We start from the raw sequence: 102,500 nt of genomic DNA, 5'->3' as shown, positions 1-102,500 counted from the left end.
GTTCCTATTTGTCAAAATTTCTGAGGGTGTGTACAGTACAGTATGTGTGTGAGCGTGTCTGTCTGTGTTAACGTGTATGACTGCGTGTGTGTGAGCGTGTGTGTTTCTGTGTGTGTTGTGTGTGTGTGTGTGTGTGTGTGCTGAGGAGGATGAAGGGACGAAGATCTCCCAAGCCACGCAGCGTCGACACACATGACCGGTGAAGCGTGTGCTCCATTTAACTGTGCAGCGCCTTCCCAAGATGCACTGGGTGGTGAAGGGATGAGGAGAGAGACGCGTTAGCAGTCCAGGGGAGATAAGATAGAGACACACATTACAGCCCATTCAATAGAGCGCAATCAATCACATTACATATCTAAACCAATCAATCACCTATCATTGCATAAATTCTCGAGTTCCATTTCCCATTTCTACTCTTAAGTTCTCTTTGTTGGCATGCAAGTAATAGCAAATCATGGTATTATACTGTAGCTTAACCAGCTGGCTTTGAACCCGAGTCTTTTGCATGTCACCACATTTAATCTGAAGGGCCAAAATCTAGCTAGCTCATAGCTCCAGGAGTGTGGCGTCGGGGGGTAACGAAAGCTGCAGGAGAGGATGTTACTGCGCCGTGTACGGCCACCGTGGCCCATCTGATCACACACACACACACACACACACACACACACACACACACGCTAGCGTCTACATACTCTCCATAGGGAATAACACACCAGTCCAGTGAGTAAGACTCTCCCATCCCAATGCCTGACCTCAGCTCAGTGGGGTCACCTCTTTGAAATATGTCCTACATGATTAGTATTGATTGGTCAGGGGAGGGAGGCGGGGAGGGAGGCGGGGCGTCCGCTATGATAGGGGTTTCATTTGCAGTGAGTGCTCGCGGGGGGGGGGGGGGGGGACTGCATTGTGCTGGCTCACTGGATTCAGGGCGCCACACCATACCGTCAAATCTCCCCCGAGCGCCGACTGCTGTTCCACGTCTAGCGGGGGGGGGGGGGGGGTCTGTGTAGAAACGCGCGGACACGAGGACCGGACCGGAGAGCATCTGTTCTTCTGTGCGTTTTTCGTATCGGGTGGCTATTGGGAGGAAGCCCTTGTGAACACGGGGAGAACATGCAATCATTCCAGTTGAAGCAGATGAGCACTTGTTTGTTGCATCTCTTAGCCTACCTAATAAATCAAATCAAATCAAAGCTTTATTTGTATAGCATAATAGCGCTCTAGTTGTGGAAATCTCTTAAATTCAGGACAACCTCTCATCATTTCACAATCACAACACAATGGCAAAAACACTAGAAACTGGAATGTAGGCCTATTTGTGCTAATCTTTGTTAGTCTGTGATGTCAACGCTTAAATAGTTGATAGTAACTTTCTCTCCTGTGTTCCCAAAGGACGTGATGGTGGTGGGCGAGCCCACCTTGATGGGCGGAGAGTTCGGCGACGAGGACGAGCGACTGATCACGCGACTGGAAAACACGCAGTACGACGCCACCAACGGCCTCGACGACGAGGACGACTTCAACAGCTCCCCGGCACTTGGCAACAACAGCCCGTGGGGTACCAAGCCCCCGAACAACCAGGACAGCAAGCCGGAGAGCACAGCGCCACAGCCCTCGCAGTAAAACACAAGACAGGAGAACCCATCGACCCGTGGACTGTACCCGTTCCGCAGCGCTCTCTGACCTCACCCATTGTACTGAAAAGAATCTTATTGCCGACATTCTGCATCCTAGTCAACAGTGTCACACTCATTGCTACCAAAACAGGACAATTCTCTGAATCACTGTAATATCTTGGAGATGCTATGAACTGATGACATTGCACAGCAATATCCACAAGACTGCTTTTTCATAGAAATGCATACAGATTGTATGCAAATGACACAATTATAAAAACAATGAAGGGTGGCCATTTTCCCAATAAACCCTTAACTGGAATGCCCTGAGAATGATGAGATCGGATGAGATCGGATGACTCTTTTATGGACATTTTCTCAGCTGAGCTTTAGGCCTACTTGTAGTGGGATACTGTGGCTATATGTCCTTTTGACCTGTGGGTCATGGTCCTTCTTTGACAGTTGACAGTGGAAGTAAACAAAAACAAATAAACAAAAAAAGCATCTCTTTTAAGAGCAACAGCCTCAATGAAAGCCAAGCGGCAAGGTTTCTTCACAGCCAACAGACCCAACACAACTGCATTGGCGATGGCCGAATTACCGTCCCATGCATTTGCATTTTTATTGGAAATTCATTTGGCTGTTAGTTTGTTTAGGTTGTTGTTATTTTTTCCCCCATTTCCAATTAAAAGGAAACAGACTATTTTACCAATACGGACATGCTTCAAATGGAGAAACTGTTGTCCTGGGATTGCTTTTCTGAATTACTGCAGTCGTGGCAGATTGTGATTTCATGCAAACCTGCTCAGCTGTGTTTGTAGTCTATTGGTGTTACTTTGCCTCTCCCAGAATCCTTTGCAATCACATTGTAATTTTTGCCAATCAGTATGTGAACTTTGCTAACATACAGTACACCAATGCATCAATGTTGATTTTGGTTTCCTATTTGGATTTTTTGACTTATTTCCCTTTAATGACCTACTCCCAAACTGATATTAAAACTTTTTCCTGCATGATTTATATTTTTTTGTTTGATATACAGTATGTACTTTTTGAGAAATGTCGGTCCATTTTCCGTTTGGTTCATCAGTTTGGGAACACTGTTACAAGGTTTGTAGCTCTGTAAATAAAAGTGTGACCTATTTTATCCACTTCAAATAACCACTGATATCATTTTGTATATGGCAGCTGCTCTCTGACAAACATATTCTGCAGGGGTTTCAAACTTCTATAGGGCCATTCGGTTGCTGGTTGTCTGTCTGAACAAAAATGCTCCCAAAGTCAACTCACATAGCTACTGTCTTCAGATCCTAGGGTTCAACCCATTTCAGTAACTAGTGTAGAAATCACAAACAAAAATGTTCTTTAATGATTTATGTCACACTTATTTATTAAATATTACAAAGAACCACATATTAAGATAGTGAAAACCAGCATCCTTAAATCTCTACAGAAACCATTTGAAATCCCTGATTTTGTTCTTCAATTGACTCAAATTGATTATTTTCCCCTGATATCCTTGACTCAAATGATGGATTTTGTTTCATAATGGCAAGAAGACAACAGTGGATGTCTTTATACATTTGGATCTTTGTGTATTTATTTGTGCATTTGTAAGGAACCTAACACATTTCTGAATATGTTTGATCCTGGTATTATTAGTACTCTGCACAATGTGTACATTATATAGCAGAGATGTTTTGTGTCATATCTGATGTCTGGTATGTAATATGCTTTGCCATTATGTGTGCCAATAAACCGTGCTTACCAAATGGTCTGAATCACAATCTGAATATGCATAGGATGTGTTGTTAAAATGTCAGCTTTCATTGATCAGTGCTTTATGTAACCTTTTTCTAGACTAATTAATGAATCCATGTTGATACTACTGCACCTGCTGATACTTCCAACCTGAACATTGTATATCTATTATTTACTTTGAGCTGAAGGTGGGGAAAACAGTTTTACTGGGAACTGAAACCATTATTTTATAGGCCTTTGTCGCCATCATGTGGTTCACGGTAAAAACACACGACGGGATGCTTCAACTGTCACACACATTCAAATCAGTTAATAATTTACAACACAACATGTATTTCATTAGCCTAAATACGACTTTTGGCTTTTTAATATCGTGACTTATATTCTAATATAGACTACATACTGGATAAACATTTAAGTCAAGTCAGCACACAGTACAATTGTGAATATTGAACTATGCCTCTTTTCTAATCAATAGGATGCATCTCGTTTTATCCGCAGTGGGATCTTTGGAGTGGTCTCTGTCATTGTTTGTTTGTTTATTGTTGTTTATTTTCTGCACCCCGAGGCAGAACATGAACATGATGACGTAGCGTTGCTCCACACCAACAACAACGTCCGCTGGACCAGCAGGCAGACGGAAGATGGCGGACTCAGCGGGGACCGGGCTGTCAGAAGAGAAACTAGCCGAAATAGTGGATAGGAAGAGGGGGAATCGGTTGTGGGATGAAGCACGTAGGTCGGGTAAAGTCGGTATTACTCCAGATCTGCCTGAAACGTTGGGGTTTTACGATATAAACGCAGTGAGACGGGAGCAGCGTGATCACCCAGGTAGGTCTGTTAGCTGGGTCAAAGATCTCTCTTTATCACCCGGTCGCTAATGCTTGACATATTGCCGTGGTTCCTAGTTAGATAAGGTACAAAAGGTGACAGTGAATTAGATTATGTCTACATGGAAAGCCAGTTGTGTGTCATGGCAGCATACAGTCATGTTATGGTCGATAAACACGGATCAGACTCGACCTCGGAGGGACAGACCGAGCTGTCAACCTTGTTGTTCAACTTGCTTTTTCTTGTCTTGGTTTAGCTCACACAATCTCCTATCTACACACGGTGTCCTATCTACTGTTGATATAATAGTATGTGGGCTTATTGAAGACATATCTGCGTGTGTTTGTTATTGTGGCGCTTTGAAAGTGTTTGAACGCGTCTTGAAGCGCGTTTTCCACGCAAAGCGGAATAAAGACTCAACCCGCCGAGGCCACCGTAGCGCAATTTACAGTAAACAGGTTAATATTTCACCTGCTGATATCTAGATATAATCGATTTGCGACGAAGGATAGCCAGATATCTATTGAACCCACCCTAAAGTCGACTGATTCCGGGTTGGTAGTGTAATCGAGCCAAACCAAAAAGAAAAGTTGTGAAAATCAGTCCAAAATTATGGTCCCATTCCGTCAAAATAGGTATTGTCTTGGAGATGGACTTTGTGTTTAGATACATGATACATGAAATGTTTGACACGTTCTCAGTGTAGCAAGAGAACTGGGAAATAGTAAGACGACATGGGGTCATTTCGGGTAACGTCCTCCTTCCCCATGGAGCTCCTACTGGAGCATACTGGTGGTTATATGTTCTGCATACCACTGTCTGCATAGTACAACTCTACGGAAGAGCATTAGGGTCAACAACTGAGTTTATTACTTTTTTAAGCTTCTGAGTTTAAAGTCAGAATTTCTGAGAAAAAAGTCAGAAATGACTTCTGGATTAAAGTCAGAATTTCTGAGATTAAAGTCAGAATTTCTGAGATTAAAGTCAGAATTTCTGAGATTAAAGTCAGAAATAACTTCTGAGAAAAATGTCAGAATTTCTGACTTTAAACTCAGAAGTTAAAAAAAAAAAAAAAAAAACTCTGCTGTTGTCCCTAATGCTCTTCCGTAAAACTCTCTCTATCGTAGGTCTCTCTATTGTATTATTGTAATTGTAATATATCTATATATTTTGTTTGTTTGTTTATTTAAAACTGTATTTTACCAGGTTTTGATCAATGATCTCATTTGCTGTAGCTAGTAGAAGAATTCTCTATAAATATTTTTTTTCAAACAAAGAATTCATTTTTATGGAATCAAGCAACTATTGTGTCTCTATCTTTAAAGTGATTTTCAACTATTTTTAGTGGGTACTCCTCTACAAATTATACAACTTTTAGACAGTGTGAATATCCAGCACCTACATTCATAATCAAAAGAGTCATGTTCTTCTTTTTGCCCCTATTAAAATATGATAGGCTCGTAGAAAACATTTGAATGTTGACCCACAGATATTCACCCATTGTGATGATAACCGTGACATGACAATGACCTGTTGGACCACTGGGGTGACTGTTCATGTTGTTCCAGATCCATCGCTGGGGCGCTTCATGTGTGCAGAGCTAACCAGAGGCTACTTCCTGGAACACAACGAGGCAAAGTACACAGAGCGTAGAGAGAGAGTGTACACATTCATGCGCATTCCCAGAGAAGTGGAGAAGGTAACGTACAGTGTGTGGCCCTCAGAGATAGCCCTGTGAACTCTGAATCGCTTGTTCTCTCTCTCTCTCTCTCTCTCTCTCTCACATACACACTCTCCCTCTCTCTCTTTCTCCCTCCCTCCCTCCCTCTCTCTCTCTCTCTCTCTCTCACACACACACACTCTCTCCCTCTCTCTCTCCCCCCCCTCTCTCTCTCCCTCTCTCTCTCTCTCTCTCTCTCACACACACACACACACACACAGATACAGTATCAGCTCGTAAGCCACAAAGTCTTCTCTGAAACCAAAGGTGCCTGCACACTGTCCCAACCAACGCCAGCCAACACCAACGTTGGATTGGTGTTCCATGTTTGTTGGTGACTTGGCGTTGGTTGGATGGATTTTTTGTTGGTGAACATGCTGAATTTTAAACTTCCAACATGCTAACAACAGCTGTCTGACCACTTGAGATTGGGTGTTGGGAGTTTGTTGGTGTTGGTCAGGGGTGTGTGCAGGCACCATTATGACTTCTTATTAATAATGAAGTAATTTTTCACAGTAATAGTATGCTTTATGACAATTATGTGAATCGTCATGACAATTTTCATGATTTGTAACGTTGCTATGCTGTTGGAAGTTACATTTTCAGTATAGCCACTAGGGGGTAGTATTGTAACACATTTATTACAATGAAAACTGGGAATGAAACCTTGTCAAAAAGAATTGCAAAATTAACTTCCAGTACAAATTTGATGTGACTCCTCCGAACATAGGTAATGCAGAAGATGTGCATGTTTGCCTAGTTTATGTAATAATGTATCATGTTCAGGTCAAAGGCTATCTCTATTAACAACAAAATTTACATTTTCAACCATGTATACTGTACACATAAAATGGACCACAGAATTACAGTGTTATATTGCATTTGCCCCCGAAACCTACCCCCCGCTCTCTGCAGTGAGAGAGTTGAACAGTCAGTCATCATCACATAGGTTTCACATGGGTCTAATGAAACGCCTTAGCTCCAACCCTCATTGGTTAACCTGCACACTCCAGCTCTCAGGGATCTGAGGAATATGCATGCAAACAGACCATAATAACCCCCTGGACAGACAGACCATAATAACCCCCTAGTTTGAGTTCCACCATTGATACCTGAAAGCCCCTCCCCCTGGGCAAAGTCATAAATGATCGACCAATCAAAAAGCAGCTTTGTCACCCTCACCTCCCAGCCACTCCCCACTACTTCCTAGTAGGATTCAGGAAGTAGCAGCAGCAGCAGAAGCCCTGCTGTCTGTCAGAGAGGAGCACGTAAGACTAAAGGCACACGGGAACTGGCATACTTTTATGCTGCCTCTTCCCCCCTCAGAATGCCGGGTGTATCCCATGTTCTATGTGAGAAGGTATGTGTTCCAGGGTTCCATGTTCTATGTGAGAACGTATGTGTCCCAGGGTTCCATGTTCTATGTGAGAAGGTATGTGTTCCAGGGTTCCATGTTCTATGTGAGAAGGTATGTGTTCCAGGGTTCCATGTTCTATGTGAGAAGGTATGTGTTCCAGGGTTCCATGTTCTATCTGAGAAGGTATGTGTTCCAGGGTTCCATGTTCTATGTGAGAAGGTATGTGTTCCAGGGTCCCATGTTCTATGTGAGAAGGTATGTGTCCCAGGGTTCCATGTTCTATCTGAGAAGGTATGTGTTCCAGGGTTCCTTACTTGGGAGTGTCGTCCTCTTTTGAACCTTGACTCGGATGTTGATTTTCACACGTAATGTTATTACCTTTTCATCTTTTGTGTAGATTAGAAATGATAGCCTTTATTGAGATCTTTCAATAAGAGATGAAAGGGAGAAATAATTCAATTCTAGATTTTCTTTTGGGGGGGGGGGGTTTTCATGATTTCTTTGTCAATGGAATAAGTCTGCTGTGTGCTGGTGTTGACTGACTGGTGTTGACTGACTGGTGTTGACTGACAGTCAAGGAAAACAAACACAAAAGAAGGACTCACCTCTCTCCTGCTCCACCACTGGTTCTCCTTACAGCATAGTCTTGTGGAACCAGCAGGCACAGTCAATGTATATAAACTATATAATATAAACTCTTTACTGTAGACGTGGGTCTGAGCGGCCATCTTGTTTGACCGGCGGGGTGTTGTGCTGTACTTTGCAGCTCATGATCTTTGGCTTCTTCCTGTGTCTGGATGCCTTCCTGTACGTCTTCACCCTGCTGCCTCTCAGAGTCCTGCTGGCCCTGCTCCGAGTCCTCACCCTACCCTGCTGTGGCCTCAGGTGACCCCCACCCCCCCTCCACACACACACACACACACACACACACACACACACACACACACACACACACACACACACACACACACACACACACACACACATACATATCTTCATTCTAGAGTGATGATCACTGTGGATGTGTGTGCATGATTGATTATGACGTTACCAACGTATTTTGTTATCACACTTTAATCTGGAACATTCCTTCCACCTAATTCCTGGAATGATCGCTCTTGTATTCCCGGTGTAAATGACTACGCTGACTCTGTCAACGAGGATATGACTGATACAGTAGAGCTCCTCAAGACAACCAGCCACATAAGCTTGTGAATGTACAGTATTGGGCTCAGTATGTTCCTTATCTTAGTTGTGCAAAGGTCATCCTGTACTAAGCATGGTAGGGTACCCTCAAACAGTAGGTCACGCTGTACTAAGCATGGTAGGGTACTCTCAAACAGTAGGTCACGCTGTACTAAGCATGGTAGGGTACCCTCAAACAGTAGGTCACCCTTACTAAGCATGGTAGGGTACCCTCAAACAGTAGGTCACCCTGTATTAAGCATGGTAGGGTAGGTCCCCCTGTTCTAAGCATGGAAGGGTAGGTCACCCTGTAAGCATGGTAGGGTAGGTCACCCTGTAAGCATGGTAGGGTAGGTCACCCTGTACTAAGCATGGTAGGGTACCCTCAAACAGTAGGTCACGCTGTACTAAGCATGGTAGGGTAGGTCCCCCTGTAAGCATGGTAGGGTAGGTCACCCTGTACTAAGCATGGTAGGGTACCCTCAAACAGTAGGTCACCCTGTATTAAGCATGGTAGGGTAGGTCCCCCTGTTCTAAGCATGGAAGGGTAGGTCACCCTGTAAGCATGGTAGGGTAGGTCACCCTGTACTAAGCATGGTAGGGTAGGTCACCCTGTTCTAAGCATGGTAGGGTAGGTCACCCTGTATTAAGCATGGTAGGGTACCCTCAAACAGTAGGTCACCCTGTACTAAGCATGGAAGGGTAGGTCACCCTGTTCTAAGCATGGTAGGGTAGGTCATCCTGTACTCAGCATGGTAGGGTACCCTCAAACAGTAGGTCACCCTGTACTAAGCATGGTAGGGTACCCTCAAACAGTAGGTCACCCTTACTAAGCATGGTAGGGTACCCTCAAACAGTAGGTCACCCTGTATTAAGCATGGTAGGGTACCCTCAAACAGTAGGTCACCCTGTTCTAAGCATGGTAGGGTAGGGAACCCTGTTCTAAGCATGGTAGGGAACCCTCAAACAGCCATAAGCACAGTCAGAACAAGCTGAGCAGTCAAACTGAGTCTTAAGTCATGTTTTTGTCTTTGTCTTTTATTGTAAAAGGCGGTGAATTAATAACCTTTTACCTTCAGGCTCGCTTTCGGAGTGAGAACGAAAGGAAAGTGAGGTTGTTTTGAGCTTATGCATGATTGTTTTTGAACAGAGTGTAATCTCATCCCGCGGTTTTGAAGAACTGAAGCAACCAAGAGCCTTTCTCATTGTTAAGACAAAAGCGATACAGTGTGTACAGTATGGTCAATATACATGTACAGTATGGTCAATATACATGTACAGTATGGTCAATATACATGTACAGTATGGTCAATATACATGTACAGTATGGTCTATTTTCACACAGTGCAGCAGATGACGTTTTGAGGTCACCTAGTTTGAGTGGATCACACGGAAACTATAGCCTTACTTTACACTTATGTTCCGTTTGTGCCCTAATCACAAAAAACAAACCAAAAAACACAATGACACGACATCAAATCTACACTTGGGGAAGTCGACCATTTTTCCCACGGTACAACGTGGTCCTCTCTCGTCATTGTGTCCTTCTGTCCCTCTGCAGGGCACACGTATGCCCGTACTGCAGAAGAAGCAGGTACGCTTTCCCCACGCCCGCCCGACGCTTCGCCGTGCCACCACGTCCTGACTTGGGATTTCTCTCTCACAGCATCTCCATTGTGTGTGTTTAAATGTGTCACCGTGTGTCCCACGCTCCATCCATGCCAAAGCCACAGGGGGCCATTCCAGATCAATAGGGTTCTCTAGCAGCTACGCATCCCCGTGAAAGAGCTTATGTCCTTTCACTCTCCCATACTCTGACCACGGAGTGTGTGTGTGCGCGTGCGTGCGTATGGGTTTGTGTGTGAGTGAAGGGAAGAGCAGCTGATAGGCTCTGTGTACCAGCTCCACTACTTCCTGAAAGTCACTTGGCATCTTTATTTCCTGTCCTATATGATTGGATTAAGTGATTAATCAGGTGTGCGCTGGGTCTGCCGCACACCTGATCAATCACTTAATCCAATCATATAGGACAGGAAATAAAGATGCCAAGTGACTTTCAGGAAGTAGTGGAGCTGGTGCACAGAGCCTATTGGAGAACGGTGGCCTGCTTAGCGGAGGCCACTGTGTTAGCGCTAGCGTGTGGCGGCAGCTTGGCGCTATTCGCTGATAGGCGGCGCTCTAGCTGTGCACGGCTTGACAGGCTGTGACAGATGGCTTTGCTCTCAGCGCCTGGAGGTATGTGCTATCTCCCGAGATATCTCCCCCGTCACGCCCCATCGGCAGAGAGAACAGCGCCCCACACCACTGGGAGATAGCTTCATTCAAGTGTTTGTTCCTGACTAAGGAATGTTGGGTCTGTCCTTTTCCCCATGTTTCCGGAAGTTTTTTCCAATATATTTTCTTTGTTAAGTTATATTTTTTAATGCCTCTTCATAAATCTGTCAGAGCTTGAAATGCAGACTTTAAAAATATTAAAAGATAAATATTAAAATATATTAAAATATTAAAATATCAAAAAACAATTTACACCTCCAGGTCCTAGTCTAGCACCATCTGTTGGGTGCTAACGAGACGTAACTTGTTTCTGCTCCTGGACCGTCGGAACCTCGTCGTCGATTCGCCGATTTCGCCCTTTTATGTCCGTCCGCCCAGCGCCTGACTGACCTTTACCCCCCCCCCCCCCCCCAGAGCATCCAAATACACACAAACACATCTCTGTCTCCCTATCCCTGGCGCACACACACACACATTTCCACTCACTTAAACTCTTTCTCTCTCTCTCTCTCTCTCTCTCTCTCTCTCTCTCTCTCTCTCTCACACACACACACATACATACATACACACACATACACACACACATACACACACACACACACACACACACATACATACATACATACACTTTCTCACACAAACATTCACACTCAAACTCTCTCTCTCTCTCTCTCACATACTCACACTCATTCACACACACACACACACACACACACGATCTGTTGTTGGCGGGAGCGAGCTGTGGTCAGCTGGGGGAGCTATCAGATTCACCATCCTGACTGGTGTCTGTGCCAGGGGAGGGAGGGTGGCACAGAGCCTAGCGCACACACACCGGGCGGGGGGGGGGGGGGGGGGGGCACACTCTCTCAGACCGCCCTTTTCACTTCAGTATCCACACCAGGGGGGGTGTGAGGGGGTCACTCTCACATTCTGTCCTCAAAAGGAGAGCGTCACAGGCAGGGGGCGACGCACCGTTCCTATCCACTAGATGGAGCTAGAGCCGCCTGAGAAAATGATAAGTCCTTCTTCTTTTGGTGGTGAATGTAGAAGTGAAATCTGTCTGCCAACCCATATGGGAGATAGACAGACCTTCACAACACCCCAAAGGCAAAGATATATATATATCGTAGTTTCTCAGCTCAATGCTCGGATGCACACCAATTTAGAAGTGAGCAACACACTCGATTTGGACTTTCTCACACTTGGCGTCAGTTATTCACTTCCCCCAAAAGAGCTGGCAGACAGGCAGCTCCACCCCCACCCCAGTACTACTTTTTTTCCCATGGAAGGTAATGTGGTAACCTCTGTGTCTTCAGGAGTTATTTGGGGGGCGTTGATTGCGGAGGCGAGCTGAAACGACCGGGCCCCTGTAAGTGATTGTAGTGTAGAATGCTATTGGCTATGATTGTAGTCTTCTAGTCTGTGGTAGTGCTTGAGGCAGGACGTAGACCAGTTCTGTAGCCTAGGTGCGATGGTTCAACGCTTCATTCGATCCAGCCCACATTGCAGTGTTTACAGCATCTAGCATCACTGAAATTATATTCTGGGCTGCAATTGAATGCAATGGAATCTGTTCCATATAGTCGCATAGCAGTAGTTACACATGAATCATGTTGCTTCCCCATCCTACCCCTGTCCCAACCCCTCTGTCAGTGGATGTGGAGATACAAACCCTGTGAATGTGGAGATACAAGCCCTGTGGGTGTCAGTCCTTCCCTAACATGCTCTTAAGACACCTCCCCACGCCATCAGTAGCGGACGCTGCATAGGTTTTAAAGGCAGGACGTGTCATGTGCATGTTTTCATGTGTCTGATGTTGTTGGCGATTCCCTCAACATCATCAGTCAACCCTCATTCAACCCCATCTGGTCTGTCTGTCTGTTGTGTGTTCGAGTTTTGAATCCCGCCTTTGCATGTTCAATAAAGGCATCGGGGATTATAACGATAATACCAAAAGTGTTGCATACTTACCCTTCAGCATAACAAGGTTGAGTCAATCTACTGGCATTTAGGCAACTTTTTAGGTTCCGTTAAGCTTCTTACAGTATCTTCCTTATCTGATTGGCAGTTTGTCATGCATGAACTTGTCAAGGTCAACCCTTGTTGATCGTGATAGCCAGACGGGTAAAGGTACTATAGTATTATGATGTGTGTGTGTGTGTCTGTGTGTGCGTGCGTGTGTGTGTGTATGCGTGTATGTGTGTGTGTGTGTGCGTGTGTGTGCGTGTGTGTGTGTGTGTGTCCAGTGGCTCGCGGCTGCTGCAGTCGGCCCAGGTGTGTGACATCCTGAAGGGTCTGATCCTGGTGCTGTGTTACTCCATGATGAGCTACGTGGACTACTCCATGATGTACCACCTGATCCGGGGTCAGTCCGTCATCAAGCTCTACATCATCTACAACATGCTGGAGGTACAGTACTGGAGACTACATTACCCACAACTCTCATGGGAGCACAGCGCTTTTACTACGCCTCAGTACCATGAATAGGCTCTGTGCACCAGCTCCACTACTTCCTGAAAGTCACATCTTTATTTCCTGTCCTATATGATTGGATTAAGCGGCAGACCCAGCGCACACCTGATTAATCACTTAATCCAATCATATAGGACAGGAAATAAAGATGCAAAGTGACTTTCAGGAAGTAGTGGAGCTGGTGCACAGAGCCTATTCATGTTTTCTTCCTGGGAAGCAGCTAATACCATAGCTGTTGGCAAGGCAGGAAAGATTCTTTAAAAATATTGAATGTGGGCCAGTCTGAACTGGGCTAATATAGCACAGGGGCTTCAGTTGGGGGAAAAACAACAACTTTTTCTTAATGAGCTTTACAAAGGACAGGCGTCTACAGCTGCTGGTGCGTCTAGTGTGTATTCAAGTGGAAAGCCCACTTAACCTCAGAGCAGCCCCGGCGCCGTGTTCCCTCCTAGGTGGCTGACCGTCTGTTCTCGTCCTTCGGCCAAGACATCCTGGACGCCCTCTACTGGACGGCCACGGAGCCGCGGGAGAGGAAGAGAGACAGCATCGGAGTCATTCCTCACTTTCTCATGGCCGTCTTCTATGTCTGTATCCTTACCAAGGTTGTTATAGTTACCGAAAACGAACAACAACAAAAAAGAAAACTAGGTGTGGAAAAAAACGTTTTAGTTAATTGAAATACAAATTAAAACTAGGCTTTACTCTAAAACGATAACTAACTTAAATTGCATTGTGTGTTTACAAAACGAACTAAAATAAACAGAAATGATAGAGAAAATGTCTAGTTTTAGTCTCTTTCATTTCATACATAAGTCTAGTCCATACTACTCTTTTGGAGTAGATGTCTTCAAGGTGGGGGAGTGGCCCCCCCCCCCAGGGTATGTTCAGCTGACCGTCCCACTCTCTGTAGGGCCGAGGGCAGAGTAAACAGGAAGTGTTCTGGTATGTTCTCTGGTGTTCTCACCACTCTGGCATCGTTGTTGCTGGAGTTAAGTACAGTTTGTGATCTTTCCTGAGCCTCTGTCTCAGTCCTGCATGCCATTCTCATCATGGTCCAAGCCTCCACACTCAATGTGGCCTTCAACTCCCATAACAAGTCCCTGCTCACCATCATGATGTCCAACAATGTGAGTATACACACACACACACACACACACACACACACACACACACACACCCCACACTACACCACACCACAACCGAGTACTTTTACTTTCTTACCATCTAACTTGCAATCTAATGATTTAAAAGTGCTGAAGTCTCTTGATTTTCTTTGCTTTTTTGCCCCATGTGCAGTTTGTGGAGATTAAAGGAAGTGTGTTCAAGAAGTTTGAGAAGAACAACCTCTTTCAGATGTCAAATAGTGGTAAGTTAACAAAATGTGAATCACATGACTTGAATCGAATAGCCTTTTGTATTAGGTAGAGTTGCAAAATTCTGGGAATATTCAAAGTTGGAAACTTTCCATGGGAATTAACAGGAATTTATGGAAATTAATGGTTGTTGTTGATACCAACTGTTGATACCAACTGTATTTACCTTGTCATCAACGGACATAGATATAAACATTTTGTTTTGTCATAAGCAGACATGCAGGCAAACATTTGTAATACAAAATGCTGTCTCTAGTTTGAGCGGTAGCACAATAATGCTAGCACAATCAAACCAAATTTGCTAGCGTTCGAAGAAAACTCAATTATAAACACTCCCAACAAACGAATGGGTTCAACAATAGTTGGACTTCAAAATGATGGTATAAAAACTCAAATGAGCCACCAACACTGTCCTCATATTTGATTTGGGTGCACTGTGGAGTGTTTATGTGAGTTTTCTTTGAATGCTAGCCGTTTCTACTACATTGCGCTAGCATTAGCATGCCGCTAACGCCGGAACGAGAGACGGCACGGCATCAGCTGATAATGTTCTCCATCAATCAACAACATTATTATGTTGTAAATAAGGCTCTATGTCCAAAATTCTGAACTACCCTTCTAAGTGGTGCGTTCTCACCTCAGACATCAAGGAACGGTTCACCAACTATGTGCTGCTGCTCATCGTGTGTCTCCGGAACATGGAGCAGTTCTCCTGGAACCCAGGTAACCATGTTTCACACGCTGCTCTATACATGACAACCATGTTACTTACTTACTTACTTACTTACTTACTTACCTACTTACACACGCTGCTCTATACATGACAACCATGTTACACACACTGCTCTATACATGACAACCATGTCACACACACTGCTCTATACATGACAACCATGTCACACACACTGCTCTATACATGAAAACCATACACACTGCTCTGTACATGAAAACCATGTTACACACACTGCTGCTCTATACAACACAACCATTTTCCACACACTGCTCGGTACGTGAACGTTTCTAAAAGGCTGTGGTGAGTAAGATGCGTGTTGACGGGACGAGAGCGAGGCTACGGGGGTCTTGACAGCTCGGCCTGCTCTGTCCGTCCTCGTCACGTGTCAGTCTGCCCACCAGACAGATTAGGAGTGGCAGCGTCGGTCGTGATGTCATGCGCTAGCTACACGCGGTCGTGATGTCATGCGCTAGCTACACGCGACAGGACCTGTGTCATCACGATGCTATGCTAGTCAGACCTGTTCACTAAGACACCAGAGGCGTATTTCACAAAAGGGGTTGTGGGTTATTGTATAGTGTTCGCCAATACCTATTTAAGAGGACGTTTTTTATATGTCTTGTCAGTTCTTGTACTGTAGTAACAACTTTAGAATAGTTAAGAATTAAACTGAACTTGAGTTAGATGCTCTCATGGAAGTATAAAACCATATTATCCACTGAGGAGTTGATAATTAGCCTGACTTTACCCAGCAAGTAACATTTCTGATCGGTGTGTGTGTGTGTATCCAGACCACCTTTGGGTGCTCTTCCCAGACGTCTGCATGGTGATCGCCTCCGAAGTTGCCGTGGACGTTGTCAAGCACGCTTTCATCACCAAATTCAACGACATCACCGCAGACGTGAGCGATTTTCCTTCCCCACCCAAACAGATGTACCGTGTACAAGAAGCAAACAGTACTCACAGTTTAAAGGTACCCAATGTAGTTTTTGACCACTAGTATGCGCTCTAGAGCAAATTTGAGAAGGCGGTCCCCGAAAATCGCGTACTACGTCATTGCGTCAATACGCGGAGCACATAATAGTGACGTTTCACACATCTTTGTTGTTTTCAAAACATTAGCTAAATATCATTTTGCGAAGAAATTAAAAGGTAGGAAAGACATTCAAGTGATTCAACATGTTTGTTAGACTACAAGGAACCATATAATCGAGGAATTTCGAAAATAAACAAAGAACGGATTGTTTTGATTCCCGTTTCGTTGGGTACCTTTAAAGGCTAAGATTAAGGCTACAGTCATCATTTGAGAATTCGGGTTTTTCCGTTCCATTCCATTGCCACTGTATACACTCCATTCACAAATCTTGCATAGAAATTTAAACCTCAAATAATACCTTAATACCTCAAAACTGAGCTGAAATGTAATTTTCCTCAGCCTTGCGGAGAGGACACGGAAGAGACGGTCCGCTCCGTTCACCTCGGGGGGCGTTAGACTGCGCTCTGTCCTGGCGGGATTTCACGGTGGCTTAGGCAGCGAAAATAGTGTTTAGCCAGGGCACACACACACACACACACAAACACACACACACACAGAGGCTGTGTGCTTCTGTAGTGTGCTATGCCCCCCCCTCCGCCCCCTCCACACACACACACGTAGTCACGCACACACACGCACATCCCAGCATGCCCGTGGGACAGCGGACGTGAGTAACAACATCCTGGCCAGCTACCGTAGCCTAACCAACAACACCTCTTTCATGGCTTAGCTCCTACCACAACACCTCTTTCATGGCTTACCTCCTACCTCCTGCCTCCTACCTCCTACCACAACACACCACTCAGCCGTGATCATATGGCACAATGGCCAGGCAATCTTAATAATAATAATAAAACGTTATTTGTATAGCACCTTTCATATAAACAAATGCAGCTCAAAGTGCTTTACGACAAAGAGTCGACATGCACAGAGCGCATGCACAAAGTGCTTGTTGTCGTTAACTTGCCGAATGTTAAGGTCTCGTCGTATGAAACGATGCAACCATGTGACGTTTCTGTCTCCCTCCCCCCCTCCAGGTGTACAGTGAATACAGAGCCAGTCTGGCCTTCGACCTCGTCAGCAGCCGCCAGAAAAACGTAGGCTGCGCTCACCGCTGAAGAACACGGCCATCACGCCGGCCAGCGGCGGTACTGTAGGCCCACACCACGCTATGAGCAGCGGTGTTTTGTTCAGCAGGGTTTTAATTGAGGCCTTTTTCTTGACATCTTCAGGCTTGTACCGACTACAGTGACTCAGTGGCCCGGAGAATGGGCTTCATTCCCCTACCTCTGGCCGTGCTGGTAACAACAACTCAGTCCACCTTCAGCATACTGTAGTCCAACATAGTCCACTTTCAACATAGTCCAACATAGTCCACTTTCAACATAGTCCAACATAGTCCCCTTTCAACATAGTCCCCTTTCAACATAGTCCCCTTTCAACATAGTCCACTTTCAACATAGTCCACTTTCAACATAGTCCAACATAGTCCACTTTCCAACATAGTCAAGCATTGTCCACTTTTAACATAATCCACTTTCTGACTGATTCTGTACTGTTCAATCTTGACCTAAGATCCACTTCCTCACGAAGCTACAATTGTGTGTGTATGTAAAGGCCAAGCTCGTTGAACCCAATAGTAATTGGGACTTGGCCCATTGTAAGATATTGTTTAGATTATTGATCAGCACTGACCCTAAGAACGTTGCGCAATGCGTGTATATCTTGTGCGTTGACAAACGTCTTTGAATGTTTTACCAGTTGATCCGAGTGGTGATGACGTCGGTGAAGGTGCAGGGTGCGCTGTCGTACGTCTGCGTGTTTCTCTTCTACTTGGGGTAAGGCTGACATGAATAATCATGTCTGTATTCGTTTAAGTTACTGTACTCATGATCTTGATACTGCATGTTGGCTCTAGCATTCGATACTGCATGTTGTCTCAAAACTAATCTCTTCAAGAAGTACTACCAAGATCCTCCCTTTTAAGCGCCTATTGTATTTTACATTGCTATTCTTGCACTTTGCCTTCAGCACTAGATTATGCTCTTAGTCACTTGTTTTAGAAAGGAGATGCATTTGTGAGTTCTGGCAAGAAGTAGCATTGGCTTCTCCTACGTTAAATGCAATTATTGTAAGTCGCTTTGGAAAAAAGCGTCAGCTAAATGACTGTAATGTAATGAGTTGTGAACACACCTTAGGCCAAGAGGAAACGACAAACCTTTTTATTGGCGGAAGCACTGAAAAATTCCTTAGTCTGTGCCTTTTCTGTGCCTTTTCTATCTCATTTTGTTGTTTGCCTTCCTGTCCAGAATGGTGACTCTGAAGGTGTTGAACAGCATCGTGCTGCTGGGGAAGTCCTGCGTCTACGTGAAGAGAGCCAACATGGAGGACAAGCTGTTTGAGAAGCCCTCTGCCCCGACCCCAGGGAAGACCCCCGGCAGAACCGCCAAGAGCAGATGCCCTGCCCCCGCAGGTAGGGAGGGTGGGGAAATGGCAGCATTGAGTGTGATGAGGATCCAGTCCGAAACCAGGTTTACATACCGTACAGCCGCCATGGGACGCTAGTTTGATTATGTCCATCTTCCCGTGAGATTAGACGCGTTGACTTTCGAAAACGGCAGTTTAAGAACTTTCGTTTTTTCAATTTGGCAGTCACAAAACAATACAGTACAAATGTCATTCTTAAACTGTTTAAAACCATCCCAGCTGTTGTATGTGAACCCGGCTTCATGTATCTCATTTCAGTTAAACCCCCTGCAATTTATATTTTCATTTATATTATATTTAGTTTCCTCTCAGCCTAGCAGCTTAACGTTAGCTTCAAGCAAGCAGAGGCAGATTTCCAACACTAGTAATTGACCTCCTTGAGCCACACACACACACACACACACACACACACACACACACTATGCTTGACTGTAAAATACTGTCGCCTCTAAAATTGTGTGTTTGTGTACGCCAATCTCTCTAGCTACAGTAGCTTGGCAGACGCGGAGCTAAGCCGAGAGCATTAGAGCAGGACGCATCACAGCATGTCGTGTCACATGAAAGTTCACCCGCTCTGGTAGTTCTTTTTACAGAAGCCATTTCCAGAAAACCTCCGTATTATGTCTAGCTGCAGTGCGTGTAACGCTCAAACGTCAAGCTCACATTATACTGTATGTATCAGTCAGGAATTATTGAAGCCTGAATGACCGCCGTGGTTTCCTGATGAGCCCATCTGTACTGAACAGATGTGTAGTGTGTAACCTGGATAAATGGGTCAGTCTTGCCCTCTGTCTCAATAACTGCTCCATGCATTATTAGAACTTCTTTCTCACCACCTTCAATCATCTGAATTGCCGCACGTCTCTGTAAATCTCTCGACTTGGTGAGAGAGAGATACCGTGTAGCCTACTTGCACGTATCGGTAAATTGTTTTCCTCTATCTATTACTGGGCAGAGTGGCTCTATGGAAGCTTTTAATTTCTTCAATGAAGTATTGACATCTCAATTGTTTCTTGGCTACATCACTTATTCAGTGATGGGCGTCTTGGAAATGATTGCTTTATCCACTTTTTTTGTACTTTCAACCCTGGGTTTATTTTTCACAGCAGGGTGAAAGTAAGTCTATTTGCTTTGCTTTCCAAAAGCCCTTTGCAAGTAATAAGCACACACAAGCGCTTATGTTCATGGTCTCATGCTCTGTAATGGGATTTTCATGTGGATTTTGCAGTGGTTTCTCATGCCGCCATAGGTGATGGTTTTTATATGTAGAGCTTCGAATTTGTTTCGCCAAGACCATGTACTGTATGACTGTACTGTGGGACCGATGTCTCATTTGTCATCGTCTGTACAGGAATGCTAATCAGGGTTTCTACTGGTCATGGAATTTCTGGGATATCATGGAATTTTGAAACATCTATTCCAGACAAAAGGGGTTCAGTCAGGGGATTTCATCTTTTTTGTTTGTTGATATGTTATGTTTTGTGCATGAAAGTGTTACCAGTCTCTCTTCATCTCTTCAGATGAGCCTTGGGAGGAGCGGACCCCCACAACCCCTTGCACCACCTCCACCACCACCTCCTCCTCCTCAGTCACAAGCCAACCCACTCCAAGGGCAGACACATTGCCCAACACGCCCGCGCCTACCGCCCCGGCTGACCCCCCCAGCCCCGACCCTGACCCTAACCCAGACTCTCTCAGCTCCTCACCCTCCACTGGCGATAAGGAAGGGGTACAGGAGGAGGGTACAGAACTCAAGCACAGAACCCCCAAAAAGGACCTTCTTGAGATCGATCGCTTTACGATATGCGGAAACCGCATTGACTGATTACTCCCACTGACCTTCGACCCCCCCCCCCCCCGGTGATAACCACTCGAGAGGCAGCGAGCCAGGGCCACTTCAGCCTGGTTCTCATAGCTGTATAGCCAAACAAGCGGAAAGCAGAGTATTTATTTAAGTTTATACAGTATAGTAAGTTATTGTGGACTGGGACAAGTTGTTGTGTCACATTTGCCGTTTGTTTATTTGCCCTCCAAGTTCAGGGACTCACAGACACCTTCAGTTGGCCGATGAAGAGTGTGAAAGAGGAACTGTTATGTGTCCATGGCGACTCAGGCCTCTATATGAAGTGTGTGTGTGTCAGCATGTGCCCAGAGCTACCAGGGGTATGGAGATATACAGATCTACAGCCAGCAAAACAACAAGAGCAGGTAAGAGGTGATCCCGGCAGCATTTTTATGGTTTACAATGACAACATTTTTTTTTGAAGACAACACTACCATGTTAGAAGTCGTTCATTTAAGTTATATCGTTTATAAGAATTCATTTTTGGGTTATAAGAATTTGTTTTAAAAAATGTATTTTGTTATTGAAAAGAGTAATGAGTCTTCACTCACAGAGAGCGTTGCATTACGTTTTAACTCCATTTAGTGGCATGAAGGACATCGATAAAAAAGTGGCTTTTTGAAGTGCTTTACTGTATTTTACATACATGATTTCAATCTCACTCAGTTTGATTGAAATGTACTGTAGGTCATTTATTGACATGGTTGATGGCTCCATCTTCCACTACAACACTTCTGGTTCTGCTAAGGAGGCAAAAATCTGCTGCTGCACTCCCTGTTATTGGGGGGAGGGGGGGGTGACAATACTGTTTGCACTGATGTACCATATTGTCTTAAATGTGCTACACTTTACCAGTTGTGTAGCTGTTTCCCTGCATTCGACACTCATGCAATGTTTTAATGTTTACATCATTTGGATTTGGGAAGCAATATTGCCCAAAAACAAATGGTGTCATTCTTTCCCATACATTTTTAGCCTAATTCAGTTATCATCCCTGGAGTGAAGGTGTTTTTGCCATTAATTGTAGGCTAACAGTTTCTTTGCTAAAATATTTTACCAGTGACCAAAACCTTTATTATTCCCCTTTGATTTACAGTTCACTCCATATATCTGAATGTAATAGTGAACACAATATGTTGTATTTATCCTATTTTATATTTAAACACCGGGCCATAAAGTTGCAACTTCAATGCTTAGAAGTATATTTAATTTGTGTTGAGAGGAATTTAAGCCACTTTACTTAAGTCCAGTTAACAGACTGAGCAGAAATCAAGAAATGATGCGAATATAACATTGCACTTTGTGGCTCCTGCTGTTTACGAAAGGTTTTTTTCAAGCCAAACTTAACATTGCATGAGGATAACTACCAAGTTAACTATAACACAACTATGAGATCATGATAAATAGTATTTATTGTAAATAAAGGTGGTTAAATATACAGTAATACTCTTAACTATAAGAGCATACTGTTACAGGGTATTAACATTGGTATTTCCACTGGTTCTTTAGTGGCTTTGGTAGTTACTTCTGTAATGTTAAGTGTGGCTATTAGTCTTACTAATATGAGAATTATTTATGATCATGTTGTACACATACATATCTGATTTAGTTTGAAGACAGCTGTTTTAATGTTCATTGCCACTGTAAAAATACAGATTATAGTTCTATTTTTTGAGCTGCCAGTTGTAATAAATATTTGATAGTATTTTTGTGCATGGAAATTGTCTCCGCTGAACTCTGTCCAGGTTCCGTTTGTAAGGTGTTTTTCTTATGCAAGCATTTATGGAGAACTGTCCACTTAATTTCATCTTTTCGGTCCATAGATTAAACCTCACATTGATATGAAATGGCCCTCTTTTTAGGACGAAGAAAAAATAAAAGTTGTTTTATATACAGTAAGTGTGGTGGTCAAATGTGTGTTTTTGAAAGTGAATTGTAGCCTACACCTTTCTTTTTACCTGGGATTTTGTCTTCTATTACAAACTGTCAATTTGATTTGACTGTTGAATGCATATTGGAGGGGGGGGGTTACCTTGTTAATGTACTATTACTCCCACCAGCAATGACCTTACCTCCAACACAAGAGACACAGTGACTCAGACAGGTAGCTGGAATAAATCTACCTCCAGCCGAGCCTGGCTTAAAGAACTAAGCTCCTTACCTCAGAAGACTGAACCGGCCAGAGCTCGCCTCTCTCTTCCAGGAAGTTGTCTGCTGGTAGTATTCTGGTTGGAGTTGCTAATTTTGACATTGTTTGGTGGTACTAGACAGTATACAGTAAATGTTGCAAAAGGCTTTCATGAGTGGTTCTATTATGAATTGGTGTAGATTGCATTAATTCTTACATGATATTGTAATTTCAGCTTGTTTGTAATTTGTACTATTCTCTTGATATTCCTCTATTTGTACTTTACAGATTATCTATACAGATCGACTGAAATACTGTAGCCTACATTAATTGTTTGGGTCATTTCAAGCACATTTCAGAAAGGGACACACATCCCCCATTCTCAGAGTTCTCCATTCACCTGATCTGGTTGTTCCTCCCATGGCGGACCTAATGAGTGTGCTTGTGTGCTGAGGGGAGGCGATCTGAGTCTGTGATCAAAGCCCTGCCTGGGGGGACCCTGTCCCGAGGGGCCCTGGCCCCAATGTGTTTTGCGAGACCAACAAGGACCTTATTGTACATGGCTGGGTGTGAGCCTACCTGGGCTCCGCTCAACCAATCGCCGGTCTTGTGGGCTGCGGCAGAGGGTTGTACCCAAAGTATCATGTTGCCTATCCTTCCTTGCCCTAAAGGGGGGGAAAAGTTGAAAGGAATACTGGACACCTGTGATTATGGGGGGGGGGCAGCCCAAGAGGCCAGTTTGGCATCTGTTCATTTTAGTGATGATGTAGGCTAATTTATAAATTGAGTAGGCCTATTGGAGCTTATCTGTTATTAAGCATCATCTTAGAGTAGGCCTGCATGTGACTACAGTAGCCTACACGTAGGCTACGTTGTACGTGACAAATAAAAAAAATCTTGAATCTTGATAGGTCTATCAAATTCCTGGATTTTGGCGTTTTTTCTTTCTCGTCTTTATTTATTTAGCTCCCCCTAAAACAGGTCTAAAGAAGCCTATTCACATTCTACGATTGAAATAAAAATGATTACAAAATAATAGGCTATAAAAGTTTCCCTTCACCCGACAGGAGGAGCGCTTCCCATTGGAGCGCGCCGGGGTTGCCACAGCAATGGGAGCTGGCCGCGCGCTTTTACGCACGCGCAGTTCCCCGCGCCACTCTCGCGCAGATGCTCGAGCCTCTCGGCCAACTCGACAGTCTCATCTTGGAGGAGGAGAAGGAGAACGGAGTGTGCACCGCAGGGGAGAAGGAGGAGAAGGAGAAGCGCACGACCGCGGGGGAGAAGGAGCAGGAGGAGAAGCGCACGGTTTCGCGTCCATCTGAGGAGCCACTGACCGTGGGAATGATGATTACCACCAATTCTTCTGCGAGCAGCAGGACTTAAGAACCTGCAGTCCATTCATTTTGGCACTGCTTGTCCCCTTTCCCTAGTTATCTCATTTTCTCCGTATAGATAGGAAACACGCGACATTTTTGTGATATTTCCTTAGTAGCCTAGTCTGTATTTCTCTAGGTTCTTTATCCTCTAACGTGTTTGTGCTGGAGACACGATGTGGAACACCGGTGTGATGTTCCTCGTTTGGGGACTTGCACTAACGTCCGGCGAACTTCAGCAAGAAAATGAACAACGAAAACATCCCCCGCCGGGAAAGTTGGATTTTGGTTCTGTTCCCTCGGGGGTTTACGAGACGATGGCCCACTACGAACCCGGAGTCATAGGGGTGCTGTTCCACATGGTGCACGCGTTCCTGTGCGTGGTGCAGCCCAACCCGTTCCCTCAAGGTAAGAATACACCGTTATATCTCGCTTTGATCTGGACGGGTCTGTCCCAAACCCATATCAATCAGGTTAGGACTGCTGGGGGAAGCTACGACTAAGCTACCTAAATTGCTGACTGTCGTATATCTTATAATGTGTGTCCTATAAGCTATGCATGTTATGCTTGTAGATATTTGAATTAAATTGCAAATAGGCCTATGGGACACTAACTCTTGTGCGTTAAGTTCTTCCATGTGTTTTGTAGCCTATATGCACCCTAGACTCTTTAATTAGGCCTACACTTTAAGGTAGTATTTTACCTGTTGTGGCGAATGTTGTGTCCGAATGATTAGACAATTAAACCAACCATTATGCCGTGTGGTCACTTGTCACTATAATAGCCTAGTAGGTCCGGGACAGCGAGATTACTTTTCGCAACCCAGTTTAGCAGGAACACCATAGAGTTGAGGGTTAGGGTTAGGGTGAGGGTCAGGTGTAGGGTTAGGGTTAGGGTGAGGGTTAGGGTGAGGGTCAGGTGTAGGGTTAGGGTTAAGGTGCGAAACGCGTAGACGCGTCCGGGCATCCAATGCGCCACCAAACGCCATGCGCCAACGGGGCCTCAGTGGGTTCAGATCACTATGGAGAGAGTTTGCTATGGAGACGGTTCAACATCTAACGGGACAAGAGTCTAATCCCCCATGTGGGCTATGGTTGTTCCGGAGGGAAGGCAAGATCTTCCCAAACACAAGCAGGGTGTGTTTAAATTGGGTAGATCATTGGGGTTGGTTCAGTCATCTCCAATAATATTTCTGTTCATAGTCAATAGGAAAATCCGACAGATTAGGAGAGTGGCTCTGAGTCACTTTGTTAATTAGGACGGTAGGCCTAATCCCATAATCTAGAAGGCCATATGGTGCTACCCTTTTATTTTGCTGTTTGCCATAGGCCAACGTATGCTTGTCATAAAGATGAACTTCGAATTTCTATGGATTTTCAAGAATCTGTGTTCCATTGCAATTATGGTAGCGGATCTCACGGGCTAATAAGTGTCACACGACCAGGACAGCAGTAGCCAAGCAAAGTGTCACCAAACAAGCTGAATTAAGGCATCATTCATATTGAATTGAATACATAGGCTACTCGAATTCACACGTACCGTAGGCTAACCTAGCCACAGGATGTGACCACTATGTTATTGTCAACATCAGAATTCGTTTATTGCCATGCAGTTTTACAACGTAGGCCTACTGGGAATTTGCTTTCGGTCGTGGTGCATCACATGGAGACAACATTGGACAGGGTGCAGGGGTGAGACAGGACAGTGCAAAGACAGGACAGGTCAAAGGGCGAGTAGGCCTACAATATGCGAGTGCAAAAAAGGATAAGATAAGAAAAAGAACAATATACAAAAAGTAGTGGAGTCAGTATGTGAGTATGCCATGTTTGATTATGACTGATTTCAATCAGTTTCATTCCCATATTGTAGCTCTCACAAAACAGTCTGAACTACTGTCACGTGCCAATTAATAGGGCCAATAAAATGCACACATGGAGATTTAGCATGATCGGCATGAGATCTGCCACGCCTAATTTTGATCAGCAGTCAGAGGCAGACTGTTTTGGGGAAACCTTGTGGGACTATAACGGGACTGTGAAGCGATGAGTCTTAGTGCACCGGTCCCTAATGTGTCTCACATGGTGAGTGTCACAGAATGCAACTTGTAAAGGAAAGGTGTCATTGGATAATGGATTGGTTGGTCACTGGAGTGATAAACTGTAACACCTCACCTAGGCCTACAGGACTGTGTTTTGCTGTTATCTTTGCGGGGTGCCAACTCCCATGAAGAAGCATTCAAGTCTACATTGAACAAACATCAGACCATTTCAGTAGAAACCATTGGGAGTCAATGATGGATCGGTCATACTTGGGGAGGGCTGATTCGCAGACTGCTGTGGGATTTAGGGTGTGGGAGGTGGAGGCTGTTACTAAACTTGATAGTTGTTTTTGTTTTTTTTCAGTTACAGCCCAGCTGTTTGCCAGCTCCTCTTGTGTTTTGTATTTCTTGATGACAGGTTGCCCTGGATTGAACTGGGTAGTGCAACCTCTCCAAAAGTCCTACTGGCACTCTGTCCGCTGTAGTATTTCAACATTAGGGACTTTAAGCAACGACCGATACGACGGGCGGCTACGGTGACCGGAAATGGATCAGTGCTCGATGGATAAACTTGTCTGCTGTAGCAGCTGATTCTACGACGGCAAAACCCCCTGTTTTGCGTAGTGGCTACAACGTCTCGGAGACGCTTGGCCGTAGGGACCGGTCGGCTGATTGCTTAACGATGTTGACGGCTACGGTGATAGCGTCATAGCAGAAGCAGATCTATTTCCGGCCACCGTCCTGAAAACCGTTGTTGCTTAAAGTCCCTATTGTTGGCGTGGCTGGGGCAGCTTCTGTTTACTCCATGTGAATCCTGGTTGTGAAGTGTTCTGTGCCAAATTGAAGGTTTTCTCATTAGCATCTCAATTCGCTGTGTCTGTTTGCAAATCCATGCTTGATCCTACACTAGTCTGTGACAGGTGTAATCTCGACTTGGCGGATTCGCTGGAAAGTTAAGGAGAAGGAGAAGGAACAGTTGCTAGGGCAACACAGCAGCATGCGTCATATCCAGTGTATGTTAATTTCCCTCATTGTCCAACATGTCTTGGTGTGCTAGTGTGATATGACGTGTGAACACAAGTTTGGATGCAAATATTGCATGTTGGCAATTTTAGCAACCCAAACTCCCAATTCTGCTTGAGCTGCTTTTAGGGTGAACTGGATGTATGCAAGCGTAGTATTTAGGACTTCAGCAAACCTGTGCAATATTGTGGCACTACAATAGTTTTTTTTCATTCATATAATCTCATCAGAGAACGAGACAGTCTTTTCGATAGTCAGCAAGACCCCTTTCTGTGCTAGAAAAAGAGAACTGAAATCTGCCTCACTACATTTCCCAATCCACCCATTGCCCTTCGGAGCAACCATACATGGGGGATTACACTCATGTCCTGTCCATCATAGCCTTATTTCCACTGCCGTGCCGAACCGTTCGGAGCACGCAGGGTAACCGTTCCGACGGTGTTTCCACATGGGACCGGTTGGGCCCAGAACCGTTCGCAGAACCGTTCCCATGGCACGCTTGTCTAACCGTACTGAGTGAAGCAGAACCGTTCTTTAGTAGAGATGTGAAGAGCACGAGCGAGACGTTGCATGGCAACCGGCAATATTAGTTCCGCAAACAACATTCCGTGGAAAGCAACATTCCGAGAGGTGGAAACAGACACGGTAAACGTTCCCACGGGTCCGGAGCGGCGCGGTTTGAGCACGGTATCGGTTCGGCACGACGGTGGAAATAAGGCTCACGTTTGTAGGCAAGAGATCACCCCAGGGTTTGTCATTGGCATCTCACTGAGTCTACTTTTCAGCAAGATTGATAGACCGCCTTCTGATTTGCAAAATTAGTATTGTACATTCTCATCAAGATTCAAAATTCTTTATAGTTACTTCCATCATACAAGTATAATAGAGTAAAAAAGATTGGGTTCCAGCTCCTAAACCTTACAGCAACAACAGAATAGTAATAATAATATTCCTACTACATAATAATGAAAAACAATGCAGCATAATACAGTAGAAAATATAGTGTATGTAAAGTTTATGGTGTGTGAGATTCACCACAGCCAGTGTTTTATTTGTGTTGACGTCCTGACGAATAATTTAATGAAACCAGCCGTCAAGTCAGACTACACTGAAAAAATGGACGTGTGTCAATCAAAGCACTGGAGGCATCTGATGCCGTTTTACTACTGTACTTGTGACTAGGTAAAAAAAAAAGACACATTCTATGTCAAAGTTCTCATTCTTCCTCCACGGTATAATAGTAATATAACTAATTTAGGAGAATCGTCAATACATGAGTGAGGGGTACTATTGGCAAAACAGCTTGAGGAGTAGCTAAGACAAAAAAAAAAGAAGGTTGGGAACCACTGGAGGACATACTGTACCGTAAAGCCACCACTGTGCCAGTGGCAGTTTGGAAGAGTGCATTTAACCACTGTATGTTCTGGGGACAGGAGGGTCAGCTGGTAAATTGTTCGGAAGGGCCAGGATTGGTCAGCTGGTCACAGATGGCGTTGGTTCCCCTCACATTCTGACTGGGTCCTTTTGGAACACTATAGCTGTGTTCGGAATCGCTCCCTATTCACTATATAGTGCACTATATAAGGCGTCAGCCATTTTGTTTGTAGTGTCCGAATTCTCCACGGAATTTCCGTTCCCTATATAATCCACTATTTATTACCCACAATTCACCTTGATTTGCAGGGAACAGTGCATGTACCCCACATTTTCTCCGTTCCCTAGGTAGTTCACTACATGGTGAACCCTATATAGGGAATAGGGAGTGAGGGAACGAGGGAGCGATTCTGAACCCAGCTTATGTCTACAGTAGCTGTCGTCTCACATGGACTAGACGTTTTACAGACATAGCCTATAGCCTGGTTCTTGAAATGCATAGCCTAAAGCTAGGAAATCACCACGATTCAACTTTTACATTTCCTTTGAACGTGATTATAGAGTGGATCTTAATCAAACCAGACAGAGCCACACTGTGTCATAGACGTCTGTTGCTCTCCTTATCAAGACGACCCCTTCTTGAGTGTATCAAACACCGCTGACGTAGCACTCAGATAGCATCTTCTGTAAGAAGTACACTTAGCATCTATGCTTGGGCTCAATGCAACACAATGTCAACACAATGTGAGTGGATTATTTTATTTTTATGTATGTCACTGTGTCTCTGGTGTGTAGACTCTCCATGCTGTCACACACAGTTATGTCATTGTGGTGACTACGATGCCTATGGCATTGTAATGGCCCAGGACTTCATGGGCATAGGATTAGCCTGCCAACATAATGCCATCTGAACGCCTGTGGCAAAACGTCACTCCGTCTAAGTAGGCCTTGGCATTGTCTTGTATAATTTCCCTTATGTTTAAGTACATCATACTTTGTTTTATATGCTTGTTTTCTAATTGAAAAAACGGTGAAGTAGGCAGGCAAACTGGAGACATATCAGACTCGTCTGCATTACTATGTAATCTGAGAACAGCTTCCTGTCATTCCTGGCCTGATTATGTGCTGTTACACTTTAGATGGGCCTTGACTCTGTTATTTCAGCCCAGGTGTGATTAAGAATGGGCCTCACCCCCTCTCAGTCTCTCCACCGTTGATCTCCAAATAAAACACAGGAGGTAGAGATGAATGTGGTTGTCCTGATTTACCATTGAACCATAGCACTTCAAATGATGTCGAATGTTTGCAGCATGGAGCAAGTCATTCATGTTTGATTGATAATTGGACGGGTGCTTGGAGTTATTTTGTTTCCTTCCAACTGATCTGAAATCTTGTCAAAATGATTTGTTACTGCAGCCTACCATGCCCATTAATGGTGTGCAAGCAGGAATAAGGAGTGTGGTTTGTGTGGAACATTTTATGGAGATTCAATATCAAGGGTATTCTGGGTAAAAAAACGATCACTGAGCAGCTATCCTAAATTGTGTCCCATTAAATTGATTATTCTTCATTGAACTTAGTGTGCATTTTTATTAGCTTTGCGCTTCATGGAGGCTATAATTGCAGCAATGACAATTTTGTAATGAGGCATCAAACATAAATTGATTAGACTCAAACCATTAATTTAACCAATTAAGAGCAGTCTTGTTCCCAAACTAACCAGCTAATGAAACCCAAGAAGTGGGGAAAGGACAACTTTTCAAAGTAATTTGATTGCAGAGCAGTTCTTCTCTGAGCGGCTGTTCACTAAACTCACTGACAGGCTCATGCACCCCCCCCCCTCACCCACAAACACCTTTTGTGATTGGCATTCAAACCCTCATGAGAGGAGCTTTGCATTTGCGTAATGCTCCACGTCAGCCTGGTATTAAAGAACATGAGACAGGACCAAGATGGAACCCCTGCAGATGTTCCCATCCTCAGAGGAAAGGCTGCCAGATCTCCAGGTTCTCAATGAAGTGCTTCTTTTTTACAGAAGCTACTTTATTTCACTACTGCTCTGGACAGCATTTCGCCAGAGAAACAAGACAAAGAACTTGAACTGAAAGACTCCTAATTGCCCCCTATGAGTGACGTAACACCTTTTCCCCAGTGATCTGAATGACCACTCCGTTTGCCACACAATCTGTGTTGAAGACATGCTGTTTACAGGGGGTGGCACAAATGTATTAAATGACGCAGAAAAAGGCATTTCCTGAAAAGCTGATCCAAGAGGCAAAGCACTGTATCTCATTAGCGAAGCTCACCTTACTAGACGCTGGCATATTAGCAGCGCGAGCATGGAGCAGATGACAAGAGATATGGCATTAAGATAACTTGGACTTTCAGAGACCTCCAGGTAACGCTATAATGCCAGCTTCAGTACGGCTTCAACTCAAGGAGCAGAAAACAGACTGTAGTAAAGAAACGTACAGAGAGAACGCATGAGAAAGACTGACTGAAAATGAAAATCAAAGAGAAAAGAAGAAAAAAAAGCAATAGAATCAGAGAAGAAAGCCGAGAGCTGGCGTGCGGGGAGAGTTGTCGCATCAGAAGAAGAGCGGGAGCCGCGTCTCGCTCGGGCGCCGCCATATATGGGTCAGGCCTGGGGAGCCGAGAGCGAGCGACGCAAGACGCCGTCCTGCTGGAATGGATGGCAAGTCATGCGTCCCCGTCCTTTTTTTCTCCTCCGCTTCCCGTCCGGGCCCACAGCCACCGGGGGGCTGGCACTGGGGGGGTACAGCGCGTTGTGATTGTGCCACGGTAAAGGGTCATCCTGCCAGGCTAGCGATGGCTGGCTCCCACTTCCCTTCATCACACTGCCATGATGTTGGCCGTAACACTCGTCATGCTAGTACTGACGATCCTTAGCTTTCACTTAACGTTGAGTTTAGGATTATCACAGGACAGAGACTGGTGGTGTCAGAACCCCACACGGAAGAGTGTGGTATTTAGCTCTTGAAGACTGGGAGTGGTGCCATTTTTGGATTCATTTTTCCCATCCCATTTTATGTACAAAGTTTTGCTTTGCACATGCTATGCTGATGTAGTTGAAGTGCATTGGTGGAATTTGCTAGTGGGGTTAATGTTACCCTCTCTATCTTAAGGACCACCAAGTCTGACCCAGTTAATTCACCTTGGAGATGGTTCTATAAATGTTACTGTCAAATTCGTAAAAATAAGGCAATAACTAGGGCGTAACTAATCTAATGTGGAAACCCAACAGTTATGGGGTATGGTTTTGGGACAAATAAACAGAATGCTTCGCTAGGTACCCGAATAATAATAATAATGATAATAATAATACAAATAATTCATTTTGTTTATAAAGCACTTTTCTTTGTCAGGTGCATGTTTTGGCCCATTTAGAGGACAGCGAGGGTGACAACGCTGACTACACTAGCTCTGCTATTTCATGCTTGTAATCTAAGGCACAATAGAATGAAGAGTTTCTCCCATTTTAAGGCAATCTTGAAATGTCAGGCTACCTTTGGGTTTTACATAAGTGCTTTTATAGTGAGTTCTTAAGCAAACAAGCAGCCACATCCCCAATAAAGAGTAACTCGTTTTAAATAATGTAGCCTAATTTGTGGCCTGTTTCTCAATAACCCACCACAATTGATCATAATGGTTATTCTTAATAAAGATGTAACAAGAAATCCTAGTGAAAATGATGTCCATGTTGCAACCTGGGGGGAAAGGCTAAAATCAATGGAGTTGGGGCAACTTGGAGAAAAATGTAATCCTCAGTGCTCAACATTACACGCTATAATGAGATATGTGGAATAAATCCTTCCCTCAATAGATGGCCAAAGACCAAGAAAAAGAGAAATATGTATTTGGCGGAGAGCATGGGAGCAGTGACTAACTGTGTAATAATGTAATTGAAAACCATCTGCGTGATGATATGTTTTTAGCCCTCCAGTTTTGCAGTTATTGCATTGTGGTGTGTGTTTTTTTGCGTGGTGACTTTACTATACGTTGTGTGGACACGATGTCCCCACAAGTATAGTTAAACAAGAAAAATGGGACTTATGTGGGGACACCACACGTTTAGGGCTAATTTTAAGGTCAAAGGTTAGGGTTTAGGGCTTGGTTTACAATTATGGTTATGGTTGTTGTTAGGGGTCAAATGGTTTAGAGTTAGGTTTAGGGTTAACGTTTAGGTTTAGGAGGTTTGGGGTGGTTAAGGGTTAAGTTTAGGCAGTCCCCCCAACATATAGTAGTAGTCCGTGTGTGTGTGTGTGTGTGTGTGTGTGTGTCTGCCATTCTGTGGATGTAGCCAAAGGTCTCAGCGGCCTCTGGGAGATCTCAGCTACACATGCACACGCTTGCACACACACACACACACACACACGGTCACATGAATACACACTGTCTTATCCTCAACTATGTATCTCTATAATTAAGACTGCATTGAAACATAATCTTAAGCGATTTTGCCTTCTCTACCATTCCGCTTGGCCACCTTTCTAATTGAAATGTGTGGATTATGTTACTCACTGTGGGTTAAGTCGTCTAATCTAAAAGGCTTAATACCTTTTTTATTAACACGCCACTATGGAAGCACTTGAAAGAAGAGACTATTTCCATTTCTATCCCTCCATCTCTCTCTCTCCCTCCCTCAGACTAGTTGGCTCTGTTTATCAAGACAGATTCTCGTCTCCCTAGCAACTGCTACTGTGGTTACAGGGATGAGTGTTTACATTGTCCTGTTTAGCAGGTCACACAGGTCAAATATTGTCTTCTCTTAGTCGGTCTGAATATTCACAAATTTTCCATAATTTCCAACAGGAATTTATGGGAATTAACGGAAATAAATTCTGTTTTCTAGTTTATTCACGTTAATTCCAATGAATTCCCATAAAATCCAATTAATTCCCATGGGAAGTTTGTGAATATTCCCAGAATTTCACAGCCCTCCTCTTAACCATGCTGATTACTGACTTAGATCTGATGAACACCCTGGGAAAAACAGCATCAGAAAGTAAGATGCCATCAAAAGTCAATGGAGACATTCCCGACTACCGAGGTAGAGACATGCAGAGTCTATCCATCTCAATTACATCCTGATACTGAGCCAGAATGAGAAAGAGATTAGCTATACGTCGTGCTACTCTGGGCTGTGCATTTCAATGGGCTTCCTCAGGGAAATCTCACAGTGAAATAAATACTGTATTGTATGTCCCTCGCCAGGTTCTTGAATGTCTTCATCTCCTCTCCAAAGGTTGATAAAGGGAAGCCTCATCAGCACTACAGTAAAAAAAAAGAAACTGCCACTTTATTCAGCTTGGAGACGAGATACTAGCTGGCTGGGTCCCCCATGCAAACAGAGATGGAGTCGCAGAGATAGAGAGAGGCAGCGTGGGCGGAGAAACCTCATCAGAGCGAGTGAGAGCGAGCTGCCATTGAGGGACGGGGATTAGACACTTCTATTCACTCTGCCCAGGGACGGATGCCATCTACTATCCTTTCTCTCTCTCTCTCTTTCTCTCTCTCTCTTTCTCGCTCCCTTTCTCTCTCCCTCATATGCCTCCTGAGCATAGCATCCCCCCAGCACTCTCTCACTCACTCACTCTCTCACTCACTCACTCACTCACTCACTCACTCACTCACTCACTCACTCACTCACTCACTCACTCTCTCACTCTCTCACTCACTCACTCACTCACTCACTCACTCACTTACTCACTCTCTCACTCACTCACTCACTCACTCACTCACTCTCTCACTCACTCACTCACTCACTCACTCACTCACTTACTCACTCACTCACTCTCTCACTCACTCACTCACTCACTCACTCACTCACTCACTCACTCACTCACTCACTTACTCACTCACTCACTCACTCACTCACTCTCTCACTCACTCACTCACTCACTCACTCACTCACTCACTCACTCACTCACTCACTCATATTCCCTTCTGCATTGCTGGGTTTTCCTGGTAAGCCAGACTCAAAGTGAAAAGAATTGACGTTTTCACAATAGAGTCTGGACTTCAATAGAGTCTGGACTTCAATAGAGTCTGGACTTCAATAGAGTCTGGACTTCAATAGAGTCTGGACTTCCAGCGCCCAGAATGATTTGAGTGGGCGGGAGCACTCGCCTTGACAGACAAACTCCTTCAGCCAATCAGCGTAACAAGATCAAACTTTTGACAAACCGAGTCGGACGAACAGCGAAAACGTCTTTTCCGCTAAGAAGCTCCGCTAGTGCGTACTCTTGTTCTTAAATGGTTGATATTAAGTGTATTTCTCCAATAACTGCACTCATGGCTGTTTATTCTTCTAACGTTAACGTTCCCGCTCATTGCTTCGTTCTACTAGCAGACTCCTGTTGTATTTCGCGTCATCATCTACGGCATGGGTTCCCAAACTCCATCAATGTGGGCCTCCCCTCTGAAAACAGTGACACACCCGCACCCCCCCAACCCCCCAAATTTGTCCATAAAAAAAAAAAAAAAAGACCTTTAAAATCACGTTTCATTCATAAAAACCATAGAAAATTCTAAAATAAAAAACATGTTTTTCCTTCTTTTTTTCTAACCATCCCTCCGTGCCTCCCCTGAATTTCTTTGGGGCCCCCCAGGGGTGGCCCCCCTCACAGTTTGGGAATGCCTGATCTACGGGAACCAGTCAGGGACTCGGGGCGGAACAGCAGTTAAAACTGGGGGTGGAACAGCAGTCTCCTGATTGGTGCCCCATTTTTCTGGGAAAGTTCAAATTGTTCTGGCTCAAGTCCAAACACTATCGTGAATTTTTTTTTTTTTTTTTCTGCGTTGAGTCTGGTTTACCAGGCTATTGCTAGGTGACAGGTAGGGAAAAGTCTATCTTTCAGGTGTACTTTGTAACTCACTTTCTAATTCACCTTGTATGGTCACATTATAATGGATGGGAATGAGGCACAGCAGTTACTGTTCGAAAAAGAGATTTGTGTACTTCTTGCCTGGCCTGTAGATCTTTAGTGTGACATTTAGTGACTGTGAGAGAGAAAGAAGAAGGCAGTCACTTCTCCTCAGTTAGCTTTGTTGTCAGACAACCAGTTATTAACACTGATGCAGACGTCAACAGTGTGTTGATGTCTGTATCATCGCACAATGAACAATGTTCATTCTCTCTCCTTCACCTCTAAACACAGCATCAAACACCCAATGTGGAGCTCATTCATCTATGCTACGCAATCGCCTTGTCACATCAAAGCAGTAGGAAGTCAGTTTGGAGACAGCTAGGGAAGTGCTACATGGAACAACCAGCCAAACACGCTCGACTGACAATCAGCGCATGGGATTTTCCACAAAATTTCAAGAAATCATTTGTCTCTTGCCGCTAGAGTTAGTGCTTTAAGCATATCCTCTTCAACGTCTCGAAACCAAGACCTTCTAGAGCACACAAGTCCTCATCAACAAACTATTCCACACCTTAAAATGTAGGCGTCAATGTACAGATCAAACAGAAATTCAATGATAAGAGGTCAGGTGGAATTCAAGCCGTAGCACGTGAAGGGTTTCTAGACATGGAAAATAGGCCTCAATGTCTTCATTGTATTATACAGTACCTGTCCTGTTACGCAATATCCCAGCGGTAAACAGCTTGTGCTTGTTTCCTGCTCCGCACAGCGATCGACGACGCCTTTTTTGTTTACCTCCGCGCCTAAGGGACGGTGTGCATCCGCTAGAGGAAAGGGTTATTCATACACACCCTTCAGAACCAGGTCAGGAGCAGTTTTCAGAACTAGACCACAGACACGGCGGATGGACTGAGGGAGTGACAGCTGCAGCCCAAGTCTGACCTCCATTTTTTCTTTTCATCGTTGGGAAACGCGGATCACTATCACTCCTGAGTCCCAAATGCATTGTTTCCCGTCCCCCCCTGGTCATAAACCTGAAAAGTATGCCGTGTGAGTGTTCTCTTATGTGACTGAAAGCAGTTAGAATGGCTAATATGGTACTAGGTCAGGTTAGCTACTGACCTGACACTGTCACAATTAATAGCATTTTAGGTCACCCAGTCACAGTATGCTTGTCTTGTGCCTCAGCAATCACGGTGACGCCATTTTGAAGTCTGCTTTCTTACATACAGTATTCATGTGTTCAAACAACTTGCTCAGAGAGAAGTTTGAGCACACATTTGATGTCGGCCCTAAATAGTTTATCTCCCTCAGTGACATCATATATTTAGTTGAATAAGACGCATGATGACTAAGATAAAACCACATTATAGCAGTATACTTAAACAAAATCTGTGGCGCTTAGGGATATGTGATTTAGAAATGCCATCCGATTTAGATACGAGTCTTTCAGATTCTGTTGCTCAGCTGTTACTGTTGCTTCAGTTATCAAATGTCCAGCTCTGTTTGGGTTCAGTAGGACGTCTCTCTCCTGTCACTTTGTGTCACTGTCACCTCAAACTGTGCGCTCGTGGCTATGCGACTGACAATCCTCCGATTCAAGTCTCTCTCTTCTCTCCCATATACAATATTTTTGGATTGATGAAGCCACATTTCTTTCATCGAAGCATTACTGCCTCAATTTTCTTGCACAGGAATTCTATGACACAAGCGTATAGCCTCGACGCCTCTTATAATTATTTCACTTCACTGCTGGCTAGCAGCTGGCTGTAAATAATAAATTCATAGATTAAGATTCAGTCGCCTTCAAGGCTCTCTCCAACACATGCTTGTGTTTATCTGCCAAAATGACCTCTTCTTTGTCACACAAGGCTAGAGGGACAGGGGACAGGGGACAGGTGAGGGACTTCCAGCTCAGCTCAGGCAGGTGCCGCAGTTTCCAGTCACCGAGGTCAAAGGTCGTGATGCGTTTTAGCATATTCGGGTTTGTGTACACGTGACATGATAATTGTATCTGCCACCTGAGGACAGTTTAGGCGTTGACGCCTCAACGATCTTATCTATGCTACAGTACAACCGTCTCAGCTGTCTTGAGTCTGTATTTGCAGTGGTGTCACGTGATGATTGTGTCACGTCACACGAGGGACCGTCACAATCGGTTCCGAGTTCAGGAGAAATCTCTCCGGGGTTTCTCTTGTCATATGTCCGTGGCGTTTCACCGTGAGAGCAGGGCACGATGAATGCCAGCACAGAGCCTGCGGGTCGGTCCTTGTGGCAGTGGGCCACGGTACAGTAAGGGTTACAAATAACCTCCAGGTTGCTGCTGTGTGCCAAGTGGGCCACCCTCTGTGCCTTCGTACCGTATCACAGTTGGGTGTCATGTGTTGCATAGAGGGAGTCCATGTTGATGCATCTTGGGGGGGAGTAAACCTAGCATCGGGGTTCATCGATTTTCACATGATGCGAGAGAGAACTAGATTTGAGATCAAACGGATAAGACCTAATGGTGCCAGCTACCTACTGTACTAGGATGGAGGCAAATACCAAAAAAAACATATTCCTTTTTCTGTATTTGTGGAACATTGTTTTGCTAGACTCTCCACTGGTAAGGATAGACATGTGAGATGTACTGTATTAGAAACAGGTATGTTCTCATTTTCACATACAGTATTTCAGCATCAAAATGGTCTCCCATGAAAGACATTTTTACGTTTCTTATCTTCTATAAACGCAACAAGCATTGATTGAAGGAGAAGCCTGAAGCCACCTTTTAAAACAAAGGAACATCCTTTGAATAATAGATGACTCGTCTCAGCTATATAAAATACGGGCCTGTCAAAGATTCCCCCCCTACTGTAAGTGTGTCTATATTAGTATTTTTTCCCATTCATTTCCCGTGTAAAAAAAGCCCTGCATCGCAGCAAGACGCGCCCCCCCCCTCCGCGAGCCTCGGATCTCATTCCTGGATGCTCTACGCCCCCCGAGAAGAAGCGTTGCTTACTCTGTCATCATCGGGAGCTGAGAAACGAACACCTCCGCTGCAGGTCAAATTGCTGCGGGGAGAACGCCATGCGCCGCGTACACTCTCCTGCTCATTCCCACAATGCACCACACGGAGAGCAGAGTAGATGAAAGACTGGGGAAAGAGTCTCTTTTATGTTACAGTACCGTCGTACAATGCAAATGCTCTTCGTGTTTGTTTAAACCACTACTATTGAGTAGATTTTTCTCTATAAACATGGTGTAACTTATGGTTTGGCATCAGCAGGCACAGTGTGCTCTCTGTGTGCCATGGCTTCACTACTACTGCACTGTAGATAGCATACTGCTGTGGGCCTTTGAGGGGAAAGACGGTTCACAGTTGGTGTTAGAAACATATGTCACAGTACTGGATGGGGGGGGGGACACAGTAGCCATGTTTCCATCCACTTGTCAATCGAATTGTGTGAGGATCGCTAAAAATATGAATGCGAATAAAGCCGGTGAACGTGCGTTTCCATCTAGATCTTTAAATCGGATAAAGCATTTATCACAAAAGACTTTTATCGAACGAGAGAAAATCCGATGAGATCGACAGTACAAACCTTTTGTCGATTTTTATGACTTTTAATCGAATTTTACTATTTCCATAAGGCATTTTTAATTCGATATAACTTAATTCACATAAAACGTGTGGATGGAAATGTGGCTAGTGGCGTTACGGAGGGTGCGACATGTCGACTTCATGCTTTGTCTGTTTCCACTGTGTCATTTCAGATCTGGTCATCAAAGTCACCAAGGATAAGTTCGGAGCTATCCAGTCAGAGTACCAGAAGGTAACAGTTAGCTCTGTGTGTGTGCATGCATGCATTAATGAGTGAAATTGTTTCCATGGGTTTGTTTTCACACTCTCTTTCTCACTAAATGCTATGCCAGTTACTTATGACACAGACACACACACATTTGAGATGCTCTGTAATTGGCTCCAACACATCTATTCTAATGCAAAGTGTTGATTGCTCGCAGAAGCCAAAGCAATGTTATCAAATCAGCACAGCAACGATTTCTGAATCGTCATAGCATCAGACATAATGGTTCCAGAGCTTCCAGTCAGTTGAGGGTTAAAATGTGCCCTTTCCAGACGATGTCTGTGGATTCAGTATGCATGCCAGTTGAACTGATCTTCTTTCTGTGTCATCCATGTGTGTTGGTTAATGGCTTTGCTCTGTCTTTGACGCTGGGTTGCCTTTGTCTTCTGCATGCCCTCTCCATCTGACCTGGCCCCCTCAGCCAGAGAACATAGTGCTGACTCTCCAGGTAACGTCTGCCCCCCCCCCACATTCAGTAGAACCCCCCCCCCCCCCCCCCCCCTCCGTCACCCGTCCTAATGTCACCCTCCCTTCCCTGCCACCCCCCCTCTGGCTCACCTCATTGCATCTAAACAGCGACTTGATTCAGACTCAGATTTGCTCATCACAAGTGCGTCCTGGAAACCAAGGGCGTAGGTTTGCGTATGGACGGTCAGGACATGTCCCTACCAACACTTAGGGAGGCCCAAATTGTCCCTAACAACATTTAAGCAACCTTGCTCGCATTATCTTTGGAGTGCAGATTAGATCATTTAGATGGCCTTCCCATAGTTTGGAAGGATAGAATTGGCCGTACCATTTTGAGTGAGTTAGTTTGCATTATGTTCGGAGTTACATTAGACCGTTAACTCATGTTTGATTGGCTCATTTGGCTGAGATAGATTGTTGCATTTTCGTTGGATCTGAAGATCAGCAGCAAGGGCGTAGGTTTGGTTTCAACATTGGTAGGGACCATATAACAGTGTAGCCTGCATACACAATTTTTGCTGGGGACGAGGAGAGGGAGAGGAAAGGAGAAGGCTCTTTGGTGTAATTCGGAGGCCTGTAGAAGAAATTTAAAATCCAGCGCGAGCCAAGTATATCCATGTGATGGCAGCGGACGGGGTACCGAGAATGCACATACACACATCATGAAGTCTGTTTTCAGATTGGAAATCTAAGAGGCTACAAAATGTAAAGAAAAAAAAATCTAGTGGGGCCTCCTAAACTCCGGGGCTCCCGGTACGCCAGTGGTTGTGCAACATATGATGCTGACGCCCGGAGAAAACATTTCTGTTGAAAAGGAGTTTTCACACGTTGCAGTAGATGTCCTCAAAGATAAGGAAAGGGTAGAGCCAATGAGTAACCTCAACTCCCAACTGAAATCACACGTGTGGTAACCGCTACATTGACATAACTTCCTTTTTCAGTACGGCGGCCATCAAACTAAAAACACACCACTGCATTTATGCCTACAAAGTGAAAAAACGAGTTGATGATGACCCAAATGTGTTCGTCCTCTGACAAGTTCCAGAAGTCCCTCTTGAAGTGGTTCCACATCTGAAAACAGACTTCATGATGTGTAGAAACATGGTGTATAGAAACACTGGAGAAAGTTTCATGCTTTAGTCATAAAATGCACAATACTTATCTGCCGCACTATAACTGCTCCACTAAGGTGGCGCCCATCTTGAAAAATGGTCACCATCTTGAAATTTAAAGTGGCTTCTTGTCAAGTGACCCATGGAGACAGCTCATCACAATTTTCATGCTTGTATCACCACAGCACCACTATATATGCCCCCTGCAGTCAAAATAGACTGAAGCGCCCACCATTTTGATGGCCATTTTGGAAAATGGCTGCAACACCCGTAAAAGATCATCATATTATCATCATATTAAAGAGGCATGTGAAAACCACAACAATCCCTCGCCCTATGGAAGCACAACTAGCGATTCATAAAAATAGATTGATGAAAACAACCATTTCGCGGCAGAAAAAAATTTTTTTAGAAGCTGCATTCTCGGTACCCCGTCCGCTGCCATCACATGGATATACTTGGCTCGCGCTGGATTTTAAATTTCTTCTACAGGCCTCCGAATTACACCAAAGAGCCTTCTCCTTTCCTCTCCCTCTCCTCGTCCCCAGCAAAAGTTGTGTATGCAGGCTACACTGTTATATGGTCCCTACCAATGTTGAATCCAAACCTACGCCCTTGCTGGAAACGACTTGATTCAGATTCAGATCCGCTCGTCACAAGCGTGTCGTCTTGGCAACTTAATCATTCGGATGTTCAGACATAATAGAACTTGGAAAGCACTTAAGTGAGTTTCGCAATTCCCCCACCTGTGGCTCTGGGTAAATGATTTTGCCACAGTAGCTGTAACCAGGGGAGTGATCAGTCTGCGGCTGTAGCTTAGTTGGTAGAGCGGGTCGTTCAATGATGGAAGGGTCAGCGGTTCGAATCCCAGCTCTGACTGTCCACATGTCGAAGAGTCCTTGAGCAAGACACCTAACCCCAAATTGCTCCCAATGAGCAGGTTAGCACCTTGCATGGCAGCTACCGCCATTGGTGTGCGAATGGGTGAATGAGAGGCCATTGTAAAGCGCTTTGAGTGCCGCTAAGGTGGAAAAGCGCTTTATAAGTGCAATCCATTTACATCCAGTTTCCTCAGCAGAATTCTCCTCTAATATCCTAGCCGGTCATACGATTACCAGGCTGAGCCAGACGCACACTTGATCTTTGTGCCGACGTGGCCAGAACTCTAATTCACAAGACACTGACCCCCCCACTCTCTCTCTCCACCATGATACGCAGTACCATCACAGCACTGACCCCCCCCACTCTCTCTCCACCCCCCCACTCTCTCTCCACCATGATACGCAGTACCATCACAGCACTGACCCCCCCACTCTCTCTCTCCACCATGACACTGACCCCCCCACTCTCTCTCCACCATGACACTGACCCCCCCCACTCTCTCTCCACCATGATACGCAGTACCATCACAGCCCATAGAGATGATGCTCACTTTCCCACGGCGCAGTCACACCTACAGGATACCCTCTTTATAAACCGTGATCACTTCTACCACCATGTCTAGGGCAGCCTTCAGAGGGCAGTTTTAACCATGTGAGGAGATGATATTGACGGGTGGTGAGGATTCGACAGACAGCAGCTTAGTCCTATCATTGCGTTTCTGTGACCCACCCGATCTCAGACAGGAAGCCAAACCGTGGCTCGTTGCGTTCCCAGGCTGGCGCCGCGCCGGCCGGCGAGCTGCTGGCCAGAACCAGCTGGCGTCCAGCCAATAGGCAGCTAAGTGAGAAGTAACCAGCTGGAATGATGTCATCCTTGAGAATCAGCAACACTTTGTGATGAGTCAATTGTTTCCAGACAATGAGGGACACACAAACCCAACATAATTCACCTTCAGTAGCTTAATACTGTGTCAGATACAATGAACTGCTTCAATTTATTTATTTTTTTTTGGAACAATCCTTCAAAAAAAACGACCACCACATTCAACATGCAGGGCTTCGACAAAGACAAACGAGCAAACGCAAGCCCAGCCAGGTAGACCTTGGTCGTCTGTTCATTACTTTAACATCCACCTTAATCCCTGAGGCTCTGACATTTACCTACTCGGAAAATTCCCGAGTATTGGGAGTTGTAAAAACGCTAAGACAGGATGGCTCTTTATCCCCGCCTGCAGTGGAACTCCCTAACCAGGAGCCTGGGAGCCTCTCGCAGTCCGACGGTAGCTTCCGGAAGTTGGATTACCGGAAACCAGAGATTTCAAAGTTCGCACAAAGATTTCAAAAACGAGCAAAATTGAAAGGGAAAGGGGAAGTCGAGAGGAGAAAAAAAACTTGAGGACCGCTTGTTTGAACCTTACTGACATGTTAAATGGCAACGCGACAGGTCCCAGGAGCACACACGTCTTTTTGACTTATTAAAGGAATTTCGATTAGATTGAGTCATTAGGGCAGAAGAAAGAGCAGAGAATGTGTAATAGCAGCCTCAAGCTTTGATCCTTTCATATTGAGAAGCCATTGAACGTTGCCGTGACAACTTACATGCGGCAGGGGAATTAAAGTTCACCCTCATTCAGTTTTTTCTCAATTTCAGAGGCCTGGTTTAATACTGTTTAGATATGAGTTGATCAGCAGGGACAGCTGCTGTATACAGTATGACGAGGTGAGGTGGGCGTGGTTAATGATGGCGTCTCGCCCTTTCAGTACAAATCAGAAACTAGAGAGTGATCCATCGTGTTGTTGTTGAGTTTTTTTTCCCCAGTCAAGTCATGGATTATTGGGGCTAATATTAGATAAAGACAGATTTCATGAAATCTGATAGGATGCAGATCATGTGGTTCATGTCCATAACTTGCTCGTAGGGCGCGACCCTCAGGAGGGCGGGGCGTGGCGTTGGCGTGGGATCTACAGGGCGCACTGCTACAGTACGCTTCATCGCCTGACATTGATGAGGAAGAGAAATGCACTCGCTTTCACTTGTTAGTCGAAGGAATGCAGTTCAATAATAATAATAATATGGCTACGCACATTACATAATAATAATAATAATATAATAATACGGCTAAGCACATGACATAATAACCCCCCCCCCCTCCCACTGACTCTCCCCCTTGCCCCTTGATCCACTTGCACACGACCTCTGGCATGACTCTGACACAAGACATTGCTCATCTATCTACAATCTGCACACACAATGTACACCACACTACATTCTGTATATAGTACGCAAACACTCACCACACTACATTCTGTATATAGTAAGCAAACACTCACCACACTACATTCTGTATATAGTACATAAACACTCACCACACTACATTCTGTATATAGTACGCAAACACTCACCACACTACATTCTGTATATACTGTAGTACGCAAACACTCACCACACTACATTCTGTATAAAGTACGTAAACACTCACCACACTACATTCTGTATATAGTACGCAAACACTCACCACACTACATTCTGTATAAAGTACGTAAACACTCACCACACTACATTCTGTATATAGTACGCAAACACTCACTACACTACATTCTGTATATAGTACGCAAACACTCACCACACTACATTCTGTATATAGTACGTCAACACTCACCACACTACATTCTGTATATAGTACGCAAACACTCACCACACTACATTCTGTATATAGTACGCAAACACTCACCACACTACATTCTGTATATAGTACGCAAACACTCACCACACTACATTCTGTATATAGTACGTAAATTGCATTTCCCCCCCCTTTTTTGAACAGTATATCGTATTTTGTATATTGCACTCTACATGTATTTTGCTTGCACTGTTTTTTTGTATTGCATTTGCACTGTCGTGTCTTTGTCCTGTCCTGTCCTGCACCCTGTCCCTATGTCGTCCCCAACAGCGTGTCCCATTACCCTAGACACATTCCTAGTGTGTGTGTTCCATATACATGGCTAATAAAACGGATGGTAAGTCTTGAGCTGTCTGATCACGTCCTTCGTGTTGATTGGCTGGCCTCGTGGCTTGTTACCGTCCGGACGTTTCGTATCCAGGATGTAGGTGCAGTGTTGACTTGGAGGGTCACATCGTACAGACTATCACCTGTTGTTGAGGTGTGACGATGCACCCGACCCAAACCTGTCACCATTTGAGATCAAATGATATGCTTGCCTTTATCCTTTCTCCCTCTTCTCGATTTTCTTCCCCTTTCTCCTCTCTGACCTTCTCCTCCTCCCCTCCCCCTCCTCCTCCTCCTCCTCCCCTCCTCCTCTCCTCCTCCTCCTCCCCTCCTCCTGTCCTCCTCCTCCTCCTTCCCTCCCCCCCCCCCCCTCCTTCTCCCCTCCCCCCTCCTCCTCCCCCCCCTCCTCCCCTCCCCCCCCTCCTCCTCCTCCCCCCCAGGTCATCTACTATGAGATAGGCTTCGTAGTGTGCTCCGTGCTGGGCCTGCTCTTCCTGGTGCTCCTCCCCCTGGTCGGTCTCTTCTTCTGCATGTGCCGTTGCTGCGACAACTGCGGTGGCGAGATGCACCAGCGCCAGAGGAAGAACGCCGACTGCCAACGCGGGCTGCTCGCCTCGCTGCTCTTCACCGCCTTGCTGGTCATCACGTGAGTCCATCATCATCATCATCAGCATCAGCCTTGTCGCTCAGTGCCGCCAGGCTGGAGCCCCTCCCCCCTGTCTCTCTCTGTGATACAGGGGAAACGCTCTGTCGGAGGAGGAGGAGCCAGCAGCCGTGACACTGGCCCGTTTGTGTCAGTCTGGTCATCGGTCATTGTGTAAACAAACCACACAGACGCAGTGTAGAGAAATGAATGACTATGGTTAGGGCTGGGTTTAAAAAATCTATTAATCGATTCTGAATCGATTCTGAATCAAATGATTCAGAATCGATTCATGAATCCCAAAATCGATCTTTTATTTAATGAATGAATGAATAAATGAAGGTATGAATAGTTCATTCATTCATTCATTAATTCATTCATTCATTCATTCATTAATTTTTGGAAATCAGTATTGATACCCAGCCCCAGTATTGATGTGTTGCATAACTTGGCAGTCATGTAATTAAGGTTAAAACAGGTTTTAGTAACACTAACCGAATCGATATTGAATCGAATCGAATTAAATCGTGATAATCGATTCTGAACCTTGTGAATCGGAATCGAATCGATTCTTGAAATTTGACTCGATACCCAGCCCTAACTATGGCGCAGGTCGGTGTTATACGGTACGAGTCGACGCATATGAATAGATAGTCTGTACGCGCCGCGTACCTTATCTCAATTTGAACAGGGGGGTTTAACCGAACTCGTGCACTTCTGGCCACGTTGTCTTGCAGTCCACCGGCCTATATGAACACAGCGCATCACCTCGCTGTCTAGAAACATAAAAACGTCACGGCACTAGAATTATGGGGAACTCGGCTGTGTTGGGCTGGCAGTAGGAGTGTAGCTTCACTGTATCTACCGTAGACACGATGCAAATGATATGAGAAGCATCTCTCCCCCTCCAGCCCCAGACAGACAGTCTAGGAGGCTTTGCTCTGTGATGTCCTCCACTTCACGGCTTTATGGGACGGCTCCGTTATTAGAAATTCCACAGCGGAATCCTAGCTACCCGCAGACGATTGTGTGTGTGTGTGTGTGTGTGTGTGTGTGTGTGTGTGTGTGCGCGTGTGTGTGTGTGAGAGAGAGAGAGCAAATGCAGAGTGCTTATTAAATCTCTCCCCTCTCCTCTCCGGGCCGCAAGGCAGGATACTGGAGCAGGTCTAATGAACCAATTACAGCCAGGAGAGGGACAGTGTGTGTGTGTGTGTGCGTGCGTGTGTGCGTGCGTGTGCTCCCCCCCACAGAGCGAGACAAATACCGCACCGCCGTGAAGAGGGGAGGTGAGCTGGTATTTCTAAAGACTGGCGTCTGTTGTGATTGAAGACTGTTAAGGCGAGCAGCTAGCACATTATAAGGTTAGGTCACAGCATCGCTCACTAGCAGCGGGGAGCGAGGACGTCTGTAGCGCCTGGGAACGAGGTGGCGTTTCAAGAAGGGCTTAATTTCAGGGGCTGTAGTCGCAGAGCAGATGGATTTGAATTAGTATCCCTTGCTTGGAACTGCTCTGAATGCAAAACGGGTTTTTAGCGAAGCAGGCGTAGAATTGGATCCTGTTAACACTTCAGCCGGTCGCACACGGGCGTGATTTGTTCTGAAGCGTTATGTAATCACTCTTTGTACATCCCTAGTGCCTTCTGACTGCTGTCATGGAGACGATCGTTCTCCTGCCTACTTGTACAATGTCATAACACACTGGAAGTACTCAAGTGGTGAAGATCTCAGACCCATCCCCCCCAACACACACACACACACACACACACGCACACACACCTCATCACCATCTGACCTGACAGACATTGCCAGGGATTGGAGGGGAGATAGATAGTTAGATAGATAGATAGATAGATAGATAGATAGATAGATAGATAGATAGATAGATAGATAGATAGATAGATAGATAGATAGATAGATAGATAGATAGATAGATAGATAGATAGATAGATAGATAGAAAGATAGATAGAAAGATAGATAGATAGATAGATAGATAGATAGATAGATAGATAGATAGATAGATAGATAGAAAGATAGATAGATAGATAGATAGATAGATAGATAGATAGATAGATACAGTAGATAAGATAGATAGATAGATAGATAGATAGATAGATAGATAGATAGATAGATAGATAGATAGATAGATAGATAGATAGAAAGATAGATAGATAGATAGAAAGATAGATAGATAGATAGATAGATACAGTAGATAAGATAGATAGATAGATAGATAGATAGATAGATAGATAGATAGATAGATAGATAGATAGATAGATAGATAGATAGATAGATAGATAGATAGATAGATAGATGCACAGCAGTGTTGTACTGTATGAGCCTCAGGGAACTTTCTTAATCACAGCGTAAATGTTTCAATCACGTCACATTACATTTGTATCTCACAAGTCGTTATGTAAGGTTAATTAATGCGTTATGACAACCTCTGTGGCCACTGTGAAAAACACAGCAGTGAGGAGAGGCAGCCATTGCGATGTCTTTCTACCTTTCAGAAGCCACAGTAGCAGCGCTGACAGACGGTATCACGGTAATAACTGTTCCTCTCAGATTTAGGAGAGGAGAACAGGAGAATGATACAAAATTGTTTTGCGATTATGGAGGATCCTTGCGTCACCTTGTGGCTACCCAGCATGCAATTCTGCAGTCTATTTCCGTCTGTTGCTGTCCAGAGCTGTTACTATGAGATATCCAGCAGATATGAACGATAGTAGGACCAGATCTACTGAGTTGAGAGAGCTGATTTCCTCCATTTTACTTTTCCATGTTTTCTACACTACAGCGATGCTCAGAAACGTACCTGTCGGATGTGATGTTGTGTTTTTCCTCGTTTCTTTAACGGGAGACAGCGTGCAGATGAATAATTAATGAAGTGACCCAATTAACGTCTGGTAGCAAATTCTCATCACTGCCCTGTTTTCTCCTGGAGCACAGAACACTGGCAGCACGGAGTCACACACACACACACGCACGCACGCACACACACACACACACACACACACACACACACACACACACACACACACACACACACAGTACACACACAAATGCAAATGGCCATACTGCAGAAACATGCTCTCTAGCTTTTTCCCTCCATCTGTCTCTCACTGTCACACATAGGCACAGACATTTCACACTTTCTCACTGTCTCTGTAGTGTGTGTGCGCATACACATACTGCACACACCCACACACTAGTCTAACACACACCCACACACCCACACACCAGTCTAACACACACCCACACACCCACACACCACACACCAGTCTAACACTAACCCACACACCCACACACCACACACCACACACCACACACTAGTCTAACACTAACCCCCACACCACACACTAGTCTAACACTAGGGACTCACCATTATGCAGCTCTATTTTTAGTACATCCTTTGATATTGTGATGATGCGTGTTAAATTAAATCTGTGACAAACAAATCTATTGCAATATCAATTCCTGGGTTCAAATTAAGTGCAAAGTGTTACTTTTAGTTTTAGACTAGCAGTAAATCACTTTTATTTATACTAACAATGAATTTGAATAGTTAATTCTTCTCAACATTTGCTGTCCCAGTAATAACTAACTAATTTTCTCCAGTGTGCTTTGTCTGATGAAGACACTATGATAGTAACCTGACACGTTAGGTTTGGGTGATGGTTTGCTTCGCATAACCATCTGGGAACTCTCCATTAAAAACTGTTTGGAAAAAGGCGGGCACTTTCAAAAATACTCGGCAGGGGATTGGATGAACCATCTGTCTATCACCGTCTATCACAAGCTAAGTTCAAACGCTCCTCGCTATCAAACCCGCCCAGCGCAGCTGTTTGTATTTCAAATTCCTCAGAACCAAAGCAGATTGGCGAGATCGTTTTCTCATCTACAGTACAGTAGCACAAATGGATCTCTATGGAAAGTATCCAGACTGATTTGCGAGATAAAACAGAATGTGAGCCAGTATTATAAGATTGCATCGTCACATACTGCAACCGTTTGTTGCATACTCCCTGTATCTCACCTCTGCTGCTACTGGGCTACATAACAGATGATAAAAGCTCTGATAAGAGTTCATTTCAGCTCAGGTAACTGACAGACCAGCTGCAGTGTCCCACCACACGTGTCATTCTCCTCCCACAACCCGCACACCCCGGCAACAGAGCTCCCACGGATGCCGTTGCCAAGGCGCTAAACTCACGGTCGTGGTAGCGCTCGGCTCAGAGATGCAGCAGGCGTCTGCTTTGAAGCGGTGACGGACACACAATGGCCTTTTTGAACATCTCAGCACAGCTTGAGTCATCGGAGCTCCTATCAGGCCCAGAAAGGCTTAGCACCAGAGAGGTCATCACAGGAAAGACATTACTCCCACTCCATTATGCATTAGCGCTATTAGCTAACAACCCGCTTCACCACTAAGGATGCTCTTTATTATATTAGCAGCACTCGTGTGGGCTGGAACTCTGTGGAGAAAGACTCCGCCTAACTTTGGCAAGCATATTTACGGGAGCGAGGGGATACTTACAGTAACTGGCGGTGGAGCGCCATCGACCCACGCTTGAGAGAGAACCAGAATGGCTTTCGAGCTGGTATTATGAGAGCCATCTCCATGGCGCGGACGCAGGGGCGGACTGGCCAATCGGGAGCACCGGGAAATTTTCCCGGTGGCCTGGCGCGCCAGCTGGCCTGGCCCGCGGGGAACGGCCTGCCCCCCCGTCAACAAAATCGCGCAGCAACCCCCGCGTCGGCTCGGCTCGTGGCCTGACTGGGGCTACGTTTCCCGGCAGGAAATATTCACCCAGTCCGGCCCTGCGCGGACGCAAGTCGCAAGGACGTCCTACAAATACATTTGTGGACATAATCAAGATGGATGCGTAAGCGGAGACCACTGATGAGATCCCCGGGGGTAGGGAGGACCGGGATAACTGGAGAGCAAGATGGAGGCCCGTCTGTGGACGACCTGATGAAGGGGAGCAGAGTGATCAATCATATTTTTGAACTAGAGACATCAACGATGTCTGGAAGGCGACCCGACCCCGGATAAACGGATGACGATGGATGGATGGACATCAACGATTACAAATACAAAGGCTCTACATTAAAGCTAGCTGTGAAGCAGTCCGTTCCATAGCCATTTAGAATAATATTATAACAGATTTTATAGCAATGACAAAGCTATGTCATGCTGGAGCAAGTCTTGCAAGATTATTATCATTATTATTAATAATAATAATTATTTATTTTTGGGATCTTTCAGTGTTACACAGGAGAGAGGAGAAAGGGAGTTATGTGTGAAAAGATGATAAAGTAGTGTGCTCTTCTTCTCAAGTAAGGGTCGTTACCATTACTGTAGCTCTTAGGGATTTTGAGCGGGAAGATTTATAGCCTGGAAATAGCAGCATTTAGGCTGTAGATACAGAAATCTCTCCTTTGTGTCATTTTGTTATCTCTGCAGTCTTAACGTGATACAGTAGATTTCAGTGTACTGTAGTTTTCTTGTTCAGTGCTCTTTGGGGTGACTGTGACCTTATCGTTGTGGTTGTGAATGTCCTTATCGTTGGGGTTGTGAATGTCCTTATCGTTGGGGTTGTGAATGTCCTTATCGTTGTGGTTGTGAATGTCCTTATCGTTGTGGTTGTGAATGTCCTTATCGTTGTGGTTGTGAATGTCCTTATCGTCGTGGTTGTGAATGTCCTTATCGTTGTGGTTGTGAATGTCCTTATCGTTGTGGTTGTTAATGTCCTTATCGTTGTGGTTGTGAATGTCCTTATTGTTGTGGTTGTGAATGTCCTTATCGTTGTGGTTGTGAATGTCCTTATCGTTGTGGTTGTGAATGTCCTTATCTTTGTGGTTGTGAATGTCCTTATCGTTGTGGTTGTGAATGTCCTTATCGTTGTGGTTGTGAATGTCCTTATCGTTGTGGTTGTGAATGTCCTTATCGTTGTGGTTGTGAATGTCCTTATCGTTGTGGTTGTGAATGTCCTTATCTTTGTGGTTGTGAATGTCCTCACATTCAAGTACAAGCTCATGTGCATCCACACACACTCTTGTGCTCAAAACACACACAAACACACGCACACACATCCATACATGTACACTGCACACCACACATCCACACAGGCACAAATAAAGAGAATGTAGCAGAAACCATGTGTCTGTCAGCCTGTATCAGTCAGTGTGTGCAGGATTGTGCAACGTATGCCGGCACATCTGTCTATGTGTTTACTATATGTGTATTTGTGTACGCCCGTATTGCTATATTTGGCTCCAGCTGGCCTAGTTAGTGACCATAAACACATCACAGTGACACCAGTCTTATAGTGGGGGGATGACGGGGGATAGTTGTGTCCAGTGACAGCGTAGAGGGGGAGGGTCTCTTACTGGTGAGACGGAGGGACCACAGGGACTCACTTAAACGCTCAGAAAGAGTAGGCTCCTTTAGGTAGTAGTGGTGGTGGTGTGTGCACGTGCATGCGTGTGTGTGTGTATGGGGGGGGGTGTATTTTAACGACCTTAGGAAAAGAGACATTTCAACCCGAGAGCAAGGCACTGGACAGGGTGTTGTTGTCTGCATTCTGCATGTTTCAAGGCATTGCATTTATACGATACAATGTACTATAATGTACTGCCCTCCTATACACTGGGCTGTATAGTGGACACATTTAACAGCAAGGTGATTCAACATGAATGGGCGCAGAATATCCATTTACTCTGTCCTCGTCTTCACCGAGTGGTGTTTTTCTCTCGGAGGAAGAGTTCCGAGGGCGCTCCTCTCTCGCCAAGCACGGCCTAAGCTTTAGCAAAGTCGCACATGACCGATCACAGCTGTGAAAGTTTAGTTTCAACTTTCTAGCTCTAATAAGCCAGAGATCATAGCCTAAATAATTACAGTACAACAGCCACCCTTCGAGGAAACACCCAGGAAATGGCTGACTGTGAAAGTGCTTCTGACAGCTTCTGGTTTCTACAAGCTCTGGGCGACCTCCAAACCACCAAGGTTAGTTATTTGGAAGTAGCTTTAGCATTCGTGTCAGGCCTGCACTGTCCCTCAAACAGACCCCCAGAATCCTCTGAAGTGGAAGGCATGGATAATACTTTGCAGAACTTAATACTGTGCAGAACTAGAACAGCATCCTTAAATGACACTACACCAGGAACTAGATCACACATTACTGTCTCTCCACACCCAGTGCAAGCTCTTTAGCTACTGTATAATGCTAGATTATGTATTCAGTGATTAATTCTTTATGGCATCTGTTGTTGAACTGTGAAACAAACAAAAAAAAAAAATTGATAAACTGTGATGAAGCTGCTTAGCTTTAGGAAGGAAGGGGCAGGACTTTCAGTTATTCTGAATCAGAATGTGTTTATTGCCGTGCAGTTTTTCAACATAACATGCATGGAGACAACATTGGACAGGGTGCAGGGACGAGACAGGACAGTGCAAAGACAGGACAGTGCAAAGACAGGACAGTGCAAATAGCAAGTACAAAATGCCGGTACAAATAGGATAAGCTAAGAAAAAACAATATACAAAAAGTAGTGTGGTCAGTGTATATACTGTACAGTGAGTGAGTGTGCAGAGTGTAATGTGAGTGTGTGTATGTGTATATGGTGTGTGCACATGAAATAAGAATGATTGAGTTTTTGTTACCTTAGAATGAGCCTTTTGGGAGCGAGTCCTCTTGGGAGCTCGCCTTGTTACACCGCCATGTTTCTACAGTAGCCCAGAATGGACAAACGGCTGTAGACAGGGCACATTTTTTGAAAGAAGTGTTGTGGAGCTAGCGTGAGAATGGTAGGTGAGAATGGTAGGTTAGGTTCTCTGGGGAGAACAGGCAAGACATGATGTTCCACGTTTTCAGATAAGGACAGGATGTTCCACATCAGTATTTCCAAACAAGATTCTTATCCACTCACGCAAGTTCCAAAAGATCTGAGTCTCCTGGGAAAGTCTGTAACAAAACACTAACATAGGTACTGGCCCCATACAGAGCAGTACAGGCCACGGTAGCTTCTCCTCATCGTTGGAGAGGGAGGGCGGAGGGGAGGGAGAGGGGGGTATTCAGGTTTCAATTTGCAACCTCTCCGCTAGATGCCACAAAACTCTACACAATGCACCTTTAAGCATTTAATTGGAGTTTTTCTGTTCTCAGGAATTATTACACCACTTTAGTTGTCCAATTCAGGACATGTAATTTCTCTTGAAATGTAAATGTGTCTTGCAATTAGTATTACTAATGTGCATAGTATAATTTGTTTACCATTTGTTTACCAACCAGCTCACACACATGATAATCAAACAAGTAGGCCGATGTCAAGTAGGATCTGACCTTGGAACACATTATATGAACAATGGCTTACAAATGAGGTTGTACTTGACACACCTAACGGAAACGCATAACACTGAGGTCAGATCCTGTTTAGTGACAATGCTGGAGAATAGAAGCCAGGATCGTCCAATGAGAGAGGAGGATTGGACCCACTGGGACAGGGCTGTCCTGGCCTCGTTGGCACAATGCAGCTGAATGGTGGCCATTGTTAGTCAGAGAAAAGCCACAGAGCCACCAGACCGTGTAACGTTACCCTGAACACAGTAGTGGCCTGTATTCTGTGGTAAACGTTTACTCCTCTTCATAGTTTCAAGTGGTCATACTTAGTTCTCATTGATGTTCTATTCCGTGCTTAAGTACCCAATCGTCTCTAGTCGCCGATTTTGGTTGGCGACTAGAGAACGACGAATCAATGTGTTCGTGATTCAAAACGGATTCCATCGGATTTCCCTTTGTTGAAAAGCGACAAGTGCAGCGTTAATGAAATACACAAAGTGCCTCCCTGTTTGCCTCCACACTTCAGCCTAGTTGAAATGCACTCGGTGTGCTCTTCAAAGACCTTTTGTTCGTCGGAGAGATTCCGCTGACCTTGCCGGACCCTGCTGAGCGAAAGAGAGACACAGAGAGAGAGAGAGAGAGGTAGAGAGAGAGAACGGGAGAATGACGGGGGAGTGAAAGACAGGAGGAGAGAGACAAAGAGAGAGGGATAGGGAGACAGAGGGCAAATTAGAGTCAGAGAATGAGGAAGGGAGAGAGACGAGAGAGAGAGAGTTGCACAATAGTCCTTTGTCATTTAGTGGCCATGCTGGTTCTCCCATGGCCAACATGCGGGGGCTGGTTAGTGCCCAGTACCGTGTCCCAGATAACCCCGATGTCAACCATGATACCCATAATCCCCCAGTCTCCATTCATATCTCTATCTATAGCAATAATCTGTACAATACCCCAGGACTTGGCAAGCACAGCCCATTCCTCCAACTTAGAACACCGTACTGCCTTATACAGCTGCCAACCTCATACAATCAGGTTTCCTCGTCCCAAAAAACCCACAAACACACACCCACACACTCTCTCTCTCTCTCTCTCTCACTCTCTCTCTCTCTAATAACACCAGTCCACGAGGAAGAGCAGAACTGTGTGCAGAAACAGAAATGCATTAGCGGTTACCATTTCATTAGCATACTGTTAGCAGGGAGCAGGGAGTGTGGTAATAGCCAACTTCCACCCACACAGAGCTCATCCATCGCTGTGCAGTATAACGCCTCTGCAAGGTTGACACCTCCAGACACACACACACACACACACACACACACACATACAGTGCACTAACACAACTGGTTAGATGGATCGCTCAAAAAGAGTAGTGACTCAATGCTTCTTTTTTTTTTCATTCTGTGTCATTAGGCAGCTGCCAATTATTCAATTTCGATAGCTTCTCATTATTCAAATGATGTGATACATTGTTTTCTGCCCTTGGTTTATTAGTTTGACCAAAAACATGGTCTAAAACTAGACTCTTACACATCTGATCACCTCCCATAATCATTGTTCTGGGGAACCATCTGTAGAGTTGACTCTGTACAGCTACACAGGACAAGGAGGAGTCGTCAGATCCGGTATGAGGTTTAAGGTTTTCCACTTGTGCCCTTATTGTCAACATGCCTCTTGGAGCTCCGCACACCGGAGCTTGTGATCTTATCAGAGATCACCCTCATCGAAAGTTTCACTTTCTCAAATCCAGAGAGTAAAGTTTACAGAGGGTTCGCCAGAACAATAGCTATGGGAGGCATCTGGACATCAGGGTTTTCCTTCATCGTCCACTAACTAATTATGCAATGCTCTGTGCCCACTTCAGTAGTTTGAAGTCAGATCATTTCGTCCTGTAAGTTATGCAGTGGTGTGTTTTGCATAAGTCTGAACTTCTCCACACAGTAAAGCCCAATTAGTCCCCATGTTGTTTCCATTCAATCAATCAATCAATCAATCAATCAATCAATCAATCAATCAATCAATCAAAGCTTTATTTGTATAGCGCATTTCATACCCAGAGGCAACACAATGCGCTTTACAGGGAACAAGGGAGGTGGGCATGCGACCCACTCTCTACATATTCCAGAGGGAAGCAAAAAAAAAATCACCCAGGGGCCAGATAAGTGAGCTGTAAAAAATTCTTCCCTGACCCCATTGAGTTATATCACTCTCAGAATTGTCTTAGAGGGAGCTGTTCATTTTGACTTAAAAATAAACACAGAGCAGAGTGCAGGTTGCATGTGTTTGTGAGGCTGGTGGTTGAACAGGTGTCTCTTGCAACAGGAGGGTAAACACAGCCACCTGCTGGTGATAATGAGTTACTACAGGGCTCAGTTCACTCTAAATGCCTCCAAATCCAAAACAGTAAAACCCCCATGCACCCACTGAAGTACCACGAACGTCGCTACTCAAACTATGTCAGTTTTACTACAATATGTAGCCTAGATGACATCTTCTTCTTCCATCTGTGTTGAAGCTAATGTTATGAACGGTTGTGTGTGTGGTCTGTTCACAGGGCTGGAGTGCTGTGTGCATACGCAGCCAATCAGAACCTGAGTTCTCAGCTCAAAAGCATGAGGAAACTGGTCAACAGCAACTTGAGAGACCTGCAGACCTTCGCCAACGAGACGCCAACGGTACCACCTTTCCTTCCCTCGTGTGTGTGTGCGCACGCGTGTGTGTATGTGTGTGTGTGTGTGTGTGTGTGTGTGTGTGTGTGTAACAGGATACACAATCTCTAATCAGACCCATTGTGATTTTCCTTGTATAACTATTCTTTCATGTTTTTTTTTCTAGCAAGTTGATTACCTAATATCACAATACGCCACTGCCAAGAACAAAGTCATCTATGACCTAGATAGTAAGTTAAGCCTCACACAGCAACACAACACCATATCTCCATGTTCTTCAGCATACTGCCTGTGCACAGGAGTCAGTCTAGGGCCCATCTTAAAGTCGCACTGAAATTAAAAAAGCATTCTGTCCCATTTTGGTTCACATAATTGGTCATAGTGTTCACCTATTCAACGATGTATGCCCAAAAAAATACAAAATTCTACTTTTGTTGTATAATTTCTTACTTCCTGGAAAACGGTAGGTCACGTGCAATGACGACAACAGGTACCTTAGATTTTAGGCCAATAATCTCACGACATCCACCCGTCAATCAACGTTATCCTTCTATCGAATCTGTCTAAAGTTCTTAAAACCCGTCCACTTGTCAATGTTCCAATCAAATTCCTCTAAACATATGTCCCACCCTCATAGCTTGTTTGCGTCGGAAATACGTCAAACTACGGAAGTTAGATGATCTCAAACGTCTCAGTGCGACTTTAAGTTTCCAACAGACAAAAGCAAGATGGACGGACATTCTGACTCATTCTGAATGTATAAATCTTGATTTCAACACATCCGTTCTGACGCTGGTCTCTCTGTCCTCAGACGTAGGTCCTATACTGGGCGGAGGCATACATGACCACCTGGGGGAGGAAGTTCGCCCCGCGTTGGACGGAGTGCTCAACACGGCTGCAGGTACGTCCTGATGATGTCATTTCCTTCACTGGCAAATGATGATGTCACTATTCCGTACAAGTCCTGTATTCGCTATAATCACACAGCTGCCATGTGGATAATCTGGTGGGAAGAATGAGGAGGTCCCCGTTGACTCCAATATTAAATGATCGCTATGAAAATACCACTTCAAGAACCGAAATATTCAAAATAAAAGGCAGAATACACTATTGGAATTACAAACTCATCATTGTAAGACTGCGCGTTTGGTTTTCGCGTATGGAAATACATGGAATTGAATGCTGTCTGTCACTATGGCTCATTCACTTGCATGTAGTGATATTTTAACATTGGAGTCAATGGGGACTTCTGCATTCTCCCAACCAGACTAGCGACATGGCGGCTGTGTGATTAAGGGGAAGAGTTAGCATGTTATAACAACTTGTGTGATTAAGGGGAATAGTTAGCATGTTATAACAACTTGTGTGATTAAGGGGAATAGTTAGCATGTTATAACAACTTGTGTGATTAAGGGGAATAGTTAGCATGTTATAACAACTTGTGTGATTAAGGGGAATAGTTAGCATGTTATAACAACTTGTGTGATTAAGGGGAATAGTTAGCATGTTATAACAACTTGTGTGATTAAGGGGAATAGTTAGCATGTTATAACAACTTGTGTGATTCAGGGGAATAGTTAGCATGTTATAACAACTTGTGTGATTCAGGGGAATAGTTAGCATGTTATAACAACTTGTGTGATTCAGGGGAATAGTTAGCATGTTATAACAACTTGTGTGATTAAGGGGAATAGGTAGCATGTTATAACAACTTGTGTGATTAAGGGGAATAGTTAGCATGTTATAACAACTTGTGTGATTAAGGGGAATAATTAGCATGTTATAACAACTTGTGTGATTAAGGGGAATAGTTAGCATGTTATAACGACTTGTGTGATTAAGGGGAATAGTTAGCATGTTATAACAACTTGTGTGATTAAGGGGAATAGTTAGCATGTTATAACAACTTGTGTGATTAAGGGGAATAGTTAGCATGTTATAACAACTTGTATGATTAAGGGGAATAGTTAGCATGTTATAACAACTTGTGTGATTAAGGGGAATAGTTAGCATGTTATAACAACTTGTGTGATTAAGGGGAATAGTTAGCATGTTATAACAACGTGTGTGATTAAAGGGAATAATTAGCATGTTATAACAACTTGTGTGATTAAAGGGAATAATTAGCATGTGATAACAACTTGTGTGATTAAGGGGAATAGTTAGCATGTTATAACAACTTGTGTGATATTACGGTACAATGTATGCATGCATGTTTAAGTTTAGCATTTATTGACCTTTTCAACTCTGTTACTACAAGGCTACTAGGTCAGATGGAGAAATCCTCTCTCTTCTTTCTTTTTTTTACTTTTTGTCATTAAGTCAAAATCGAGAGGGCCATTAAAGGTAACAGGAAATGGGCCGTGACCGGTGACCTTATGACCTCTTGATCTCCCCTTGTGATTGGTCCCCTTGTGGTTTTCCTCTCTCCTTGAGCCAGTGGCTAGAAATCCCTGTGTTCCTGTCAGCCTATCAAAGCCCTGAATGCCGTCTTTATTCATTAACTTGTGGACCTCCCCCAAATCGTGCCTTTCTCTGGACTGAACCTGCATCTCTGTTCAAGTGTATTAGGCGTGTGTGTGTGTGTGTGTGTGTACCTGTATGTGTACTGCGTACGTGTTCGTTTCTACGTGCTCACACACTCACTCGTCCCCCGTCCCCCACTCATGCGCAGCCATGCGAGACACCAAGGAGGCCCTGGAGAACATGAGCGCGTCTTTAGAGGTTCTCCAGGACGGCGCGGGGAAGCTGCAGTCCAACCTCAACCTGGTCCGGTCCTTCCTCAACCGCACGCTGACCGACCCGGGCTGCAGGGACGAGGACGCCGACCCCACCACCGCCCAGCTCTGCCGGAGCATCGGCGCGTCCCTGGCGCAGCTGACCATCAGCGCCAACTTCACACGGGTACGGAGGGCGTACCGTAGCACGACGCCTCTGAATCTACCCTCTCTCTTTCCTCTCTTTCATCCTTCTTTCCTTCCCTCTTTCATACCTCTCGATCTTTTATGCGTCCATCTTCCACACAGTCCCTGAGGTGACGTGCGAGTGTGTGTGTGTGGTTTTTCAGCTACCCGAAGTGAGCGAGCATCTGGTCAGCCTGAACAACTTGTTGCAAACTGACCTCAGCAATATTGTCCAGAAGGTGAGGCTCTGCTACTAGACATGCTTCCATTGATTCCCCCTGACTGCTCATCTATGTCTCTGGCTCATCTGCTCTCACCAATGTGTGTGTGTGTGTGTGTGTGTGTGTGTGTGTGTGTGTGTGTGTGTGTGTGTGTGTGTGTGTGCCTGGACAGGGCTATTCCTCATTCAGTGACACCCCTGGTATGGTGACTGAGCAGACCAGGGACATTGTTGAAGGTGAGTGCCAGGGAATCAATCAATCTATCCATCAATCAACCAATCTGTCAATTAACTAATCGATTTATCTCTCAATTAATCAATCAGTCAGTCAATCAACCAATCAATCATATTGTGTTACTGTTGTCTAGAATGGCCTGTGTCTATACCCTCCTCTCTCTCTCTTTCTGTGTCTCTCTCTGTCTCTCTCTCCCTCTTTCTCTCTCCTAGGAGTGCGGGGCATGCTGGATGGTATTGGCACCAACATCACCAACTTCTCGAAGATGTTCCCAGTGCAGAGCACCCTGGCCAACTTCACCATCTTCATCAGCCACACACACTCCAAGATCGAGGACTACTACCCGGAGGTCGACAAGATGGACTTCTACAGGTAATACCATCAACCGTCAACACCATACCCCACTGGTCATCTCTACAGGTAACACAGTACCATCGACACCATACCCCACTGGTCATCTCTACAGGTAACACAGTACCATCAACACCATACCACACTGGTCATCTCTACGGTCCTCATGACCAGCCGTGGTCATCTTCGACCAGCTGTGGTCATGTCTACTTTGTGGTCATGTCTACTTTATGGACTTATTTTGTGATACCAGACAGTCGGAGATCTCTACCATCCAATCGTTTTGAGATTTCCACTTACAGAATAGTCGCTAAAACGGCGGCAAAAACGGCGGTTAATAACCTTACGTCTACTGCTTTGGATTGGTTCAAACCTGTTTTCAAACCATGTTAATTGGACTGCAATTACATAGTCTTTCAACCGAAGCGCTTTACAATGGCCTCCCATTCACTCTTTCACACACACATTCACACATTCCATGCAAGGCAGTCACCTGCTCATTGGTTGCAATTTGGGGTTCAGTGTCTTGCTCAAGGACACTTCGACATGTGCACAAGAGGAGCCAGGAATCGAACCATCGACCCCTGCGGTCATTGGACGACCTCTTCCTACCTCCTGAGCCACAGCTGCCCAGTTCTTGCTTCTTCAAGCAAGACCTCTGACTCTTTGGCTCCCCCTACAGGTGGGTGGGCTGTATTGCTCTGTGCAGCATGGTGGTCCTCATCTTGTCCTTCAGCTTCCTGGGACTGCTGTGTGGCACCATAGGATACGACAAGCACGCGTCCCCCACCACACGAGGCTGCGTCTCCAACACGGGGGGCACTCTGCTCATGGCGTGAGTAGTCTGTCTGTCTGTCTGTCTGTCTGTCTGTCTGCCTGTCTGTCTTATTTCTCTGTCTGTCTGTCTGTCTGTCTGTCTGTCTGTCTGTCTGTCTGTCTGTCTGTCTTATTTCTCTGTCTGTCTGTCTGTCTGTCTGTCTGTCTGTCTGTCTTATTTCTCTGTCTGTCTGTCTGTCTGTCTGTCTTATTTCTCTGTCTGTCTGTCTGTCTGTCTGTCTGTCTGTCTGTCTGTCTGTCTGTCTGTCTGTCTGTCTGTCTGTCTGTCTTATTTCTCTGTCTGTCTGTCTGTCTTATTTCTCTGTCTGTCTGTATGTCTGTCTTATCTGTCTGTCTGTCTGTCTGTCTGTCTGTCTTATTTCTCTGTCTGTCTGTCTGTCTGTCTGTCTGTCTGTCTGCCTGTCTGTCTGTCTGTCTTATTTCTCTCTCTGTCTGTCTGTCTGTCTTATTTCTCTGTCTGTCTGTCTGTCTGTCTTATTTCTCTGTCTGTCTATCTGTCTGTCTGTCTGTCTGTCTGTCTGTCTGTCTGTCTGTCTGTCTGTCTGTCTTATTTCTCTGTCTGTCTGTCTGTCTGTCTGTCTGTCTTATCTATCTGTCTGTCTGTCTGTCTGTCTGTCTTATCTATCTATCTGTCTGTCTGTCTGTCTGTCTGTCTGTCTGTCTTATTTCTCTGTCTGTCTGTCTGTCTGTCTGTCTGTCTGTCTGTCTGTCTGTCTGTCTGTCTGTCTGTCTGTCTTATTTCTCTGTCTGTCTGTCTGTCTGTCTGTCTTATCTATCTGTCTGTCTGTCTGTCTGTCTGTCTGTCTGTCTGTCTGTCTGTCTGTCTTATTTCTCTGTCTGTCTGTCTGTCTGTCTGTCTGTCTGTCTGTCTGTCTGTTCCTGTGTTTGTCCACTGGTAAAACGTAGGGTAGATGAACCTAAATCACGCCATGTTTTGACTCCGTCCCTGTCCGTCCCTGCAGCGGTGTCGGCCTCAGCCTCATCTTCTCCTGGGTCCTCATGGGCGTGGTGACCACCACCTTCGTCATCGGGGGCAACGTGGAGAAGCTGGTGTGCGAGCCGTTTCACAACAAGCAGCTGTTCAAGGTGAGAGAGATCACGACGCAGTCAGGTTCAGCAGCTCAGCGGCTTCTTCCTAACGTCACAAAACGCTCTGTTTTCACCTGTATGGTTGTTGCTCTCACCGGCTAAACGGATCATTACGTCATGGTGACGGATACAGTGAAACACAGCGGGCCAGTGTGCCACTCAGGGCCTCATCCCTTCTCTTGTGGCCCCAGGTTGTGGATGAGCCATACTTGGTGCACCCAGAGTGGAGGAACTTCATCCCTGGTTACATGTACAACGACTCAGAGCTGGACCTGACTGTGGACAGCCTCTACAGGTAACGCCAGGACCAGTACCAGGACCAGGACCAGTACCAGGACCAGTACCAGAGTCAAGGCTTGGCTGTTGGGTAGACGTTTTTTAAGAAGAATGTGGCACAAGTTGCTGCGATTCCCCTTTAAATAGGCCTCATTATTTACATGATCCCTGAAGCAAATTGTGCAACATTCCTCTCAAAAAGTGAGCAAACAGGAGCGAGAACATTCAGCGTAGACTGAGAGTATTTATATAGTATTAGACTGAGAGTATTTATATAGTATTAGACTGAGAGTATTTATATAGTATTAGACTGAGAGTATTTATATAGTATTAGACTGAGAGTATTTATATAGTATTAGACTGAGAGTATTTATATAGTATTAGACTGAGAGTATTTATATAGTATTAGACTGAGAGTATTTATATAGTATTAGACTGAGAGTATTTATATAGTATTAGACTGAGAGTATTTATATAGTATTAGACTGAGAGTATTTATATAGTATTAGACTGAGAGTATTTATATAGTATTAGACTGAGAGTATTTATATAGTATTAGACTGAGAGTATTTATATAGTATTAGACAGAGTATTTATATAGTATTAGACTGAGAGTATTTATATAGTATTAGACTGAGAGTATTTATATAGTATTAGACTGAGAGTATTTATATAGTATTAGACTGAGAGTATTTATATAGTATTAGACTGAGAGTATTTATATAGTATTAGACTGAGAGTATTTATATAGTATTAGACGGAGAGTATTTATATAGTATTAGACTGAGGGTATTTATATAGTATTAGATAACGTAGATTCCGTCTGTCCCACCACACTTTAATTAGAGACGTATCAATGGCACTGGATCAGATGTGGCCCATTGAAATGAGAACCTCTATGCTCCAATAGCATGTATTGTGTCTTCTACTAATGAAGCTTCAATACCCGAGATTGACATCAGGTTTGAGGCTTTTAGTGGCTGTTTTGTTCTCTTTGTCTCTCTTTATCTCTCCCTCCCTCTCTTGTGATTTGATAAGCGTTCGTCGTATCCAGATAAGAACAGGCAGCGCACAGTAACTGCGCTGTAATCCCAGACCATCGTTTCATTTCCTAATAGAGTCAAATTGTGAAAGTGATTCTTAGCTCATCAAAGTGTTAGCTGTGAGATATGCAGTACAAACATTACTGTAACCATTCCCTCAGCCTGACTTCATCATCCAAGGATGTGTGTGTGTGTGTGTGTGTGTGTGTGTGTGTGTGTGTGTGTGTGTGTGTGTGTGTTTGGTTACGTAAGATTAACAGGCCTTTTTGGCAACAGTATGTGAATGATGCAGATGTGTTTATATAATGAAAGTTAGCGGCGCAGGGCATGAGTACGGAAGAGCATTAGGGACAACAAATGAGTTTATTCTTTTTTTAAGCTTCTGAGTTTAAAGTCAGAATTTCTGAGATTAAAGTCAGAATTTCTGAGAAAAAAGTCAGAAATAACTAGTGAGATTAAAGTCAGAATTTCTGAGATTAAAGTCAGAATTTCTGCGAAAAAAACTCGGAATTTCTGAGAAAAAAAGTCTGAAATAACTTCTGAGAAAAAAGTCAGAATTTCTGACTTAAAACTCAGAAGCTTAAAAAAAACTATAAACTGCTGTTGGCCTTAATGCTCTTCCTACATGAGAAAGTACCCAGCGAACAGTCTGTCTTTTATTTTAGGAGCTTCTTGCTTCACTCACTGGGTGGCAGCAGAGAAACCAACAGAACATAGACTAATACTGACATGTAACTATTGCTCTGAACATCATACCCCCCCAAAAAACTGTCTGGACCATTCACTGTCTGTCTGTCTGTCTCTGTACTTCCGCCTCTTACAAACCCCCCCCCCTCTCTCTCTCTCTCTCTCTCTCTCTCTCTCTCTCTCTCTCTCTCTCTCTCTCTCTCTCTCTCTCTCTCAGTGATTGTAAAGAGAACAAAGGTATCTACTCTGCCATGCACCTGGATAAAGTCTTCAACATCACCACCTTCCTAAACTCTACTATGGTCAGTATTCACACACACACACACACACACACACACACACACACGCTGCTCAAACCTACGCGCACACGCGTTACCGCACTACTCACTGCAACTAAATCATCACTAACATCGTCACACAGTCATTATTCCCTGTTCCTCTCCATCGTAAGGGACGACTGCCCAGGCTCTATAGAGCCTAGCTCTCCTCCATGACCAGTAGAGCCTGATTAGCATTACTAGGAAGAGCTCCTGCCAAGACAAAGCAGGAGCGAGCCAGCGTTAGCATTAGCATTCCTCCAGGCTTACCTCAGACTGCATCGCTGGACTGTGTTGGCTCAGCGCCCGTCGTCTCTGTCTGCTGCGAGGTGCCAGCTAGCCAGCTGGCAGGATTAGCTCGAGTCCACTACTCTAAACGTGAAGATGGAAATGGTTGGACTCTGCTTGCATTTACATAACACCAGACAAAATCAAGTTCAAATGTGGATACGACGACGCTATTCATGATATTACCTGTAATGTCCACTCGGCGATCAACGAAGTACCTACAGTACATAGTACATACAATACCGTTCTCTTATGAATCCTTATCAAATGTATATTTGCTGGATTTCATTGAGGCGTTTGGAGGATGTGTTTGCTATAGCTCTGGGCTAAGAATCTCCCCATTGCCTTTCAGTGCAAGTATACAAGTGTAAAAAGACAAATGGAAAGAAAACAAGTGTACTAATCTGGACTTTGTGAGATTGAAAGGGTTGCCTAGGAGGTCTCTTTGCGAATGAACAATTTGATGAGGGCTCAATGTAAATCTTGTTGCTAGGGATGGGCGCGTGCGTTGGTGTTTGGTCTGTGGTGCCCCACTAAGAGGACATCTAAAACAAGCACCCTCTGGTTATATAACACTGTTTTATCCAACATGTAAACAAGTTTGTTTTGACTACCAGAATGGTTCATTGTGGTCCTCTTCTTGTGCAAGTTTGGCCGAAACTAAAAATGCTCCAATTTGGACAGATTTTCAGACAGGAAACACCAACATTTAAAGACATAGAGATGTTAAATTTAACAAAAATGCATCATAAAGAACTTATTTCATGTTTTTTCTCCCCAGTACACCAAGGGAGTGTCGCGTATGTTTGACAAAGTGAAGGTCGACCTGAGAGGCATCGTCCTGTTGGAGGCAGAGGGAAAGCAGAACCTTCTAGACTTCTCTGAGACTGGCGTCAGAGAGATCAACTACGCAGCCTACCTGGAGGAGGTAACAATACACACACACACACACACACACACACACACAGTACAGTCATGTACAGTCGTGAAGATGCTTCTAACTGTGACCCTGTCTCAATCGGAAGTCCTTTGCAGAGGTTACATAACCGGTCCATTCTCTGTCGGTTATAGTGACACACAGCAGGCAACCTTGCTAACACCATGTCTTATCTCAGTTCCAGACACGCCCCCAGGATTCCAAATCTCAAGTGAAGCCCTATTGAACCGCGCCATCTTTGGAAAAAAACGCTTCACTGATACCTTTGACATGCGCAGTCAAAGGTGTCAATGACGCGTTCTTGTAGTCCACGAACAGATTCTCTGTTCTCAGCTCTTTGGAGCAGTCAGTGAATGGAGTGACCCTATCCAGTTCTATGAATACATCCATGGTTCCAGCACACTACAATACTGTCAATAAAATACCACCACAGCAAAAGCTGCTTTCACCAAAGCAAAGATTGTGTAGGAATAAGCCTAAACCTAAGTTCACGCTGTCTTATAGCCTGGTTGAACATTACGTTCCTGAAGAACATGATATCGTCACTGCATTCCAGTAAGTGAGAAATGAATGAAAGTGGTTATATAGTGGTTATATTTGTCTATTTGTTTTCATTTGCAGGTCAATAAAGGAGTGACTATGGTGGACTTGCTGTCCTACGCCAGCGAGCTGGAGGCCCAGACAGATCTAATGGTGAGACGAGCCTCTCTATCGCCATCCAATAGAAACACACGCAAGATGCAGCACACTTAATCTGATACGGTGTCTATTTGCGCCGCGATCCCAAACCGGGTCCTGCCGAGAACCGAGGTGTACGCAAACTCCAAGAGTCCGCTCCGGAAGAGTCCGCTCCGGAAGAGTCCGCTCCGGAAGAGTCCGCTCCGGTTCCACGTGTCTCGATCTGATAGCAAAACTCAGCTCAAACACTGCGCCAGTCTCTGGAAGTAGTTTCATTTCATGCCCCGAAACGGTCCAGCACGGGGGGTCCTCTTGCCATGCGCTCAGGGGCAACGGAGAGCGCTTCTGTGGCGTGACATCTCCTCAAGCCCTGATGAGCGCCCCGGTGACAGCTGTCGGTGACAGCATGGAGGGTGACAGCCACAGCATTGATCTGGTGCCCACCTGCTCTGATGGCCGTGACAGCCGAGAAAGGGCTTATTTGGATTTAATGTGTTTTATTTTCTTTCTCAAACTTTCTCAAAAGTGCTCGTTTTGTCAACGTTTTGATCTGAACCATTGTATATGATCATAAGCAACCTTAAAACAGGGCTAAACATGCATTTCCCCTTTACTACTCCTTTATCGGTGTGTGTGTGTGCGTGTGTGTGTGTGTGTGTGTGTGTGTGTGTGTGTGTGTGCGTGCATGTGTGTGTGTGTGTGTCCACAGCCTCCAGGTTCTTTGCAGACTTCTCTGAAGGGCCACGCCAACACTCTGCGTCAGATCCACAGCCAGCAGGTCATCCCTATGGAGCAGGCCATGGTAATCAATCCTCTGTTCTCTCAGTCTCCATCCGTGACTGGACCCATCGGTGCTCAGCTAGTCAGGTCTGACGTTATGGCTGTGACCCACCGGCACAGTAGAATAACTATGATACACAGACTTGCTTTACTGTATGCACATACCTTGCAGTGTGGCATGCTGGGGGAATTGACCACCCTACTGACAGACGTAAACCCTGTGTAGAACTTGTGCCCATTCAAGGTTTGTGAAGGCACCATGTTGGGATTAGATGGCCCTTTACTTGGTATTAGGCTCTGACCTGCGGTAGGCGGGGCTCCGTGGCGAGTGTTTATCAGACGGTAGCCGTTTCCTGAAAAAGAGAGACAAGATGGCTTTTTGTTTTGGCCGATGATATCAAAAACCTTTTTCTGCAGCTGTCAATCAAGAAGTGTACAGTGATACACACACACACACACAAGTTGTTCCAGATGAATGTGTCCCTATTGCTTTTACTATAGAAGCAGTGCAATATCCCGAGGTTCTGTTCCCATTAAAGAGCGTCTCCTCCTTGTACTGCAGCCGAGGTCTATCTGTCTCATCTCTTTCTCTCTCTATTTCCCTTAACACTTTCTGCCTCAATTAATGGCTGCCAAGAAATATGTTAGAGCCAGGGTAAGCACGTGTGTCCCAAATGAATCTGTGTTCATCTTGCATGTTCCGGGCGGTAATCCCTTTCTCCATATGGTATTTATTCAGTGTTGATATCAGACAGAAAGCCGGCCATGTTGGCCATGTTTCTGGGTCCTAAGTGACTTCCTTGGCCGTCTTCCTCACATAAACCAATGGTTAATCATTACTAATTGAGACTGGTTTATAGGTCCTAATAAGATTGGCTTTACATGCGCTGTCGTGTGTCTGTGGATTGGGTATTCTGGCCATGTATATAAATCACTGTGTGGGATCTGTAGATTCGTGTGGATGACTAATTAGGCTAACTGAATACACCAGTGTATATCTGGGATCAGCATGGCGTTTTACATGCCAACCACAACCTCCATGAGGTTTACTGTGGACCTCAAGCTGAATTGCAAAACATACAGTATTATATTTGACATTATATTCCCAAAAAAAATGTTGAGAATGTTTCATGGACACGTTTTTTTTTTTCGTCTTTTGCAATTGTCTAGTGACAAGAGTCCTCGTTTTAGTATGTCCTTGTGCTTTTGATTCGTTTGTTGTTTTGTATTAGAAGCAGAACATTGTGTAACTGCCATGGTTTGACATTGTTCCTGTCTAGCAGGGGAAAGTGTGTTAGCGCTAGACTAAGAGCCCTGTCTAGCAGGGGGTGCTGTGTCAGGGAAGTGTGTTAGACTTAGAGGAAGACCAATGTCTTAACCTTTGACCTCGGTGGTGTTAATGTGTCCCTGTTCGTGTCCCTTAAAGACTTCCCTGAACCAGAGTATCAGACTGCTGGAGAAGATTACCTCAGACCTTCCGGTAAGTTCTCCATATCTGCTAGTGGTTACGGTAGTGGTTATAGCATAGTAGTGGTAACATCCAGAAGCACAGAGTCTATGTGTATTTACAGATCCTTCGATTAACTAATGAGCATAATTCCTCTTTTGTCTTGTCAAGAACAAAATCACGAATGTGCTGTCGGCCATCGAAGCAGCCCAGTATCTCATCTCCCAGAATGCAACTCATATTGTGAATCAGGTGACTGTGCAGATTTTCCCAGTTATTGTTTACTTTCAAACTTTTTATTCTTTTTAACTCAGAAGTAACCGTTGTTTATTTTACCCCCTTTCTCAGGAAACAGATGAATATAAACAGACCATTGTTGGCTACTTCAGTCAATACATAGACTGGGTAAAGACCTCGGTAAGTTCTAGAAATGTGGCTGTAGTTCCTATGGTGGAATTATGACGCCATAAAGACTAAATGCTTGGTTGGTTACGCCCAAACATTGTTGACATATTTGGTTTGCTGTAGCCAGAGCTTCTCTTGTTATGCAAGAGTTTTGATCTGAAAATAGCAAAAAGACAACTTCCTTCCTTCCTTCCTTCCTTCCAACTTTCTAAGCATATTGTTTTCTCCCTGTAGTTAAATGAGAAAACAGTATGTAATGCAAATGTTATTAAATTAACTTGAGAGGAATGAAAACTTTATTGAATAATGCAAGTAGACCGGGCAGACCAGAGTGACCAGGCGGGCTATGAAAGAATTGATGGAGAAATAAGTGTAAGAGACACAAGTATTTCCCCCCATCAGTATTCTTAGAACACCTTCTTGAGTCACGTTTAAATCATAGCGTCCATTTGTGTTTCCAACCAGCGCCTAGCTAAACCATACGTCAATCTCTAACGTTCAGACCTGCCCTCTATTCCCCATCTAATTCTCAAATTAGTGTAAGAGACCCAATATTTCCCCTCAGTCGATATTCTGAGAGCGACTTCATGACTCACGTTGAAGCCGTAATGTCCGTTTGTGCTACCTGCAGTAGCTACACTATTACATCAACCTCCAGTGTTCAGACCTGCCGTGTATTCTCCATGTTTACTCAGCTGGCGATGGAGGTGGCGGCCTGCAAGCCTTTCAGCAACATCGTGGACACGGCGGAGATCATAGCCTGCAGCGTCTTGGTGGACTCCATGGTAATAAAGCGGTCTTTGAAAGCGTGCCCAGAGTTCGTGGGGTCCAGAGCCGGGGTCGAGGAGTGTAGGGGTGTGGCTTGGGAGTGTGGGGCGATGGGGGGGGGGGGTTTAGGAGGGGTCGGTCCCTTGACGGGGTTCACAGGTACAACGCCAGTACAGTGTGTTCACAGTCATGGGTTGTGTGCGCAAACACACACATACACACACACACATACACACACACACACATACACACACACCCACATGCACATGCAAACACACACACGGTACATTCTAAGACATGGACCCATACAGCTCCCTCAGTGTTCACCTCCAAACCCCCAAGCCAGGTCTGGATAAAGGGGAGTCTATTAGTTTGCGGGCGCAAATGGCTCGATATATGTGAAAGCTGAGAAGGGGTGCAGTGTGTGTGTGTGTGTGTGTGTGTGTGTGTGTGTGTGCGCATGGTCACTGCATGGAATTAGGAGAGGGGATCCTGTGATAGTGAGGTGCTTCGACAAATGAGGCCCTGTCTACCTCCCCATTCCCCATCATCCCCTCCGCCCGCACGCACACACACACACACACACACACACACACACACACACCCTTCACCCCCAAACTGGTCTGCGGTACGGATCTGTCTCTGGGACACAGCTGGTGATTAGAGTGCTTCCTGGGACCCGACAGTGAAGAGTGGGGCGCCCAGAGGAAAAGCGGATCGGGGGGTGGAAATCAAAAGCAGCCTTGCATAATCCAGCATCTGTCGCTCTGTCCTGTCTGCATGGAGCCTCGTTACCAAACACACCCCCGATGGCAGGAAGCATCACCGCCCGCTAACGAGCTGGAACAAAATAGACCCAGTCCCCTGACAGCCCCCAAAAGGTTAGACCAGCAGCTAATTGGCTTTGACTGAGAACCGGATGTTTCTACACAAACACTGCAGGTCTGAGATGTGTCTTTCAAAGCAAGATAGGTCATTTCACTGGGTTACCGTGCTCCGGGTTTCTTCCACAAAGTCACACTACAGGGTTTCCCATGCAGGAGGCGAGGGGCTTGAGAAGTGAGATGAGATGGAGACAGTTAAAGAGAAGAGTCAACGTATAAACACCACGCGAGGAAGCGAGGGAGCGAGGAACGTAACCACGCTTACCTCACATGGAAGGTTCTAGTATAATCAGAGGTTTTCTCTCATAAACTGATAGAAACTGAGAGGTGATTATGATGGTGTTTTGTTGTACTGTGACAAACAATCGCTTGTTGTAAATGTTGGACCTTATGACTCAAGAGCTCAGGTTTTTTTTCCCCCTTTACAAACAAACAAGGACATACTGTACTAAAGTCACATTCAGGCAATTCCTGTCCAAATTGTGGTAAAAGCATGTGTGTAAAAACAAAAAATGAAACAAACATATTTGGCCGACATTCTGAAGTGTGGATACTGTAGTTTGTACCAGCGGCTCCGGAGCTGAAGGTCCAATCTGTCGGGTCAAACCTTGTCCTAGCTACTGTAACCAGGAAATCCAAGAACGCAAAGATATACAAATGTTATGCTTATCATATCACCATATCACTGCTCATTATATCTCTATATTCCACATGAGAACAGTGGGGTTTGTAATTATTATGAGAAAGAGATGACCTGTTCATACGATGTTAATGCAGTAGTTCATGTGGTTCTACAGATGAAGAGCGACTGTTTGTCTCTGTTACAGAACGCGTTCTGGTTCGGCCTGGGCTGCAGCGCCCTGTTCCTCCTACCCAGCATCATCCTGTCCGTGAAACTGGCCAAGTTCTACCGCCGAATGGACACTGAGGACGTCTACGATGAGTGAGTGTCTGTTTCCCGCTGCTACAAACCACACGAACCCTTTTATACTGTAGCTGGTGATGCGGTATCGAAGGATTTGTCCTTTGATGATGATGTGTATATTACACCCCCGTCCTTGTTGTGAAAGTAGAGGTGGGTTTTAAACGCACCCCAGGGAAGTGATTTGTTTTAGGCATAGTTGACCTTGGTAGGCGTTTTATTAAATGTGCTCAAATGAAAACGAAAACCTCTTTCTATTAGTAATACATACTGTAAGCTCAGATTGACTCTACACTTACCTGTTTAGTTTTAGTTGAAGTATTAATTGTGCTGTGTTACTGGCTCTTCTCTTCCTGGTCAACATGCTGTGTCCTATTGTATCTTATCATAATAGTAGACGTATAGGCCCAGTATTTCCATATATGTCTTTTCACATCTCCATGTCTCTCTCTCTCTCTTCTCCCTTGCAGTTCCTCTGTTTCTGGGACTTGGCATTTCACGTTGTGATAACCATTTCCACTGTTTCCATCTTCATCATCCTGTGTTTTTCTTTGACTCCCTGTCAAGCACTTTGCACTTTATATTCAAAAATACAAATAGTATTCATGTTCATATGTTTTTTAATGCGCCCTGAAGTCATCCTCACCTCGCCCACTTCCATTAGTAAACGAACACGATAGACGAGTCACCAAGTGTCTTTGTCAGTGGCGTCTGTCATCTGACCGCTGCTGTTTTACTCAACACAAATCCTCTGTTGCATTTCTATTGACGGGCATTTCATTAATATCTTTACGTTTTTTGTATCTTTGTAGCATTGAGACAATTCCCATGAAAACGTAAGATTGATTTTACCCATTTTAACTTTCCTATCCGCTTCCCGTATAACAAAGTGGTTAATCTGTGCTTTTCTGTGGATTTTGTACATAGATTTGATTGCTGGATTCTGGGTGCTGGTTTCTATTTTTACCTTGGGAATTCTCTTCTGGTGGTTTGGCTTCGTTGTGTGTGTGATGTCTTAAAGAAGACCCCTTGTTAATTACTAAGGGCTCTTAATGTTACCTTACAAAAGCTAAAGGCCGCCTCTGTTTTTGTAAGTTAATGTGTAAGATGATAACTAACCACGGTTTCTACTTTAACTTTCTAACAGCATATAAACGTACGCTGATGTTCCTACACTGGTTAGCTCTAGAATATTTGAGGTTTTCCTTAAAGAAAACTCTTTTTTTTTAATGACAGATAGTTGATAGCATGCCATGTCTCTCCCATCATGTTTTTTTCATCACATTTCTGTTTTGTATGCAACGTTTTGTTTCAGTATGGAAATTAGTAATGATGGTTATCATAATGAACATTTACAAGGTATCCAAAATCCTGTAATGACAAGGTAAACAGAAATCAGATTTACAGATATAGCCGCTTGCATGCACATTTTGGGGGCTTGCACATGGCGGCTAGGAAGTTGGGGGTGGGGTGGGGGGGGGGTCAGTAGGGCTGTTAACGAGGGTGACAAGGTGGCTGGGACACAGTGCATGCCCTCGGGGGGGTGGCCAGCCCCTCACACACATCTGGAGGTGTGCTGGACTCTTTCTGCTTCCCAGGGTCTCCCCCCCCCCCCCCCAAGCATTGGACGGTCACATTCCAGCTTCGCTGCCTTTTAAACTCTCGTGCTCGTGTTGTGTCGGGTTTGGTCGAACGCATGACGTTTGGATTGTAATACTAACCCCACCTGCATGCTCTGTGCACAATGATCACATGACATATAAAAAATCTGCATGTTCTCTCTTCTGTAGAGTGGCTCAAACTCCGGTGAATGTACACCTGGTCATTTTGGTCAGAGAGAGGCAAGCATGTCTGCTTTGGTGTGAGACTAAGAACGCTGCTCATGTTGAGATCTAACAATACCTAACTGCATGGTTTTCCGTTACCTTTTTATACAGGCATGTATTTGGACAGCTGATAATATGAACTGTAGCAGTGCCCACACACAGAGAGCATTGCCCTGGAAGGCTGAGGGAATATCATTACTAAACTGCTACTTTTAATAAGATAAGACTTTATTGACGGCGCCAGGGGGCAATTTGGAACACATAACTCACCATGGGACATCACTAATTCAGCTTGGATCGAGAGGACATGTGGATAGTCACACACAGGCAGGCGCATGCTAACGTGTTGCGTAACGTGTGCCGTTATGCTACCCTCTGACTGTCCTGAGGCCTTCCAGGAGCTTTGAAGAAGCGGTTTGCTCTCTGTGACTTGGGACACGCCCATCCCACCTCTCTCTCGGTCAAGTGACGAACTTGACGGAGACGTCCCCGGAGGGCTGACAGAATAGGGACCTGTGAGTCTACCCTGCCTGGCGTTGACAGTGTGTGTCCTCTGTGTCCTGTGCCACTAGCATCCCTGCCTATGACACTATGACTAGGTTCCCACGGGCCTCTGCTCCACCCAGGCACATCGACTGGTGAGAGACGGAGCAGCTTTTAAATCCCGCCTCCGGAAAGGTATTGAGAACACGGCGAACCGCCAGGCTCCGCCTCCCTCCGTCGCCCCTCCCCCCTTCGTCCTCCAGACCGCTCCCATCTCCTCCGCCCGTTTTGCCCGACTTTGCCATCAGAGCTTCAGCAGCGTCTCTGCCTCATGACTGGTGTCTGACTACCGTGTGCTCTCCTCTCTGCCCCTCCCACCTTCACCCCTCTGAACAGCTTGTTTTAGCGCTTGTCCGCTTGCAGTGGCTTTGCACAAAACCTTCACGGTGAGGATTTCTGTTTCTGGAAAACACTAATAAACCAATAGGGTTTGATGGTATTTGCGACTAACCGCTCGTAACCGCTCTGTACATTTACCGTAGACCAGGCGGGCTGTGTGTGTTTGCCATCGCTATTTACTTATTGCACAGCTGATTCAAGTCTTTACTTCTCCTGTTTCACCTCCTTCTCATGACCAGTGCTTTTCATTTCTACCTCAGAACTCTTGGCAAACGCAATAAGCACTGAAATATATACTCAAATCTAAATGAATTTTTGTAAATTGTCTTGGATGTTCTTCCCAGTGCCATCGAAAACTGGAACTGAAACACTGGATTGTAAGTGAGCATGTTTTTTTTGATTAGTACTTCTGTACAATCACAGAAATCATTAGAAATATAATCATAATGCAGTATATATATGGTAAATGGACTGCACTTATATAGCGCTTTTCCACCTTAGCGGCACTCAAAGCGCTTTACAATGTTCAATCTATTATATTGGCATCAGTTGAATGCTCAAATACAATAAGGCATCAATTAGATGATTTATGATCACCTAGATCTACCTCTACCCAATAATGTCTGTGTGTGTTACCAGGTTATTGAAAGCATTGTTTTCTTTCCATCAGGATATCCATATCCCGACCCCTCTGTCAAGACAAAGCCCCAACAATGGAGGCCCTTGCCCCAGAAGCAGCCTGTACGAGCAGCTGATGTCTTCGGTCTGTTGTGCACATCCTGGTCCTCTCTCTCCCTCCTCTGTCTTCAGTAATATACGTTCTGAAAAACAACCTGCCCAACCGCAGTCTCTCTCTCTCTCTCTCTGCTGCCCACGGACCCCCCGTCACACACTACACACAGCGCTGTGTCAGAACTGATGGTTCTCCAGAAAGAGCTTCTGAATCTGAGAGAGTGTGGAAAGCAAACCCTTGAGCCAGCTTCAGTCTTCAACTCACCAGGATGTTTGCATCTGTGTTTACATTTCGGATATCAAGCTGGGAGAGGAAGTTCAAATGGAGGACAATTTACAAGGCTGTTTGTGCTTCAAATCTTTTGTACTTGTGTGTGTTGTAAACAATGGCTGAAAGGTGTATTTGAAGTCGGGTAAAGCTGCTACACGAGCATCGCCATTTCCGATCATACTCCCCAGCAAACACGCAACGTCGGGGAGACGTTCAGATCATGTCTTAATAACGTCCGTCGGTCCAGAACCCCATTTGTACGTCTGCTGGACCCCTCAATATTCAAACGTCTGGCTTGGACCCCTCTAAGACGTCTGTGGACGTGCAAAACGGGTTCAATATCTGAACGTAAAAATAAAAAAATCATTCTGGCTCCTAATTGGATGTCTTTGGACGTCCGAAAAAGACAAAAAAGACTTCTAAAAGACGTCTTTTAGACGTGTCTTTGCTCAGTGGGCTTTGCAAGTATGTTAAATGACTAGTGGAAAGAACTGTGTGATTGGTACCATGAGAAACCGGCTTTTCCCCGTATCCGTAGCGCATGGCTTTTGTATGTTTTCAACATTATCACACAACTAGAGGTTGTCATCAATGCTAGGTTGAAGCACACTGGCTCTGCGATAGACGGCCTTGAAGACCGACAACCAGCGTTTTGACTAAGGTCCTCCATCTTCATATTTGCCTCCATCCTCCGCTATACAAATAAAGTTTTGATGTGACTTGATCTCGGAAAGGTATAAAACATCTAATGCACCTACACAGAAATGTCAAGAATAGCATTCCGTAGTTGATTAATTGATTAATAATAGTGCAAACTATTATGCTGATACTAACATGGCTTGTTATTAATCAATATATTTTGGGCTATTGTAGTGTTCAAACTTAAGTCGAGAACTGCTATTTGAAGCCAAATTCTATTTTTACTATAGGTCTCAGGTTTTAGTTGCAAATCAGTTATAACTTATATGCACATAATATATTTTGTTTCTAATCCCACACTAGCTATTTGTATGTTTTAAACTATGGAATGAGTGAATGTATTGACGTATCTGTACATAAGAGATGCTTTGTTTATTGTGTGTGGTGAACAGACTGGGCTGTGCCATGCTGAACTCAAGTGTAAGATCCACAGGCTTCATGCTTTTTCCTTCGCTGTTGGCGTATAGAACAGATTGAATGAGATAGACAACGTGTGCTGTCATTCAAAGCAGCACAAACCCATGAGGCTTTGTGGTGTGACGCAGAAAGCTCTCAATGGTCGGATCCAGTTCACTACATTGACTCTTAGTTGACGCTTCTCAACGACTGACTTGAGTGCATCTTCATACGGCTCACTTTGAAAAATGGTACTGCACAATCATACACTGTTCTGTATGCTGATGGCAGGTATCATGTGCTGTATGCAACATCTGGTAGATAGAACCCATCTGGAGAGATGAGACGTTTCCTTGTTTTTTTTGTACAGAGGCAAAGTGATGGAACTAGATATTAAAGTGCTGATTTACCCATGGGAAATGAGCATCCTTGTATGGCGGGTAACTGAAAGTGTACAAATTGTGAATAAATCTCAATCTATTTCAATGTAACGTCGGGTTCTTTATTCATGCTTTTTCCAACCTTCTTCACAGACTATGAAGTCCACGGTTATCAAAAGGGTTACATTTTGTACAAGCCGCTCATTTTTGCAGCATTCTTTTCGTCTTATGCAAAGTGTTATCTAGACGTGTTCAACATTTGACATGGTACAGTTGCCTTACACACATCATATATTTGACATAAGACCACACCATCTTACATTATGTTGTGTTGTCATTGATGTAACATGCTGTACTTTAGTGTGTGCCAGTTATTCTGGGTAGCTGATTGTTATCTCTTTTATTGGCTAGGGCTTGAGGTCTCTCTAGTCACTCGGCAGCCACATGTTTAACCCCCAGGCATCCATTTATATAACCCGCAGAGTACATGCCCACTTCGTCCTCACACCAACCATGCAACTAGATGTCCAGGAACAGAGTGTATATGGTAGAAAATGCCTATTAACGTGAAGGGAGTCAAGATAATGCTCCAGTCTTAGCCTTAGCACAGCGTAGTTCCTTTGTCTGACATCAGTGATAGATTAAGGCCATTAGAGACCCCTTCACTCTCCGGAGCGTTGCCATGCGGAGGGAGAGGGTTACATGGCCAGCCTCTCACTTGTCCTGCGGAGGCCGAGTATTATTGCTTTGATTCCTCAAAGAGGAGCGAAGCTGCTACGGGTGTTTATGTTACGGGTCCACGTCACTCACAAGGAGACCCTTTCTCCCTAGACGGGATTGATTGCTATGAAAATAAAGCTGCAAGAGGCTTGTGCTAAACCCCCTCCTCAAGTCCCAGACTCACTAACCCGCTCAACAGGCTTGTTCCATACATACCATTGTTCTGCATCAGCAACTCTATTTATGGGCTAGTCTTGTACATGCTTAATTGGCACAGTAATTACATACTTCCTGTGTTACATGCTAAATTGGCCTACCACCCATTGGCATTTCTCCAGGGTTTAAGAATTTGATGTTGCTTATGTTTGGATGAAAATTGTAGGTTGTGCTGCATAGTTGTGAACCTCAATCCGCTTTTAAAAAAAGGAGAGAGCCTTGAAGAGTTCAGCGTTTTCTAGCATAATGCCATTTTGGGGTACTGTGGTATTCACTTGAGATGTGAACACACCAACACTATTTGTACCTGTTTCTGTATCAGAAGCTGTGTGGACGATTACATAAACCTATGTAGACAAAACTACCAGCTTTTCAATGGAGGGCAGTCTGGAGAATTGTTCTCATGAAGTATAAGTCCACAAAGTCGAGTTCTCAACATAATTTAAATGTTTAGTGTGCTACAGTATAGGATGGTGATTATATAACACTTGGGTAAACGTGAGGGCATCAATGTTCTCTAGCTATTTTGCCTCGTACGCAAATGTCTGCCAACCAATTGGTTTCACATGTGCCCCTGGCTTTCATTGACAGTCCCCAGACAACCATAAATTATGGGCTGGTTGCGGAGGGGCACTGCTCCCTCCCCACTTCAGCTCTTTTGGCCTGACTGTTTTTTTTCCCACCTGAATACCCTCTTTGTGCGCACAGCCCTTAAATACCAAGGGAGGGCCCTCAGCTTCTGCAGTCCCACTCTCCCTCTCTCACACAAAGCATCATGTGGACTCTGACCAATACGCTGCTGCTCCTCGCGTGCTGCCTCTGGGCTGCAGACGCTCAGAACGAGAACGGCAACGGTAACGCGAGGGCCAACGGCAACGGTGCACCCGAGACCAGGAAGAGCGTCTGGGAGGACCCCATCCAGTTCAATACCAAGGCCCAGGACTTGTGCACCATGATCGTCACCGGCCAGGGCGACTTCACCAGGCTGCGGATATCGTGCCAGGGCGGCGTGAGCCCTTACTGGTGCGAGTACACGGGGAAACCTCAGCTGTGTCGCTCCTACAGCAACAACCCTCGCCACTACTTCACCCAGGTCATGTGGGACCTGCGGAAACTACAGAACGCCTGCCAGGCGCCCAAGACTATCAAACCCCAGATGTGCAAGAGGGCTCCTCAAGAGTCCCAGATGGCCTTCGCTGCTTCCTCCGCTCCCGAGGCGGCAGCCCCACAGAAGCCAGAGAGACCCCAGGAGAAGCAGCCCACCCAGGCGAGACCAGAGACCCCCAAGGCGCCGACAACCAAACAGGCAGGAACTAAGCCGGCTGCAGCCAGACCAGAGCAAGCTAAACCAGCTAAACCCGAGGTAGCAAGACCAGAGCAAGCCAAAGCAGAGCAAGCCAGACCAGAGCAAGTTAAACCGGCTAAACCCGAGGTAGCAAGACCAGAGCAAGCCAAAGCAGAGCAAGCCAGACCAGAGCAAGCAAAACCAGAGCAAGCCAGACCGGAACAAGCAAAACCAACAAAACCCGAGCAAGTCAAACCAGAGCAAGCCAGACCCGAGCAAGCGAAACCAGAGGCAAGACCAGCCCCTACAAAGCCAGTGCAATCCAGACCAGAGCAGGCGAGACCAGCACCCGCAAGACCTGCCGCAGCAAAACCAGAGCAAGCCAAACCAGACCAAGACCAGAGCAAACCGGCACCAGTCAAACCAGTGAAACCAGTAGTGAAAATGACTGCACTGAGGAAGCTGCTGACCCCCAAACCAGCCCCTCCAAAACCAACAAAGCCTGCTGTAAAGAGCAATGCCAAAAAGATAGCCCAAGAATACTGTTGGCGATCACTGCAAGGTGTCTGTTCCTACGTCATCGGTTGGTTCCAAAACTAATCTTGAAGGTGAGTGAGCGAGTTTGATGCTTTATCGTCATGCCTAAACTTGAGTTCTATTTACCAAGTGAAGCCTATTTCTTTTAACCTTACAGTCCCAATGTATTCTTTACTTTGCTCATCACAGATTCCAGATTCCTCGAGAAGATTACTTCAAAAGTCTGGCCTTAGTGGTGCACAGAGGGGCGTTCCAGAAGAGGAGTTTGTTGATAAAAGGTTGAAGAGCTCCAACACCCTCTTCGGGAGAACGGTGAAGACATTTCTGTCGACCATTTCACCTTGAGTTAGGAATGTTCCATCCAGGCGGACACCATTCAGTGTTTGGTTGAACATAATTCCCACATGATAAGTGCCACATGATGACTGAAAACATACTATGACCATACTATGGCTGTAGGATCAGATATCCCATCATTTTTCAAATGTACGCAGTACTTAAAGTGACAGGGTTTTAACCATGTTTGTGTCAAGGCACTCTACACAATTCAGTCAAACCTTTGGTACTCTATAATGGACTCTCCTAAGGCAGATAACCCATTGGTTTCCTGTTTTTGTTTATTTGTATGTTTGTATCACTTTGTATCACTCTAGAACAAAGATTTTGTTTTGTTCAGATAGTAGAGTGGCTGAAAATGCCAACTTCCACTGGTTACTTTTGCTGAAAGTTCACAAAAATGTCTGAATGAATGTCCTCTTTTGACTGTGATGATGAATAAAAGTTTTTTAAAAGGTTTCTTACTTCCTTTAATTGTCTATGTTGACTGGGTCCCTCGTCTTCTTCTCACTTGCATTCAAAGTATGTTTATGCCCCGTAACGACGCACAAATAAATAAATAAATAACAATACCAGTTTCTGATACACACTCCCTTTTGCAGCGCTCTCTTGGAATCTATTTTATTCCAGCAGGTGGCGCTCTTGTATCAGAGTAGTTTGTGTAGTCAAGGAGTGTCATCTGGTATGTTGCACTATTCTGACCACATCCAGCATCAACAGTCACTATGGCTTTTCGCTAAAGGCTGTCCTACACTATGCCATTGTGCCATAACTAATTCAAAGGCATGTTGGTATTAGGTTACCACCACCACCAAATAGCCTACTGGCAAACTAGGTCAGGTTCTCTCTCTCTCTCTCTCTCTGTCTCTCTCTCTCTCTCACTCACACACACACACACACACACACTTTCTTTCTCTCTCACACACACACACACACACACCCCTCTCTCTCTCTCTCTCTCAGCGAAAAGGTGATTGAGTTGAGACAAGTCGCTCAAGAACCTGGGTGTGTCGACGGACTATAAATGCCACGTGTTTCCTAGTTGTCACAGCGGGATTTAACCATTTTTAATCTCGAAAATCGCCAGGTGAGCTTCGAGCTGATCATCACAAAATATTAAGTTAAACCCTGCATGTCACATATATACTTTACTCACACTTTTAAGTCTACGTCTCAGAACGCGTGGGCCTAATATTTAAACGCACTGTCCTTTTGCAGGTGTTCCTGGGGATCTCAGACGTGGACATGGCGCTCTTTACCAATTTAGCAATACTGCTGGTTCTTGCATGTGTCTCACAGCAATTTATGGCGGCTAACTGCCAAAAAGGGCAAGGGAGAAAGGGCAGGACAGACGAGCAGAAGGAGAAGTCACAAAAGGAAGGTCAACAACCTCAGCTTCCTATCCGCCCAGCCGACAAGGACACCAGCCCCAAGTCCCAAAATAGAAAAGACGTTTTCAAGGGAAAATTCTCCTCCAAAGACAAGACTCACTGCACCTGGGTCGCGACAACGGGTGACGAGGCTTTCGTCCTCGGCCTTCATTGCAAAAAAGGAGGGAAAAGTTTTGACTGTGAATATGTTGCCAGACCGTCTGCATGTCCCCAGTATGAGTCCAACGCGAGAATGTACTGGAAACAGATCACCCGAGCTCTAAGGAAACAGAAGACATTGTGCTTCGATACCACTTCTTTGGTTCGAGCAGGTATGTGCAGACAAGCTCCAAGGGATGCGCATTTAAAACTCAAAAACACACAGAGTACCACCCCACCTCCACCTGTCCCACCATCGGGGATCAGATCCTGTCCTGACGAAGTTGATCAGAAGAAACTGGCCGAGGCGTATTGCGGTGGAAACTGGTCAAGTTTTTGTGCTTTCTTTTTCTCCATGGTCCAAAGTGATGATTGTTGAGTGTAAATAACAAAGACTAAACTGAAATTCTCTCTCTGCTGTCTAGTCATGTTCATATTCATGCTCAAGAAGTCCAGTATGTTGCAGGATGCATAAACCAGTGTAAAGAGCCTTGAGATATTTGTCAAATGTATTGTTTTCATTGACTTATGTAAAGCTTCTTAATGTATTTTTATTCACTATTATTATTATTATTATTATTGTTGTTGGATGAGGATAATGAGATCATAAGAATACGGTGTTTATCAATAATGTATTACTAATGTGAATCTTGTCCTTGTGAGACTAAAAATAAAATCACATTAACAATCATCAGAACTAATGCACATAATACAGAATTCACACACACAGGAACTTGCAAATCACATTCCATTTGTCAGGAGATTAGGTGTTAGAGTATGTTAATGACACTGTAATTAAACTCAGTCTGAGGACTGTAAGAAGATTTATCCTACATTCCTTGGCACAGGCTGCTGTGTTTGGATATGCTGTGCCTTGAAGCTGCAGAACCCTCTTCAGCTCCATATAGACGCTACTTTGAACCCTTAATTCTGACCTGAAAAAGGTTATAAACAGAATAGTTTTTCCGAAGATTCTCTAATGTTCTATAATACCAGTATATAAGCAACTTTTTTCTTTGTACGGTTAGAGTTGGTACACAGATGACATTGTAATCCTTCTGACAGACATACAGACGTTTACACGCCTCCGAAAACATTACCTCTCGAGCAGCCGTCGCTGGGGTGGAGGTAATAACAATGCAGGGTACAGGATATGGGTGCGACCTGACGGCCTGGGGGAAGAAAGTGTTACTGAGACGGGTAGAGTGGTGATTTGATGTGCCGGTAATGTTTTTTAGATGGATGGAGTGGAAGCAGAACATGGTGGCTGTGTCCTTAATGATGTTTTGAGCTTTGCTTTTGCAGCTTGTGGTGTAAATGTTATGAAGTTGTGGAAGTTCTGTGTTAACTTTACAGTCATTTTTCGAATGGAAGTTTATTAGATCTTTTTACAGAGTAGACTATTAAAAGAAAATAAAAAGAAAGGGGAGTGGACGAGTTAGTACATTGTTTTAAAGGGGTCCACGTTTGCAATACTAACTTGGTCATTGTTTTTGCATATACATTTGAGTCTCTGATGGGCCTACAAACACACAAAGTGTGAAGTGAAACAACCCAGTCATTTTCTTGTGGTCAGTCGAAATGAAAACACTAGAAAAAAAGTCGGCCCCAGCAAGCCGTTCAAATCTCCCGTGTCAAATGATGTCACAGTCGGGAACCTATTATAATAATCCCGCCCCCATCTGAATACCTCCAATCGCCTGTGTTTGTTTACCTGGCTATAAAGGCAACATTATTTGCACGTCCCGCCAGCTAGCATAATGTCTTCGCATGGAAAATGCTCTGTTCTTGGATGTACTAAGCAGCACATATCGTCTCCCAAGCTCAAAGAACAGAAGAGCTGAGTAAATATTCAGCCATATTGCACACTATATTCCAGGCACCAACAAGCCGATCGTAGCGTAGAGAATGTGAGCCGCGAGTGTAGCCTACAGATGGAGAATAACAGACTGTATGGAATAATGTCTTTCTGGCTTTATTTTTCCTGACTTTTCATAAGGAATATTTAAATGTCTTCTTCATCGTCCTCACTAATACAGTATAACTTTCTAGCCGGAAGAAAATCTGACAGGATTTTGTCTGTTCCTATGAACTTTCTCCAACGTTTTAAAAGTTTAACAACTTTTAATGAGAATTTTTCGGACTGGTGGCTTTCTTCAGGGAGCTGATGAGGTGCATGAGAGTGTCAGAATGGTCCACATATCCTCTCTCAGCATGCAGAGCTCATTAAATACGAGAATAAATGTACACCGCTAATTGCATGAACTCAATATTTATTGGAGACACTTTATCGCATTACATGCACTGATGGCACTATGAGCTAAACCGAACTACGAACCAAAGCCATCGTATTACTCCGCCTCCACATAACATCAGTATCAATGTGCGGCACTATGTACTACTACAGTTATATGACATTATTTTTAAATTAGCCAAAACATACATTTTCTCAGCCTCACGCAACACATGCACAACCCGGGGTCTTGGGAAATACAGCTGACACATATCAACTTCATACAGTGGCCCACGGTTGTGGAGATAATTGGGCATAATAAGGCAGACACCATCGGACAGACACCCTTTCTCTCTTTATAGAGAGATGTTGCTGATCCATGTAGCTCTTTGTTGATTTTCCCACATGGGCAAATCATTTATAGGGTTGAACAGTGTTGACATGTAGACATCTTGTTGACTGAACTGAACTTCAATCAGTCTTTTTTGCTTCTCTCAACCACACACTTCTTGCTGGTGTACTTTCACATGGGAACTTGTCCATGTAGAGACTTGTCCAGCCTAAACTGCATGCACAGAATCTGCACAAGAAACAAGATATCACAGCCTCAAATAATGTGGCACCTATTAAAAGTAAAGAATTAATTAAAGAAGGTGCCTACAAAGTCCTTCAGTATAATGAGTGGCCTGTCTTTATGTCTTGTTCAAACACCCAAAGACAACCTTGGATAACTATAACCTTAACTAGTTGAATGATTAACCTTAACCGAAACTGTGATCATCACCGTAACCATTTGGAACCGAATTCCTAACCTTAACCATAACCTGACGCAGCAAAAGGAGGAATGCATACAGTTTGTAATATGTCTAAAGGCAATTTCTAATGAATTTCCAAAGTGCCAAATCATTCAAAATGAATGCACTGTAGTGATAACATGTTGTTTCTTTACTTTATAAGCAACAACAGTGGATGCAACATTATGCAATTGTCATGTTCCCGTCTTCGACCCTTAGCTGTTACATAGATCAGGTGTGATCCGCCAAAGTGCTCAGAAAATGTTTGAGGTTCTGAACACGTGCAGGAAAAAAGGTACACGAACTTGATCCTTAATCCAGAAGAGGCAGCAGCACTCATCATTCCAATCTCTATTACAGCGTCACCTGGAGCGATAATAAACACGGCTCAATCACTAACATCCATCATGCCAGGGGAGGAAAGTGTTCCTTGTGGCACTTTTGCTCCAGCAGCATCATGAACCAACGTGCAGCGCTGTATTCCATTCAAGCATTCTTCCTCCTTCACTGGGATCCCATACTTTTTACATGCACTTCAAATACCCTCAGCTAGTATAAGTAATGGGCCGGCTAAAAGATGGCACACGTCTGAGTATATGAGTAGTTTCAAATGTTTGAACGGGTTCAGGAGAGGACATGAATCAGCCAAGGACTCAGTTCACCTCTACTGATTGGTTGACACTGACAGACCGACCAATGAGCCGCTGGATATACACTTGGGTGGAATTCCAGTCATCACAAAGTTATTAATTAACCTTAATAATCAAAACTCTATATCTACATGAGTGTTTCCTTTGAAATAGTGCATTCATTTTAAGTTAAAGATTCCCTAGAACAAAGAGAATAATAGAATGATATGGTTTCCTCTGCATGACTGGGGTGGAAATCAGAAAATAGTCTTTAAACTAAATCTGAGGGAGAAAACGTGACGGCTGTCGAGATACAGTGAGACACTGAGACATCAACGTTACACCCTAAACACACACAGTGTTCCCTTAAACACCTAGAGAACAACGTTAAGCATTTAATAACCTCATGGATTAACATAAGCATTCATTAACTTCAGTTTCACCCTCACTTATAATGATGAATGGTGTTATAGATTTTTTATAATTAATCTTCCCTTTCCTTGCTTCTGAGCTTGACCTATGAACCCTGCCTCACATGCATCATGCCACCCGCCTTTATGACCTGGTACGGCACTGCTGCAAATATGGTTGACTTTGGCTCGTCATGCTATCTTCGATTATATTGTGTATTGTAGGTTCCGTCCTCCAAAACAAATGTCTGGACTGTTTGTTCTAAGGCAAGGATTCATCCTTGACTACAGTATGAACATTAGGCTTCTGTGTATGTATCGCCAATCCACCATTGATCATATCAGACACTTCTCTGTGAAGACTGTAAAGACGTACGACCCATCAACCTCACTATTCACCTTAGCAGCACATGCACACACACACCTGCGCGCAAACACACACACCCACACAGGCATACACACACACAAACAAACAGACACATACATACCCCTTACGTTTTTTTTCAGGTGGAAATAATTAAATTTGTCAGTGCTCGGCCTAGGAATGGACTAGACACCCATGGGTGGCAGATCTCTGATCAGAATTGCTTGTACTACATACCTGTAAATGTTCATGAAGATTGTAGATAGAAATAAATTTGGTCTAGAAAAAAAACCGCCATACATACCCCTTATGTTTTTTTTCAGGCGGAGATAATTAAATTAGTCACTGCTCGGCCTAGGAATGGACTAGACACCCATGGGTGGCATATCTCTGATCAGAATTGCTTGTACTACATACCTGTAAATGTTCATGAAGATTGTAGATAGAAATAAATTTGGTCTGGAAAAAAAACGGCATACATACCCCTTACGTTTTTTTTCAGGTGGAAATAATTAAATTTGTCAGTGCTCGGCCTAGGAATGGACTAGACACCCATGGGTGGCATATCTCTGATCAGAATTGCTTGTACTACATACCTGTAAATGTTCATGAAGATTGTAGATAGAAATAAATTTGGTCTGGAAAAAAAAACGGCATACATACCCCTTACGTTTTTTTTCAGGTGGAAATAATTAAATTTGTCAGTGCTCGGCCTAGGAATGGACTAGACACCCATGGGTGGCATATCTCTGATCAGAATTGCTTGTACTACATACCTGTAAATGTTCATGAAGATTGTAGATAGAAATAAATTTGGTCTGGAAAAAAAAACGGTATACATACCCCTTACGTTTTTTTTCAGGTGGAAATAATTGAATTTGTCAGTGCTCGGCCTAGGAATGGACTAGACACCCATGGGTGGCATATCTCTGATCAGAATTGCTTGTACTACATACCTGTAAATGTTCATGAAGATTGTAGATAGAAATAAATTTGGTCTGGAAAAAAAAACGGCATACATACCCCTTATGTTTTTTTTCAGGTGGAAATAATTAAATTTGTCAGTGCTCGGCCTAGGAATGGACTAGACACCCATGGGTGGCATATCTCTGATCAGAATTGCTTGTACTACATACCTGTAAATGTTCATGAAGATTGTAGAGAGAAATAAATTTGGTCTGGAAAAAAAAACGCCATACATACCCCTTATGTTTTTTTTCAGGTGGAGATAATTAAATTAGTCACTGCTCGGCCTAGGAATGGACTAGACACCCATGGGTGGCATATCTCTGATCAGAATTGCTTGTACTACATACCTGTAAATGTTCATGAAGATTGTAAATAGAAATAAATTTGGTCTGGAAAAAAAAACGGCATACATACCCCTTACGTTTTTTTTCAGGTGGAAATAATTAAATTTGTCAGTGCTCGGCCTAGGAATGGACTAGACACCCATGTGTGGCAGATCTCTGATCAGAATTGCTTGTACTACATACCTGTAAATGTTCATGAAGATTGTAGATAGAAATAAATTTGGTCTGGAAAAAAAAACGGCATACATACCCCTTACGTTTTTTTTCAGGTGGAAATAATTAAATTTGTCAGTGCTCGGCCTAGGAATGGACTAGACACCCATGTGTGGCAGATCTCTGATCAGAATTGCTTGTACTACATACCTGTAAATGTTCATGAAGATTGTAGATAGAAATAAATTTGGTCTAGAAAAAAAACCGCCATACATACCCCTTATGTTTTTTTTCAGGTGGAGATAATTAAATTTGTCGGTGCTCGGCCTAGGAATGGACTAGACACCCATGGGTGGCATATCTCTGATCAGAATTGCTTGTACTACATACCTGTAAATGTTCATGAAGATTGTAGATAGAAATAAATTTGGTCTAGAAAAAAAACCGTCACACATACCCCTTACGTTTTTTTTCAGGTGGAAATAATTAAATTAGTCAGTGCTCGGCCTAGGAATGGACTAGACACCCATGGGTGGCAGATCTCTGATCAGAATTGCTTGTACTACATACCTGTAAATGTTCATGAAGATTGTAGATAGAAATAAATTTGGTCTGGAAAAAAAAACGGCATACATACCCCTTATGTTTTTTTTCAGGTGGAAATAATTAAATTAGTCAGTGCTCGGCCTAGGAATGGACTAGACACCCATGGGTGGCAGATCTCTGATCAGAATTGCTTGTACTACATACCTGTAAATGTTCATGAAGATTGTAGATAGAAATAAATTTGGTCTAGAAAAAAAAACGGCATACATACCCCTTACGTTTTTTTTCAGGTGGAAATAATTAAATTAGTCACTGCTCGCTCTAGGAATGGACTAGACACCCATGGGTGGCATATCTCTGATCAGAATTGCTTGTACTACATACCTGTAAATGTTCATGAAGATTGTAGATAGAAATAAATTTGGTCTGGAAAAAAAAACGGCATACATACCCCTTACGTTTTTTTTCAGGTGGAGATAATTAAATTAGTCACTGCTCGGCCTAGGAATGGACTAGACACCCATGGGTGGCATATCTCTGATCAGAATTGCTTGTACTACATACCTGTAAATGTTCATGAAGATTGTAGATAGAAATAAATTTGGTCTGGAAAAAAAAACGGCATACATACCCCTTACGTTTTTTTTCAGGTGGAAATAATTAAATTTCTCAGTGCTCGGCCTAGGAATGGACTAGACACCCATGGGTGGCAGATCTCTGATCAGAATTGCTTGTACTACATACCTGTAAATGTTCATGAAGATTGTAGATAGAAATAAATTTGGTCTGGAAAAAAAAACGGCATACATACCCCTTACGTTTTTTTTCAGGTGGAAATAATTAAATTTGTCAGTGCTCGGCCTAGGAATGGACTAGACACCCATGGGTGGCATATCTCTGATCAGAATTGCTTGTACTACATACCTGTAAATGTTCATGAAGATTGTAGATAGAAATAAATTTGGTCTGGAAAAAAAAACGGTATACATACCCCTTACGTTTTTTTTCAGGTGGAAATAATTGAATTTGTCAGTGCTCGGCCTAGGAATGGACTAGACACCCATGGGTGGCAGATCTCTGATCAGAATTGCTTGTACTACATACCTGTAAATGTTCATGAAGATTGTAGATAGAAATAAATTTGGTCTAGAAAAAAAAACGGCATACATACCCCTTACGTTTTTTTTCAGGTGGAAATAATTAAATTAGTCACTGCTCGCTCTAGGAATGGACTAGACACCCATGGGTGGCATATCTCTGATCAGAATTGCTTGTACTACATACCTGTAAATGTTCATGAAGATTGTAGATAGAAATAAATTTGGTCTGGAAAAAAAAACGGCATACATACCCCTTACGTTTTTTTTCAGGTGGAGATAATTAAATTAGTCACTGCTCGGCCTAGGAATGGACTAGACACCCATGGGTGGCATATCTCTGATCAGAATTGCTTGTACTACATACCTGTAAATGTTCATGAAGATTGTAGATAGAAATAAATTTGGTCTGGAAAAAAAAACGGCATACATACCCCTTACGTTTTTTTTCAGGTGGAAATAATTAAATTTCTCAGTGCTCGGCCTAGGAATGGACTAGACACCCATGGGTGGCAGATCTCTGATCAGAATTGCTTGTACTACATACCTGTAAATGTTCATGAAGATTGTAGATAGAAATAAATTTGGTCTGGAAAAAAAAACGGCATACATACCCCTTACGTTTTTTTTCAGGTGGAAATAATTAAATTTGTCAGTGCTCGGCCTAGGAATGGACTAGACACCCATGGGTGGCATATCTCTGATCAGAATTGCTTGTACTACATACCTGTAAATGTTCATGAAGATTGTAGATAGAAATAAATTTGGTCTGGAAAAAAAAACGGTATACATACCCCTTACGTTTTTTTTCAGGTGGAAATAATTGAATTTGTCAGTGCTCGGCCTAGGAATGGACTAGACACCCATGGGTGGCATATCTCTGATCAGAATTGCTTGTACTACATACCTGTAAATGTTCATGAAGATTGTAGATAGAAATAAATTTGGTCTGGAAAAAAAAACGGCATACATACCCCTTATGTTTTTTTTCAGGTGGAGATAATTAAATTAGTCACTGCTCGGCCTAGGAATGGACTAGACACCCATGGGTGGCATATCTCTGATCAGAATTGCTTGTACTACATACCTGTAAATGTTCATGAAGATTGTAAATAGAAATAAATTTGGTCTGGAAAAAAAAACGGCATACATACCCCTTACGTTTTTTTTCAGGTGGAAATAATTAAATTTGTCAGTGCTCGGCCTAGGAATGGACTAGACACCCATGGGTGGCATATCTCTGATCAGAATTGCTTGTACTACATACCTGTAAATGTTCATGAAGATTGTAGATAGAAATAAATTTGGTCTGGAAAAAAAAACGGCATACATACCCCTTACGTTTTTTTTCAGGTGGAAATAATTAAATTAGTCACTGCTCGGCCTAGGAATGGACTAGACACCCATGGGTGGCATATCTCTGATCAGAATTGCTTGTACTACATACCTGTAAATGTTCATGAAGATTGTAGATAGAAATAAATTTGGTCTGGAAAAAAAAACGGCATACATACCCCTTACGTTTTTTTTCAGGTGGAAATAATTAAATTTGTCAGTGCTCGGCCTAGGAATGGACTAGACACCCATGTGTGGCAGATCTCTGATCAGAATTGCTTGTACTACATACCTGTAAATGTTCATGAAGATTGTAGATAGAAATAAATTTGGTCTAGAAAAAAAACCGCCATACATACCCCTTATGTTTTTTTTCAGGTGGAGATAATTAAATTTGTCGGTGCTCGGCCTAGGAATGGACTAGACACCCATGGGTGGCATATCTCTGATCAGAATTGCTTGTACTACATACCTGTAAATGTTCATGAAGATTGTAGATAGAAATAAATTTGGTCTAGAAAAAAAACCGTCACACATACCCCTTACGTTTTTTTTCAGGTGGAAATAATTAAATTAGTCAGTGCTCGGCCTAGGAATGGACTAGACACCCATGGGTGGCAGATCTCTGATCAGAATTGCTTGTACTACATACCTGTAAATGTTCATGAAGATTGTAGATAGAAATAAATTTGGTCTGGAAAAAAAAACGGCATACATACCCCTTATGTTTTTTTTCAGGTGGAAATAATTAAATTAGTCAGTGCTCGGCCTAGGAATGGACTAGACACCCATGGGTGGCAGATCTCTGATCAGAATTGCTTGTACTACATACCTGTAAATGTTCATGAAGATTGTAGATAGAAATAAATTTGGTCTAGAAAAAAAAACGGCATACATACCCCTTACGTTTTTTTTCAGGTGGAAATAATTAAATTAGTCACTGCTCGCTCTAGGAATGGACTAGACACCCATGGGTGGCATATCTCTGATCAGAATTGCTTGTACTACATACCTGTAAATGTTCATGAAGATTGTAGATAGAAATAAATTTGGTCTGGAAAAAAAAACGGCATACATACCCCTTACGTTTTTTTTCAGGTGGAGATAATTAAATTAGTCACTGCTCGGCCTAGGAATGGACTAGACACCCATGGGTGGCATATTTCTGATCAGAATTGCTTGTACTACATACCTGTAAATGTTCATGAAGATTGTAGATAGAAATAAATTTGGTCTGGAAAAAAAAACGGCATACATACCCCTTACGTTTTTTTTCAGGTGGAAATAATTAAATTTCTCAGTGCTCGGCCTAGGAATGGACTAGACACCCATGGGTGGCAGATCTCTGATCAGAATTGCTTGTACTACATACCTGTAAATGTTCATGAAGATTGTAGATAGAAATAAATTTGGTCTGGAAAAAAAAACGGCATACATACCCCTTACGTTTTTTTTCAGGTGGAAATAATTGAATTTGTCAGTGCTCGGCCTAGGAATGGACTAGACACCCATGGGTGGCAGATCTCTGATCAGAATTGCTTGTACTACATACCTGTAAATGTTCATGAAGATTGTAGATAGAAATAAATTTGGTCTAGAAAAAAAAACGGCATACATACCCCTTACGTTTTTTTTCAGGTGGAAATAATTAAATTAGTCACTGCTCGCTCTAGGAATGGACTAGACACCCATGGGTGGCATATCTCTGATCAGAATTGCTTGTACTACATACCTGTAAATGTTCATGAAGATTGTAGATAGAAATAAATTTGGTCTGGAAAAAAAAACGGCATACATACCCCTTACGTTTTTTTTCAGGTGGAGATAATTAAATTAGTCACTGCTCGGCCTAGGAATGGACTAGACACCCATGGGTGGCATATCTCTGATCAGAATTGCTTGTACTACATACCTGTAAATGTTCATGAAGATTGTAGATAGAAATAAATTTGGTCTGGAAAAAAAAACGGCATACATACCCCTTACGTTTTTTTTCAGGTGGAAATAATTAAATTTCTCAGTGCTCGGCCTAGGAATGGACTAGACACCCATGGGTGGCAGATCTCTGATCAGAATTGCTTGTACTACATACCTGTAAATGTTCATGAAGATTGTAGATAGAAATAAATTTGGTCTGGAAAAAAAAACGGCATACATACCCCTTACGTTTTTTTTCAGGTGGAAATAATTAAATTTGTCAGTGCTCGGCCTAGGAATGGACTAGACACCCATGGGTGGCATATCTCTGATCAGAATTGCTTGTACTACATACCTGTAAATGTTCATGAAGATTGTAGATAGAAATAAATTTGGTCTGGAAAAAAAAACGGTATACATACCCCTTACGTTTTTTTTCAGGTGGAAATAATTGAATTTGTCAGTGCTCGGCCTAGGAATGGACTAGACACCCATGGGTGGCATATCTCTGATCAGAATTGCTTGTACTACATACCTGTAAATGTTCATGAAGATTGTAGATAGAAATAAATTTGGTCTGGAAAAAAAAACGGCATACATACCCCTTATGTTTTTTTTCAGGTGGAGATAATTAAATTAGTCACTGCTCGGCCTAGGAATGGACTAGACACCCATGGGTGGCATATCTCTGATCAGAATTGCTTGTACTACATACCTGTAAATGTTCATGAAGATTGTAAATAGAAATAAATTTGGTCTGGAAAAAAAAACGGCATACATACCCCTTACGTTTTTTTTCAGGTGGAAATAATTAAATTTGTCAGTGCTCGGCCTAGGAATGGACTAGACACCCATGGGTGGCATATCTCTGATCAGAATTGCTTGTACTACATACCTGTAAATGTTCATGAAGATTGTAGATAGAAATAAATTTGGTCTGGAAAAAAAAACGGCATACATACCCCTTACGTTTTTTTTCAGGTGGAAATAATTAAATTAGTCACTGCTCGGCCTAGGAATGGACTAGACACCCATGGGTGGCATATCTCTGATCAGAATTGCTTGTACTACATACCTGTAAATGTTCATGAAGATTGTAGATAGAAATAAATTTGGTCTGGAAAAAAAAACGGCATACATACCCCTTACGTTTTTTTTCAGGTGGAAATAATTAAATTTGTCAGTGCTCGGCCTAGGAATGGACTAGACACCCATGTGTGGCAGATCTCTGATCAGAATTGCTTGTACTACATACCTGTAAATGTTCATGAAGATTGTAGATAGAAATAAATTTGGTCTAGAAAAAAAACCGCCATACATACCCCTTATGTTTTTTTTCAGGTGGAGATAATTAAATTTGTCGGTGCTCGGCCTAGGAATGGACTAGACACCCATGGGTGGCATATCTCTGATCAGAATTGCTTGTACTACATACCTGTAAATGTTCATGAAGATTGTAGATAGAAATAAATTTGGTCTAGAAAAAAAACCGTCACACATACCCCTTACGTTTTTTTTCAGGTGGAAATAATTAAATTAGTCAGTGCTCGGCCTAGGAATGGACTAGACACCCATGGGTGGCAGATCTCTGATCAGAATTGCTTGTACTACATACCTGTAAATGTTCATGAAGATTGTAGATAGAAATAAATTTGGTCTGGAAAAAAAAACGGCATACATACCCCTTATGTTTTTTTTCAGGTGGAAATAATTAAATTAGTCAGTGCTCGGCCTAGGAATGGACTAGACACCCATGGGTGGCAGATCTCTGATCAGAATTGCTTGTACTACATACCTGTAAATGTTCATGAAGATTGTAGATAGAAATAAATTTGGTCTAGAAAAAAAAACGGCATACATACCCCTTACGTTTTTTTTCAGGTGGAAATAATTAAATTAGTCACTGCTCGCTCTAGGAATGGACTAGACACCCATGGGTGGCATATCTCTGATCAGAATTGCTTGTACTACATACCTGTAAATGTTCATGAAGATTGTAGATAGAAATAAATTTGGTCTGGAAAAAAAAACGGCATACATACCCCTTACGTTTTTTTTCAGGTGGAGATAATTAAATTAGTCACTGCTCGGCCTAGGAATGGACTAGACACCCATGGGTGGCATATCTCTGATCAGAATTGCTTGTACTACATACCTGTAAATGTTCATGAAGATTGTAGATAGAAATAAATTTGGTCTGGAAAAAAAAACGGCATACATACCCCTTACGTTTTTTTTCAGGTGGAAATAATTAAATTTCTCAGTGCTCGGCCTAGGAATGGACTAGACACCCATGGGTGGCAGATCTCTGATCAGAATTGCTTGTACTACATACCTGTAAATGTTCATGAAGATTGTAGATAGAAATAAATTTGGTCTGGAAAAAAAAACGGCATACATACCCCTTACGTTTTTTTTCAGGTGGAAATAATTACATTTCTCAGTGCTCGGCCTAGGAATGGACTAGACACCCATGGGTGGCAGATCTCTGATCAGAATTGCTTGTACTACATACCTGTAAATGTTCATGAAGATTGTAGATAGAAATAAATTTGGTCTGGAAAAAAAAACGGCATACATACCCCTTACGTTTTTTTTCATGGGTGGCAGATCTCTGATCAGAATTGTTTGTACTACATACCTGTAAATGTTCATGAAGATTGTAGATAGAAATAAATTTGGTCTAGAAAAAAAAACGCCATACATACCCCTTACGTTTTTTTTCAGGTGGAGATAATTAAATTAGTCAGTGCTCGGCCTAGGAATGGACTAGACACCCATGGGTGGCAGATCTCTGATCAGAATTGCTTGTACTACATACCTGTAAATGTTCATGAAGATTGTAGATAGAAATAAATTTGGTCTGGAAAAAAAAACGGCATACATACCCCTTACGTTTTTTTTCAGGTGGAGATAATTAAATTAGTCACTGCTCGGCCTAGGAATGGACTAGACACCCATGGGTGGCATATCTCTGATCAGAATTGCTTGTACTACATACCTGTAAATGTTCATGAAGATTGTAGATAGAAATAAATTTGGTCTGGAAAAAAAAACGGCATACATACCCCTTACGTTTTTTTTCAGGTGGAAATAATTAAATTTCTCAGTGCTCGGCCTAGGAATGTACTAGACACCCATGGGTGGCAGATCTCTGATCAGAATTGCTTGTACTACATACCTGTAAATGTTCATGAAGATTGTAGATAGAAATAAATTTGGTCTGGAAAAAAAAACGGCATACATACCCCTTACGTTTTTTTTCAGGTGGAAATAATTAAATTTCTCAGTGCTCGGCCTAGGAATGGACTAGACACCCATGGGTGGCAGATCTCTGATCAGAATTGCTTGTACTACATACCTGTAAATGTTCATGAAGATTGTAGATAGAAATAAATTTGGTCTGGAAAAAAAAACGGCATACATACCCCTTACGTTTTTTTTCATGGGTGGCAGATCTCTGATCAGAATTGTTTGTACTACATACCTGTAAATGTTCATGAAGATTGTAGATAGAAATAAATTTGGTCTAGAAAAAAAAACGCCATACATACCCCTTACGTTTTTTTTCAGGTGGAGATAATTAAATCAGTCACTGCTCGGCCTAGGAATGGACTAGACACCCATGGGTGGCAGATCTCTGATCAGAATTGCTTGTACTACATACCTGTAAATGTTCATGAAGATTGTAGATAGAAATAAATTTGGTCTGGAAAAAAAAACGCCATACATACCCCTTATGTTTTTTTTCAGGTGGAGATAATTAAATTAGTCACTGCTCGGCCTAGGAATGGACTAGACACCCATGGGTGGCAGATCTCTGATCAGAATTGCTTGTACTACATACCTGTAAATGTTCATGAAGATTGTAGATAGAAATAAATTTGGTCTGGAAAAAAAAACGGCATACATATACCCCTTACGTTTTTTTTCAGGTGGAAATAATTAAATTTGTCAGTGCTCGGCCTAGGAATGGACTAGACACCCATGGGTGGCATATCTCTGATCAGAATTGCTTGTACTACATACCTGTAAATGTTCATGAAGATTGTAGATAGAAATAAATTTGGTCTGGAAAAAAAAACGGCATACATACCCCTTACGTTTTTTTTCAGGTGGAAATAATTAAATTTGTCAGTGCTCTGCCTAGGAATGGACTAGACACCCATGGGTGGCATATCTCTGATCAGAATTGCTTGTACTACATACCTGTAAATGTTCATGAAGATTGTAGATAGAAATAAATTTGGTCTGGAAAAAAAAACGGTATACATACCCCTTACGTTTTTTTTCAGGTGGAAATAATTGAATTTGTCAGTGCTCGGCCTAGGAATGGACTAGACACCCATGGGTGGCATATCTCTGATCAGAATTGCTTGTACTACATACCTGTAAATGTTCATGAAGATTGTAGATAGAAATAAATTTGGTCTGGAAAAAAAAACGGCATACATACCCCTTATGTTTTTTTTCAGGTGGAAATAATTAAATTTGTCAGTGCTCGGCCTAGGAATGGACTAGACACCCATGGGTGGCATATCTCTGATCAGAATTGCTTGTACTACATACCTGTAAATGTTCATGAAGATTGTAGAGAGAAATAAATTTGGTCTGGAAAAAAAAACGCCATACATACCCCTTATGTTTTTTTTCAGGTGGAGATAATTAAATTAGTCACTGCTCGGCCTAGGAATGGACTAGACACCCATGGGTGGCATATCTCTGATCAGAATTGCTTGTACTACATACCTGTAAATGTTCATGAAGATTGTAGATAGAAATAAATTTGGTCTGGAAAAAAAAACGGCATACATACCCCTTACGTTTTTTTTCAGGTGGAAATAATTAAATTTCTCAGTGCTCGGCCTAGGAATGGACTAGACACCCATGGGTGGCAGATCTCTGATCAGAATTGCTTGTACTACATACCTGTAAATGTTCATGAAGATTGTAGATAGAAATAAATTTGGTCTGGAAAAAAAAACGGCATACATACCCCTTACGTTTTTTTTCAGGTGGAAATAATTAAATTTGTCAGTGCTCGGCCTAGGAATGGACTAGACACCCATGTGTGGCAGATCTCTGATCAGAATTGCTTGTACTACATACCTGTAAATGTTCATGAAGATTGTAGATAGAAATAAATTTGGTCTAGAAAAAAAACCGCCATACATACCCCTTATGTTTTTTTTCAGGTGGAGATAATTAAATTTGTCGGTGCTCGGCCTAGGAATGGACTAGACACCCATGGGTGGCATATCTCTGATCAGAATTGCTTGTACTACATACCTGTAAATGTTCATGAAGATTGTAGATAGAAATAAATTTGGTCTAGAAAAAAAACCGGCACACATACCCCTTACGTTTTTTTTCAGGTGGAAATAATTAAATTAGTCAGTGCTCGGCCTAGGAATGGACTAGACACCCATGGGTGGCAGATCTCTGATCAGAATTGCTTGTACTACATACCTGTAAATGTTCATGAAGATTGTAGATAGAAATACATTTGGTCTGGAAAAAAAAACGGCATACATACCCCTTATGTTTTTTTTCAGGTGGAAATAATTAATTTGTCAGTGCTCGGCCTAGGAATGGACTAGACACCCATGGGTGGCAGATCTCTGATCAGAATTGCTTGTACTACATACCTGTAAATGTTCATGAAGATTGTAGATAGAAATAAATTTGGTCTGGAAAAAAAAACGCCATACATACCCCTTATGTTTTTTTTCAGGTGGAGATAATTAAATTAGTCACTGCTCGGCCTAGGAATGGACTAGACACCCATGGGTGGCAGATCTCTGATCAGAATTGCTTGTACTACATACCTGTAAATGTTCATGAAGATTGTAGATAGAAATAAATTTGGTCATGAAAAAAAAACGGCATACATACCCCTTATGTTTTTTTTCAGGTGGAAATAATTAAATTAGTCAGTGCTCGGCCTAGGAATGGACTAGACACCCATGGGTGGCAGATCTCTGATCAGAATTGCTTGTACTACATACCTGTAAATGTTCATGAAGATTGTAGATAGAAATACATTTGGTCTGGAAAAAAAAACGGCATACATACCCCTTATGTTTTTTTTCATGGGTGGCAGATCTCTGATCAGAATTGTTTGTACTACATACCTGTAAATGTTCATGAAGATTGTAGATAGAAATAAATTTGGTCTAGAAAAAAAAACGCCATACATACCCCTTACGTTTTTTTTCAGGTGGAGATAATTAAATCAGTCACTGCTCGGCCTAGGAATGGACTAGACACCCATGGGTGGCAGATCTCTGATCAGAATTGCTTGTACTACATACCTGTAAATGTTCATGAAGATTGTAGATAGAAATAAATTTGGTCTGGAAAAAAAAACGCCATACATACCCCTTATGTTTTTTTTCAGGTGGAGATAATTAAATTAGTCACTGCTCGGCCTAGGAATGGACTAGACACCCATGGGTGGCAGATCTCTGATCAGAATTGCTTGTACTACATACCTGTAAATGTTCATGAAGATTGTAGATAGAAATAAATTTGGTCTGGAAAAAAAAACGGCATACATACCCCTTACGTTTTTTTTCAGGTGGAAATAATTAAATTAGTCACTGCTCGGCCTAGGAATGGACTAGACACCCATGGGTGGCATATCTCTGATCAGAATTGCTTGTACTACATACCTGTAAATGTTCATGAAGATTGTAGATAGAAATAAATTTGGTCTGGAAAAAAAAACCGCATACATACCCCTTATGTTTTTTTTCAGGTGGAAATAATTAAATTTGTCAGTGCTTGGCCTAGGAATGGACTAGACACCCATGGGTGGCATATCTCTGATCAGAATTGCTTGTACTACATACCTGTAAATGTTCATGAAGATTGTAGATAGAAATAAATTTGGTCTGGAAAAAAAAACGGCATACATACCCCTTACGTTTTTTTTCAGGTGGAGATAATTAAATCAGTCACTGCTCGGCCTAGGAATGGACTAGACACCCATGGGTGGCAGATCTCTGATCAGAATTGCTTGTACTACATACCTGTAAATGTTCATGAAGATTGTAGATAGAAATAAATTTGGTCTGGAAAAAAAAACGCCATACATACCCCTTATGTTTTTTTTCAGGTGGAGATAATTAAATTAGTCACTGCTCGGCCTAGGAATGGACTAGACACCCATGGGTGGCAGATCTCTGATCAGAATTGCTTGTACTACATACCTGTAAATGTTCATGAAGATTGTAGATAGAAATAAATTTGGTCTGGAAAAAAAAACGGCATACATACCCCTTACGTTTTTTTTCAGGTGGAAATAATTAAATTAGTCACTGCTCGGCCTAGGAATGGACTAGACACCCATGGGTGGCATATCTCTGATCAGAATTGCTTGTACTACATACCTGTAAATGTTCATGAAGATTGTAGATAGAAATAAATTTGGTCTGGAAAAAAAAACCGCATACATACCCCTTATGTTTTTTTTCAGGTGGAAATAATTAAATTTGTCAGTGCTTGGCCTAGGAATGGACTAGACACCCATGGGTGGCATATCTCTGATCAGAATTGCTTGTACTACATACCTGTAAATGTTCATGAAGATTGTAGATAGAAATAAATTTGGTCTGGAAAAAAAAACGGCATACATACCCCTTACGTTTTTTTTCAGGTGGAAATAATTAAATTTGTCAGTGCTCGGCCTAGGAATGGACTAGACACCCATGGGTGGCATATCTCTGATCAGAATTGCTTGTACTACATACCTGTAAATGTTCATGAAGATTGTAGATAGAAATAAATTTGGTCTGGAAAAAAAAACGGCATACATACCCCTTACGTTTTTTTTCAGGTGGAAATAATTAAATTTGTCAGTGCTCGGCCTAGGAATGGACTAGACACCCATGGGTGGCATATCTCTGATCAGAATTGCTTGTACTACATACCTGTAAATGTTCATGAAGATTGTAGATAGAAATAAATTTGGTCTGGAAAAAAAAACGGCATACATACCCCTTATGTTTTTTTTCAGGTGGAAATAATTAAATTTGTCAGTGCTCGGCCTAGGAATGGACTAGACACCCATGGGTGGCATATCTCTGATCAGAATTGCTTGTACTACATACCTGTAAATGTTCATGAAGATTGTAGAGAGAAATAAATTTGGTCTGGAAAAAAAAACGCCATACATACCCCTTATGTTTTTTTTCAGGTGGAGATAATTAAATTAGTCACTGCTCGGCCTAGGAATGGACTAGACACCCATGGGTGGCATATCTCTGATCAGAATTGCTTGTACTACATACCTGTAAATGTTCATAAAGATTGTAGATAGAAATAAATTTGGTCTAGAAAAAAAAACGGCATACCTACCCACATGCTTGTCTTATGTGCTGCCAGCCACCCTGAGACCTATCCACTTCCTGATAAGGGCGGAGTCAGTGGCACAGTTCCTGTGTGCACCAATGTGGCCTGACTCCATTTTTAACCTGATTGGCTAAGGATAGTGGCCTTAGTCAAACCCAAACTTAAAGAAAACAGACCCTGGCACCACACAAAGAGATTTGGAGCAGCGTGTGTGTGTGTGTGTGTGTGTGTGTCTGTGTGTGTGTGTGTGTGTGTGTGTGTGTGTGTGTGTGTGTGTGTGTGTGTGTGTGTGTGTGTGTCCCACTTAGGAGGTTGGCTTGTAAAGAGCATTAGGGCTGGAGTTGGTGTACACGTGACTACAAGAGGAATTATTGAAGCCCTACAAACATTTCATTGTTTATGTACTGTAAGATGAAACTTGCTCATTGTTCTGTTGGGTTCTTGGCAAGGTAGTAATAGTAAGTTATGTATATTATAGTAAACCAGGGCGGCCTACATTGTGGCCTACATGAGGTTATTTGAGGTACCGTATTTTCAAAATGGAGGTCAAGCAGAAACCACTCCCGTGCCAGCCTGTGAAATCCACACTAACATGTCGAAGTGTCCTTGAGCAAGACACCTAACCCCAAATTGCTCCCAATGAGCAGGTTAGCACCTTGCATGGCAGCTACTGCCATTGGTGTGTGAATGGGTGAATGAGAGGCCACTGTAAAGCGCTTTGAGTGCCGCTAAGGTGGAAAAGCGCTATATAAGTGCAGTCCATTTACTTACATGAGGTTATTTGGTTATTTGCAGGCAAAATGGAGGTCAAGCAGAAACCACTCCTGTGAAATCCACACAGGTTTTGATAATCCACACTTTTGAACCAGACAGGGGTCAACTCAGGCTCTATCCTCTGTCTGTGTGGACCCATGACCACACAGGTGACCCATGACCTGGCCTCAACACACAGGACCTCCCACCCCAATCTCTCCTCTTACAGTGGGGTTACAATGACTCATTCTTGAGCAGCAGGTGGCGTTGGTCACAGATAGTGTTTATAAGATGGTGATAATATAACTGAGGTGGTTCAACACTATCTCACACCGGGTATGTGGTCTGGTTGATGAAGTGATCGATCCATTTGATGAGTAATCTTGCTTGAAGCTTGCCTGAAGACTCGCTGATTGAAAGCCCTGTTTTAGCCTAGTGGGCTAAAGCAGTTTTATATGAACTGGTTATTTGAAAAGTAGGGGTGGGAGCAGTATATGTACAAATGTGCTATAAATAAAGTTACATTTGATTTGATTTGATTTATAATGCTCAGAGAGTCTGAGGACTTGGCTGTATTCACATTTATTTGATTCCATGTAGGCTTACACATTAGTAAGTATGCAATCTCTCTTTCATTGACTTCCGGTCATTTATAATGTTTGCACTTACTTAGGCTACAAGTGCAATTCACATTGGAATTCTTCATCATCAAGCCTCCCTTTTCATTCACCTGGCAGTTAATTTAATTTTAACTTTCCTCACCTCAGGATGGGAAAACATTGTCAATTAATTAGGGTTTTCAGATCCAAAACTAGTTGATAAACACTGACCACAAGTAAAATGACTGTCAACATGAGTGAAAGAAAGCTGTAGAAGGTGTTCAGCTTGCAGAAAGAGCCTTGAAGCACTGCCATAACATTACTTTTTTTCAGTTGAAAGCCCAAGAAAATAGTTGAATGATTTAGTGTTCTGATGTAACACTGCGAGTGTCTGGCAAACCCAGATTATTTGATAGTTATCGTGGGTTTGTCTGGAGGCCAGCCCTGTGGCTGTTACTGTAACCAAGAGGCCAAATATTCACCCGTTCTTCATATTTCTGCCACTGAGAAGCTGCAGTCTGACTGAGCCAGAAGGTTATACAGTACATACGTTCAGTAGCCTTTTCCCGATCCAGACTGTTCTGCCACCTAGTGTGAGAATACTGACACTACACCTCAACCATTAAACCACCAACCTAAAGACGG

At 43.6% G+C, this 102,500-nt stretch overlaps 4 protein-coding genes across 5 annotated transcripts in view; all 4 read left to right on the top strand.

The window, feature by feature from the left end:
• Positions 1 to 1,839, top strand: part of ldb2a (LIM domain binding 2a) — a gene marked incomplete at its 5' end in the record, with an annotated part of 47,622 nt that extends 45,783 nt beyond the window's left edge. Inside the window, 1 exon segment of the mRNA XM_084459381.1 lies at positions 1,393 to 1,839. Coding sequence (XP_084315507.1) covers positions 1,393 to 1,623 — 231 coding nt within the window. The 3' untranslated portion in view covers positions 1,624 to 1,839.
• A 2,171-nt stretch (positions 1,840 to 4,010) lies between these two features.
• Positions 4,011 to 22,547, top strand: tapt1a (transmembrane anterior posterior transformation 1a). Of its 2 annotated transcripts, XM_084459537.1 has the most exons (15): positions 4,011 to 4,208; positions 5,777 to 5,907; positions 8,052 to 8,170; positions 10,032 to 10,064; positions 12,991 to 13,153; positions 13,669 to 13,804; positions 14,246 to 14,343; positions 14,513 to 14,582; positions 15,232 to 15,312; positions 16,114 to 16,223; positions 17,396 to 17,455; positions 17,591 to 17,659; positions 18,120 to 18,196; positions 18,668 to 18,831; positions 20,366 to 22,547. In XM_084459537.1, the coding sequence occupies exons 1-15, from the start codon at positions 4,022 to 4,024 to the stop codon at positions 20,668 to 20,670; spliced, it is 1,803 nt and encodes a 600-aa protein (XP_084315663.1). In that variant the 5' UTR covers positions 4,011 to 4,021; the 3' UTR covers positions 20,671 to 22,547. The 2 variants fall into 2 exon arrangements, with proteins under 2 accessions (XP_084315663.1, XP_084315664.1); XM_084459538.1 differs by lacking the exon at positions 10,032 to 10,064.
• Positions 22,548 to 24,365: 1,818 nt separating this feature from the next.
• On the top strand, positions 24,366 to 74,016 carry prom1a (prominin 1a; the record flags this gene model as incomplete). Its single annotated transcript, XM_084459514.1, has 28 exons — positions 24,366 to 24,597; positions 39,272 to 39,330; positions 39,785 to 39,811; positions 45,273 to 45,478; positions 56,367 to 56,487; positions 56,648 to 56,711; positions 57,293 to 57,382; positions 58,804 to 58,827; positions 59,156 to 59,385; positions 59,549 to 59,623; positions 59,778 to 59,841; positions 60,052 to 60,211; positions 60,873 to 61,025; positions 61,990 to 62,113; positions 62,308 to 62,411; positions 64,340 to 64,424; positions 65,509 to 65,655; positions 66,286 to 66,357; positions 67,052 to 67,144; positions 67,760 to 67,777; positions 68,549 to 68,602; positions 68,741 to 68,821; positions 68,918 to 68,986; positions 69,670 to 69,759; positions 71,454 to 71,569; positions 72,361 to 72,384; positions 72,864 to 72,932; positions 73,947 to 74,016. The coding sequence occupies 28 exons, from the start codon at positions 24,366 to 24,368 to the stop codon at positions 74,014 to 74,016; spliced, it is 2,721 nt and encodes a 906-aa protein (XP_084315640.1).
• A 7,057-nt stretch (positions 74,017 to 81,073) lies between these two features.
• Positions 81,074 to 81,736, top strand: fgfbp1a (fibroblast growth factor binding protein 1a; the record flags this gene model as incomplete). Its single annotated transcript, XM_084459463.1, has 1 exon — positions 81,074 to 81,736. The coding sequence occupies one exon, from the start codon at positions 81,074 to 81,076 to the stop codon at positions 81,734 to 81,736; it is 663 nt and encodes a 220-aa protein (XP_084315589.1).
• Positions 81,737 to 102,500: the final 20,764 nt, after the last annotated feature.

Source organism: Borostomias antarcticus (genome assembly GCF_949987555.1).
Source record: "Borostomias antarcticus genome assembly, chromosome: 28".
Taxonomy (NCBI): Eukaryota; Metazoa; Chordata; class Actinopteri; order Stomiiformes; family Stomiidae; genus Borostomias; species Borostomias antarcticus.
This window is presented reverse-complemented; position numbering and strand designations above follow the sequence as displayed.

Coding starts and splice junctions, on each gene's coding strand:
- tapt1a (XM_084459537.1), top strand. CDS start 4,022: ATGGCGGACTCAGCGGGGACCGGGCTGTCAGAAGAGAAACTAGCCGAA. Junction 4,209..5,776: donor GGAGCAGCGTGATCACCCAG/GTAGGTCTGTTA, acceptor ATGTTGTTCCAG/ATCCATCGCTGGGGCGCTTC. Junction 17,660..18,119: donor CCCTACCTCTGGCCGTGCTG/GTAACAACAACT, acceptor ATGTTTTACCAG/TTGATCCGAGTGGTGATGAC.